We start from the raw sequence: 142,054 nt of genomic DNA on the forward strand, positions 1-142,054 counted from the left end.
TGAATAGATTCGAGTGATTTGCTTGGTTGAATTTTGAAGGTTCAAAGCAAAAAGAGTTTATTTAAATAATCTTGACACTCCTTACTAGTTTTAAATTATTAGTTATTTTCAAAACTTAAAACTTTATGAAATATAAAAAAATATCTAACTATGATGATTCTATGTTTTCTTAAATTAAAGATTAAGTATATGATATTATGCAAATCATATATTTTTATGAAAAGTATGGTTACATAGATATTTTGATATTAATAGCTTGTTTATAAATTATGAACTTTGCATTTTTGTTATGAACAGACTGATTGTATGAGTGTTTTATTGTTAATGATTTATTAAATGACTATGAACTCTATAAAGTTTTTTAATGTCTTTCAACTTATTTATTTGTTTATGATATAAAAACATATATTTTAAGAAAATATGATATAAGATATATGACTACAGACTCTTAAATAGCTATGTACGATCCTTCAGCAGGCATAATAGTTGGCATACGGCCCTCGCCAACAGGTTACAATAGCTTGTAACAAGGCCCTTGCCAGAGGGAATAGTAGCTGGCAGGTTATTGGTTACGACCTTATCATGGATAGAAGGTGACCTTAGCACTTAGTTTGAGAGGATCAATATCAATTATGATGTGACAAAATAACGAAGAATTAATGATTCTATTTATGAAGTTAGCATGATTTATGACTTTGTTGATGCTATACACTTGAACCATATTTATAAAATTTGCATGATTTATGCATATGCAAAAGCATGATTGGTTTATAATTTGTTTTATGATACTATATACTTAAATATTCTATTTTGCAATAGTAGTTATTTTCTTTTAAGGATGTATTAATTTATGTAAAAACTTATGCTTAATCCTGTAAGTTAGTGTATGTTTACTTACTAAGCAGTATAGATCACATCTCTTTGTTCTAATTTTTCAGATGAATAATGTCACGGGGAGTTGGGAATGATCCAGGCCTGGAGTTTGTGTTAGAAGACTTTTGTAGCAGCATTTAGTTTGTTAGTTGATTATGGACTAGTTGATAATTTTACAATTTTTTGAATATTTAAGAATCTTGGGTTCAGAAACTCTGTACCAACAACTTGATTTTTATTTAATTGATGGAAAACTTTGGACCTCTTTTTACTATATCTTGCATGAGTTGAATTTTTATATAGGTCGCTATAGTTGGCTTCATGTTATTGTGGGCGATACCCCATGGTAGCATAATAGTGTTATATCTCCGGGCATGACAAGTTAAAGTGAAGATATATTTTGCTTTCCTTCCTTCTGTTTTATGAATTAATGACTAATATGAAGATGATTGATTTTATTTGTGAAAGTGATGTCGTCATACAAAATTATGAACTATAAGTTGTGAGTTTAATGATGGGTAGATAATAAAGATTGTAGAAGAATATTGACTTTTATTGTATATATTTTAGTCATATCATATTCTACTCTTTCAAAGATTTTGTCGTATAAATGAATATATTTCCATCATTGTCTATGCATATTCCACATCTACGTATGTATTTCATAAAAGTACAGAAAATCTTCTAGAACAGTAGTATAGTCTCAGCTTCCTAGAACAAGGAGAATGGATCATAAAGATACGGTACTTTAAGAAACGAAGTTATTGCTACCAACCAAAAAGGAAATATGGTTATTCATACATTTCAACTGACATTTAAAATCTTACAGAAAGACTCTCAGCATGAGCTTTACTTTCTTTTTTCTTTTTTATTTTTTTTGGTACAATACCTACTCATACCGTTCTATTATGGGTACAACCAACAGAATCAAGAGAGAGAATATGACAAAGCGGTGGAGAAGCAGCCCCCTAACATGACCAGAGGACCTCTCTAGAATGCTGAGCAGCAAAGAAGGCGACCAAGTCAGCGGCCCTATTTGCATCCCGATATACACGTACTGCTTGGAAGGCGATGCAGTCCTCTACCAACCAAAGGATGTCGCAAAATGGAGGGTTCTCATCCCCCCTCCGCCCCCATCCCGTATCCACTCGATCACCATGGTTGAGTCCCCTTCAAGTAAGATACGTTCAGCCCCCAGTACTCGCCTCGCATAGGTGATGCCCTCCCATGCTGCCATGAGTTCCACTCCTATGGCTGTCAATCCAACGGTGCTTCACCCTCCAGCAGCAATCAGTCTAGCATCATGGCTCCTAATTACAAATCCTACACTTGCTCTGTCCCCATCGCCAAAAGCGCTACCATTAAAATTCACCTTGAGATGGCTAAAGAGTGGGGGCTCCCAAGAAATAAGGACAATCCTGGGTGCTGTAATAGCAGAATGGGGGGTCCCAGGACTCCCAGCTGTCCTTAACCATTCTAGATGAAGTCTCCAAGGTAGCCCTAGTGAGCTCGGCGATCTGGATGAAGGCTCTCTCCACTACACTCGTCAAGGAAACCCACTTGTCTTCAAAGAGCCAGGTGTTTCTGTCTAACCATGATATGCCAAGTAGGCACACGTGATGCCCCATTTTGTCATCCTCAAGCTCTGCATAGCAACCCTCATTTGACGTAGCAGGTCATCAACGGAGCCAATGGACTAAGGTAGGGGAAAAGAGGCCCTCCTCCAAAGCTGCCGTGGGCAACCAAGCAAAACATGGCTAACATACTCCTCCATGTCAAAACACCATCCTAAGATCGGGATAATTCTGACACTTCTCTCAGCCAGTACACTCCTGGTCGACAAACAACCTCAAGCCACCTTTCATATGAACATAGCCACTCAGGGGTGAACATGCATCCTCCAGATTCATCCACCGTCCATCTATCGAGCATCTCTCCCTCCCAACACCACTTGCAGGTCCATGGCCCACACCCTAGTCCTGTCGATGGCCACCCATACCAATATGTTCGACAAATCTCCAGTCGGTAGAAGGATAGCCAAAATCCTCTCAACCAGCTGCTCCTCAAAAGACTCCCTGATAAGCACCTCATTCCACCTGCTCTCTTTCGAGATGATCAAGTCACTGACTCTGCAGCCTGCCAGCTTTGCTGCATCAATTAAGGTCGACACCTGGTTGAGCGGCTGCTTGGACACCCAGCTATCTTCCAAAACATCAATGGACCTACCATCAGCAATCACCCATCTAATCGTTGCAAGCACCTTTGGAGCATGGGAGCATATCTTCCTCCAAACGAAAGAGCAGTGATGCCCTGCCTGGAAGTCGTCACCATCATGTGACTACCATAGTTGGCCCTCAGAAGAGCACTCCATAAGCTACCAGATTCCAAGATATACTTGGCCACATACTTCGCCACCAACACCTCCTGCCTCGCCGTGAGTGAATGGATCCCCAAACTCCACTGTCTGATCGACTGGCAGACCACATCCCATGCCATCAAGTGAACGCCCTCTCTGCCCTTCCGTCGACCCTATATGAAGTTCCTAAACATCTGCTCCAGGGACCTCAACAGCATTGTCAGCACAATGGTGCTCGATAGCAAGTAGATCGGTATTGAACTAAGGATTGACTGGACCAAGATCACTCTGCCCATCATCGACAATGCAGCCATCTACCACCCCTCAAGCCTATGTCTAATACTCATCTCAATGTCGGAGCAGTCTCTGTAGCGAAGGCGTCGACCTGTGATGGGGACTTTCAGATACCTCATAATGCTCTCCTACTCTCCCACATCCAATATCCCTTAGATGGAGGCCTTCACCTGCGGCTTGGTCTTCGGGCTGAAGTTGATGGTAGACTTAGCCAGATTTACCCACCGATCAAAGGCTGCACAATAGTCCTTCATAATCCTCTATATCTACCTCGCTGCTCGCCTTATAGCCCTCACCAGGAGATGCAGTCGTTGGTAAATAGAAGTGTGATATCTTAACAGACACCCGCACTGATCTATAGGCCTCCAGCACCTAGGTCTCTACAGTACGTTGAGGGCTCTGCACAGTGCGTCCAAACATAGGATGAAGAGCAGGGGAGATAGTGGGCATCTTTACCGCAACCCCATAGAGAACTCAAAGAAGTGTGTAGGCGAGCCATTCACCAGTATGGCAAAGAAAGAAGACCTGACACATCCCAGCACCCACCCAATCTAATCCTCATGAAAACCAAAACTCACCAACGTGTACTGCAAAAAATCTCAGCGCATCCTATCATATGCCCTCTCCATGTCCAACTTGATCTCCATTAGGCTCCTCCAACTAGGATCTCTCTGGAGGTCATGCATGAACTCTTAGACGACAAGAACATTGTCAGTAATGCTCCACCCTCCCACAAAGGCATCCTACTCCAGGCTAATGATCCTTGGTAAGATGCTCCTCATTCTGGCCACTAATATTTTCATTGTAGCCTTATACAAGGTAGTGCAGAGGCTGATCGGCCGGTAGTGGTTCTGCTTCATGGCATCTTGTCTCTTCAAAATCAGAGTAACAAATATCCTTTTCCAATCTACAGATATTGTCGTTGTGCTGAAGAATTGCTGAATAGTCTCTACCACATTCCGCCTGATCAATGGCTAATATCTACTGAAGAAGACTTAAGAAAAACCATCTAGGCCAGGGCCTTATCCTTAGCTAAGGAACAAAATACCTCCTAGATTTCCTTAGTAGAGACCGACCGGATCAGTACTGCGTTCTCCTCCTCCAAGACTGTGGCCAAGGGGGATGACATAACCTGCGGGCTCTCTCTCCCCCCCCTCATGTTTTGTCCATCTGGATTGAAAGAACTGCTTAAACACCCATTTGATAGTGTCCAGGTCTTCAGTAATCTGCCAATCAGCTCTCTTAATAGCACTGATTCTGTTTCTTTATCTTCGGATAATCATCAATTAGAGAAAAAATTGGGTGTTCCAATCCTCCTCCCTAATTCACTGAATCCTGAATTTCTGCCTCCACAAAGTCTCCTATTGCTGAAGAAGTGAGTTGTGCAAAGATAGCTGACGCCTAAGTTCCCCTAAGTCTACATCTGTCATGCTACCCTCTTTACCTCCTGTGACTGCAACTCAGCGATTGCCACTTCCACCTCTACCCTTCAAATTATTTTCCCCACCTCCTCCCTGTTCCACCTCTGTAGATGCCGCTTGGTTATTTCCAACTTGCGGTACACCCTGTACATAGCCTCCGCCCGCACTGGCATCCTCCATGCCTCCTAAATAATTTTCCAGAAACGGAGGCATGCAAGCCAGAACTTTCAAATCTGAATGGACAATACTGAGGGTGTGGGAAAGAAGTACTCACCAGTAGTGGGCAATGGTTTGAGGCAATTCTGGGGAGATGGTTCACTTGGTAGTCTAGATAGCTCTGAATCTACCTAGCTATTGTGAATACTCTGTCAATCTTCTCCCATACTCTAGCATTTTTCTGCCGATTATTGCATGATGTAAACCTCTGGCCGATGAAGCTAAGATCGATCAAACCATTTGCCATGATGAAGTCTTGAAATTTCCTGACCTTCCTCTTATTAGTGAAAGTCTTCCCTCCTAGTTTCTCTTGCAGGCCATTTATGCAATTAAAATCTCTTGCCACCATCATTAGGTGCCCTTGTTGTGACAACCTAGTTACCTCCTCCTAGAGGATCCTTCTCTTCTTGAACTCCGTGCTGGCATACACAGCTGCTAAGACCCATGGCAGTCCAGCATCTTCTGAAATTACCATAATCACCTATTGTTCACAAACATTGAATACATTCTGGTTGCAGACCCCTTGCCTCCATGTGGCAATAATGCTACCTGACAATCCTCAGGATTCCACTCATAATAACCCCATGATCTTGGCAGGGTCCTCTTAGCACGTTTCAAGCTACTCCCAGAAAGTCGGATTTCAAAAAGCACACATACCTCCGAATTGTGAAGTTGAATCAACCTCCGAAAGGTCAGAGCAAAGGACAGCTTTCTGGCCCCTCGGCAATTCCATAGTAATATCTTCATAGGTCGAACCGAGGGTTGTGGCCCTCCTCCCCAGGCTTTGCCCCACTCCCATCATCTGACACCACCGCACCTTTGGCCTCCACCTGCGAGCCCAGTAGCACCAATTTGAGGCTCTAGATCACGGCATCATGCTTGATCCCCTACCTTTGTCTCTCTTCCCCCCCACCATATCACCTCCCTCAATCTCGATTGTGCCGGTCACCCCGCTCACCTTTTGAGCTAGGCTCTCGGTCGCTGGGTTCTCCCCACCCTCATCCAGCTCCTCCACAATCGCTACACCGGCCAAGGACTCCCCCACCCGTGGTGCCACCTCTGCCCTAGCTGCAGGTTCCCACGTAGTTGCCGCCGTTCGAGAGGCCGATACACCTCTCATTGGCCGTGTTGCATCGCCTGCGTTCCCCTCGGTAGCTCGAGGGGGTCTCGACACCAGCATAGATGCTGGAGAGGAGCTCCTCACCCGCTGGCAGTCACAACCTCTCCGCTATCCCAAGTCCCCAGTAGCTGCCATCGCCACACCTAGATTCCCAAGTTCTCCCAGCCCGGATGGCCCCTGCTCCAGGGAACAGCTTTGGGCCCAATTGAACCACCCAAGCCTAATCTAGCGCCTGCACCCATGGAGAGGGTCCAATCCACCTTCTTCTGGCCCAATCCACGGCCCGGCCTAGTCACCGGCTCGGAGCTTCGCCCGCGATGACCCGCATGGCCCATCTCACCACGGTTCGAAGCAGTCTGACCGAGCCCTAGAGCGCCCGGCCCAGGTGACATACTTGTCTTCACTTGGAACCAAACTCCCAAGTGAAGGCTGGTTGGTTCTCTTCCCCCCTCATCCATCCATCTGCCATGTCTTCATTGAACAAGAAGGGATCGTTTGAAGATGGCATCGATGCACCGCCGCTGCAATTCTGATCTCCTGTTGCATTGTCCTTCGATTGGATCTCTCCATCAACCTTCAGATCAATCAGTATGCTGCTGCTGCACCTTGTTGCCTTGGTTTGAGCCGACTCTAGTTCATGATGCACTGCTTGAGCCAAGCTGCTGCCTCGTTGCACCTTCTTCCTAAGAATTGTATTCCAATAATTCTTAATTTCATTATCGGTACGTCTCAGGAGCTGGCCGGCTATCAAAGACCACCTTAATGAGATCAATGGAGCAAATGAGAACTTCACTCTATATATAGGAGCAGCACAATTGATATAAATAGAGGGAAGGTAATGGAACCTGTTTCCTAGAAGCTTGTGGAGTCTGATGATAAGGTCCTCCTCCTCTTGGGTTATGTTTAGGGCTGGAAGTGGGCCGGGCCGGGTCGGGCCAAACCCCTACCCAAGCCCGGCCCGAATTTTTTTTTCGGGCTTCGGGCCGGGCCGGGGCCCGAAAAATTTTTAAGGAACAAGGCCCGAGCCCGGCCCGAGCCCATTTGGGCCGGCCCAGTTGGGCCCTAACCTGGGCCGGCCCGTTTGGGCCAGCCCGATCCCGAGCCCGGCCCGATCCCCAGTCCGGTGGTCGCCCAAATAAGTAGGCAAAGATCTGCCTTATGAATGGCCATGAGCACAACAAACTTGACGAATAGCTGATGGATCGCAACTGTGATGCAACTTTTGATTGCATAGAAAGCTATTTGCTTTATGATCAAAATGATGATCGGCACCAGGTGGAAACGCCAGGTGAAAATTGAGGGGAGTTGGACCTCCTCCCTCTAGGGAGGATATCTGTGGATGTCCTACAGATCTTAATATCAGCCAAAGATTAGTGCTGATAGGCATATACATGCAATTCATTTCCCATAATTGGCGTGATGTTATAAACATTGCTAGTATTCTGGCTTGTGAGAATAAAAACCTATCTTACTTTCTCAATGTCTCGTGAGAGAAGCGCCAACCCATTGATGAGGACTGCAGATCTTCCTTTATTTGGCCTGAAGATCCTCCAAAGACAATGCACTGATGGATCAGCACTTTCTGCTCGAAACCCGCCCAGCGGACACCTGGAAAAAAATTGGGAAAAAAAAATGACTTTTATGTAGCCCAGGCTGTATCAATGCCCTTTTCAATGACTTCCAGTAGTTGATCAAGAATACAAGAATCTTTGTTATGAAAATTGTATATACAAGAAATCAGAAAGATGTTCTATATATTAATTACTAAAGATTAGACCATGCTCTAACCAGTTTTTACATAAGTAGCCTACCAATTTCTTGGTAATTATACAACCTTACATCTCTATGTCAGACTTAGAGAGCCATCTTCCGAATTGACATTTCCTTCAGTGTGCTCACGAGTCTCTGGAACGACTTCAGACCATGACCAATTTTCTCCTGTTGAAACAAGTACCCATGAACAAAAAACAGCTTGAGTTCACATACATACGAAGAAAAAATAAACAAAGCAACATAATGCACAAAGGAACTATCAGTGAACAGTGATACGGGCTCGGGCTTGGACGGGCCGCGTTCGGGCTGAGTATGGGCGCGGGCTTGGGTCGGGCCCGGGCCGGGCCAATGAGATACCCGAGCCTGGCCCGAAATAGAAATGGGCTTAATTATTCAGCCCGAGCCCGGCCCGAAATGCATTGGCCCTAGCCCATAGCCCGGCCCGCGGGCGGCCCGACCCGATGGGCTTCGGGCCGGCCCGAGCCCACTTCCAGCCCTAGTTATGTTACCTCTCTTGAGGCCAGGTCGGAGATAGTTCAGCCAACGAAGGTGGCAGCTCTTCCCGCTTCGATTGAGGCCTTAAGCTTCAAGGAAAGACATGAAGTTTTATGACTGCTGTTGCCCAGATAGACAACCCAAGAGGGGGGGGGGTGAATTGGGTTTTAAAATAATTTTGCAATTAAAACGTTTGAGGATGACTAATTAATACTTTTGCAAGATGATTAATTAGTTGCTATGTGCTGTGAGTGAAATGAGAGTGAGAGAGAGAGACACAAGCAATCACAAACACAATGTTTATAGTGGTTCGGAGCTAACCCTTGCTCCTACGTCCACTCCCCAAGTCTCACTTGGGAATTCACTATAACCCCTTGGATTACAGCCGGTTGTTTTACAAGCTCACAACCCAACTTGTTGTTTTACGAGCTCACAACGAACTCGGTCGGTTTTCCCAGGCTCACCGACTAGAACCACCCCGATTATTTTTCCGGGATCACAATCGAACCCTTACACGTTGGTTTTACCCTCGGCTCACCAACCAACCTCTACACTCTTGATTCAATCCCCTGATTGAATCAAGCAAAGATAAGATGGAAAGAACAAGGACAAACAGAAAAACAGAGCTTCTAAAAAACAGATATACAGCAATATAAACTAGAGAGAAGTTAAGAGCCCTCAAACACTTTTGAGTTGGAGTAGAGAAGGGCTTCTTGAACTGTGAGTCTCCTCTTGAATGTCTGGTCGACTTGAAGGCAGGAGGAGACTTCTTTTAAATGCTGGGAAGAGGTAGCTGGATGGAGTTAATGGCGCTCTTCCTTCTTTTCTGTTGAAAACCAGTTGGGAGAGATAGGATGCTTGATTTCTTTGAGTGGAATGGTGCTTCTCTGCCTTGCTACAGTCCTCTGTGGCTATTTAAGCCATCCCCCACGGAAACTAGCCGTTAGACACCTTTTTCTACCCGTTCTGCACACTCTGCACATCCTGACAATATGTCCGTTGGGGTCGGAGTCGACTCGCGCGATCTGGAGTCGACTCGGCTGTAGCGGGAGTCGACTCATGCTTTTCTGGAGTCGGCTCGGCAACTGTTCCGGATTTGAATTAAAGTGACCTCCGCGACTGGGAGTCGACTCGACGTAACCCGGAGTCGACTCACCAACTTCTGGAGCTGACTTGCCATTTTCGGAGTCGGCTCATCCCATGAAGTCCATGGAGCTAATTTTTCAACTTGGCCCACTCGAGTCGACTCGACAATCCTGGGAGTCGACTCGGCGCTCAAAGCCCAAACTCCCGATCTTCTGTCTTTTGGCTCGTCCAGTCTTGGAGTCGACTCGAACTGTTCCGGAGTCGACTCGGCTCTCAGTTTCCGAAACACAGCCTTCTGCCTTTTTGATGTAGCGCTGCCTTGGAGTCGACTCGAGCTGTCTGGGAGTCGACTCGGCTCTCAGAGACAATAATTCGGTCTTCTGTCTTTTTGGGGTCGCGCTGTCTCGGAGTCGACTCGCGCATTGCGGGAGTCGACTCGGATCTCAGAGTCCGAAAACTGCTCTCTGACTTTTGCCTTGTGTACCACTGAGAGTCGACTCTCGCTTTCTTTGGAGTCGACCTGCCAACCATCGGAGTCGACTCGCGTTCCACAGGAGTCGACTCGAATCTCAGGGTCGAAAATCTCTCTCTGACTTTTCTGTCTGTAACTCCTTGAAGTCGACTCATACTACTCCGGAGTCGACTCGGTAATCATCGGAGTCGACTCGCGCACTTCAGGAGTCGACTCGCTGACAGGTTTTGAGTTGAGTCTTTCTGTTCGTCTGTCAGTTCTCAGTCGGAGTCGACTCGTAATGATCCGGAGTCGACTCGAGCCCGTGCCAGTGATTCTGATACGCTTGGAGTCGACTCGTAATATCCCGGAGTCGACTCGAGTCTCAGACTTTGGTTCAAACTGACTTCTTAACTTATCCAAAATATCTTGAACCAAGTCTAGAAACACTTAGACAAGATTTTCACTGAAACACTCAATTGAATTCATTAGTAAACAAAAGATATACTCAATTGTTTGAGCTCATCAAAATCAAATAGGGTTTTAATCAATCACTCCACAACTGCACATTTGTTATAGACATGGATATATATATAACTAGCTCTCCTTGGTACTTACCGGCTTCTTTAGGAACGATGTGGATTGAAGTCTAGATTGAAGCCATCAATCCAATGGATGCTACAAATTTCAAAATGGGCGATTGTGGAACAGTAACTGACTGTTGGATTGAGCTGGTTAGCGGGGTTGGTGATCGATGGAAATACTGTGCCTGTTTGACACGTTGTGGCTTGCTTTGGATAACTTTGCATCAGTAGTGGTGATACTCATTTATATGAAGTGTTTGAAACGAGAAAAAAGTTATTTTTGGCGAGTCTTGAGCGCCGCCGACCGACGCAAAACTCCAAAAGATTGGATCCATTGTACCACATTCGAAAATGCGCTGGGATGAACGTCAAATCACGTTGACAATTGTGCACTTTGCCCTGGTCCTTTTGGATGAATCCGTATTAAAACAATATCTACTCAAAAGCCAAAAAAAAAAAAGGAAATACATAAGCTGCATCACCATGCCCTGTTCTTGGCAAAGATAACAGTTAGAGATGGTTGCGAACCAAATTCAAATAACAAATATTGAAAAGCCTCTTGAATGCATGAATAAATTATCATAAAAAATAGTATTCGCCAATAGTCAGTGAAATGATGCAATGAAAAGGACGCTACATTGCCAAACTGTTGAAAAATGGGCATAAAAGTTTCCTACCCAGTGATGGTTCACTGTTGCCATTCGTTTGAATTGTCCAAATCAGCGATATGTTTCAGCCAGAAGACCAAGGTACAAATGAAGAATTCTATTTTGGAGATTCTAGGAGTGGGTGAGCAGGTGGGTGCACTGACATATCTAGGGATTCCGCTCTTGGGTCAGCAGTTACGTCGCAAGGACTGTACTCCTCTGGAGCTCAGCATCAGACATAGACTGGAGGGATGGAAAAGGCACACACTTTCGATGATGGGGAGGATCACCCTAGTTCGGTCGGTACTCTCGTCGATTCCGACTTACCTTCTCTCCAACTCTCTTATTCCAGTGGAGGTTCTGAAGACTATTGAGCAGCTCTTCAGGAACTTCATCTGGGGGGGAGTAGTGGTAGAGGCGGTATCCATCTGGTGGCATGGGAGGTCGTGTGCCAGCCGACCGAAGTTGGTGGATTGGGAGTGTAGTCTTTGGTGGTGAGGCGGGAGGCTCTAGCGGCGCGTCATGTTGCTAGATTTATACTAGAGCCCGATAGTCTGTGGTTCTCATTGATGAGGGCCAAGTATGGGCTTTGGTCCTGGGGGCGAGGGCAGGACGACACCATTCGCCGGTTTGGAGGGAGATGTGCGCCAGAGCCATGCAGGTGCTTCTGGAGATCAGATGGTCTATCGGGGACGGACGATCGATCGATGTCCTGGCAGACCGTTGGGTGACTGAATAGCCGATCAATCGTCTGTCGATCCTGGTGGACTCGGCGAGATTGGATGGATACAGAGTATGTGATCTATTGGACCCTGTTGGGTGTCAGTGGAGGGAGGGGCTGATTCGGGAGGCATTTGGAGAGCAGCTGGCAAATTTGGTTTTGGCACTTCCGGTTCCATCGTGAGGGGAGTCTAACAGGCTAGTGTGGAGGCCATCGGGACGGACGTGGGTACGAGCTAGGGATCTTCTTCCCATGTGTAGTAGGAAGACTGGCCGACAGATTGAGGGAGGATGGATTTGGAGGATGCGGATTCATCCGCGGGTAGCGCTATTCATCTGGAAGGCGGCATGGGGCTGCCTGCCGACCAGGAGTCTGCTATCCCGACGAGGAGTGAGGGTTGCGCAGCACTGTGTGGTGTGCACGGAGGCAGAGGAGACTATTGACCATGTTCTAGTGCAGTGTCCGAGGGCGAGTGAGATTTGGAGCAGTTCACCGGTCCCATTGCCCCAGTCGGTGGAGTCAGCACAGGCTCTGATTTTTTTATTGAGAGCCTCCATTCGGAGCCCCAGGTCTTTGGAGGAGGGTATCCTCAGAGCATACATGGCTTACCACGTTTGGTTGGATAGGAATGCTGGCATTTTTTAGGGTAGGAGGCTTCCACCGAGGATGGTAGTTGATAGAGCTATATCACAGTCCGGGGAGGTTATTGCAGCCTCAGCATTGTTCACTGTTGGGATGGCCAGGGACATATGGGGCACTTCATCTGCTGTCATAGCACCCAGGTTCGCCCTTGTTTCTTGGGTGCCCCTACCCCTTAGTCATCTCAAAGTGAATTTCGACGGGAGTATGTTGGTGGATGGTACTACTGGCGGTGTTGGATTTGTGATCAGAGATTCCTGGGGCAGGCTGGTGGCAGCCGGGGGTCAGCGCACGCTAGGTCTTACGGTTGTAGAGGCAGAGCTTCGGGCAGCATGGGAGGGGTTATCATTTGCGAGGAAAGTCCTCGGTGCCGAGAGGGTGCTTCTTGAGGGGGATTCCTCTGTGGTTATTGACCGGATTCGAGGTGTTAATAAATATGGTGATGGCCATCCTCTCATTAAAGATACTCGGAGACTAGCCCAGGAGTTGGGGGGCTTCCAGGCAGCATACGTATTTCAGGAGGCGAACCAGGCAGCAGACTGGGTCGCCTCCTTCGTCGCCCGGCACTCTGGGGAGTTTCTTTGGACATTTATGGAAGACACTCCTTCCTCTTTGTACTCTTTACTTTTCCGTGATCTGGCAGGATGTACTCACTTTAGAGCTATTTAATATGCCGTTTTGACTAAAAAAAAACCCAAAATTAGTAAAAGCCCGTCCTTTCACCTCTAACTTAGCTCCAATAATTAACCATCAGTAGCCATTATAGAATAAATCCATAAATAATCTATTGAGTCCAATACCAGTTTTGTCCCGGTTCAGAACTGCACTGAACATTATCATCCTAACTCATGGGGTGATTTGGCATCTTAGTATCATATTTAGACACCATTTCTTACTTTTTTTTAATTGTTTATCTTAAATGAAAATATGAGTGAATATTGATATCTTTTAAAGTTGACGAATATATGATAGGAGCCATTGAGATGGTAGCTCAGTGAAACGGGGCCTTACTTTCAACTAAGTGGTTTTGAGTTTGAAATGCACAGACGTCGATTAAATTGTGGAGGCCGGATGCTCCCTACTCGGACATGGAGTTTGGAAGGGCTACTGGTTCGCTGGTAGCCTCAGTGGTGCCAGGTGTGACATACTCACACAGAAGGTTCGTGACGGATTCTTGAGGGGTATTCGAGCCGGGCCCACGAGTGGAGAGGGTATGAGTAAAACCGGCCGGGGTGCCCAACATACGGTCATTTCTGCCCGCATCGAACATTCTCCTAGCGAGATGGAGGCTTAGTGGGGGCTGCTATGCGGGGATGGGCTCGTCCTTTTTCCTTTTTTCTCAGTAATATATATATATATATGTATATGTATATGTATATGTATATATATATGTATATGTATATGTATATGTATATGTATATGTATATGTATATGTATATGTATATGTATATGTATATGTATATATATATATATAACATTGGGCCATGACGGTTTTGGCAAGGTCTTGAATGGATGGTACCTATAACCAGACCCAACTGTTGCAGTACTTTAGAGGAAAGAGAAAATTCTTCTCTTTTGAAAGGCTGCTACTTCAGCTGCCTGAGCTAACCCAACAGCAAGCCGAGCAGCTAGAAATGCCTGAGCTGTTTACAATGTTGTTGCCGAGCGTCAACATGGACAAGAATTTCCTGAGCAAGTGGAGGCTAAAGAAGTCAGTGTTGTTGGCTGAGCCGTATATATATATATATATGATAGCATTGGCACGATTTTCTCCAATTCTTCTTATTTTTCTGTTAAATTTATGACAAAAAAAAAAAGAGGGAGGAAGAAGGATAAAGCCTTATAACAATCCAAAATTTCATCCAAAATATCTAGTGAAAAATACATATACATATACATATACATATACATATACATATACATATATATATATATATATGTATATATATATATATATATATATATATATATATATATATATATGATAGCATTGGCACGATTTTCTCCAATTCTTCTCATTTTTCTGTTAAATTTATGACAAAAAAAAAAAGAGGGAGGAAGAAGGATAAAGCCTTATAACAATCCAAAATTTCATCCAAAATATCTAGTGAAAAAGTATTATTTGGATTTTTTTCTCCTATACGGGTATTCAAGATCAATTCAGCGAAAATCTATGTGAAACTAAACACACGCCCATGTCCTCGTAGTGGAGTTTCCGCTTCAACCCGCTCCGCCGAAACTCTCCTCCCCAAACTCCTCACGATCACCGCTTGTGGAGCTCCATGCCTCCCTCGCCTTCTCCAGCTCCTCCAGCGGCAGTTCCAGCACTCCAGGGAAGTATCTCCGGACAACTTCCAACTCCTCCGCAGAAATTGAGTGGTTGGTCCATATTGTCTGCCGGAGCGAACCTCCTGCCACCTCCACCCACGACGTCGTCGTCCCAACCTTCCCCAAGGCATAATGCTTCTCGCCGCCCCTGGGAAGCTTGGTTGCCTCCTCCTCCTTTCCCGGCCTCCCGTCCCTCATCCCACTGCTCACCAACCGTTTGAGGAAATACCCCACCGGTCGCACGAACTTTGGTGCACCCGCGCCCTCGGGCGCAAACCCCCTCGCCCTCCCGGATATCCCCTTCGTCTGTTTCGACTACCTTGATTTAAGGCTTCTTTTTTCTTTGATCGAAAGTCTTCTGATTTAGAATTGAAAGAATACTATTTTACTTTGAACTTGTTCTTCTACAAGTTTACTTTGGAGCAAAATCTAATTAAGCTTTCAACCCTCAATCAGAAGCTCTTTTCCTTTTCCCAATTAACCAAAAATCTTTTTGGGACTTGTATTGTGAATGAGAAGCAGCAGTTTACTTTGTTTGCGTATCATCATCATGTGTCGTCGCAGAGACTGTAATAAGCTAAAGAAAGCGTGCATATGTGAGACAAGTCATAGAAAACAATGCTAAACCCAGGTTGCTTTGGTAGAGGACTTGAGGAAATTTTATTTTAATGCTGGCGAAAGAGTTGCACTGAGATCACCAACAGCAAATACTAGAGGAAGAGATTGCTTGATAGCTCAAGGTTTCATGATTCGGATTCGAAGAAAGCAGCTAACGATCCAAGATCAAGACTACCATATGGTTGGATGTGGTCGGTCCCAACCCAATTCTCAAACACTCCTCTGCTAGAGAAGACATTCTCGTCAAAAGATGCAGACAGTTTACCATTGTCACAATCTCTCATGTCCTGTTGGATATTTCCACCGAGGAGTTGGAAGAACTGAGAGTCAGGAAGGGAAGGCTGGGAGAGACCCTCGATGTCGAAACCTGTCCGTAAGTTCAATAGATCATAATCTTGAGGAGCTAACAGAAAAGAATCCGGTGCCAAGTCTTCGATCACCAGCGACTTGAGTCCATTTTTATGAGCATTTTGGTTGCCTCTTTGATTCAAACTCACTTCAGCCTCGCTGCTCTGTGTTGGATTCTCAAATGATGGAGCTTGAACTGATGTTTTGTTCTTGGATTTCCTCTCTTCATCTTGGTTCAAACACACTAGGTTTGTTAACGGAACTGATCTAGCTTGAACCTTCTTCTTCAGGACTGTGTTCCAGTAATTCTTGATTTCAGTGTCTGTTCGGCCCGGTAGCCTCCCAGCTATCAGAGACCACCTGCGAAATTGAAGGGAAAAAGAATTACTAAGAGAAGTGTGGAATCTCAAAAGCATACTAATACCTATTGCCTAAGAGCTTGTGGAGTCTGATGATGAGGTCCTCCTCTTCTAGAGAGATGTTCCCCCTCTTGATATCTGGCCGCAGGTAGTTCAGCCATCGAAGCCGGCAGCTCCTTCCGCACCGATTCAGTCCTGAAACATAAAAGAAATGGAAATGAAGATATCGGAACCAAATCATTTCAAGATTCAGATTTGATGAAACAAGTAGTTGAAGTTTTATAAATGGTGGGAATTGTTCCAACTGATGATACAGCGGGCTTCATCACAATAATTAGCCTCTTGAGACATGGAAGTTCAGAAAAGAAGCAACTAGTCCTTTTATTTGCTATAGGGGATGCATGGCAAACTTGATAGCCTTGTAATTAAATACCAAAAGGTAGCCACAGCAAATCCTTGAACTTGCTACTGAAGAGCCTCTAGACCAAGGACTACTATTCCGGGCGTACTCACGGCGTATGTAGTGAGACACCAGCACACAAAAAAAAAAAAAAAAAAGGACTGTGTGTGAGAGAGAAAGAGAGAAGGAGTCCTTTGCTATTAAGGATGGGTGGCAGGCACACGGTCTGCTAATTTGCTTGCACCTGCTCTATTGGGAACCTTCCCCCACCTCCCTTCTCCATGAGCTTTGATGTAGTCAGTGAGGATCTTGTCCTCAGTGGCACTCCAAGGCCCTTTGTTCAATCCCTCCTTGGAGTAGCATGCGCTTCTATCCATGCTGCAATAGAGGAGCTGTGTCTGAGCTCAAGGCATCATACTTTGGCAGGCAGCCTATGTTATATGGCCAACTCCCATGCATGTCCACAATAATTTTAGCAGTAAGGGTCCATCAAACATTGGTTCCGATCGAACGGGGTCCTTGCGTGATGACAGTTTGATGGCTATGACAGCATCAAACAGGCCAAATCGAATCAAACTTCTTCATATCTTTCAACATCATCACGCTGGACTGTGATCTGCATTAGGCTATTAACATGAACCACTGATGGAGATCAATTAAGCTCATGAAGGCCAGTTTCACCTGCTCTTCTTACTGGCCCTTCAAAGCTCATGTCATTACCATCACTCCCTTGACCATGCAATCGCATAAAGGTAAGCATGTTGAAGTTTCCAGTTCATGCACCTTATGATGGGCGATGATGCATGGGGAGCATTAGTTCGTGGCAGAGATGTGTGCACCGATCCAAGCCAAGATATTTCCCAGCTCATTAGATGCTAGCCTTAAGCCCAAGTCTGAAGATTTGAAGATGCTGGATTTAAATGGAAGTTGCTCATGGCATTTAGAAGAACACCCATCTGATCATGATCACAAGGGCCATTAGTCATCAGAACAGTACTTGAGTTCCATACTAGTGTTTCGATTCCGCATCGTGATTACTACTCATGATGATATGGCCCGAATACTCTCGATGGACTTGGTTAGGTAAGCACAAGATTACCAGGAAATTCCTCGCCTATTCAGGATTGCTTGGAATAGTAGGATGATCATTTCTAATTGAGTGGTTTAATACTAAGAAACTTATTCTTTCCTCATGGCCTCCTTTAGTTAGGGCTATGGGAGAAATTTGGTATATATGAGATGTGGTGGCTGTTGTCAATAGAGTATGAAAATAGGTAACATAGATTTAGAACGGCGTGTTATTTTCCTGTTAGCATGCACTGGAATGTAAGTTTTAAGTAAAGGAAAAGTCTAAAAGGTACCTAGTATGAGACAATATAGAGGACTAACTTGGTCTGTGCATGGTAATCCTTGTCCACAGGTCATTACCTTTATATTCTCAAGAGGTAATATCTGTTGTCTCTCTCCGTTGATTGGATCTTCATTTATGTCATTAGAATAAGTGATGCGACTACTCACCTAATGTTTGGAAAAAAGGTGTACTTTCTATTATTGTTCTCAGACCTCAGGGCTCGTTTGGTTCGCGAAAAAAGAAGGGGAGAAAGTGAGGTCAACGGAAAAGTAATGAGATGCCTCTTATTTGATTGAAGTTTTAAAGGAGAGAGACTGGAAAGTTGTATTCCCATGGGAATATAATTCCTACGTTTCATGGAAAAGTCTTTCCCATGAGAAACATGGGAAAGTCTTTCCCATGAGAAACAGGAGGAATGTTACTTTTACATGAGAAACATGGAAAAGTTATTTTCCGTAAGCCGGAAATCACTCTATTTTTATTTTTTCCAAAAAAGCCTTTCAGCATTAAAGAGGCATTAAATACCTAATTTTTATTAGGGGTCTAATAGAAATTACACATAATATTTTCAGAAAAGTAGATAGTCAACCAAACATAAGCACTCTAAAAATCTGTCATTTTTTCGTTGTCAACCAAATAGAAATCTGCTTTTCAGAAATCATATTCCTAGGAGGAAAAATGTTTTGCACGAACCAAACCAGCTCTAAGAGAATTGTTACTCAAATCTTTCTGCAGCCTCGAAAGCCTAACTACTGCAGACTCCCAAATGCAGCCTATCTGCATATAGTCCACCTAGCAGTAACTTGCTTCAACTCTGGGTTTTTACTAGACAATACAAGCTTTCCAAACTTTGTATTCAGCATATCATTTACCAAGATCCCATAAATCTAGGTTACCATTTAACTAGGTTACCACAGGCATATATTATATCAATTTTTAGCTCTATTTCACACTTCTATCTAAACCTTTATTAGATTATATAAAAGCTTTTCCTCAAGAAGGTAATCTAAATTCTAGGACCAACTCCAAGTGCACCTCTACTATCACCTCTGCTTCAAATCAAGAACCAACTAGATAGCCATGCATTCTCCTTCATTTGATCTCCTCACACATATTTCAGGCACTGCAGACGTTCTAATAGTTCCCACCTTTGTTTCACTGCCGTGCGGATTCCATTTAAGGAACTTAATTCGCATTGCTGATGGAGGCTTTGTTCTGCTGTCCACATCCTTATGTACCCGATTTCTTTTTTTGTCAAATCCACTAGAAACGATTGCTATCACTTTAATTGCTTTCTTCTCTAACAATTTACCAGGGTTATGGAGGTGAGGTCAAAATGAGTGACCTAAAAGCTTTGGAAATATCAAAAGCTGTCATGTTCACACCTAAGCCAACGCAACCATTTCTAACCGCTATCTTTGTCAAGAACAGGGCATGGTGACGCAGCTTATGTATCTCCTTTGTTTTTATTTTCTTTTGCTTTTGAGTAGATGTTGTTCTAGTATGGATACATCAAAAAGATCAGAAACCAACAAATTTTAGAATATTTTAGGTAATGTTCCGCCAGCTTCGAACAGCTATAGGCAACTTCCTCTATCAGGATCACTCGTTGTATAATAAGCAGCATGAACAACAAAAGTAAAAATTAAAAAATTAGCCTGCATAGACGAAGAACCACGGCAAAGTGCACAATTGTCAACGTGATTTGACGTTCATCCCGGTGCATTTTCGAATGTGGTACAATAGATCCAATCTTTTGGAGTTTTGCTTCGGTCGGCGGTGCTCAAGACTTGCCAAAAAAAACTTTTTTCTCGTTTCAAACACTGCATATAAATGAGTACCACCACTACTGATGCAAAGTTATCCAAAGCAAGCCACAACGTGCCAAACGGGCACAGTATTTCCATCGATCACCAACCCCACTAACCAGCTCAATCCAGCCGTCAGTTGCTGTTCCATAATCACCCATTTGAAATTTGCAGCATCTATTAGATTGATGGCTTCAATCTAGAGTTCAAACCACAAGGCATGAGCCCTGGATATATATATATAAAACTAACCATGACAAGACTGTAAAAGATGGGAAGAACTCCCGTCTGCTCTCAGGGCTTGAACAGAGGAGCTTGGTCCCTGGAGGAGGATCGAATCCTCGCAAACTATATCGAATCCCATGGTGCCGGAAAATGGTCCAGCGTTCCTAAAGAAGCCGGTAAGTACCAAGGAGAGCTAGTTATATATATCCATGTCTATGACAAATGTGCAGTCATAAAACTTCATGTCTTCCCTTGAAACTTAAGGCCTCAATCGGACTGGGAAGAGCTGCCGCCTTCGTTGGCTGAACTATCTCCGACCTGGCCTCAAGAGAGGTAACATAACCCAAGAAGAGGAGGACCTTATCATCAGACTCCACAAGCTTCTAGGAAACAGGTTCCATCACCTTCCCTCTATTTATATCAATGTGCTACTCCTATATATAGAGTGAAGTTCTCATTTGCTCCATTGATCTCATTAAGGTGGTCTTTGATAGCCGGCCGGCTCCCGGGACGTACCGATAATGAAATTAAGAATTATTGGAATACAATTCTTAGGAAGAAGGTGCAACGAGGCAGCAGCTTGGCTCAAGCGGTGCATCATGAACTAGAGTCGGCTCAAACCAAGGCAACAAGGTGCAGCAGCAGCATACTGATTGATCTGAAGGTTGATGGAGAGATCCAATCGAAGGACAATGCAGCAGGAGATCAGAATTGCAGAGGCGGTGCATCGATGCCACCTTCAGACGATCCCTTCTTGTTCAATGAAGACATGGCGGATGGATGGATGAGGGGGGAAGAGATCCAACCAGCCTTCGCTTGGGAGTTCGGTTCCTTGGCCTGTTTCATGGGCACAGAAGATTTCCTATGGTCCAACGATGTCTTTCACAAATAGATGGTACGTTTGTGTAGCCCCTTGGATTGGTGCTTCTACTCTATATTGGATATCTATTTTAGAAAATATTGGAGGCACCTCCAGACATCAGCTCAGTTAAATATTTGAGAAGTGTCACATTGATAATTTCCTAGGCAGAGATTGCATTAAGCATAATCATGGAAAACTTATGCCGGGCAAATTTGCTTATGCTCGGCATAACCATTCCAAAGGAGGGCTATCATAAGCTGAACCTGGTATAAGGCCTTCTAATTTTCAATCAATGAAAGCACCCTCAAACAAAAATTAGTCAGAAGAAATTGTAGGCCAACTAGAACAAGGAAACATATGGCATAACTATTCCAATTCGAATAACTACTCTAATTTCATTTTTTTTGTTATTAACGAATGAATTGTAGACCCTTTTTTTTTGCACTAAAGCAGGTAAATCATATCTGACGAGTACGGATGCACCTAAGAAAGTCAGAAAACAAAATGCCTCCGAGTACCTAGGGCAACTCTCCGTCTCCAGCTCATAAGATACTACCAGAATGACTGGCCACATAAGCAACCACCAAATCCGCAGCTTCATTGGTTTTTCGAAAAATATGCTTAGCCTGAAAGCCCTTCTGTCCCTCAGCATTGCCCAAATATCTCGGAGCAGTGGCTGGTTGCGACCATTACCCCTTGGGCCCCTCTAGATCCAACTGATGACCGTGGCCAAGTCACCCTCTAGGATAATAGAGCTGGCTCGTAAGTTGCGCCGGGCATGACGAAGGCCCGCCCAAGCAGCCCTCAGCTCCGCATTGGGAACCGAGATATCGAATAGCTAACAGCCACCACCCTGGCGTATGGATCCCGTATAACAAAATCTGCGCCCCCTCCTCGTGCCTCCGTCCAAGACAGACCTATCGAAATTGACCTTAAGGAAGCTCGGGGGTGGGGACTCCCAGGTGAAAAACACCGTGCGGGGTGCTGCCGGAGCAGAATGGAAACTCCAGATGTTCCGAACTGTCAAGGTCCCTCCAATGGGTGTGATATGACTGATTTTCACTGCCTGCGCCTGGGCGCTCTCCACCACGAGCCTCGGCAGCACGCTGTGTTCACCAAAGGTTCGGACATTCTTTGCCAACCAGATCTATTAAGCCATGCAAGTCGCTCTAACCGCCTTCTGGTGAAGCAGTAGAGACTCTAACAATCGATGTATGACCTGTGGAAACTGATCCCTCTGGCCCCAAATCTCACGCTGGATCCCTGCCAACCACCAAGTCAACTCGCCCATTCACACTGAAACATCGCATGGTCCACCATCTCATCCACACCACACTCCCCACACTCCGAAAAAATCCTCAGCCCTCGTCCGTTGAGTACTGCTATCGTCGGAAGACGATCCCAGACCACCTTCCAAAGAAATAGTGCTACCCTTGGATGGAGTCCCATGTGCTAGATCTAAGCACAGTCTGGCCCCGACTTATACTCTCGTCGAAGGATGCAGAAAAGATCTCCCACCCTGACGCCAGTCCTACTCGAGGTACTCTAAACCCAGATATCTGGACCTGCACACCCTGGTACCGAAAGAGATCAAACCCTATCTGCAAGATGCTCTCCAAAAAGCTGAAACAACCTAGCCTTGTCCCATGCAGCCACCCCCCCCCCCCCCCCCCCCCGGGAACAAAGAGATCACATATGCGCATGCCCTCTGCTACCTCAACACTAACCGTAGTCGGCCAATGCCGCAAGAGGAGGGCATCCACCCACGGGTCACTAGCCACATCAATGCTCCGCCCATCACCTATCATCTATTTGGTGTGAGCCAATATAGTAGTCAAGTACATCGCTATCTATCACCACAAGAAGGAGCACTCTGCCCTCCCCGAGCTGGCGCCTCAAGGCCCACCCACCTATAGCAAGCTACCATAGTCCGGCTTCAGAACCCCTACGACTCCAACATGAACTGGACTGCATGTCGGGCGATGAGCGCCTCCCGCCTCTCCAGGAGAGACAGTACCCCAAGGCTATCCTTGCTGGACGAAAGGTAAATGCTCTCCCATGCCACCAGGTGCACTCCATGACCACCTCCATGCAAGCCCCATAAGAAGCCCCGAACTAGCTGCTTAATCTTTAGATCTGATCAGCGTCAATCTAACCATCATAGATAGAGATGCTTCCCGCCAACCCTCCATTTTACTCTGGATCAGTTGCACCAAACTAATGCACTCAGCTACCTGCAACCTCCTCCCAGTGATCAGAATGCCTAGATAACTCAAGGTCCCATCCTGCTCTGGTATCCCCAGAATCCTCCGAATCCTCCGTCTCACCTCCAGCATCATGCTAGGGCTAAAAGAAGTGGCGGACTTTTGGACATTCACTCTCTGCCCAGACACAGCACAATAGTCAATTAGCACCCTTTTGAGGGCCCATGTGTTCGCTACTCGCGCCTTTGTTAAGAGAAGACAGTCATTGGCAAAGAGTAAGTGAGATATCAGCTGGGCTCGTGGAGCTGGGACGTAAGCCTCCAACTCCCGGTCGGCGCATGCAACCCACAGTGCCCGAGACAAGACGTCAGAGCAAATGATGAACAAATACGGAGATAGAGGACATCCCTATCGAAGCCTTATGGTGGACTGGAAAAGGAGGGATAGTGTGTCATTGACCAGAATAGAAAAATTCAGTCTCCGAACATACCCTAGCACCCAATCAATCCAGATCCCATAAAACCAAAACTCTCCAGGGCTCACCCAAGGAAGCTCCACCTGATTCTGTCATAAGCTCGTTCCATGTCCAGCTTGAGAGCCATCAGACTTCGCCACTTCGGGGCCGTTGAAGATCCCACATCATTTCTTGGGCCAACATGACATTGTCGAAGATACTCCTACCTTCCACAAAAGCTCTTTACTCCAGATAGATAATACCGAGAAGCAATGGCTTCATCCGCTCCACCAATATTCTTGCCACAACTTTATATAAGGTTGTGCACAAGCTGATAGGTTTAAAATGGCACTGCTCCACCTCATCTTGATGCTTTGGTATCAGCATGACAAAGGTGGCCTTCCAGTCCTCAAGCATTCCTGCTCGACTGAAGAAACACTAAACCGCTTCCGCCACAGCAATCCAGATGATGCCCCAGTATCTCCGAAAAAAGAAAGGTGGGAACCTATCTGGACCAGGAGCCTTATCCTCTGTCAAGGCCCAGACTACCTCCCGTACCTCCCACTCCATCACTAGTCGAACCAATAGCGCCTTCTTCATAACACTGATTCCCGTGTCGGCCCTCGGGAGCTAGCCGACATTGTCAGCCTCACTGTCCTCCGTCCATCTAGATCAGAAGAAATCAAGCAGGACCTATCTGACCGCCTGTTCCCCCTCCACCTGCTGGCCCATCTTGTCTCGCAGGGACCAGATCATATTCCTCTGCCTTCTGTTGATTGTGGTCCGATGAAAAAACTAGTGTTCCGATCTCCATCTCTGACCCACTGAATTCTAGATTTCTGTCTTCAGAATATATCATGTTGTCGCAAGATCGACGGATGAGTGATAAGAAACTCTCGGAGGCCTACCATGTCAGCCTTAGGGAGTGCACCCTCCTGATCTTCTTTTCTTTGAAGGTTGGCTATCGCAGCCTCCACTTCCTCCAACTTTTTAAAAATATCGCCCACAGCCTCACGGTTCCAGCGGCGCAATTGCCTCTTGGTCAACTTCAAGTTACGTGAAACCCTCTGCATGGCATCGCCGCGCACCGGCAAGACCCTAGCTAGTTTATCAATGATCGGGGCATCCTGCATGTTCCAACCAAAATTGGTCGAGACCAGCCGGTTCGGTCAATACCAAGTGTGACCCAACTAGATTGCTTAATTTTGAAATAAAAAAAATCAATTGCCTCACTTAATTTTGAACTAAAAGAAACAATATAATTATTTGATTTTTGAAAGACCGCCAAAGCTCATCAAGGCAATCCATGTGATGGAAGACCGCCAAAGCTCATCAAGCCATGTTCCATGGCCATACAAGAAACCAGTAACTGAAATATAGCTAAGTATAGGTACAAATAGGAAGATAATTAGGTGGATAACAAAGAATATCTTGTGATTTCTTAGTTTATTTTAATCACTAAGCTAGTAAACTAATAAGATGGCAGAGAATAGCTAACTATACTAATCAATCATAGCAAAAACTTACAAAACATTGTCATCTCACAATAGTATAAATTCACAGGATGGCAACAATGATTGGATGAGATCTTAGAAATACCAAGTTCATCACTAGAAAATGAATATAAAAGAAAATCAAATTGCTCTAAAAAAAGAATGGATGAGGTATTTTTCATGTTCAAATTATATAAGGGGATCACAAATTAGTGAGAGAAACTATCAAATGACAGTAATAACGAGTATATGTAATTTAGCAAGCTATTCGACAACAAGATAGCGAACCAATTTGACTTAACTTAGCAATCTTATATGTATGGCTAAATTAATTAAGCAAGCTATTTCTGTTCATTATTATATATCTTTCTTGCCCACATAGCTTTGTAAAAGTCCCAACTCGTAATGAGTATTGATCCACTATCATTTTCCCCTTCCTTGTCAATAAATTACTGACTCGGTCTCTTTTCTTCCAAGATAATATCACTTACAACAGCAAGAACATATTCTACAAAGAAATTGATAAAGAAATTGATGACTCCTACATGGCAATCAAGCATTTTATTCAGAGGCGAGGAGAGTAGCAGAGCTTACTGGCTAGTAGTGGCTGTGGTAGTTGTTTCAAGATAAATGAAGGCACCTACACATAGGCTTGAGGTATGGTACTGAAATGGCTCTTCTCAAGCCATGTTGCTTTAAAAATGAGAGAGCACGCAACAACTCAGGATTTTATCAAAAAAAAAAAAGTTGGAAGATATTATTTAGATATCTCAATTTTATATAAATGTTCAAAATTTGTTCAACGCACAACTGATGTAGGACTGAAAAGAGAGCCCCAGATTCTTAGAAAGAGATGACAATTGCATTCATGGAAGCTGATTTTGTCCTCTGCTTCCATTGCCTATTTCTTCCCTCCTTTTGAAACTTCTTGGAAGCTTCACTGGGTGAAAGAGATGGTTGCAGTGATGGGATGGAGAGGCTTGACTTGGAGATGATAATGCTGGACTAATTGCACTGTTTTAGCCATTTTATTTATACTGTCCAAGAGACAGATCTGGAGACTTTCCAACCATTATAGCCTTTGAAAAAAGAAACAGAGGGAGCGGGGACCAGGCTTGGGCATGTAGGCCACTTCAGGTCAAAAAAAAGGTTGACCACCAAACAACCAACTGCATTGTTAATGTAAATCAGTTTCAACATAACTGCTGAGAACCAAAGGAAAAAAAAAAAATCCAAGCAAATGATTCGATAAAAATCTCGATGATCCAACCCGCTCAGTCGAGTTTTATGTGGATTGCTGATCCAACTCAATCAAATTTTTAGAATTATCCTTAATAAACTATATCTGTTGTGGTTGAAATTTGGCCTGAGGGTGACCATGCTGGAGGAAGCCGAGAAGACGCCGGCCGGGACAGAGGAAGGGAGTCACTTTCTGTGCTCCGGGATACTTGCACAAAGTTTTGGCCGGAGATTCCGGCAAAGGCCCTTCGATGGCTAAGTTAGAGTTGATCCAGCATTTTTGTAGAGAGGTTTCTGAGTGTTTTTTCTCATTTACGGAGAGCTTTTTTTGGCCTCCTTTTTATAGGATGAGGGTCTCGGCCGTTACGTGAATTCTTGGGCTGATTTGTGATCAACTGGCCATTAGCTAGAGGCGGCGTGAATCACGAAGATCAATCTCGTGGGCGGAGGATGTGGGAGATATCTTTTCAAATTTGTTTTGAGGATCCGTCACATCATTCCAAGCGGAGGTTGATAGGGCCGAGGTCGGCTCGGCCTTTGGCGGGGTCCGAGGTCAACCTGGCTCTTGGCAGCAAGCATGGCTGGGATGTTCGGCCACATGCGCAGGCGTAGGCGCGCACGCGGCTGCGACTGCGGGGGAGGTTAGGCAGGCTTGGAGGCCACGGCATGTGCTTGATGAAGTCGGCTCGGCCTCCCGCGGGGGCTGAGGTCGGCCTGGTCTCTGGTCGAGATCGGCTCGACTTTCAGCGGGGTTCGAGGTCGGCCTGTTTTTTAGCAGGACCGAGGTCTGACCTGCTCGACTCTGAGGTCTGCTCGGCCAGAATTGGGTGGCCCCAAGCTAGAGCAGGACGATCCACTTTGCCTCCCATCAATATCTATACACTTAAATTGATATAATTATTAATTAATGTTTTATATTTATATTTTTAATTACTTTATATTAATTTGATATTATATTTATACTTATGTTTAATAAATGTGTATTTATATATATCAATATATTTACAAAATATATATATCATTTATTTACAAACAATATATTTATCATATATTTATATATGATATTATCATTCAGATTATATTATATTATATATTGTATTAATTATTTTTATACTAACTAGTTAACTTGTCCAAGTCGCCAAATCAGTCTAGATCATTGAAAATCCAAGCGATGTGAGTTTCCGGTGTTCTTAAATATGAGATATGAGAGTCATTTTCTCACACCCATCAAATGGAGGCCAGATAGAGCAGAGGAAATTCTATCATAAATATAATAGATTATTGCCCTACGCACAAACGTGATTCAAGGGCTACTATGATTATTATTTTTTTGGTTGAATGACCTATTATGATTCTAAGGTCATCACCAAATCGATGGCAAATCAAGTAGCTGATATCTAATCCCAACATAGTGATCAAAAGGAGGAGAAGGCAGGTGCTAAGTATAACTGATGAATAGTCGAGTTGTCTATTTATAAAAAAATTTCAAAAGCTCGGAATTGCCTCTATGGCCTTATGTGCTTTGATCCCAAAGCATTGTAAGAATTTATTACATATAATAAATAAGAGTACCACAACGGCCAATGCCAAGCTGTGTTGTTCTATTCAAAGAAAGCATATAGAACAACAGCATGCATCCCTCTTAAAGATTCCTCTCACTATTTTGGAGCTATGGCAAGCAAGACAAACATCTCTCCTTTTCCTTGGTTTTTTGCTTTTGGCTTTCTTCATCTTCCATGAAGGTGCATATCTCAACAGTGCTAAAAAGAGATAGAGAAATCAATCATATAACTTAAAAAATTTGAAAGTGCTACAATTCGACATGCATGTTTATTATAATCACCTTTATTTTTAAAGAGAAGTCAATCATAACACAATAACAAAGTTCAGATGTATGTAAATTAGATCATGGGCAAAATGTCAGTCGAAGCAATTTAGGTTGCAACAAATTGGCACTGCAATATTTTGTACGGATATCGAAAACATGAATATCATGGGGTATAAACCAAGTCAATCCAACAAATGGGCCAAATACAATATCAAAATATCAGCTGATATTTCCTGATAAGTATTTATCATTTTCGATTAATTAGTTAATTATAAACTGTTTAAAACTATAATTGTAAATTTGAAATTTATTTATTTATTAACATTTCGATATATTTCTAGAATACTGTTCAAGACTCTTGAAATAATTAGTCTCCCTTTTTTTGACCAAAGCTTCCAACTTTACCAAAATTTAGCAAGATCCCGGTTGATCTCAACCTTCCAAGATGACAGAGATCTCCTGTCTTGAAAACCTGTTCTAAGATACATCAAGTCTAGGTTGTAAAAGGTCAAACCGGTTAGGTTGGATCAAATTTAAGTTTCTTTCAATTATTTTGTGATCCAACTCTCTAAAAGTCCTTTACCATTGTTTTCAAGTTTAATGAGCTAGACCTTGACAGGTAGTGATTGGGATTTGGTGCCCGCATAAGAATTCTCCAAAGAGACCCATCCAGTGAGAATGAGGACAAATAGAATGATTTTGCACAGCATGGATATTTATGAAATTTCATATATTTAGGAGGGTTTACATGCAAAAAAAAATTAATTTTATTCTTTTCTATGTTAACTTGTTTTAACACTCGAATTTATCTAATGTGTGCTCCTCAATGTTTTACATAAAAATATTATTTAAAAAATTAATTTAATAATTAGATAACAAAAAGAGTTATAGAAGTTTTTTCACTAATCATGGGATTGAAATATTTTTTCTTTTCTTATTTGACGAAGCTTGTGTAAGAATACAATGGTAAAACCATAACTTTTATTATAACTTTTACTAGATCATACAAGGCACAGATAATTTCCATACATGAAACATGAGATTTTACGCAAGATAAATTGAGTTAGTTATGGCTTGTTTTTGAAAAGCATAGTTTATTTGGTAATAAAAAAGCTATTACATTATAGAATGTTGGACGGTTGGACTAGATCTCTCCTATACCTAAAGAGGATGCAAAATCTTTATAACGCTGAAAGCAACAATTTCATAAAACTCCTCTGAATAAGGAAAGATCATGAAAGTAGGCTCACAAACAGAGACTACTATAGGAGAATGCTCACAAGAATCTCCTCTCATTCTCCACTTTACTTTTCCTTCTTTTCAATCATTATTCTTTTGCTCTCTCATTTTTTGCCCAGATAGAGGTATTTATTACCAAAATCTATAGCTTTAATTTCATTATAAAAATGAAATTAAACCAAATGTAAATATAAAAATATAAATATAAAAAATCAAAGATAGAGCAATTTTTTTCTTAACATGGAGAGAGTGAGATAAAATAACTCATTGAGTTGAATCACCAATCTATCAAAATCCAAGCCATGATTTTCTAGATTTCTCGCACATTAAATAAAATTATTGGGTTCAACAATATATATATCCATATATATAGATAGATAGATAGATAGATATAGATATATATATATATATATATAGATATATAGATATATATATATATATATATATATATATATATATATATATATATATATATATATAGATATATATATAGATATAGATATATAGATATATATATATATATATAGATAGATATAGATATATAGATATATATATATATATATATAGATATATATATATATATATATATATAGATATATATATATATATAGATATATATAGATATATATATATATATATATATATATATATATATATATATATATATATATATATATATATATAGAGAGAGAGAGAGAGAGAGAGAGAGAGAGAGAGAGAGAGAGAGAGAGAGAGTCAAATATGATGTTATTGAACTATATGATCAGTTTGCTTATTTAAATCTATGGCCAACAGTCAAATAGTCAAATTCTTGAAAAGAGCTATTAACTTGGGTCCTAATGAAGGAGGAAACTATAAAATACCATCCTCTGAAGATGAGCAAACCCCATAACTCTGGAAAGGACAACTTTCATATGTTTTCTATAGGAAAGGTTGGTGATATATAAATCACCCACCCCCTTGGTACCACTTGTCATTCCAATGGTCCTGGGAAAATAGGTTTTGGCACAGAGAGAGAGAGAGAGAGAAGATAGGATTTTGGCATGAGAACCAGCATGTGATTGTATCCAATAAAATTATTCATTAAGGGTTTTGGATTTGAGTGCAATTGAAAGATCCCCTACGCAAAAAGATAACGAAAGGTACTTCTCACCCAAGGATCCTACCACAGCCAATACATTTTGTCACATGAATTTGCCATGCCAAAAAAAAGGATGGTCCTTCCAACATCAGTTTTTTATATCCATGGAAAGGATTTGTATTTGAAAAACTATTTTGAGTTACTACTAATAAAAATTGGAGTTTTCTCAAAAAGACAAAAGAAAAAGGAGATTTAAAGTATAGTCAAAAACTGGCCACATGTATTTTTTAGTGGATATATATCTTTGTTCCTCTAAACAATTTTATAAGCCGATATTTTGCTCTCTAAGCTCCGTAAGATTTTTTCTTCTTTTTCTTTTCCTTCTGATGTTGCACTAAGATCGTTCACTAAACTGATTTTCGTAACACCCTTGCTTGTCTAGCTAGCTTCTCCTTTGTAATTTCTTTTTCATTACACTTTGATATTAAATAGTCCTTTCTTTAAGCTTTTTTTTTTTTTTTTGCTAAAGACGGGTTTTCATACAGTACGTGTACGAATACACCCAATAAAGTCAAAAAAGACTAACTCACGGAGAGCCAGTGGTAGCTCCCCCTCCCCCACCCAAAAAGTGTACCCTGAATGATGAGCCGCGAAGGCAGCCACCCAGTCGGCTGCCCCATTAGCTTCTCTGAATACATGTTTGGCCTGGATGGCCACCCCAACCCCACACATCGTCCCTATATCCCGAACCAAGGGATGGTCTGAGCCCTCACCCCTCAGCTCCTCCTGGATCCAACTGATAACTGTGGCTGAGTCGCCCTCCAAGATAATCACGCCAGCCTGCAGTACCTGCCTCGCATATCGAAGACCCGCCCAGGCAGCTCGTAGCTCTGCCCCGGGAACCGACGTACCGAACAACTGACAGCCTCCTGCTGCCACCACTCTGGAGTGCGGATCCCGTATGACAAAACCCGCACCTCCTCGCGCGCCTCCATCCAGGACCGATCCGTCGAAGTTGACCTTGAGGAAACTCGGGGGTGGGGGTTCCCAGGTGAAAAACACCTGCTGAGGAGCTGCCGGAGCAGAGAGGGAACCCCAGGTGTCCCGAGCTATCAGAGGTCCATCTGAAGAAAGTCTGATCTCCAATGCCTGGACTCGCGCGAACTCCGCAACGAACCTCGGTGACACCCTGCGCTCACCGAAGGTGTGGGCGTTCCTCGCCAGCCAGATCTGATGTGCTGTGCAGGTCGCTCGAATAGCCTCCTGACATGTTCGAGGCCGGGCCAGCCACTGCTGCATCATCTGTACAAACTGAAGCCTCCCACACCAAACCCCCTGCGGGAACCCTGCCCACAGCCATGCCGACCTCGCCCACGTACACTGAAAGAGCACGTGGTCGATCGACTCCTCAACACTACATGTCCCGCACTCCGCAGGGATCCCCCAACCTCGCCTGCTTAGCACTGCTCTCATCGGAAGGCGGTCCCATGCCACCTTCCATAAGAAGAGTGCCGCCCTCGGGTGAAGCCCAGACCTCTAGATCCAAGTGTAGTCCTGCCCCGGCTCATGCTCCTGCAGGATAACATCGGCGAGGTCTCCCAGACTGACACTGGATCGGCAGGAGGTGCCCCAAACCCTAACATCAGGCCCCCCGCAACCTGGCACCGGAAGGGACCGGATCCTCTCAGCTAGGTATCCTCCGAACAGCTGACATAGCCTAGCGTCATCCCATGCTGACTCTCCTGGGGCAAGAAGATCGAAGACCCGCAACCCCTCCACTGCCTCAGCATCGATCATGGTCGGCCAGCACCTCAGCGGAACAGTATCCACCCATGGGTCCGCAGTCACATCAATACTCCGCCCATCGCCAATCAGCCACCAAGTATTTGCTGACACTGTCGGCAAGTACCTCCCAATCTCACGCCACATGAAGGAGACTCGTCGCGCTCTCCGTGCCGCCTCTGAGCCCCCACGGCCATATCTGGCCGCCATCACCTGACTCCACAGCCCGTGTGGCTCTAACAAGAACCGAGCTGCATGCCGAGCAATAAAAAGCTCGCGCCGCTCCAGTAGGGACTGCACCCCGAGACCGCCCTCACTGGTAGGCCGGCAGACATGCTCCCAGGCCACCAAGTGCACCCCGTGGCCTCCGCCGTATGACCCCCACAGGAAACATCGCAGCAGTCGCTCGACCCTCAGCAAGGTCGTCTTCGGAACCACGGTGTTGGCCATGAGGTATACTGGCATGGACCCCAACACTAATCTGATCAAAGTCAGTCTCCCCATCATAGACAGGGAGGCCGCTCTCCATCCCTCCAACCTGCTCTCCACCCGCTGCACTAGGTAGGAGCACTCTGCCACCCGCAGTCTGCGGCCTGTGATAGGAACTCCCAGGTAGGTCAATGTCTCCTCCTGCTGAGGTATCTGTAGAATCCCTCGGATCTCCTGTCTGACCCTGCTCTCCGTGCTCGGGCTGAAGTGGACTGCTGACTTGTGGAAGTTAACTCTCTGACCTGACGCCGCGCAATAGTCCGCCACTACCCTCCGAAGGACCCGTGCATCAGAAACCCGCGCCCTGGCCAAAAGAAGGCAATCATCAGCGAAAAGTAAGTGGGAAAGAGGACTAGCCCCCGGGGCGGGGACATAGGCCTCGAGCTCTCTGTGGGCACACACCCTCTGCAAATCACGAGACAAAATGTCAGCACAAAGAATAAACAAATAAGGTGATAGAGGGCATCCCTGACGCAGCCCCATGGTGGACTCGAAGAAAGGTGAAGGTGTGCCATTGACCAAGATAGAAAATCTTGGCCCCCTGACACACCCCATGATCCAACCGATCCACTGTCTGTGGATGCCGTACGCCTCGAGTGCCTGCTGAAGAAATCTCCACCTGATCCTGTCGTAAGCTCTCTCCATATCCAGCTTAATAGCCATCAAGCTATGTCGCTTCGATGCTCGCTGCAGATCCCACATCATCTCCTGAGCCAACAGAATATTATGGAAGATGTTTCTGCCAACTATAAAAGCCCCTGCTCCTGACTGATAATGCCAGGCAGTAAGGGCTTCATCCTACGGACCATTATTCTGGCCACAACCTTATACAAGGTTGTGCACAAACTAATGGATCTGAAATGGCCGGGCTCCGCCGCCCCCTGACGCTTCGGAATGAGTGTGATGAAGGTAGCCTTCCAGTCATCCGGCATCCTCTCCTGAGAGAAGAAGCACTGAATAGCCTCTACCACTGCTGTCCGAATGATACCCCAATACTGTCGGAAAAAGAACGGGGGGAACCCGTCCGGACCCGGAGCCTTGTCTGGAGCCAAAGCCCAGACTGCCTCCTGAACCTCCTGTGCGGACACTGGTCGGACCAGGGCTGCGTTCTCAGTATCCTCGATTCTTGCATCCATCCTCATGGGATGGTCTCTGTCGCCGGACTCCTCATCTGCCGTCCATCTGTCACGGAAGAAGTCCAACAAAACTTGGCGAATGGCAGGCTCACCTTCCACCCGATGTCCAGACCCGTCTCGCAGCGAGTGGATAGTGCTCCGCTGCCTCCGGATAATCGTAGTCCGGTGGAAGAAACTAGTATTGCGGTCACCCTCACGTACCCACTGAACTCGAGATTTCTGTCGCCAGAAGATCTCGTGCTGCCGTAGTAGTGAGTGGTGGGTCGCTAGAAGCCCCCGGAGATCACCCATATCATCCACCGAGAGCTCACCTTCTAGATCTTCTTTCCGCTGCAATTCAGAGATCGCAGTCTCTACCCCCTCTACTCTCCGGAAGATATCACCCACAGTCTCACGGTTCCACCACCGAAGACGCCTCTTGGCCAATTCTAGCTTGCGCGACACCCGGTGCATAGCATCTCCACGCACCGGGATGCGCCATGCCTCACGGACAATATCCCAGGACTGGGGGTATGATAGCCAAACCTTCTCAAAGCGGAAGGGGCTATGATGACTAGGTCCCGATGATGTAGAAATCAGCAGGGGGCAATGGTCTGAGGCGATCCGAGGTAGGTGACTAACCCTGCAAGTAGGAAAACGGAGGATCCAGTCCGGGGACGCAAAGGCCCTATCTAGACGCTCCCAAACCCTAGCACTGCCGAGCTGATTATTGCACCAAGTAAACTGAGGTCCAGAGAATCCTAAGTCCACCAGGCCAGTACACGACACAAAATCGCGAAACTCCCTCCTGTCCGCTCTATCCATTAAGGCTGCCCCGCCCCTCTTGTCGCCCGAACTCAATATGCAATTAAAGTCGCCAACTACAACTGTCGGGACACCCTGGGCGGTAAGGCTGGTGATCTCCTGCCAGAGGACTCTCCTGATCCTATAATCCGTGCTCGCGTACACCCCACACAAAACCCATGGGGCAACATCCGGTGCCGAGACAACCATAACTACCTGTTGGGGGCAGTTGTGGAAGACATCAAAGGTCGCCACCCCTCGCCTCCACAGTAGCAGGATACCTCCCGACAGCCCTCGGGAATCGACTGCGTATGACTCCCAGTCCCTCCCCAAGCGCCGTCTCAAACGTACAAGCCCCTCACCAGATAGCCGGGTCTCGCTGATGAAGCAGATCTCCGGATAATGAACTTGCACTAACCGTTTGAAGGATGACATGAAGGACGGCTTGGCCGCCCCCCTACAATTCCAGGCTAGGATCCTCATGGATCACAGTCCACGTAGTCGGCCTCTGACCCATCCTCCCCCTGGGCCGCGGGGCCAGCCTCAAGCGTGCTACCTGGGCCCTCCCGCTGCTCAACAGATACGACCTGCATGACTGCCGCCCTAATACGCTGCACAGCAGTCGTGTGGTCCGTGCCCCCTCCCGTCACCATCGGTTCGGCCTGACACCCCTGTGAAAGCGGCACGATGTGGTCCCTAGCTCTGCTCCCACTGGATGCATCCTCCCGCTGCTCATCTCCAGCCGGAGGCCAAGGGCCAAACCGAAAGACTCCATCATGGTCAGTGCCCACCCGCACGTCCCCTGGCTGAACCCCACTCGTCACACCCAAAGTGAGAAGAGCATGATCGTCGTGTGCGGGGGGACCCAGCCCCAAATCTGCTCCCTGATGAGGAGGCCTAAACCGAAAAGGCCCAGCTAGTTCCTCGCTCTGGCCCTGCAGCGCAAGTCCAGTTCGACCCCCCAGGCCCGTATCTGAGTGGGCCTGTGGGCCTACTATGACGTGGCCCAAAGAGCCAACCGCGGGCTGGGCCTGAGGGCCCAGCGCCCGCGATTCCCCAGCAGACCGCGCGGCCCATCGGCCGCGCGCATCATCGCACGGGCCCAGCATATCCTGGGCCCGCTCAACCCCAGCACCGGGCGCGTTCAGCGCGCCCGGCGCGTCCCCAGAATCCGGCGCGCTAACGGCGCAAAGCGCGCCAACAGCGCGGGTTGCGCCGACTGCGTGGGCCACGCCCGCGTCGCGGATCGCGCCCCGGCCCGCCCCCACCGGCCTGCGACCCCGGCGGCCGGCCTCGTGGGCCCGGTTGCGCTGTGGGGGCCCGATTGGGTTCCCTCGGCCCACAGGTACAAGGGCCAGCTGGGCCCCCCGCCCGGTGCTGCCAAGTGGGCCAAGGCCCGCCTGCGGCCTGGGCCGCTTCTGGGTTTTGGCCCGGGCCGCGGCCGCCCGGCTGGGCTCAGGATCAGCCCGCATCGGGGCCTTGCCGAGTCGTCGACTCAGCCCCGGGTCCCCAGACTCGGCCAGGAGGTCATCGGCCGAGTCCACCAGGAGGGGACTGAAGGAGGTATCCGGGTGGCCGTCCCCCCCACCGGCTAGCGGGGACCGGCGGCGAGCCACCTTCGCCGGCTTCTGCCAGCCGTCGGTGTCCGCCGGGGACACCGGCGTAGTTGGTCGAGCCGCCGGAGACAGCGGCCGAGTCGAGGACAACCCGGGTCCCGAGTGCGCCTCGGTCGTCTTCCCCGGCCACGGCGGCCGATTCTCCCGCGGGATTCGCTTCCGTGTCGCCACCATCTAGGGACCGTAGATCGGTCCCTGTACGTTCTCCCCGACGCCCGGAGCAGGCTGGGCAGGCCCGCCCCCCGGGTCCACCGCCGCCGCAGCAGCCGAAGCCGAACCCGAGCCCCCCTCGGCGCTAGCGGTCGCCGGAAAGCGGCAAGCCGCTACCTGGTGGCCCATACGCCCACACCGGGAGCACACCGGGGCATTTTCGAAGACGAAGGGCTGTCATCTCACCTTCGTCTTCCCCTGGATCAGCACTCCCGGCAACAATGGTTTGGTGGTGTCAACCACCACCCTCACCCGGGCGAATCCCATCGCCTGCCGCTGTTCTGTGAAGCTGTCCACAGCAACCGGCCGGCCCGCCCGAGTGGCTATATAGAAGATGGTCGACATCGACCAATATTCCGGCGGCAGACGAGGCAGGCGGAGCCACACCATTACCGTCTTCACGGCCTCCTCCCCGGGTTCAAAATCCGGAACCCATGGGGTCATGGCGAGGAGTTGCCCGGCCACCACCCACGGGCCCTCGCTCAGCGCCCGGTCCCGGTCCTCCGTCGACCGGAACCTCAGGGCGAGGTAGCCATCCGCAAGCGGGACGGCCATCACCTCTTTCAGCTTAGTCCGGGCGGCGACTTCCTTCGCCACCCATTCGGCTGGGACACGGCGGCCGAAGCTCCGGACCACCGCTGCCCGCCCTTCCAACTCGAGCCGGGCCGCCGCGATCGGCTCCTCCGGAGGATGCAACACCTCCGGAAAGCAGCAGCTCAGCCGCTCGACCTCCGCGGCCGTGGGCCATTGAGTCACCCACGGCCTCGTCCAGGCTCCAGAACCCTTACCATTGCCTCTCGCCGCTCCCTCCGTTGTCGTCCCCGTCGATTGCTTCCCCCTCCGATCCATTGGACGCCCTGCAAGGAAGAAGACGGTAAGTAGGGGGGTCCGTCGAGCTGTTAGCTTAGGTTCCGTCGCAAGTCCCGCCACCCGGATGGACGACCGGCCTCCCGCGACGCCGGAAACCACTTCGCCTAGGCCGGCGTTGACACCGACGGACAGTTCTCCGGCAGGAAACTATCCGTTAGGAGTTTCCCCAGAGCTCTGTTGCCGTTGCCTCTTCTTTAAGCTTTTAGCAGTTGTGTCAGCAAGCTAAAAGTTAGGTGTTGCTCTAAAGAATTCTTTTTCCCTAGAAGGTAGAACTTTTCAAAATATCGAAACCTAAAATTAACAATGGGTCTTTGAGATATTGTGCATCTTAGAGATCTTGAATGTAGTAGTGATAGAGATATGTGGTTCAAATAAATTGGTATGTCCAAAAAAAAAAAAAAAACTTTAGGTGCTATTAGTTAAATGAGCGGGGGATAGAAGATACGCAAAATAAGGATTTATGTTATTTTAGTGCAAACAGATGATTTCTATAGATCTCCTCTCTTTTTTTCTTTTTGTCATTTGCATACCCTTTATTCCACGCCCCCCCCCCCCCCCCCCCCACCCAACACACACACACACACACACACACACACCCCAAAAAAAAAAAAAAAGAGGAATATTATAAGTCAACAGCCATACTTAGACTCGAGAACCTTTCTCTCTTTATTTGGTATCTAAACTCTAGATGCTTCACACTACCAAAAAAGATGAAGGCTAAAAATAAATTAAAAAAAATGGGCACACTATAAAGATGCTTTTCCTATTCAAAAGAAAAGACACCTCACACTCTTTAATTTGGAAAATCATAAGAACCTCATGTTGCTCGTTCCATCCCCACCTAAACTCAAAAATAATAGAAAACCAGCAACCGCCAAAAAGACGAGTTTATATATTGAGCCAACTCAATCTAAGCTAATGTGGACCAACACATAAAATTTAAAAAATAATTAAATAATAGATTTTTTGGACTTCATGATAACTCCAACATTTCTTGTTGCAAACTCTATGTTAAAAATATCGAGCTTGCCACAAAAATCTTTAAACTGCTTGACCATCAATCCTTTGGTGAATATATCTGCCAACTGGTCTTTTATGAAAATTGGAAGCAAATCAACTTGATCATCAACAATTTTCTCTCTAATAAAGTGATGATGAACCTCGTTGTGCTTTGTCCTTATATGAAATATAGGATTCCTTGCCAATTGGATAGCACTCTAATTATCACAATAAAGAAGAACAATATAGTTAGTGTCCCGATCTAAATCAGCAAACAACCTCATAAGCCAAGTCAATTCCTGAACTATCATCGTAGTGGCACATTACTCTACCTTTGTAGAAGACAATGCAATGGTAGGTTGTCTCTTACTACACCAAATACCAAGCTCAAAGAATAGCTAGTAGTAGACCTACATTTATCTACATCACCAGCATAATCTATATCTATAAAACCCATTAACTTGATAGAAGAATTATTAATATATAAAACATCATAATCAACAATCTTAGCAATATATCTTAGGATCTGCAAAGTTGCATCAAGATGTAGCCATTAAGGATGCTACCTATATCAACTAGCAAAGCCAACAGCGTAAGAGATATCTAACCTCGTAATAATCAAATAGATCAAACAATCCACAACCTATCTATACATGGTAGGATCATCAAGACATTTGCCTTGCTCTTTGCTAAATTTTAAATTTGATTCAATTGTTATCCGCACATGCTTGCAATTAGCCAATCCATACTTATTCAATAAATCAAGAGCATATTTTCTCTGACAAATAAAATAGCAATCCTTAAGCTAAGCTACTTCCATGCCAAGAAAATATCACACTTCACCAAGTTCTTTCGTCTCGAATTGTATAGATAACTGTCCACTAATACTATGGACCTTATCAACATCATCACTGGTAACAATTAAATCATCAACATAGAGGCAAACAATCACTATACCTTTACTAATGTGCTTTACAAATAAACCAGAATCTGCAGAAAAAAGAGAATAGTTATAAACTAATAAATATTCTGCAATTTTATCATAGCATGCTCTAGGTGCTTGTTTGAGACCATACGAAGCTTTTCTAAGTTTGCAAACAACCAAATGAGAGGTGTCAACAAAGCCAAAAGGCTACAATATATAAATATCATTGTCAAAACCACCATATAAGAAAGTATTCTTTGTATCCATTTGCCATAAAAACCAACCATTGCTAGCTGTTAAGGAGATAAGCACTTTGAATGTAGTTATTTTTGCAATTAGGCTGTAGGTCTCATCAAAACCAACACTATACTTTCATCCCTTACTACAAGCGTTTCTTGTTTCTCTTGCTTCTCTACAATAATGATGGATCCTCAATATGATTTTCTATAACTGGATCGATTGTAGTGTCTTGTGACTCTTCCTGAACAATTTTAGTATCAAATGGATCACAATCTCTTTTGAACTTGATACAACTTTCATATGATTAGACTCCTCTTGCTCAAAATTTCTTCTAAACTTAGTTGATCCTCAAGCTGATCAACTTTGTCATGCTTTGAGTACTTCAGATTTAATCCAATATCTAACTAATCAAGCTCCCCCTGCTTCAAACTTTCATCTTTAAACAAATTCTACTCTTCTTTTGAATTTTCAAGAATGTCCTATGCTTTCTTTGGCTCCTATTTATTCTGAATATTGGGATAATTCTCTCTATCTATCATAGCTTAGAGAATCTATATCACCTTCTTAGATTTCAAAACCAACTTTCTTCTTGCAATTTCATCATTAAGAGATTCGTTAATATCATCATTCGTTAATACCATCTCTAACTCTTCCAAGATATCCTATAAAATTTATCCCATCCAATAAAATTTGATAATGGACTTCTAAAGTTGATGATATGTGTTGTTCAACTTACAAAAACAAGTAGTAGTAGTAAAAATAGCCATGTTGATATTGGTGAAGTCAGATACATTGATTCTAATGAGCGAGATAGTAGTAGCATCGTCATAATGATTTGTCTCTTGAATCACCAAAATAAGAATCCATAAACTTGCATCATCGCACAGTGAATTACTGAAAGCTTTTCAACCACACCAAGCTATGGGCACACGAATATCATGTAAAACCACAAGTGCACCAACCAGCAATCTTAAAATTTGTAACTCCAATATCATGCAGGATGCTATGCCATCCAGAGTAGATCAGATGCACTAGCTCAAGATTCAAAGCAAGCATTAAAATATAAGAAAAAGATACTGCACGGAAAATTTTAAGGAGGAGCAAAATCAATTTATTTAAGAAAAAATAGTATAAGCCAAAAGAAGAGAAAAAGACATCTCATGCTCCCACAAAAGCTGCCCCCCTGCCAAAGAGTCTCATGTTGATTGTACCGGAACGAAACCAGCATCCACTGGAAAACAAAACTTTATATATCGAGCTTAAGGTTTACTGTAAGTTTATATGGGCCAGCACACAAAAAACAAAAAATAATTAAATAATAAATTTCTTGGAGTTCGTGATTTTTTTAATCCCACTTCCATCTTCCTCGCCATCTAACGTTCAAATAGCCCCTCCCCTCACACCAAAACCAAATAAAAAAAGCAATCAGAAGGCCCTGCACCTATAAATTCCATGAAGGATTCGATGTTCCCTTCACAAGGTATAACGCACATAGATCCACAGAGAGCGAGAGAGAGAAAGAAAGGGGGTGGGGGGAGAATGGGGAGGAAGCCATGCTGTATAAAAGAGGGGCTCAATAGAGGGGCATGGACTGCTTCTGAAGACGAGATCCTTGTGTCATACATCAAGGCTCATGGAGAAGGCAATTGGAGGAACCTCCCCATAAGAGCTGGTGGAATACAAACTAACCCACATTATGAGATACTAATTAAAAGCGTTAATGCCTGAGCTTCTCCAAGGCTTAGCACTCCTCTCTCTTCAATGGCAATCATCTCAATGACATTCGGATACAATGGTTTGCAGGTTTGAAGCGCTGCGGGAAGAGTTGCCGCCTCCGGTGGCTCAACTATCTGAGGCCTAACATTAAGCGGGGGAACATATCGGAGGAGGAGGAAAAGCTCATCATCATACTCCATAAGCTCCTTGGTAACAGGTCATAAGCTCCCACCTCCTAACTCAAAATCTCACTCCATATGGGGCATGGAAACCTCCGAGTTCCTAGTTTGCAGGATAAGAAACAATATGACCATAGTTGAGAGCTCTTAACATTGCTAAGATGGTACCTTTTTTTTCCCTCCCACTGAAGAAATCTTTTTCTTTTGCTTCAATCGCGGCCATATATAGATGGTCTCTAATTGCAGGAAGACTGCCAGGGCGAACTGATAATGAAATCAAGAACTACTGGAACACAACACTACGCAAGAAGGTGCATGGCCAGCCAACTCAAAAATCCGAGCAAACCAATTCCATGCCTGAGGCACCATTAACGAACCCAAATGCCACAACCAGTGAACCTGTGGTGCGAACCAAGGCCAGGAGGTGCACCAAGGCCTTCTTTCTTCATGACCAATGCTTGCCATCTCCTCCCAACAACCAACAACCTCTTGAACTGGCAACCAAGGAGTCTAAAAGTTCCGTTGATACTCCTCAGAGCTATGACTCTCTTAACGATCATTTGAACGATGGTTTCTTCCATGCTATAGGTGAGGGAAATCAGAGTGGTGGAAGCACAATGCAAGAAGGAGATAACATCAGCTGGACCATGTCTTTCGATGATGCACACTTGTTCGATGGATCAACACTAATGGATTGGACAGGGATGGATTGCTTTGAGCCCAACTTCACATCTCACCTCATGTCTTCAGATCCTTTTCTTGATTCAGAAGAGGAATGGTTTCAATGGACCTAGAGAGAGAGAGAGAAGGGGGTGGGAGCTTCTGTGTTAGAAAGGTCAGTGCAAGGGGTCTAATAAGCTATCAAATTTTGTTTCTGACCATACAAATAAAATCTTTTATGGAGAGATGACCTCTTAGTCTGCAGCATAAATGTCGCAAGTTAGCTGAAGTAGTGCGCAAGATCCTTGTTCCATTCTAAACTGCACAAAAGATATGCAATAATGTACATATACTGGAGAAAGGAAGGTGAGGTACAGAAAGTTGCAGTAGAAATGTTTCAATCATTCATTTCTGCTTCTCTTTTGCTCCTCTCTTGCCTCCCTCCTACGTTTAAGAACAAGAATAGGTTTGTGTTTACAGCATGCGCAAAGGGGACTAAGGTGGTGCTAGATTGTTACCCAGGATGTCGATGATTAGAGTTTTAATTCCTTCCTTTTTCTATAGTTATCTCAATGAATTAATGTCAGCTATAGTCTTTCAGTTCTTTTCCCCAGAGAGAGAGAGAATATAGGTGGTATGCTACCAACTATTTCATAGAAAAGATGAAAGAATTATTCTTCTGGCTAAAAGTGACCAAAGAAGTATCCAATTCAGATACTAGGGAAAGCACCTGCCAAGGTTCAGAATCTCTTCATAAGAATTTTAAGAATTTAACCCAAAAAAAATGGTGAGGCACTCGGCTGCAATATTTATAATTAGTAATTTCCAATATTTGTTTTTGCTGCAAGTATAAAGTCACATGTAGCTCTAAAATAGCACAACTTTCAGAACAAAACCTATGGCCAACATAGCCATCAATAAACTCATGGATCATAGTCGAGAAGGGTGATATGTGGCATTTATTAAAGTTCCACTGGATTCTGTCATGTTTTTTTTTTTTTTAGTAATTCCAGATCCATCTGACTTCTTATCAGCAACCAAGCATGCCAATGAGGGCCAATTAGGATTCTTGGATATTCTTCAAGCTTTCTTCCAACAAGAGAATCAATTATTAATTATCCCAAAGGAGGGCGAGGGGAAGAGGGGGGAGAGAATCTATGGGTATCCAAGAGAAGGGGGTTGGGGAGAAGAGAAAGAGAGAGAGAGAGATCCCAAAAATGCTTGATACAAACCACAGTTGCAACTAAACAATGAATGCTTGCATCTAGAAAGGAGAATGACGATGATGACATATATATTAAAGTTAAAAGCTATGAAAAGATTGCATGTAAGAACTATTTTAAAAAGGGGAAAAACTTGCCACCTTGACAGTTTAGTGGCCTCTAAAATATTTTGCATCACATTAGGGTATGGAAGATGAGATTGCTTCATAAATTAATATCCGATCTTACAAAATATGAGTTACCATACCTTATTTGATCGGAGATATATTATTTTTATAGTTGTGATCCCTATTTTTATTAATTTATTAATTTTTTGATATCATTGTTTATGGGCCATCTTTGGATTCTGTATTCAATATTTTAAAATATTAGACACAATGTGTTCCTAAAAATATTTTAACATATGTATGCATGTATGTATGTAACAGAGACAATCCAACTAGAATTATTGCATTCTCCTTCAATGTCATTGTACATTTAAAAGTGAAGGAAAGCTGTTCGTATTATAAGATTTAGGAGATCCTGTTATCAGAGAAGCTAAACTTAATAAAACTAGTACTTGGCACATGCATCATGCATTTCAAGAGAAGGGATGGGAGAGAAACGTGAAAAGAAGAAGAGCCAAGATATATATGCGAGTTGATGGGAGGCCGCCTTTGTTTGTATCCATAAGATGGAGACAACGAAGGGGCTGCGGTGGGCCACATTCATCCAACTTTGGCTCCTTATGAGAAGTAGCAGCTGAGAAATAAGTACAAAATTAGAGTTGAACCTACGATGGAGCCCAAACCCCCGAGTCTTCCTTACTGTAATAGATACAAATCAACATTTCAGTCATCAGTCATAAAAGAGTTTTCTAACGGACAACTCAACCAATGGTAATTATCAAAACAGCTTATTGATCTAATTATGATCTTAGCAAGATTTGTTACGATCTGATTTTGTCACACTCTCTAGCTTTCTCAATATCAACTTCGACAGTAATGTATAGAATGGAGAACATTGCGGTAGAGTAGGATTAATCATTCAGGTCGAATTAAGAGCTACATAGGAAAGATGGGTATATATTATTGCCGTCCTACAGGCCAACAATCTAATCCTTGAAGAGGACTCTAAAATAGTTATATCATGGATCGGCAATAGGGCAAACCGTCAGGATGTTAGTCACCTCTTGTTGACGTATGTCTGGATTTGTAGCCAGGCGTATCTATTAAGGGGCAAATAGTGTCGCCGACCATATGGTTGGCGACTTAAACAAGAATAGGCTTAACTGCTACCAGAACACCTAAAGGAAATTGGAAGGAATGATAAGAGGATATGTGTATACACTAGAGCTTTGTAGAAGTAACCGATTCAACAAAAAAAAAATTGAGGGATGTAATGAATCCCAAATAACTTATATTATATAATATTTCTTTCTAGCAAGAAAATACCAGTAGGTAACGAGGACATGATAGAGGTTAACTCTATCTCAATTACTGTGAGCCTTCCAAATATGGCAAAAGCAAGATTTTGACTCAAGTTTTTGGTACAAATAGTAAGGGATTTTACCAACTTGGAATGCTAAAATCTATCTGCAAATCTTTTTGGTCGTGCAACTCTAAATTAATTTCATATTATAAAAAAAAATCATGCCGATTTTCAGTCATTGCATCAAAAGCTCTCACAAACTCAAATTGTAACAACTTGCTACAATTTCGCACCATCGGTTGAACTCGAAGAGGCTTGCACGCTACCACAAGATCAAGGACTGCCCAAGAAAACTTTTCATCTATTAACTTCGCTGGCCACATTTGTTCAAGGATAGTTTAATTTAGCCGCCCAAGAAAAAAAAAAACAACTTGATACCAGTTTGGATAGAAGTTAATGAACTTGTGAGGTTGGAATCCAAAATCTTTTTTGTTACAGTACATTCATCCAAGTTAAAAAAAATCGATGGCACATGGATTTCCCATCAGTCCATCAATAATTGCTATCAATGGCCACGTTTTAGTGACCCAAATGGAGATCCCAAGTTTACCGCTTCAAGGTTACAGATATTATTATTAGATCCTCTTATTGTACTCGAGTGACCCAATTCTCCCTCTCTCTCTCTCTCTCTCTCTTTTATCTTCTCGAATTTTCTTCCGACTTCAACCCAAACAGATGAAATAACGTGACGGAGGATTCCAAGTCTTGGCCTCTCGTACCAGCATTAGGTATATGCACGTGAGAAGCAGCAACAAAAACTGATGTGATTTTAAAATCTTTCAAAGTAGATACTAGGTGATACGTAGCCTTATTTATTTTCTTTTAAAAAAGTGGTGTTGGGCATTAGAATAATAATAAGGTTGCTTCATTGTGTCATAATGATTGTATTTTTAATGTATACAGAAGTAGAATGCAAACATCTTACCCTTTCTTTTTTCTTTCCTGATCCCATAATGATGAAAGTCTTGTGCACTTATTCAAAAAAAATAATACTATATTTTGGTTATTAATTTTTTTTCTTCTTCCAAATGAGAAGAATGGCAAGAATATGAAAATATTTTCTTTTTTTTTGGTGTTGAGAGGAGTACGCAATGCATTCACTTAAATTCATATTTGGATTTTTTTTTTTAGGAGATTGTATATGGATATTCCACATAAACTATCAAATGAATAATCATTTACACACTAATCATAGTTCTCATATAAATAAATAAAAAAAAATCAATCTATAAACCTCATCAGCATGTTCTAGTATCTTTTTGGTTCAACAACCCTCCACTTAAATTATAGGAGATAAAATTTAACGATTGCCCATTTACTCAATAACCACAAATCATCACGAGGACTGGTTGTTGGCATCCAAGTATCCCTGTGTGAAATATAAAGAATTTAATTAGATGGACACGTTCCTAGCTTGACCACTATTGTTTGAAAGAGACCTCCTGAAATGAAGACGACAGAGCAGTCATTATTTTGCCAAGGCCAGCACCGATTATTTTGACAAGTAGGTGACAACGTGCATGTGCATTCAGACTTAAGGTGCTTCAGGATCCTATGTGGCTAAACAAAAATGGAGTGGCTTTCGCCACCTTTCTAGGAAAGAAATTATTATTTATACTGCATGGACCCATAGTCGTACATGTAACCAACCATGACCACTAATAACCGTGACTTGACTTGGCGCATGCGCAGCCACGTATGCACATAGTGTAGGCAATAATTTCTCCTCCATGCTTCCAAATTCAAATAACGTTCAGCTAAATAGTGCCTTGTGATCCAGATTGATGCACAAAACATTCCTCACTAATTTCCTTTTCCTAATTCTAAAAATAGATAATATCTTTCCATTTTTGATGCAAATATATTTAGTATTATCGATTGTTTTAGAAAATTAGGGTTACAGTCTGATGATGATAGAGATGGTGATTGCAATATTTGGCAGCTGCGGTGGTGGTGGTGTGTATTAACAGCAAATTTTTCTGCTTTTTTTTTTTTTGAATAGTGAAAGCAAGAAAATCTAGGTCTCAATCTTTCAAACTGAATTTAAAATTAGAAAACTGGCAGTAAAATTTTAAAAAAAATGGTGATGCCAACAATGGCCTAAGCTTATTTATTGGAATTTTCAAATCTGAACTCCATGAGACAAATGCATGGCTCTGAGTTCCAAGTTTGATTGGATTCCCCTACTCAAGTTGAGGAATCTATTGCATGGATCACTAGCATGATCCCAGGAGGGCCCCGTGCTCAAACATCAAAAGGTTTTGTGGTGTTCTTTTTGCAGCATTATACCAGGCCGTGCGGAAATTTGGCTCAAAATATCCTAGAATTCACACGATAAGCCCACGCCGAGCAGCAAAAAGGCCACCAGCCAATCTTAGTAAAAATAATTCAAGAAAAATCATGTCTCAATTCTCAAACTTATAAGCATTATCAGATATTTTTAAAAAACAAGAAAGAAAAAAAGATAGCAGATAAGTAATATATAATTTATATTTAACAATATTTATCTCGCAATTATAACAATGCTTACCTCTACGATACACTATAGGTCTATAGAGGATGGTCCGAGTTGGTACAACAAATCCATTATAACTATTAGTGTTCTAATCAATTGCCAATTATAAAGAAGAGCGACAAGTGTTATGACCAAACTTGGCCAATGTACGGACACAATGCGATTGAAGACTTAGGCCCTGTTTGGGGGAGCTTTTGGAGGGCCAAAAAGCACTTTCTGGCCCTCCAAAAGTACTTTTAGGGAAAAAAGTATGTTTGGTAAAATTTCCAAGAAGCTGTTTCAGCTTTTGCGGGAAGCTGAAAACAGCTTTTTGGCAGAAGCTCAATTTTGGAGCTTTCCGAAAACGCTGTTTTCAGCTTTGTCGGGAAGCTGTATTTTTGACCAAAATACCCCCATTTAAAAGTTTCTTTTTCCTCCTCAATCCCACCGCCTCTTTCTCTCTCACCATCCCCCCCTCTCTCTCTCTCTCTCCCTCTCTATCTCCTTCTCCTCAATGCCGTCGGCCCTCCTCTTTTTTTTTTTTTTTTGGGAGGCAGCCACCACGCCGGCCACCCGTGGCCGCGCCCCCCAGCCCCCACCCGAGCCCCCCGCCGCTGCGACCCACCACACAGCCGAAAAAAAAAAAGGAAGGGGAGGAAGGGGCCGCCATGGCCGCTGCCTCCCCGGCCGGCCCGCCGTCTCAGCCCCCTCCCGAGGCCCTCCCTCCCCCGCGGTCGCCGCGGCACGCCGTCCCGGCCCCCTCCGAGCCCCTCCTCCCCCGCGGTCGCCGCGGCACGCCGTCCCGGCCCTCTCCCGAGCCCCCCTCCCCCCGCGGTCGTCGGGGCCCGCCGTCCCGGCCCCCTCCCGAGCCCCCCCTCCCCCGCGGTCGCCGCGGCACGCCGTCTAGGCCCCGTCCCGAGCCCCCCTCCCCCCGCGGTCGTCGGGGCCCGCCGTCCCGGCCCCCTCCCGAGCCCCCCCTCCCCCCGCGGCCGTCGGGGCCCGCTGTCCCGGCCCCGTCCCGAGCCCCCCTCCTCCCGCGGCTGCCGCGGCCCGCCATCCCGGCCCCCCTCCCGCGGCCCGGTCCCCCTTCCGGCGCCTCCGGCTTCGCGGGAGAAGAAGGAAAGAGAGGAAGGAAGGAGAAGAAGAGAAGAAAAAAGAAAAGAAAAGAAAAGAAGAAAAGGAAAGAAAAAAAGAGAAGAAAAAAAAGAAAAGGAAAAAAAAGAAAAATAAAGAAAAATAAATAAATAAATAAATATGTATATAAATGAACGAATAAATAAATAAATAAAATAATAAATAAATATATTTCAATGAAATAAAATAATAAATAAATAAATAAATAAAAATATTAGTAATTATTTAACCAATTTTTTCACCTAGTTAGAAAATTTGTTAGAGAAATAAATGGTCATCAAAAGAGTAAAAAATTAATTTATACTAATAATTATAATATTTTATATATTTATTATTGTATTATACTATAAATATAATATAATATAATATTATGTTATGTTAAATAATTTAATATTATTTTAAATTATTATCCTATAGTATACAATGTTATAGTACTATATTATAATAATATTATGTTACATTACATTAATATTATACTATATCATATATTTATGTATTAATATATATTATATTTTATTATGCACTATTGTATAATACTAATAATGTCCTTTATGGTCATTTTGTCATACAAAAGTACTTTCTCAGTTTGTTTACCAAACAAATGTTAAAGTGCCACAGCACTTTAGAAATGTAGTTACCAAACAGCAAACAGCTTTTTATAAAAGCTCTACTTCCAACAGCTCTACTTCCAACAGCTCTACTGCCAACAGCTCCCCCAAACAGCCTTAGGCCCTATTTGGGGGAGCTTTTGGAGGGCCAAGAAGTACTTTCTGGCCCTCCAAAAGTACTTTTACCTAAAAAAGTAAATTTTCCGAAAAACTGTTTCAGCTTTTGCAGGAAGCTGAAAACAGCTCTTGGGGGAAAGCTCCAATTTAGAGCTTTTCGAAAATGTTATTTTCAGCTTTTTCGGAAAGCTGTATTTTTGACCAAAATACCCCCATTTAAAAAAAAAATCCTCCCAAAATCCTCTCTCTCACCGTCTCTTCCTCTCCCACCCAACCCCACTCCCTCTCCCCCGCCGTCGCACCCTCTCCCTCTGCCCCGCCGTCGCACCCCCTCCCTCTCCCCCACCCCCATGGTAGGGAGGTGCCGAAGAAGAGGAAGACGGGTGGTCTTCCCCTTCCCGCAGCCGCCGCCGGCCATGATGTCCTCGTCACGGAAAGGGGCGATGCCGAAGAAGAAAGAGGTCCCACGGTGGGGAGGGGCCGAAGAACAGGAAGAAGAAGGGGGCGCCCTCCCCCTTCCTGCGGCCGCCAGTGGTCACGACCCGCCCCCCTCCCGCGTCCGCCACGGCCCGGCCCCTTTCCGGCGTTGTCGGCCTCGCGGGAGGAAAGCACTTTCCAGGGGGCCAGCCGCGACCGCCAAGACTGCCGCGGGCGCCGCCGGCCACGGCCCCCTCCCGCGGCAGCCTGGCCCCCTCCTGCGGCGGCCTGGCCCCCTTCCGGTGCCGCCGGCCGCGCGAGAGGAGAAGAAAGGAGAACGGGGGAGAGGAAGGAAGGAGAAGAAGAGAAGAAAAAAAGAAAAGGAAAAAAAAAGAAGAAAAGAAAAGAAAATTTAAAAAATAATAAATAAATAAATAAATAAATAAATATTTATATAAATGAATGAATGAATGAATAAGATAATAATTAAATATATTTCAGCATTATTAATTATTTACACTAATAATTATAATATTTTATACCTTTATTATTGTATTATACTATAAATATAATATTATAATATATTATATCATAATACATTAATATGTTATGTTAAATAATTTAATATTATGTTATATTATGAGAAATTAATTTATACTAATAATTATATTATTTTATACCTTTATTATTGTATAATATTATAAATATTATATTATATTACATATATCATAATACATTAATATGTTATTTTAAATAATTTAATATTATGTTATATTAAGAAAAATTGATTTATGCTAATAATTATAATATTTTTTATCTTTATTATTGTATTATACTATAAATATAATATATATTAATTATATCATAATACATTAATATGTTATATTAAATAATTTAATATAATGTTATATTATGGAAATTTAATTTACTCTAATAATTATATTACTATTATGCTCTTTTCAAGCAGTGACAGAGAAGTGGGAGACAGAGCTTGAGGAAGAGGTAGGCGGCAATAAAAAAGGTAGTCTATCCATTCTGGCGTTCTCTATGCTATGCAATGTCATATTACTATATTATAATAATATTATTTTACATTACAGTAATATTATACTATATCGTATATTATGTATTAATATATGTTATGTTTTATTATGCTCTGTTGGATAATACTATGCAATGTCCTTTATGGTAATTTTGTCATACAAAAGTACTTTCTCAGTTTATTTATCAAACACATGTTAAAGTGCCCCAGCACTTTAGAAATGTAGTTACCAAACAGCAAACAGCTTTTTATAAAAGCTCTACTTCAAACAGCTCTACTTTCAACAGCTCTACTTCCAACAGCTCTACTGCCAACAGCTCCTCCAAACAGGGTCTTAGACTACAACCACCTTCTCTAACACATAAAATAAATGAATACAAAGTTAATATTGCTCAAACCAACATCATCAAAAATGGTAGAGGAGGTTGGAATGGACCAAACTGCAGATCGCAGCAATATTCTCTCCACTTTCTTCCAAAATTTTTAAAAATATAACAAATAATAGTAAAAGGAAAAAGCAATTTTGCATGCATACCCCACAACAAGAGCTTTCTTGCTTATTTAACCCTTGTAAAATGAGGGTATGCATACAATCGACTCCAAAAAGTCTAATATTAATTTGTATAATAACCCTTCAAAAATATCCAAAATTTGCACATGCCTACAAAATTGGAGGGCTACATATACACCCCTTGACTAGATGAAATCTCCAAGTAAAATTAATTTTTCCATATTATTTTACTTACCCTTCCAGGGACTTTTCATGCATAATCTCCAAAGAATGATATTTTTAAAAAGAAATAAAATTATGCATACTCCTTTGGCCTATGCATAATCTCCAAAGAATGATATTTTTAAAAAGAAATAAAATTATGCATACTCCTTTGGCCTAAGATTTCAAATATTCACCCTTAAAATTACAGATACTTATTACTCATATAAAGACGTGAGAAATCTACTTTCCACCATCATATGCCTATTTATAGATTATCGAATAAAACAAATACTAGTTGTCCAGCATATTTATACAGCACGCTTATACATATAAACTCAATATGCTTTGAGGTAGATATTTTAGGAGGGAAAGATAGATAATTGCAACAATATCAAGAATAGTTTCTTTCTTTCAATGTCAGGAACTCAAAGACTAATTTGCTAATTTTATGTGCTCAAAACTTAACAGTAGCAAGAAAAAATTCTGAAAGTCAAAAGGTCAAATAGATCATGTGAAAGGGGCATTCAACTTGTTCTAATATGCAATAGTATGATCAAATTGGCTCTCATAACTTCAAAAGAGATCCTATAATTCATAATGCAGAAATAGATCTTATGATCATTTATATTTCAGATGCAATAATGAAATCCAAATCATTTTGGACTATTTTGGATTGGATCTTAAGATTTGGAAACAACATGCTAAGAACAATGAGCAACTAGTAAGGTCTACTTGGTCTGGTAATGTAACATCCAAAGGCATTAAATACTGCAAAAAAAGTCATTCTTGATCAGAATACAATGGGAAAACAAGGGCTGTTTCGAATTCCCCGTGGTGAAAACGTTTGTTGTAAACTATTAAACAGGCAGTATGGAAGCTGATGCCACCAGCAAAACTCAATCTAACCTCACATAGGTGTATGCAGAAGTTGCATGAAAACTAGTAGCTTATGTGCCGAAGAAAGCCCACAATCAACAAGAAGCAATGTCATACACCTGCTACTAGCCATGGTACATATGTAAGCTGCTTGCAGGTTCAGAGTTTAGGACAAAGAAATGACATGCATTTTGTGATTGGTCTACACCAGACCTAGCTTCCACCAATCTTGATCCAGCCATCCATATGTATCAACCCAAACAAGGACGGTGTTGGGATTGGATGGCTTATCCGATCCTTTACAATTACGGTATCAAGGTCAGGTTCATGTCAAGTGTGTAGTTAGATCCACGCCCAAACCAAAAGGACATACTAGTTTTGAATTCAAACCTAGACCTAATTTACGAACCTATGTTCATACTTGTTGCCGATGGAAACCGGCATCACCTAGGTGCCAAGCAAGTGATGCGACGGTGCTAGAGGACTCAACAATCGGCTGCTCGGGTCATGCTTGGCTGAGACTCGTAGAGGACGGCTACTATCGGGGATCTGGTTCGGTGGCCACGTTCCGACCTACAAGAGCAAAAACGAAGAAGTCTTTTTGTTGAAATGTGTCCGGCGGAGGATCCTCTGGTGCTTAAGTCAGAACGATGCTCAAGAACTAGAAGGAGATTTTTAACAATCTGTCAGGGCATCCAAGCACTTACCTAAAAAGTTCCTCAAAAAGTTGGTTGTATAGGCGAAAAAGAGTACCTGCCGCCGTGGAATTTGGGCACGTGGGTCAGCCAGGATTGGCTGGCCTCCGCACATACCAAATATCAGGCATGGATGCTTCACACGCAGATCATACCCTGCCTGTTAAGTCGTCGAAATTTCAGAGATCGCCCTGCCTTTCGAAATTCGAACATAGCCGTTGGCTTTTGGGAGCGCCAAGTCGCTGCTCCTAACCAGTAGTATGTTGGCTTTATGGCGTATTCTAGTTGGACGGCCCTTCTGATGAGCTGTGGTCAGTCCCGATGCACATTGCTTACCCCCCACTTCCGTAACCGAGCCGAGCTTGCCGGGTCGGGTTATAGAAGTAGCTTTTCCGGTAGGGTCGCCTTGACAGAGATTGTCGAGGAGGATACACAGCATCTTTTCAGAGATTTTTCGGATCTCGTATTTATAAGGAATGTGGCCACATTATCATGTGAGACGTTCGCAGGCTAAATGGCTGCTTGGAGACTAGCAGCAATTCAAAGAGTCATTCTAGGATGAACATTTGAGGGACACATGGCTGAGGCAAAAGGTCACATCGGAATGGGCTGCTCAAATCCTCCATAAATAGGGAAGGCAACAGCCTTAGCCCTTTTCACCTCGTTCCCTCATTGTCTACTGACTAGTGCCTCCCAATCCAACATTCTCAGTCCATGCATCCTCAGAGATCAGGACGTTACTTTAGGAGATTGGGACGTGCGATAGCCAACCAAAGCCACGTCGAGATCCTGAGCCAAGCTCCTAGTGTGCGCTCCCAGTCTGCGCATCCTTGGAGACTAGAATGCTAGCTAGTGCCTCCCAGTCTGTGCTCCATGTTTGCGCATCCTTGAAGATCAAGATGCGAGTCCTTGAGACCGAAACGTGCGACCTCCAACTAAAGCCATGCCGAGCTCCCGAGACGAGCTCCCAGCCTGTGCTCCCAATCCGCCCATCCCCAAAGATCAAAACATGAGTCCTTGGAGACCGAGATGCACAACCTCCAACTAGAGCCACGCCAAGCTCCCAAGCTGAGCTTCCAATCTGCGCTCTCAGTCCGCGCATCCTTGGAGATCCGGATACGAGTCTCTGGAGATCAGGATATATAACCGCTAACTGAAGCCATGTCGAGCCTCCAGGCCGAGCTCCTATGCCAAGCACTCCAGGCTAGACACTCAAGGCCTAATAATTCAGAAAGATCACTCTACTATGATGCTTTTTATTTCTCTTATTATTTTATACTGTTGTTCCAAAGCACTGTCTGACTTAAGCATCGAAGAAGACCTAACCGAAGCCACCCTGGCTAGCCTTTCTCTTTTCTGTGTGTAGATCCGTCTTCTACCACCATGGACCGAGCGAGTTGATTTGCACCATCCACGTCTCTAGATCATCAGAACATGGTTAGGCAGGGTTTTGGGCATCAACAATACCCAACAATGGACCCAAAATTAATTAACACCCAGATCATAATCAGGTGTTCATTACACTGTTTTGACATGTTGGGATTTTTTTTTCAAATAATTAGACATCTCCAAGATATTATTCCATAATGACCTAATTGTGAAAACCACCTGCACAATTTTAAAATATATTACCTTAATAAATTGGATAGGGGAAGAAAACCCTTGCATGTATAGATACAGTCAACAACTTATCCAACCAAATAGCCGCTTGAATACCCTGGTAAAATTTCGATTCTAATGCATCATCGAGTTTTACACAAGATATCTCACAACCCTGAGCATCAAAACTAGCCTTCCTGTCTGCCAAGCAACCAACCAGTAACTTTTCTTGGAAAAATATGGCTATCTTTACAATAGATCGGTTACTCTTAAGCACGATACTTGTTACTCTACCAAGCTCCATTTTTACAAGAAGATTTCCAGTTATGACTTTTAAGAAATGGAAATTGATTGTTTCAAAATGTTTCCATTCGCATGTCCTTGAAACTGCCTATGAATTTTAAAAGCTTTACAAAAATGATTATGTGACAATATGTTAACAATGTTTACAAGTAAGATGGTTGACTAGATTATTTAAGTAGAAATATTGAGTTAGTCAACTGATTTCACAAGATTAACCAAATCATTTGAACTGGTTTGATATATTTATTGGAAGTAAACCCATCCTGGTCGGCTGTGTCCAGTATTCAGAAAACTACCCCCAGGTAGGCTGCAAGCAGGTAGATTCTATCAGAGATTGGCAACCCCAAAATCCAGTCCATATTTGAATCGAATCAAGAATTTAAATGCAAGCCTAATCTATTTCCATTCAGGTCCAGTTGGGTTATCTTTAATATTTCTTTATTGATTCATTGGGATTTTCAAGCCAAATCAGATCAAAAGATAATCCAAGCATAAACCATAAAAACATGCATAAATTGGTTGCTCGTATCAGGTCAACAAATAGAGAATTGGTCCTGGGTCAGTTTGGATTAGTTCAAATATGGACCGGGCTACTTGGTATTCTCTATAGTATCCACATGACAGGTCTTTTGATCCAAGCTTGATTTAAATACATTTGATTTGGACTAGATTGCGTTATTTTTTGCCCAGTTTTGAATCAGAAGCAGATCAATGCGATCTGCTTGCAGTAACCTGTTCTTAAAACTTGTTTCATTGGTCATGCCAAACAAGAAACAAGTGCCCAATTTTTCCCACATATAACTTTCTGAATCTTTGCTCTTTTTTTCATAATATTCAGATGCCATGGAAACAGCTTTCACAAAACTGCCAATCAGAACAGCCCCCTACGCCCACCCTGTTTTAACTACCAAGGGATGCATCAAATAGATTGACTAAATCTCATAAGGAGCACAAGAACCAAAGATCGCCCTGTTTACTTTGCACAATCACATCATAAGAAGTTGACGTAGAGTAGTTCGACCAGCAAACATGTCAAAACGGACCAGGACATGCTTGACCCCAAACCGACACAATTTAATATTCTGTCTGGATTTGAACCTGGACCCAACACAATAGCCAATGTGGTTGGGCCATCAAAAATATATTAGACCCAGCGGGTTGTTCGGGTCAAGGTCAAATATGACCTGGACCCAACCTGAAATATTCAGGTCTTGACCGAGACCTGACAAGATCGGGCCAGCAGTTCGGATCTACCGCTAGCAGCTTAGTAAGGCTCATCTCTGGTCATAATCATAAATATACAAATAACATAATCCTAACTTGTATTCCAAAAACATATCCAGTTATAAATAAGGAGAAACAACTTATAGGGAGCATGACACATTATTATAGTTCCTTGATAGCATCAAAATATATGAAAAGGTAAAATAGATCAGCAAGAAGCATGAATCCAATATCTGAATTCACAAAAGCAAATTGTGTTCCATTAAAAGATACTGTTAGACATATAAACTTGGAATTGACAGAAAGGGGAAACTGAGCTTCAAAAGCACATGTTATCAAAAGTCTATGAAGTATGCATGCTCTTAGCGTGCCAAAAATAAATTTACATAAAACAGAACTAAAATTCACATATTCTCTATAAGGGCCTATCAAATAGATATGGCACAAAAATTCTATCAGCATAGTCCAATAGCTAAGCTCTAGAAATATCATAACCAATAAAAATCAAAATTAGATGAAGTGTTCAAAATTCTGAGAACAACAGTTTAACAACTTCTTGTTCAGCCTTCTCAAACAGGGATGCTGCTCCAACACTAATATAGTGACAGAAGGTGCCAGTGAAATTTGTCATGACCAGTTATAGACAAAGTAAAACTAAAATTAGAATCTAATAACCAAATGATGTATTGTTTTAACCAAAACCTGGTATAAGTATGTACAGGACAGATATAAGCGTATGCAAAAGCAATTGTGCGTGCACATGCAGCACCGACTTAAGCGTGTGCAGAATACTGGTGTAAGTGTGTATAGGACTAAATATTAAATGGTAAGTGTATAAGGACCGGATATAAAACGGCAGTCAACTGAAAGAGCATTTGTTAAACTTCCATTTATTTTATTAATCCATTGGGTTTGTGGTTCAAATCAGGCATAAAAAAAGAATCCAAACAGACCATAATAAACATGTATATGTCGATTACTTATATCATTAACATGTTATGCAATAAAAACCATAATAATAATATGCAATATATAGACATTATCAACAATATATATTGCATGAGATTTTAACGATACCAGAAATAAATTATAATCAACGGCACAAATTGATCACCAAATATGGTAATTTTATAAAAAGAAAATTAATCTGTTATACTCATGGAAATTTCTAAATTATATAATATGTTAGTTTTGATCTGCTTTCAGTTTATTGGAGTTCAGATTAAGAATTTAGTGATCCAAATCCAACCCATAGTCAAAATTGGGTCATATTTTTCAATCCAAACCTAATCTAAATAACTTTGGTTTAGATTGAACCAGATTCATTTTAAATCAATTCCAGATTGAAAGTGAGTCAATCCAATCCACTTATAGTCCTAGAGAAGGTGGTGAGGTGAAGCCGGCTTGCTGACAGTTTGCTTGGACCAAGTTGCCCCAATTCCAGCAAGTCCGTTTATTCTGCGCAACATTTTAACCACAAAATTTTGATCTCCACGGTCCTGAAGCAGATCAAAGAAAAAGAAAAAATAACGGATAACAAATTCTTTAAGAATAGTCTTGTAGAATTCTGAAACTAATGATATCTAAAGGTTTTTCACTCAGGAACACCTGAAAGGGTCATATACAGGTATCAATACCAAGGTGCTGATAAATGTGCACAACTAAAACATTAGCTACTTGCAATTATTAGATAGAATTGGTCATTTTCAAGTTTCTCCATCTACTACCATTAATAACCCATTGAAATATCACCTAAACAGCACAATTTTCATATATCCTTGTTACCTTGTATACAGGTTGTGAATTGATCAAAATTACTCATCTTGAAGTGTGAGATTATACAGCTGTAGGCGATAAGCATTATCTCAGTAACAGCACGAATCCTAAAGAAACCATCTGAAGTACAAAAAGTTAACTCGTATTAGCAAGAAGGATTAGTGTGCCAATGGGACATATGATTTCAATTATTTACAATGTGCTCTTAGACTTCAAAGAAGTAGACCCAAGTGAATCAAATCAAAATTGTCCAATACTTGATTCCATGATTAAATAGCAATTTCATAAGCAAATCGAACCCTTCTGAGAGAAGAGAAAGGAGAAAATAATTTAAACATTGATCCATTAAAGGAAAGCTAAAAAAGGACAGTTCTAGGTGTCATGAAGTCCAGGGAACATTAAACAACCATTTTCTTACATGAATTTTACATAGTATAATAACTGTTTTCAGCTATGGCATTCTAGGAAATCAATAAACATATCTTACAAAGTAAAGCAGAAAGATAACACCATGCAGATACCAGCTCACGAAAGCTTTTCTTGCGGTTCTGAAGCCATCCAAATCAGGTCCCTTTCAGGAAGCGCACACAGTTTTCCCCAGCTAACAAGGATCGCAAAGTCCTTTTTAGCAGATTGGTTGGTTTTCAGTGGTCATTCTTGAAATCTGGTGGACATACCATGCACCAGAGAGAATCAAATACCAGACTGGTAATAAAAATAATCACCACCAGAAAAAGTTTTCCATCTGACAGACTTCTCAAGCAACCTATTTTATTTCTTCCAAAAACACTTCACTCCATCCAATCCAAAGCAGAAAGGAATTGTAAAATATGGATCACGGCAAGGGACTCTAGATTTACCTGTGGCTACTAGTTAGCAAACTGAAGCTTCCTCTCCTACCAAGGCCTTGAGCAAGAAGGTGCCTCTAGTATCTGAGTCTCCTGCAGGTTGAAGTATATCAACCAAATCACTACAGAAGATATTTCAACCATCAGTTTAAGATTTGATATAAAAATGAGAAAAACAGAAATTGAAGATAAGGTAATTAATAGCTTATTTACATGAAAATATTGCTGGAAGCTCCACTCTGCTCCCGACCTATAGCCGGTTGACTGCTGACCAGCCTGAACCTGTGACACGTAATTTGCTCCATATGGGATGACGGGATGAAATGGACTAATACGCTCAAGAAAAAATGAATGTATAGATTAGAAATTCCTACCCTATCTTGAAAAAATTGAAAATGTGGGTGACTTCCAATCTGCCTGCTTACTTGCAAAGGATCATGAATTCCATGATTTTCATTTCCCACATCCCTATTGTCATTGGCACTAAAACTAACCATGTCGCAATTTGTCGTAGCTTCAAGAGAAAGAGTCTCAGGTTGTGTATCTTCACATGTGCTATCATCTGAAAGAAGTTTCTGTATTGCCTCGTTGACTACCTTCGCTGCAAATTCATGTTTTTCATCTAACATCATTCCTATTTCAGCCAGTTTAAGGCAACGATTGCGAAATATTTCATGACATTCCATTGTCCCATCAACGACAACCTGATTAGGAAAGCAATTCAAAGAATGCATCTGCTTAAAGTCTTTTCTCCAGCGCTGAAGAATATAGTTAGAAGAAAGTTCAGCCACACCTCGAAAGTGAAGCACAGACAATGCATGCCTACAAAGTATACCTCTGAACTGGAAAGAGCAGCAAATACATGCAATCTCCAACTCATTTTCATCATAACGAACTTCATATCTCTTCTGCTCCATGGTTTTACCATCTTTTGCTCTTACATGTTCTTGTACTTCAAAGATAGATATCCGACCATCAACCTTTATCAGTGAAGAAACACAATATACTAAAGCCTTGATCTCCTCCTGGAATTTTTTAAACATGTCTATTGTGTAGACTTTACATAGCTGTTGTTCCATGTAAATCTGCGTTATCAATTGAGTGTTTTGATGTTGTGATTCAAGATCTGCCTGAACTTCTTTTTCATGTTTACTTTGCATGATTACCTCATACTCACTAAGAAATTGTTGCAGGGAAGTCTTGCAATCAATATACTCTTGAAAGAAGGAGTTCATGCTCTCACCACGTAAGGTGACAGACATTCCTGCCCAAAATGTGTCTTTCACAAAAACTGGAGCCCAGCAATGTCGATCTTCATACAGCAACTTGATCCACTCATTATCACCAAGTCCATACTTCTCAACCATTTTTCTCCAGTCTTCTTCAAACTCATTAGCTGTCAAAGAATTATATACTACTTTCTTAAAAGTCTTCTTAATTTCTTTGTATTGCACACATCCTTGCAAGTTTTCTGGATGCCTTTTCAGTATATGCCACATGCATTGCCGGTGACGAGCTCTTGGAAATACTTTGGCAACTGCTTGCTGTATGGCTCTATTTCTGTCAGTGATTATGGCAGTTGGAGTTTGTCCGAGCATGCAAGATAGCCAAGTCTTAAATAGCCAAGTATATGTCTCACTGGTTTCATCGGAAAGCAAAGCACAACCAAGCAACACCAACTGGCCATGATGATTTACACCAACAATTGAAACAAGAGGCAAATCAAATTTACTTATCAGAAAGGTAGAATCAAATAAAACAACATCACCAAAATACCGATACGCTATTCTTGACCTGCCATCGGCCCAAAACACATTCTTTAAACAACCTTCCTCATCCAGATAGATCGAGTGGAAGAAGCAAGAATTCTTGGTTTGCATAACAACAAAGAACTGACGGAGAGCTTCACCATCTCCTTCCACAAGTCTCAACTTGCATTTGTTATCTCCAGCTCCTTGCTTCCGTGATTTTGTAGATCCATGTTCTTGGCACAACTTGTCTGAAAGCATCCTGTCTCCATCAATATCTCCAAGATATTGTTTCCTCTTCTTGGATGGATGGGAGTGAGCTGTTCCTGGAGTAAGGGGATGGTTGTGATCATTAATAGCTTTCTTAACATGAAGCAATCCATCTTTATGGCATACCAGTCCAAACCTCGCGTTGCAGTTTGTTTTAGGTGCCACTTTCTCAGATTTATAGTTCACTTTACCATCTCTGTTGCACGAGAGCATGAGATACCTACATCGTCCATCTTTGTAGTACATTGAGTGTAGTATTTTAATGCCAAATCCAGTACGACAAGCATATTGGTCATAAAATCTGAAGGCTTCTTCGGGAGATTTGAAAGTCATCCCCACACGTGGAGTGCTGTCATCACCTAAAATTGTTTCTTGAGCAATCTCCTGCTCTTTTTCAGCAACAGACTCGGGCTGATTTCCAGCTGCAAACTCGTGCTCATTCTCTGTTATAGGCTCCTGCTCTTCTTCAGCGGCAGGCTCCAGCACATTTTTATCGAGGGGCTCCTGCCCTCTTTTCGCAACAGGCTCTGGCCCTTCTCCGACAATGCAATCCTTCCCTTTTTCATTAATGAAGTTTTGTCCGCCTCTAACAATGGGCTCTTGCACTTTCTCAGCATTAGGCTTCCACCCTTCTCTGGCAATGGATGATCCACTTACACAAACCGGCACATTTTCAGCATGAGGCTGCTGCCCTCTTTTGGCAACAGGCCCCGGCCCTTCTCCGACAATGGATTCCTGAATTTTTTCATTAATGAAGTTTTGTCCTCCTCTAACAATGGGCTCGTGCACTTTTTCAGCATGAGGCTCCCACTCTTCTCCAGCAATGGATGATCCACTTACAGGAACTAAATCCAAATTATGATCCAATGGCTCTCCCATGGAAGAACCATCCAGAGTCTCCTGCAAACTGAAATAAAGCAGCACTTGGTTCTGCTCCAATAACACACCGACAAAATCAAAATGAAGTTTACACCTCACGTATATAATTTAACGGCATGCACCAGTGACCACGACAACGTTAGCAGAACTAGAAGGGAATTTAGAAGAAGAAATTTTAATCAAAAAGTCGAAACAGCAGACAGTCAAGCCCATTAATTTTCTGTTCCCCAAATTCTGCAAATCAGTTGCCCGCGAACCTAAACTTAATCTAAAATAACTATTAGAAACGTTTTACACAAAATCATTAGGAAATAGAGTAAAATTAAGAGAATTTTAAAAGGGAAAAAACGAGATAATTAAAAAAAAATGTAATTTTGACAGAAAAAAAAAAAACTCGAGCTTTTTCTTCACTTCTTAACTTGCAATGATTAGATGAAACAACCGCTGACAAACTCTATCCAATATAGTCATCGAACATCCCAACATAATACGGTGAGCAAATGAGGAAAATAAACAGATTAAAAGAGAAAAAGGGAAGAGTAAAAAAAAGAAGAAACTTTTAGCAAAAATTCAACTTTTTGATGCTACAGCTCGAGAACCGTAAAAAGAAATAGAAAATCGATAAATTCTTACTAATTGAGAAAAATAACCACTTCAGATCAGATATCAAAGAAATGGGATATTATCATCTCCATTCGATGCCGAATCCAGATCGCAAGCGCATGGACTGTCTAGGCAGGATGAGCCGAAACCCTAAAACCCTATATAACGCGAAAAAATCACGAAAAATAACAAAAAAAAAACAAGAAAAAAAAGAAGAAAAAAAGCGCAGGGTATCGAGAGCGAAAGAGAGAGAGAACCTGATGGTCGGATCGTAACGGTTGGCGATTCGGGCGTTGACGGCGGGAGACGGCACTGAGCGGAAGGAGAAAAGGGGGTTTTGGGGTAAAAAAGAGAGAGGACTGACTTCCAGAGTACGGTCGGATTTCGGACCGCTTTGCTTTCAATGGTCTGCTACGCCGCCTGACATCGGGCAAGGTAGTCTGCTATGGTGCTCCCCCTCCATTCCGTACGCCAAAATCCTAATCATCCATTACAAAATGGATGGCCACGATGGTATCAATTACAATTTTGGATGGAGATATATGCACGGCGAGCACCCCGCCGGCGGCCATATCCATCCCCTGCCGGATTTCGACGAAGTTGGACGACATGGTCATGGGTGGACCTCCTCCGACCAAGCCGGTATAACATTATAACGGCACCATCCTCGCTCGCGCCCCTCGAATTCCCCCATACTGCGATCGTTCTAAAGTTAAAGTAGCAGCATAGCAAGCCCCTAGAAATAAACATCTCTATCTATACCATCTCAATTATATCTGGTATATACTTCTACATGCCATTGATATATATCATACTTTCTACTCCTATGCGACTAGGATTAAGTCGACTAGGATATAGATATATCTTTATGTATCATTTAGGGCTCACACTCAGGTTTGCATACAAGGGTGGCTCCTTGTTTCTCTTCTCTTTCCCCTTATAAAAAGACAAATGCATAGCACATGCTAGGTATTGGTATATATCTTGAAGATTGTAGTGATAGGAGCTACCTGCGTTGACTTCTTAGATTATAGCTCGGTGCTTATATATAGCTGGTACAATTTTTGTATTACAGGGTTTTGTAGGTAGCTGTCATATTATCCATCTCAAAGATGAACGACTCTCTTTCATCACTGCAATATGCATATATCATACAAATAGTACCTCATCATATTTCAGAAATGAATGAGAACCAGCTACCTGTAAGATGGATAACGTGGTGACTATCCAATATCCATAATGGTACAGGACTCTACGATACAAAAGTCACACCACTAAATATTCGAACATATATTTTTCCCATAATTTTTGCCTTCCATGTTTGTTGCCTCCCGATTTTCCAAAGCCTGGTATTTCTAACTCCTCTGCATCTTGCTCTTTTTTCACTCCAAGTGGTTTCCACCTCCCATGCATGAATTTTAAAAAATTCTTCTTCCCCGTCCCATCTCTCTCTTCATTTCACTCTCTCCTTTTTTTTTGGATAAGTATATTTTTCTTCCAATAATTTTCTTCTAATAGAGCAGTTTAATAGAAATAGCAAAGAATAAGTATATTGCTCCCTCTAATAATTTCGTTTGAATAGAGTAGTTTAATAAAAATAACAAAGAAAACAACAAGTAACATGGATGTTTTTTCCAGCAAAGTTTTAATTTAAATAAGAAAGATGATTATTTATTAACAATTGATGTGGAGTATGGAATCCATATAGTTTGATTAAATAATTTCTTTTATCAAATAAAAAAAACTCAACTACTCATTTCCCTTGAAAAGGATCTTACACTTATGCTAAGAGAGATCAACTCCCCTTTTCTTTTCTCTCTTTCTATGGAAGGTACATTCATAGCACATACTCATTTCTAATATATATCTTATAATTATAATAGCAAAAACTTTCTATATATAGATTTTTATGATTTTAGTTGAGTTCTCTTATATAGCTAACCTCTTATCATACAGTTTTCCCTAATCTTTCAATTCCCATGCATTTACCTATTCTTTTTTCTTTCCTATCATCTCTCTCTCTCCCCCCTGTTCATCTCTTTTTATGAAATATCATATTTCTCTCTCCAATAGTTCTCTTCTAGTAGGGTTATAATTACAAGAGAAAAGGAAAAAACAATTCCTATGTTCCTTCTCATCAAAATTTTAATTTAAATAGAAAAAACAATAACAATTAACAATATATGTGGAGCATAGACTCCATATAATTTGATCAAATAAATTTTTCTTATCAAATTAAAAAAAAAAAAAAATCTCAGCCTAGAAGGGCTTGCACTTGTAGTGAGAGGAGAGAGAAGATTGGCACGCTAAGAGAGAGCAACTCCCCATATCTCTTCTCTCTCCCTTACTAAGAAAAATATATGGGCTCGTTTGGTTCGCGGGAAAAGAAGGGGGGAAAGTGTGGTCAACGGGAAAGTAATGAGATGCCTCTTGTTTGGTTGGAGTTTTCAAAGGAGAGAGAAGGGAAAGTTATATTCCCATGGGAATGTGATTCCCATATTTCATGGGAAAGTCTTTCCCATGAGAAACATGGGAAAGTTACTTTCCCATGAGGCGGGAATCACTCCATTTTTACTTTTTCCCAAAAAGTCCTTTCAGCATTAAAGAAGCATTAAAGAGGCATTAAAAACTTAATTTTTATTAAGGGCATAATAGGAATTATATATAACTTTCCTAGGAAAGTGGATGGCCAACCAAACATAAGCACCTTCGAAATTTGTCACTTTCCCATGGTCAACCAAACATGCCAAAAGTACTTTCCTAGGCATCCTCTTCCTAGGAATTTGTTTCCCAGGAATCATATTCCTAGAAAGGAAAATGCTTCCCGCGAACCAAACGAGCCCTATATGTGCTAAGTACTAGTATATTTATGCATGTATATATATGAGCCTTTAAGGCCAACTTTAAATATGAGAGCTTTTGAGGCCAACTTCAAAACCTGAAGCCGACTCCATTTTAAAATAACACCAAAAAATTTTCTGCTCCTATGCATTCCCAACATGCCAATTTCTTTGGACCCCATGATAGCATGGGAGATTTATAATCATGAAACTTCGACTCCTCTTCTTGCCCATGCTTCACTAATAAAAAAACAGACATGCATCACACATGCTAGTTTATATAATAAAAAATGATTTTATGACTAGCTACATAAGATAGTTTGCTCTAACAATCTTGAGCCTCTATGAACCGTAGAAGCAGGAAAGAAATATATTTAACCTTAATGTTTTTCATCTTTTACATGGTGTATTCAAGACCTTGAAAATAAACAATATTGTATAAAATCCAATAGGAAAAAATATGCAGGTCTTAACTCTCTCTCTCTAAAGTCTAGAAACTTCCAGTTTCTATTTTTCTTTAATATTGAACTTATAAAATAGAAAATTATATGATATATCTTGATAAAACTAAATATATATTTATCATCTTATACATGATCAAACTCTCTTCCTAGAGGGGGGTCTCTTGTATGTGGATCGCACGTGTTGAACTCTCTTTTTTACTATTATTTTAGAAAAACTATTCATATCTAAACCTTTTAAATTCTATTTGAGTATCCTTATGTAACTTGATTTATTTTATCTTATTCTTAATCATCATTTTTCAAACAATTTCCTCTAATTTTCAATTTTCGAACCAAAGATCAACCTTTCACGAATTCCCATGTATCTTACTTTTTATTTGCTCCATATAGTCCTCGCTTCCTATACCAAACTCTTCAACTTTATTCTTCCCCTCCCCTCTCTCTCTCTCTCTCCCTCTATTTTCTTCTCTCTTTCTCTCTTTTTTTTTAGAAAAAAATTTTGATGGATGTATCCCTTTATTGGGGACAAAGACATATTAGTCCCTTTTATTATAAAAAGTGCAGGTAAGTTAGTTATTTGTAATATTTGATAGTTATAAGCCCTTGAAACCTTTTTTGTTTCTTTGGAACTCTTGTCTATTAACTCTAAGCTTCTCTTGGTTTCAATCATGATTTTCTTTTTCCCCTTTTCCTACCTTGACCAACAAAGCACAAGCATTGTTTTTGAGACCTTGATCTCTTTAATATCAGTAATGATTATGACAATTACCGAGCATCAAATAGAAATAGAATATGTTATACTATTGATTCTATGCCAATAACTTAATCAATTTTAGAAAGCTAAGGGGTAGAAAATGCTACTAGTGGACAAAGAGGCTTTGTTCTATTCTAACTCTTCTTCTATCATAATCTAAACAATTGAAAATCTAGATATTGTCCTTTATCATTTTCTTTATTCAAGCATGCATGATAGAAAAGTAGAGGGAAGGAGCATATTTTAAATTGATTTGATAGCGAGTGGTGAATTTATGAGGGAGGATTAAATCTTTTTGACGATCGTGCAAAGGCATTGTTAAAGAGAACTAAGAAAAAAATTATAATCTTTTCACTCCTCTCCTTACCTAGGATTTGCCATAAAAAAATAAAATTTACATGCATTATAAGTGTTACTATAGATAATTAAAATGGTTTTAAAACTAGTTATATAAGACAATTTGATTTAAGAGCCTCAAGCCTCAATATGGATCCCACAAATATGAAAAAAGAAACTCAACCTCAATGTCCCCTTATCTTTTACATGGCATATTATCATTTTGAAAAAAATATTATGTGTATGTGATCGAATAAGAGAAAAGTTTGAGGATATAAACTCCCTCTGAAGTTTAGAAATTTCCATCTTTCATTTTTCTTAAACATCAACACTATTAAACAAAAATATATTTTATCGAGAAACATAAAAGATATACTTATCATCTTATACATCGGAAGATCATTTTATTATAGGCGGAAGGTCTTTAACATAGATGTACATTGGATATGCTGGACTCCTATTTTAATATAATGAAAAAAGTTTTGAAACCAATTTTACATATCCAACCGTCAAAACATGTAAGCATATTTTCAATATAAAAAGAATAAGTAATTTCTATTTTTTAGATTTATTTTTTTAAAGAATTTCAATCTGCTTACCTTTCTCACTATTTCTTCTCTAAGGCAATTTTTTATATAAAATCAATTTGATAATGATAAGACATATCTTAAATTTATTTATATGATAATACAAATATAGATAGTGTGATTTGAGAAATTAACAAGCTTATGATTGTCGATGTCCACTTTTGTTGATATTTATCCTTTTTTCCTTATAGAAGAGGTGGGAGGATTTTATATCTATTAAAATTGTTCAAGTACTCAATTAAAACATATCATTTATATTCAATTTTATTTATTGTATAAAATCACTAAGGCTATGTTGATGTTGCAAATAGGAATCAATAATGGTTCTCACATGTCAAGGATATCTATTCCTACAAATCCAAAAAATAACTAATTCTTAATCATGCATGATAGAAGTCCATGAAATCTCAAAAGACCGAAGTAAATCTTGTAGTATACAATATAATGATTAACATTCATATATTAATATTTTATGATATTAATGTTAATAACTACTAATCTACTGATATATCTATTAGTGTATGATGGGCATTGCTTCGAGAATGATTCCATGCAAGCAACCTCAAAGCTTGAAACTAGGTCTCCCAAAAAACATCAAAACTTATGCACCTCCCAACTTAAGAAAAGGAAAAAATATATATGATACTCTCTATTCTCTCTTACGCAAGCACAAATGCAAGCACATGGCATTTTTTAGCACCATTATGTCTAGAAAATACTTCTTTAATATTTTGATTTCTTTCCATACATGATCTTTTCTTCAAGCACTAGACATTAGAGAAATTAAAATTTTAAACTTTCCTTCTACAATTAGAATAGTATATATCAAAAACACTTTCTAACTAAAATTAATTCTTTACAATTAGAGAGACAATGGAATATGTTTGCATATGTCGATGAGGAAAAAGGATTCTTACTTATTCTTCCCAATCCTATAGAATCATTGATATCCACTATTTGCATGTACATCGTATATTTTGAACTCTAGCATATATATAGTAAAAAAGTTTCGAGGATGGCTACATTTGGATAGTCTTCAGCTCTAAAGCCTTATCATGGGCCTCCTATATACACACAATATATATACACAATTATATACACACACTTGATTTTTTCGGTATATATATTTATTTGATTTCAAAGTCTTCATATATTTTTCCATGTCTGCACTTTATAGAGAAAGTAACATGCATGCAATCAAGTGAGGAAGAATACGGAGGTCTAGACTTTCTCTAGATTTTATAAAATTTTATCTTTTATTTTTTAAATTCTACATCTAAAAAATTAAAAACTAACATATTGCATCCGAAAAGAAAAGGAATATATATATATTTATCATTTTATACATGGCCAAACTTTCTTCTTGGAGGTGGGGGTTCCTTACATATATATGTACGTGTTGGACTAACTCTACATAAAATGGGAAAGCATTAGAGGCTCGCTTAACATGACCAAATTCAAAATTTGAAGCCATGGTTTCAACATTTTTTTCTAAAAATTCATGCACACCTCTTGCTCCGAGAAGTCATATCTTAATACTCCATATTTTTCCCTACTCTGCTAGTCACTAGTCTCAATATGATCTTCATCTTTTCATTTTCTCGACTCTATTACTATCATACATGTCAAGAATCTATATATTTATAATTGGATTATAAAAATTCAAAGGTTTGCTATAGCAAGACTTCTGCAATCGAATCATACTTATTTGATTTCTTTTAGCAATTTAGTCTGATGCAAAACCTCTCGGAGTATTGATGAAGGTCCAATTTCATCAATGTCCATACAATCCTCGAGAGCTAATGTTCAAAATATATTTCTATGGATATTTATCTTTTTTCAGTTAAGGTGGGGATTGCTATATCTAAAAGAACTATTCTATTTTTTTCCTCCTCAAGTTTGGCTATCAAAATACAAATCATGAATCCGTTTCCTATTCCTAGGGGATATTCATTCTTGAAAACCATCAGGAATGACTAATTGCTGTATTTGGATAAGTCCAAGTAATATCAAGGAAATTAAGCAAACCTTCCAGAACATACTATAATACATTAGTATTAACAACTACTAATATATAATGTGAACCGTTTTGAGGCTAACCGAGGATGGTCTTAAGCCTAAAGCCTCATCTTGGCCCTCCAAAATCAGAAATATAATACATTCAATTTTAATATATTTCTTCGTATCACAAATAAATATTTTTTCAGATGGTATTAACCCTTACCACTTGGCCAAAGGATAGGGTTTCTAGTTAGATTTAGCCCTCGAGGATGGGATGGTTATAGGCTACAAAAAAGAGTAGGGACTAGCCTCTTATAATCTCTCTCTATATATACTTATGTATTTTTTGTGCATCTTGTGCCTTAAAAAATCTATGCATGATCAAGTGGAAAAGAATACACTGGTCTAATCTCTCTAGGTTCTAATTTTTTTTTCCTCTCACATCATATTTAAACAAATAAAAAATAATATATCTTTAAAATAGAAAAAATACTTACTATTTTGTACTATATCCGACTCTCTTCTTACATGCTGCACTCTTGATTTACTCATATATAATGAGAAAAGATGGACGTTGGCTTCACATCCCCATCTTCCAAAATCTAATGAGATTGTTTAGCATTTTCCATTATATTTTCCTTTTCTATGTGCGCCCCGTTTCTAGAAACCACCTTTGCAGTACCTTATTTATGTATATTTTTTTCAGCTGGCTAGTTTTTAGTATTGTCACATGTTCAAACCAGTCTACAACCTCAGGTTGGTTACACCCTAATAGTTATCGATCCCTCACATACGTCAAACATATTCAAGTTTATTGGATGTATTCGTACTCATCAGATATCAGCTACCGTTCTAGCAAAAAAAAAAATATATGATCGAGTCTGCTGTTAAGAACCAAAGGTGATGTTCGAGTGAATCCAGAGCCAGCACATATGTGAGGCTTGTCTCGAGAATGGATTATATTCATTTTGAAAGAGATTTGGCTATAATAATTGAGTGAATCAGAGCCAACATAGGGCTAGCAATAGATATTCACTACTGCGAGACATCCATAGGTTGATGATAGATTGTAATTCCTTTCCAACTACTCATGTATATCGAGACTACTGAGTGAGTCATCCCATTTGTTGCCCAATACTTTGGTGGTATCCTCCGAAAGAGCTACAAGACTATCACATCCCCTCTACGTTTTTTTTTTCTAATATTTTTGAATGGCTATGGAGAGAGAGAGAGAGAAAGAGGAGAGAGAGAGAGAGGAGACCTCTGAAACATACTTTCTGTATCCAAACCCGCATATGCACTTGTACTAGCTACACTAAAGCGCTACGTATGTATGTCTAGTGGTAGAGATCACGATCACATTCATTCGACGTTCTAGTACAGTAGAAAGACTTTTTTTAGGCGAATTAGCTTCCGAGGTCGAGCAGTCTCAATTTCACTACTGGATTTGCGAATGAATGCTGGGCTGGGCCACCTCGAATGGCGTGAGCCGCATTTTAGCGGGCCGAGTTGCAGGGTACCAAGAGTCCGTTAATTCTAGGGTTACCCACTTACCACCTGAAAGCCTCCTAAAACCTGGAAAAATTAATCTCAACCCTCCAAGCTACCTCTAAGCTCTTCCAACCGTCCGATCCTCCCAAACACCGCCATCTTTTAAGAACCGTTATGCCGCTTGTCAAGGGAAAAAACCCTCAGCTTTCCCCATCGTCTCTTCCCCTTTTCCTTCTAGGGGTTTTGCCTCGCACCGGAGAAGAACGGCGGTCGATTTCGTCCCCTACATTCCCCAAAAATGGCGACCCAGATGAGCAAAAAGCGAAAGGTTTTCCTTCTCCCATCCAATCCCCCTCTTTCTTCCAATTTTTTTCCTCTACTTTTTTGGTCCCAAGTCACCGGTTTCCGTCGATCTTTCCCTTCCTTTTAGTTCGTCGCGGATGGTGTCTTCTTTGCGGAGTTGAACGAGGTCTTGACGAGGGAGCTTGCCGAGGATGGGTACTCCGGCGTTGAGGTTAGGGTTACGCCGATGCGGACCGAGATCATCATCCGGGCGACGCGGACCCAGAACGTTCTCGGTGATTCTCTCGAGATTTGGGGCTTTTTGATCGGACATTAGGGTTTTCTGGTGTGTTGATTGGTTTTTGTTGGTTGGTTCAGGTGAGAAGGGGAGGAGGATTAGGGAGCTGACGTCGGTGGTGCAGAAAAGATTCAACTTTCCGGAGAACAGCGTCGAGCTGTACGCCGAGAAGGTGAACAACAGGGGGCTCTGTGCCATCGCTCAGGCCGAGTCGCTCCGCTACAAGCTTCTTGGAGGCCTTGCAGTTCGGAGGTTTGGATTATCTATCCAGTGTGCAAATAAAAATCGGTTCTTTTTATACCCGTGCAATAAAATGTCTAGTACTTGGTTTTCTTTTTCTCGGATTTATTTTTGAAGTATTGCTGGGATGGGTCATCTTTACAGCAAATTGGTTCTTCGTACCATTTGTGGTGCTCTTCCGTGCATTCTATCTTTTGGGCAGTCATTAAACACGTATTGTTCTCTTGATTTATGTATTGAATGGAGATTTTATTGAAGCCACTGTTAGATTCTATACTGTTGAATTGGAAGAAGATTACTTTCATCTTCATTTTTCATTTCTTTTTTTTTTTGGCTTGACTTGCAGTTCTTGTCATCCGTGTTTTCATGTATTTCTTTTCGGTCGTGCAATGTAATCTTGTGTCTTGATATTATTCTGGTACCAAATACGTTTTGTTTGCTTGTGAAAAATAATGCATACAAGTCTTTTTGATATGTATGTGAGTCGATCTCTATCATGTGGCTTTTGCTAAGTGCGATACTGTAAACTCGTCTTAGATAAGTGCTTGTGGGTTAAAAGCTAATTTCAGCCGCATAATTTCGATTTTGAAATCAACCATGTTCCTTTAAGTTCTGTCCCTATTTTTTTACTTGGCATGCGATCCAAAGATTTGTAAAAGTTTGCAAGTTTGATTTCTTTTTTATTTTTGAAAATATACTGATTGTGCGAAAGTTTTGAGTCGTTTTGGGCTTGGAGACCCAGCAGTTGATTCAGATTTGTACAAGGTGCTTTCTCTTGTGAATCTGCTCTACACTATTTATGAGAAACTAGACTTGCAAAGCTGACCTCCGAGGTTATGTCTGGGATCATAATTGGTATCACATTTTGTTTCGTATTTGGCAAGTTCATGGTAGTCAATCTATAACCTTTTTTTAATTTTACAATGAAAAATCTGATTTCTTTTCTTTATTTTTGTAATTTCGAGATGGCTACTGATTTGTTTGTCAGTAACGGTTGGTTGCTCCATGTCAGGTCTGGTTAGTCATCATATAAACTGACCTTTCCTTGTATTGTGTGTGTCATTATTTATATTTTGCATGGCCATTACTTTCGCTTACTGGACCATTGTTAATTTTCTTTATTTCGTATTTACTTGTAAAGTACTATTTTTGGTGTAGTATTACACTTTGGGTTGTTGTCGGAGACCTTTGTCATCTATAAAGCAATTAGGTTACTCAATACCAACTTTGTGTCGGAAGATGACAATATTAACACCGCCATGTATGCAAATAGAGTTTTGAAAGCTTTCATGACATTAGTCTTTTCTGGCAACATGTTTATCCATCTTCCTCAAGGTTATTTCTTAAACATTTCACTGAGTTTCTTTTTTCATTCTGTACTTTTTTTTTGTATTTTTATTTTTTATGCCATTGCCGATTCTTATGGGTTGCATTATAGATTTTAGCCACTCAGCTTAGTGGTGATGTTCTTGAATTGTTACTCGTTTTTGTGGTATATTGTTGTTTCTCAAGTATTATATTCCTCTATGAAAACTTACATATGATTTTCTTTTAAATTTTTTTTGTAGATAGCTTTGCTTACTTGGATTTGTGATGTCCTTTTTGTTAAACTTATATTACAGCTTAATTAGTAAATTAGTCCCTAAGGTTTGGCCTCAAACTTATTTGAGTCCCTAACTTTTTAAAAGTTGCAATGTTACCTCTGACGTTATAAAAATGTTTCAGTTGAGCCATTACTATTATTTCGACATTGCTAACTCAAAGGACCTACACAGGTGGCATATATTTTATGACGTGGCAAGAAGACACCAATTACAAGGCCAAGATGTGGAGAAATTATTGGGTAGATTAGTTCTACCAACTTGGACTGTAGACCATCCAATCACAGTTTACCACATCACCAATTTGGAATAAAAAATTTCCTTCCACTCTTAGCCTATCCAGAGTTAACTCTAGTTTACTTTTACTTGGCAGCTGGAAAAAAAGAAATGAGAACCCTAAACCTAAATGTCCCCTCTCCTCGCCATCCTCTCCCATATCTTCGTCTCGTCGGCCTCCTCCTTCCTTGGAGCCAACCCCATCACCTGTCGTTGGCCTCTGGTTCCCCCCCCTCTGCGCCCTCTTCCACACCTCAGTCCTGTTGGCCTCCTCCAAGCCAACCCCACCACCAGCCGTCAAGAGAATTTTTAGGGTTTTGGGAGTGGCGCAAAGGGACTCCAATGCACAGGAGAGGATCCTGGTGCATCTTTTCTCTCTTCTTGATTTTGCTTTGAATTGATGCTTTTTTCATGTCTTCAATCCGTTGTTGGTAGCATCTTCTCATATTGATGGTTTCTGTGAGGTTTTAGGGATTCATAAAGATGGAGATTTCTTTTTCTTTTGCTGGCTATGATGACTAAAAGGCCGGGCTTACGTTTGCCCTAAAATATTCTTTATTTTAGTTGGTAGTAGAATGATGCGGCTTGTCATAAGGTACTTAGCTGAGCCAGCTTGTGGTATTTTCAAAACTGCCAAATTTCTGAACTTGAAGATGTTTTCTGGTTTTGAATTTAAAAGCAAATGGCAATGTGATTTCAAGAACTGATTTTGATTTTAATCATCAACGAGGGAGGCGGTAGCTAGTGGAATGATCTTCTAATGAATTTTAGCATTTAGCTTATAAGTTGATAAGGCTTTATGAGAGTTTAACATATCATGTACATTAATCCTATGTATGTGCATTATTGGTTGTAGGTGGTGGAGAGTGGATACTAAAATGGGATACCTGGACACTTGACTAAGCCAATATATAATTTGGCTGAAGTAGGAGCTGATATATGGATGGCATGAGGCTAAAGTTGAAATATTGTCATCAAGATGAAGGTTGGATTGTCATAGAGATGAGGAACCTTGACGAGGAGCCTAACCATGGTCACTAGTTATATATAAAAATAATATATATATATATATATATATATATATATATATATATATATAAACAAAAGTTATTTTTTCCCAGGGTGTGGGCCACAGAGGGGTGGTTGGTTGGTTTAGACTCCCAAGCTTAAACTCCTACAAGCCAAATGCAGCAGTAGAAGTTGATACAGATTCTTTTCCCTCGTACCATTTTTGCTATATTCGTTCAGCAGCATCTAGACTTTGTTTAAGATGTTTCATGTTTGACTGCGAAGACTTGAAGATTGTTGATTTAATAAAAGGCATATTAATTTTTTGAGTTCATGTCTTGTGATTCTTGCTTTGTTAAACTTCAAGACGAAGATGCTGTTGCTGGTAGAGAAAACATTAATATATACTATAATCTTGGATACGATATCGGATTTTGCTATGTATGGGGTGTTTGATATAATTATGTTGCATCCTTTCATAATACAACTTTTCTACCTTCTCTAGGACGAGCCAAAGGTTGATGGTGGGTGGTAAGGTTGGCTTCGAGGATGGAGGAGGCTGGCGAGATGGAGTTGGGGAGAGAGGACTATGGCGGGGCTTAGCCAAAGGTCGATGGCAGGTGGTGGGGTTGGCTCCGAGGAGGGAGGATGCTGATGAGATGAAGTTGTGGGAGAGGACGACGGCGAGGGCCGAGCCAGAGGTTGACAGCAGTCAGTGGGGTTGGCTCCAAGGAGGGAGGAGGCCAGTGAGACGGAGTTGTGGAGATGGAGGGGAGAGGGGACGATTAGGTTTAGGGTTCTTTTTTTTCTTCCTTTTTTTGGTCCTTCTTTCCATCCAGTTAACTCTGGATGGGCTGAGAGTGGAAGAAAATTTTTTTATTCCGAATTGATGATGTGGCAAGCTTTGATTGGATGGTCTATAGTCCAGGTTGGCAGAACTGTTCCACCCCATAATTTCTCCAAGATGTGACATAGAGAGAGAGAATTGGGAGGGAAAAATTGCCACATCAGCGGCTTGCTGGGACCTTAAAAACCCCAAATTCCCTAGGCTTCCGCCCAACAAGCTGTTAATAAGGCAATTTTTCTTTCCCCATTGTCTCTCTTTACCACATCTTGGCCATGTAATTGACATCTTCTTGCCACATCATAAAATACATGCCACCTGTGTAGTTCCATTTGAGTTAGCAACGTCGAAGTGACGGTAATGGCTCAATTAAAATGTTTTTATAACGTCAGGGATGACATTGCAACTTTTGAAAAGTTGGGGACTCAGATAAGTTTGAGGCCAAACATCAGGGACTAATTTAGTAATTAAGCCCTTATATTATTGTCATATAACATCTCTACCTCTGTTTTTGATGCTACATTCACCCTGCAGTCTTGTATGATTGGCTTAGTTTGGAGACAGGCAATGTAGATAATTTAGATGTTTCTGATGCAATTATTGTGTCTATTTTTTGTATTAGCTCCAATAACAGAAATTCCTAGATGGCTAATTATCATGGCTACTATTCTATCTTTTGATCTTACTAAATGAGCTAATTATTATTCTTCATATAGATGTCCTTAAGGCCTTGAACTTCTTTATCTGACTTAATTTTTTTTATTTTGTTTTGGCAAGTGAGTAGGCTGAGATCTTTAAGAATCTTAGTGCTATCCATTTGAGCACTTCTATTCTCCTTGTCCTCCTGAACAAAATGCTTTGGAGGCTTTGCTGAAGTGCATATTAGAGAACTATGGAGTTTGTCAGGCTTCTTGTATTTTCCTTGTGTGCTTGAAGTTTGGAATAAGCTCCAACATTTTTGACCTCCTTTTAATTCATTGTTCTGCTGATTGATAAGTTCTGATTTTTTTTTTTTGAATTTGGTATTTCTGATCATCTCTAAACATAGTTCATCTTCTCTATGTGAATTCTTTGTTCAGATACCATATTTTGTTTCTATAATCTGCCTTAACCTTTTATCCCCCAATGCTCATTTAAAATTTCTGTCATATAATATCTGAGAAGTGGAGCTTCCTTTTATCCAACTTAAAATTTAAGAGTTGGAGAGAATCTCCATGAGCTTGATTTTAGCATCGATTGCAGGGTTTATTACCTTTTTCCCTCATTTTTGATTGCATATGACTTCTAGTTGTAAAATTTGCATGTGAAATAATCTAGTAGTGAGTGTTTCGTAACGGGTTTAAGTGCCAATTAATTGTTTTTCCTCTCCAACGTTATTGGGCATCATCTTCTCTTATAACTTTTCCACAGCATATAATGTTCCTTAATGTTCCAGAGGTAGGTTAGATCTATGGTTTTATGCTGTCTCAATTTCCTTGGTCATATTTTCATCAAAATGTTGGATGACTAGTCTATTTGTCGTCTTCTTCTGTGATGGTTATTTCTTGTCACCATCTATGATATAAGAGAAATCAAATAAGCCTTTGACATTTTCTAAAAAAAAGTGAACTCTTTAATTCATTATAATAGATGCATGACCCACCTCAATTCTAAGTAGTAATGTTTATCCTTGCTTGTGGAGCTGCTTTGCTGGTCCAGTCATCCTTTTCTTGGATTTTCTTGTGATTTGAAATTCACTACTAGTCTGACTTGCCTATGATCTCTCTTTCAGGGCCTGTTATGGTGTCTTGAGGTTTGTCATGGAGAGTGGTGCCAAAGGTTGTGAGGTATTTTGTATCCCTTGCAAATGCTTCACTTTTATATGAAAATTTGTAGATTTGAATTCCATGCTTTTTGCAGGTAATTGTTAGCGGGAAGCTAAGGGCACAACGTGCTAAATCCATGAAGTTTAAGGATGGTTACATGATTTCTTCTGGTCAGCCGGTCAATGAGTATATCGACTCAGCAGTGAGGCATGTTCTTCTTAGACAGGTTAGCTTCTCACTTGCTGCCTTGCATTGATCATTTTATCCTCCAGATTTGCATCTGCTCATTATTCAGTAATATGTGTGGGGTCATTACCAAATTACCATTGGTACATACTGACATAGCTTCAAACCAATGAGGGTGACACCCAATATCTGTATCTTGGTGTTGGACTTTAAGATGGTTGTTTTGCCCATGTACTTCCATGTTGGATGCTAGACCTTAATGTCACTTATAATATCTTACATCTATTTGGGCTGTTAAAAAATACCGGATTTCTGTTATACGCATGTTATCCTTTTTGTATTGTATTTGGTTTTTACGTAATGAACTAAGAATTCCTTTCTCTCTTTCCTTTTCTTTCAAGACTACCTTATGGAGTTCAAAATTTGAGTACAGGTATTCATTCTGATCCAACATATTGCTTGCGGTCCACTGCATGTGTTGCCTGTCTGCGCTGTTGTGGCTCATAATAATGCCACTTCGGATGATCCTGTAGATTGTCTTTTGTTTCTTGCATAGCTCTGTCATTTGTCTGCTTCAGAATCCCAGTATGCTCATCAAGATAGACACTAACTGTTCTTGCTTTCCTTGTCAGGGTGTTCTCGGGATCAAGGTCAAGATCATGCTGGATTGGGATCCAAAGGGGAAGCAGGGACCTGCAACACCTCTGCCAGATTTGGTTACCATTCACACGCCAAAGGATGAGGAGGAGTACATCAGGCCACCACTAATGGTGGCCCCGGAGTTGGAGGTTCCAGTTGCAGTCTGATCCTTGCTTGGCCCCTTTTGTTCATTTGGCTGGGGGGTTGTTCTTGTCCACTTGTTGAGTTGATGCTCTTGAGAAGAGTTTTCAGAATCTTTTTTGGGTAGTTTTTCTAGTTTCCTTTGAAAGTATCATAGAGCATGTTATTAACTAAGAGCTTGTTTTGGGACAACAATTTTTCAATCTACTCTATGCTAGTTGTCACCGATGAATCTCATTGTGTTGTCATTTTTTGAAGTTCAACTCTATTCATGGTCGATTCTATTTGGTTTTAAACCATCAGAAAATAGTTTCAGGGCTAGTTTGGCATTGATGTTACTTTCATGTTTTTGTTTCTCCACAGATTAGTTAAATATGACATGGAGATTTATCAGCATTTGTTTAGACTTCTGTTCTTTTTGTTTATTATCATTCTTTCTGGAAAACAGAAAGTTCTATAGGTTTTGAAGAATTTCAAAAGAACATAGCGTTCTGTAGAGTTTGTCCATGTAACCGAGAGTATCCCATCACCTTTGAGATGGAGAGTGGTGAGCTTATCCCCTTAACGTGTTCATAACAATGCATCATGTAAGGGAAAAAAAGGAAAAATCGTGGACCTAAAACTTTGTATAGCTTATTCAAACCAATTTGCATCCAAAAAATAGTTTGCATTTCAGGCCACATTGATACGTATTTACAATCATAATGAAACCTATTTACAACCATAATGATGCATGCTTTTTTTTTTTGGTTGAAAACGGCAATTCATATAGCTCTAGCTTGAGTATATCCAGCCAAATCCAAAGAAAGTAAAAAGTACAAAAAGGTGGAAATGTCGGCAACAGATATCCAAAGGAACCTTCTGGAGTGCCGGACAACATAGGAGGTGAGTCAGTTAGCTGCTCTGTTCGCTTCTTGGTACGCATGTGCTGTCTGAAAATAAACTATCTTTTGAACAAAACTCCGGATCTCCAGGATGAGCGGGTGACTGTCATCGTACTTATCCGCACTCCGGATCCAATCGATCACCGTAGAAAAGTCCCCCTCGAGATACACCCGCTCGACGTCGAGGACCTTCCTCGCAAAGGATAAGCCCTCCCAAGCAGCCTGCAGCTTTGCTCCGACAATGGTGAGCCCTGGCATGTGTCGGGCCCAGCAGCTATAAAAAAAACTTGCAGTACATATATTCAAGAAAATTGTGCGATCAAATGGTGAATTCGTACGAAGAAAGATGAATTCTGCAAGCCCTATCAAGTGTGGCATTGCATTGATAATATAATTAGTTAGGGTGACTTGGCAGGCGTGGGAGAGGAACCAACTCAAGTTTCTTTTTAAACCTTTGAATAAGAAAATCATTGGCAGGCGTGGAGAGCCTCTTACCAGCAACAGTTATGGCCAAGATCTCCAACCACAATGTGGAAAAAAAAAAAAAGAAGCAAGCCATGTACAAAGAACTCCACAGATGAATGTATGAAATTAATTGAAGCAACTCAATACAAAGACCGAGAACAATCAACTTGTAGTTATGTTGCCAAATACAACAGTAGAAAAGTATTTTATAGGCTTTATGGAGACTTCTAGTATATATATTCATATTAATTGCATCTAATTAAGACTGCATAGGAAAATGAGCATACATTATAGGAAGATGTAAAGATAGATAAGTACATGGATATATTAATGATCCTTGTATGAATTTAAATTAATATGTATCTAGACCAAGGTTTGCCGGTGCCACGCTAGTACAATGTCGGTACATACGAAATTTTTTTGGCATGCCGAGTATCGGTATACTACCCATATTAGGTACCAGTATCGAACCGGTCTGGTATGCTCCGTACCATCTAGTTTAGGCCAGTACGACATACCATAATCCAGCCTATTCCAAAACATCAACTTTACTAATTTCAACAAATAATTAGAAGACCAAGTATCCCACTGCAATCCTAATGATGAGCCTTTTCCATCTGGAGTCCATCCAAGAAGGGGAGTACATGCAAGATTTGTCATTGTTAATCCTCTGATTAGTAGCTATGGAACATTTCTATTTCGAAAATATTAACAAGTGTGATCTTGGTAAACAGAAGAAGGTCTTCTACATGAAGCAAATGAAACTGCTGATCTTGGCCATGTTGAAAAAGATTATCATGGATAAGCCATTGCTGACCTTGTAATTTAGCTTAGCCAATGGACTTTGAGAGCACAATATGAAAATGGAAGGGGAAAGTGAAAGCCTCTATCTAATCCCCTAATACTATTGAACTACGCCGGAGGGCTCCAACACTAAGTGAGGGACAAAAAGGAAGCTGAGGAAAATAAGATTTTATATGCCTTTTCCATGTCAAATTTAATCATAATGATGATTTGGTAAGATTTCTATCAGTAACAAAGGCAGCTTGATCAGGTCCAATAAGAAATGCAGCACCAGCTTTTAAAGGAGGGATAAGGAGCTTGGCTAGGAGCTTATAACGAAGTCTCTGACCTTAGGGATTAGAGCCATAGTTTTAAATAACGACATTATAACTATTATAATGGCCATTGTAATGGTTTCGGCCAATCCAATTATTTTATGGAGATTAATAACATAGGAAAATATAACAACCGTTACTTTACACTGATTCTATTATTTCTTATTGCAATGGGTTGTTATAACGCTAATAATGCCCCCTTTTCTCCTCATACTCTCTTTTCAATAAAATAATATTTATTTCAAATTTCAAAATTTTTCTTCAAAAATTCATCCAAAAGTGATTGTACAGTCTAAAAATTTATTTTATCTAATAAAAAAAAAGAAGGAAAAGAGAACACTCTTACTACTAGTTATTTTTTATTATGAGGCTATTAAAACAACCATTATTTCATCAATTATTTTAATATTAAGAATCTTGAAATTGTCCTTCAGGATAAATAAGTTAAAACTATAACAATGTCTGCGGGGGCTATTATAAGCTAATAACGCTTTATTTCAGCCTATGATAACAGACACATAAGGAACCCCAAAACTTTGAATAATCAGAGAAAAAGAAGATTTCTTCAACCCGCTCAACTTAAAACTCTCAGTAGATAATTAGAAGAAGATAGAAGAATTTTAAAAATAGAGCTTTTAAGTTCTTTTTTCTTTCATTAATCCTTCACACCTCTTAAACTGTGGTACATAGCCCCTATTTATAATACTAGTGAAATCCTCCTTTCACAATTTGGATTAATTTTCTCTCCTAGTTTGAATAGAATTAGGTATCCTAAAATAAATATGATTAATAAAAATATTTTAAAAAAACTAAAATTTAAAAATATTATAAAAAAATAAAATTCTTGAGGAGGTAAATTTCGACTTTTACATCTACTATGCCTTCTATCATCCCTCCCGATCTTCTCGGATAGATACCTACATCAGGTCAATGTTTTACCCGAAAGAAAAACATTCGGTATGATCAGCCTATTTTGGGGCTTAAATGATTTCAGTCCAATTCAACAAGGTTGGCCCAAAGTTGTAAATCTTAAAAATATATACAATTTTTTAAAAAAAAGATCATCTCAATCGGGCATTGTATGATCAAATTATTATCTCCTAAAGTTTGACCTACGACTTGGCTTTCTGATGCGGCGGATTTTGCTTCTGAACCTTGTCTAACTCCACTCGTAGTGATTAAAGTAGTCTACATCGAGTTCGAGGATCCTTCTGAATAATTGAAGCAAAAACCCAATGTTATAAGATTGAAAATTTGTCTTAAAATTTGGTAATATTATAGGTCTTATATATATATATATATATATATATATATATATATATATATATATATATATATATATATATATATATATATATGATATAAACCGATGCTTATATGCATATTATTTTTGATTAGTAACTATATAATAAATTAATAATTTTTTAATAATATATTTTTTTTGAATATCTGAATACATATTTGATATAGATATTTTTGTTGCATGTGTCCCTCAACTCATCCTACTTTTGTAACAATGCGCGCCTGTTATACTTTTTGATTGACATGCTAAAATTATTCTAAGTGCAAAATGATACTATTATCTTTTTTATTAATATTTTGTTTAAAAAATTTATTTAACTTATATTATAAAGAATTATATTTTTGTATAATTTTTAAGTCAATATAAAAGACAGTAAACTAACTATTCTGCGTTTAAAATGATTGTTTGTTAATGTCATCAATCAGAGAAAGAAAAAAAAAATTCTAATCGGAGAGGTTTTGCTGCCAAAATATAATGAACAGAGAGATATTTACAAAAAATAGTAATTTTCGGAGCTAAGCAATAAGAGAATATATATATATATATATATATATATATATATATATATATATATATATATATATATATATATATATATATATATTCTTTTTGAAAGAAACTAGTCCCTTTAAAGTGACCACCCCCCGCCGCTCCACTTCCCACTCCGCCGCTAGGGTTTTAGGCCGCCAGCCTCGTCCCCGGCCTGATACGTAGGGTTTTGAATCCCTCCTTCTCATATCGGCTCCATTACCCGCAGTCGCCTCCAATCTCGATCGCCTCCTGCCATGGCCTTCTGGGGTGAGAAATCCTCTAAATTTCATCCTCAATTCTAAGTTCCCTCCTCGAATTCCATGGTTTCTGACTCGATTCTTTCATCTCTTTTACAGGGATCGAGGTGAGGCCCGGGAAACCCTACTCCCATCTCTACGACAGCGCCCGCGGAAGGCTTCGCGTCTCTCAGGTCCGTTTTCTCCCAGCAAATCCCTCATAAATCCCATCATTCGGTTTAGAATTTTGGTCGTTGTTCTTTTCGATTTAGGGTACCTGTTTTCTGTCAAAAAAATCCATGAAATGTTTTTGGATTCCTTAACGCTTTATATTGAAGTTTTAATGGCGGATCATCCAGGCGACGTTGGGAAACGGCAAGGGGGAGAAAAAGAGTGTTCTGCAATGCAATGTTGGCAATAAAAGTCCCATTCTTCTCTGTAATTTGATTCCTAATGCCAGCGAGACGTGCCATCTGGAGCTCGAGTTTGAGGAGGATGAGGAAGTCGTCTTCTCGGTCCTCGGACAGAGAAGCGTGCACCTTTCCGGTTACTATCTTGGCTCGAATACTTGCGCCGGTGGAGATGAGACGTATCCTTTGATGATTTGAGCTTTATGGATGATTGAAATTTTGTGGGCATTATTTTTGCTTGAATATCTCCTTGATTCTACTCTAGTGATTCATATGGTGAAGATATTGGGGAAGAGGATTCGGACAACTACGACAGCTATGACAGCCAAGAAGATGAGTATGAGTCTGACTTTATTGACGATGGTGATTTTGAAATGTTTTCTCCTTCTTCTTCTCCTCGGCGGAAAAGTAGTGGTAATTTGAGTTCGGCCCTGTCTTTTATATTGAAGCATTAATTAGGTTGTGTTAGAGTTTTGAATGCTGAAATCCCAATAGTCATTTTTGATCCTTAGTGGTAGGACTCAATTGTCAGTACTGCAGGATTGCGCATATTAGCATTCTTCTATTAATTATGCTTTTCTTGCTGAAAATGTTTCCTGCTATATTAGTAATTTTGGGAAGATTGGCAGTTGGATTCTGCTAAAGGCTTTCATTGAGACTATGAACAATCATTTTTTCTGTATTTGTTTTTAATAATAGAATTCAAATAACATTTGTTTCCTTCTTATCTGTGTGTTGCTTCTTGGTCTTGTCATTATCCATTTATATTCTTCTAGAGAAAACACAGATGATGTTTTAGAATTTGTTCTTATTAGAAGTTTCAAGGATTAGATATCTTGAGCTATTTTGATAATGCCACTGGGTATGAGAGCTGCCATTTTATTTGATTTATTATGGTGAAATTAGTTTTTAAGAATAATTGGTTATGACTATCCTGTCATAGAAAGATTTGTTTAGAGTATGTCATTAAATTTTGTAGCAGAGAGATGATTTAAGTGTTTGTTTGATTCAATAAATTCAACTTTTATTTGTAAGAAATTGTTTTATTAAATCATTAGCGATCAATCCAATTTTTGTCGCTCTAGCTGGTGGATGTCCATTGCCACAAGTTAGTGCTGCGAACATGCAATGCCCATTTTCTTAGTGTTGTTCCATTATTTCTGAGAGAGATTTTTCCCCCCAAGAGGAGTTGTTTTTTATAAGCTTATTATTTTCAAGTAATCACAGAATAACTGTTCAATTATTAAAAAAAAATTGAGTTTTCAAAAATTTAAAATTCACATACATTGACCTATTGAATATGATATTTAATTTTTCCAACAAATAGAATATAAATATCAGGTAAAAGACAATTTATATCATCAAATTCAAAATTTGTCATCTCATGCAATTCATTGCAACTGAAGAAAGATGGTGCATTTTGAAAGGAATGAGTAAATGGAGCGTGAGTGTTTTTATGCGGTACATGTGCACTATGCATCACTTATAGGTAAGTGGCTATTATTCTAACAACTATGAACTCTTGGCTCGTAACTTTGTCTCTTCTTAGTGCTTTCGATACATGTTAAAACTGTCTCTCATGAGACACATCAAAACTGATGTATTTGTAAAGGTGAAAAAATTGTCGATCTTCTGGTAAGTAAGGGAGGCAATTTATAATCTGACCCATCAAACCGACACGTGAACGATCTGTTTTAAGCATGTTTTTGTTGGACACATAAATGGATCAACTCGTCGTTACATGTTTATTAAATAGGTTGGGTTCAAGTTTAGATCTTTGACCTATTTAACCCATTTTGATTCATTTAATTATTGGGTCGGGTTAAACAAGTCAAAAATAGGTTAAGTGGGTTTTAAATAGGTTAACCAGATTTTAAACAAGCTAAATGAAATAAGTTAAACAGATTTTAAACAAGTTAAATGGGTTTCAACAGGTCAAGTCAGGTTAAACGGTTTTTTAATGGGTTAAACAGGTTTCAACAGGTTAAACGGGTTTCAATATGTTATATATGGGTCGGTCAGGTCACATGTTTGTTAAATAGGTCGGGTTTGGGTTGACGAACTTTTGACCTAACCTGCTTCTGACCCGACCCGATTGCCACCTCTACTGGTAAATATTTAAATTTATGACTAAATTAGATCTTAAAAGTAGAAAACTTTCCAAAATTTAAATTTTGAACTATTGCAATTAGCTAAAACTAATTGCGTCAAATGATAAGTCAATTTATTGATCAAGAGTATTTAGTTTTCCATGAAAATAATGATTATTGAAATTGAAAGTTCATCCCTGTCTTTATGGCATGGACAAATGGGAAGTAGCGATCACAGATTATTACCTAGTGGTTATGGATGATAGGGATAGGATAAGAAGTATCTTATGAATGTAATATTTCGTGAATGATCGGAAGATTCTAGCTTGGGGTCAGCTTAAGTTAACTATTTGAGGATACCTTAGTTTTTATATCTTGAACATCACTAGAGTTTACAAAAATTATGATTTAAATTAATGAGATTGGATGTCAATCTAGGATATGTTTAATTAAGCTGTTATACATGTTCACCTAGTTTGTATAGGAGAGTTTGCTGCTTGGACCTTTTGATTGAACTCGATTACCTGTACCCAGTACTCGGACATGAATATGAATATGATTCGTTGCCTTGCCTTTATGTTTGGAACTTATCAAAAATTAGAAGAAACAAACATTAAGCACATAGTAGGACTTCACATTCATAATGCACATATAGGCCAAGATAGAGTAGATGAGTCTTAGGAAAGGTTGGGACATGGTTAACATAATGCCTCATGATACAAAAGGTGGCAGGATTCTATATGTAAATAAGTGAATAATTTATTAAGGAAAACTTTCTTATCAATTGATAATATCCATTCTTGAGAGCGCGGAATACTCCTAGCCGCATATTGCTTTAACACATGTTTATGGATTTATTATTTATTGTCTTGCTTATAATGGGCATAGGTCTGCACTAATGGTATTGGCATGTCGATGCAATATATCAACCACTAATGTGCATGAACAATTCATGTGAAGGAAATGGATGGTAATTGTTGTTAAGGTTGAGATGAAGTTGTAAGTCTTAAAAGGGGCTAGTTTGGATCTTGTTGCGAATTTGATCTTAGATCATAATTTTTTTCTAATTTTTCAGAAATTCCTAAATATAAAAGAAATATGAATATTGAAGTGTGAGTCAACTATAAAGTAGATGAATAGAATATATAAGGCATGCATACAACAAGTATAGTTTTCACCAATTTGGGCTTGTATATAGTATTTTTAATGAAGCAAACATTCTATTTGGTTATTCAAGATGTTTATATACTATCTGTCATTTTAATCTTTATTCTAGGTAAAATGCTTTATTGACAAACGAGGATAATAATTTAATATATAGTTGTAAAAATACAAAAGCTTACATCTTCTTTTTAACTTTATGAATTTCAATAATAGGCTTACAAATTTTACTATTTGAGACTTATTAGTGACAAGCCATTTAAGGACCACATAGTCAAAGAAATTATAGCAAAGCGGGCCTACACATGATTTCATTTGTAAGCAACATAAGCAATTTGTATGTGATCTGAAGGAATGTATAGTTTACCATATGGATCCGAATCTTGTGATCCTAGATTGATTCTGATATTGATGGGATCCAGATCATTTAGGTCCATTTTGAATCAGATCATGAGTCATAAGATTTCAACAACCGTGCGGGTAGAAAGTTGATGTCAAATTGTGTGAGGTTAACCGTCCCCATCTCATGTTCTACAAAAGATAATATTGCATCAATGGCTATGATGAGGTCAAACAATACTTTTTAGTCATATAACAAAACAAGAGATAGTGGCTAAGATGGTACGGACAATGTAAACAGAAAAGTTCTAAGAGCAGCAATAATTTCATGCACACTAGATGCATGGAAGTTAAATGCAATAGCATATTCTCTGTTGGAGTGTTAGGCCTGTCATGAGCAACATATTTCTCAAGAAATATTTGATGCTTGACAGTGAAGTTATCAATATTCTTTTTCACATAAAGATGGATCAAGATTGGGGCTTAAATTAGCCTTTAGATTGGTGCCAATTATTTAATTACCCATACCACATCCCTTTGTAAGAATTTAATCTTGTAAGTACCAATCTTGTTGCACCATTATGATTATAAAAGTTGTTAACTTAATTACAAAGGTTTAACGATATTACTACATGCTTGCTCGCACCATGGATGCACTTAAACCCACATGCATGCATGTGCACATAGCGTTGCAGCTAGGTCTGAAGGGCTTATACAATCAAATCATGGAAATGAGTGGTCATTAGAAGGCACTTTGATTTGGCACTAAAAACTTAAGTATATGTTATTTTGGATGGATATCTAGGTTCCCTAGAAAAGGAGAAAATGTAAAGAAAGAGAGAGAATCCTTTACTTATCAGGGAACAAGTTGGTATTCGTGTATAGATGCATGTGCAGGTGTGCATGCACTCATGCTTGTGTGTGCACGTTGTAGTAGATTACCTAGGTCAATTCTTGCTGCTAGGGTTAGAGGAATTAAACATTCAAATATTGGAACTGAGTGCTGATGAGTAAGAACTGTTCTTTCATACTAAAAACGAATTATATGGGTATTGGATGGTTATCTAGTATCCTTAGAAAAGGGGAAAAAGGAAAGAGAGAAACCTTCATGAAGGTTCCACTAGTCTCCTATTATTGCCAAAGCTTAATCTTAATTGACTTGTGGACTTCCCCTACCGGTGTTGTAGCTAAAATAAGATGAAAAATATGACTATTTGACATCTAATCCACTGGGCTCAGTTTCAATCTTAAAATAGCCTGAAATTTATCCAAAATTGCAAGGAAATTGAAATAAAAAAGTACATGATCCTACTTCAGTTCATCTGCATTTACTTTTTTCTCTTATGACATTTCAGAAAATGCAATAACTGCTTCGTGATTGCCTTCTGCTGTTCTGATATTTGATGCCGCATCATTCTCTGTCGAAATGTTTGTCCTTAAAGATGTTTTATTTCTTTCAAATTGATAGTTGTAATTGAGGAGATTGAAGAGGATGACAAGTTAAATAATGAAAACGGCAATCGTCGTCGCTTAAAGAAAAAGCATCAGGTAAGTGATACTGATGATGGTGATGATAGTGCTCAGTGTCAACTTGTTGTCAAGTCTAATAGCTCCACGGTACTGGAAAGTGAGGATGAAGATGGCTTTGCAATCTCTTTTTCCTTGAAAAAGAAAAATTCTGCTAAGAATGTGGAAGAGAATGTAAAAACAGATGACAAGATAATTGATGACAGAAAAAGGAAGCTTGGTGCCATCAATGTCCCTGAATCTGCAAGGTTTGTGTTGGTCTATAGTAATGGTGTTGCCAATATTTCTTTTTGATATTTACATCTTTCATATAGCATGATGTGTTAATTTTTATTAACAGGGAAATTCACCAGCCATTTGAGATTGATGCTGAAAACAAGAATATCTCAAAGAAGAAAAAGAAGGTTAAGGATAAAAAACCTCATGAAAATGGATCAAAGTCATCTGATGGGGAAATGTTGAGTATTGAGCAAAAGAAAGATGAGGACGGTACAGTATTTGGTGAATCAAAAGTTGAGACTGAAGAAAAAGATCTTGCAACAGAAGGTCATATTGATGTGCCAGAAAATGATGGGAAGCTGAAGAAGGAAAAAAAAGACAGGGCTGAGAAGGGAAAGACATCTGAAGCAAGCCCTTCTGGTTTTTCAACAGAGAGAACAGAGGGTACTAATGGAGGGCCAAATCAAGCTCCCAATACTGATGGCATGGACCAAAGTCATCCTGTTGGGCCAAATGATGAGCCTTCTAATGATAAGTGAGAACCGTGGTCTTTCAGTTTAATAGACATTTGAAGTTCTGTATAGGGCAAATTGATGGTTTCCTGAATTTTGTTCATACAGTTTTTAATTGGTGTATAGTGATCCATCGTGCAGGGTCAGCAGCAGCAAGAAACAAAAGAAGAAAAATAAGAAGAAAAAAGGCAAAGATGATGTAGCTCAAGAAGAGGATGATGTACTGGTGGAGAACGAGAACACCATGCAAATATCTTCACAGGGTGTTGGCAAGATCAATGAGAATCTTGTTGAATCACAAAACAAGTAAGAACTTGAAGTAACATGATGTTATTGAATTGAACTACTGGCTCTGTTGCCTTACATTGGTATATATGTGAACTTGTATGGTTTTATCTTGTGTATAGGACCTCCGAAAATAATGCTGAGACTCCTGCCAATGCTACTCAGCAAGAGGCCAAAAAAAAGAAGAAAAAAAAGAGCAAGAACCAAGCTAAGGATTTAAATGCAAACCAGGAGTTATCAAATCTTGTAGAGGAAGAAAAGAAAGTAGAGTCATCCAAAATGAGGACATTTGCCAATGGTTTGACTATTGAGGATCTAGCAATGGGCAAACCTGATGGCAAAAGAGCTTCTCCAGGTTGTAAGGTAATCTCTCGCTGTGTGTGTGTGTGTTTGTGTGTGTGAATAAATTTGACTCCCGTGTCTTGGTTATTTGTATTTCTTTGCTGCTATGGCTTCCACTAATAAATCCATTTTCTCCTCCACATCTTGTGGAAGGGGTTCAGCTGATTAAATGGGCTTCCTGAATTTTTTTTCCCTTGCTTTCCAGGTCTCTGTTAACTATATTGGCAAGTTAAAGAATGGAAAGATATTTGACTCTAATGTTGGCCAAAGGCCGTTTAAATTCCGTCTTGGTAATATTATAATTAACTAATTATCACTTGGGAAACCTTCATTTCTTTTACAGCTTTTATAGGTCTAACATAAATGTTTTTATTGTTTGTTAAAGGTATTGGGCAAGTTATCAAGGGATGGGATGTTGGTGTTAATGGTACACACTGAAAATTAAAACTTTATGCGATTCTATTGTTTTGAAAATACGTATCAAAATGAATGTGTGTAGTATGTAAATGTATTTATTTACATATGTAATGTCGAATCTAGTCTGATGCTTGATTTATTTGATATTTAGGTATGCGTGTCGGGGACAAAAGAAGACTCACCATCCCACCATCTATGGGGTCCGTGTTTATATATTTATTTATATATATATATTCTCATTTTCCTGCTTTTATTAACTTCTTCCTTCGCAATGTGATATCTAATCTTGCCTGTTGGATTCTATTTGGTTATGCAGTTATGGGGAGAAAGGTGTAGGGAAAATACCAGGGAACTCATGGCTTGTGTTTGACGTTGAGCTAGCTGGCGTGCAATGAACTCCCAGTACAAGACGTTAATGAAGGAAAGTTTTGCAGGTTAAATGCGTGCTTTCAAATTTTGCCGAGTATATGTGGTGCTCTTTTCGGGAGCTCGGTATGCTATGAGAGGGTTTACTTGTTTATCAGAATTTTGAAATTTTTCTGCAGTCTGCATTCTCTCTTTTCATCTCTTTCGATTGATAAATTTCTAATGCACTCCTCAGAGTTCTAAGGCCATACTTTGTGATTTTTTTTTTCTATTTGTTTGGATGGAAAGAATTTTTGCCGAATTGAAGTTCCTCTCAGAATTTTGTCATATTAATACTTATCCCCACAACACCCCCCCCCCCCCCCCCCCCTCCTCTCCTTTTCCCTTTTTCCTCGGTTGGTTAAACTTAAAAGGGAAAAAAAATACACACACCATGAGTTAGGTGACACTTAAATGAAGAAGGCACCATTGTTTTCCTTAAGTCCATTTTAGGTGATAAAAATATGTATGTGTACAACCCACCCAAATTGTAGAGCGTGTGACTTGGGATATAGGCATCGTTTGGCAGAATTTTTTTTAAGCAGAAAGTACTTTCTGAATTCAAAGGGATCGAATAGAAAATGATACTTTGAATCATATAACTATAATGAAATTTACGATCAACTAACATTTATTGAATTTGAAAAAGAGTCAGAAGAAATGATTTGATCCTCTTATTTCTTGAACCGAGAGATTCATAAATCGGGATCCTGATGCATATAGATACAAATGTTCCAATGGGAGAAAGAATTTTAAGGAGCATTTGGAGCGTTTCGTTTTAGCTGAACAAGGGTGTTTGATAAAAAAAATCAGAAAACTGTTTTAACTGTTTGGCAGAATAACTTTTTAGAAGTAGTTCCAAAATGGAAGTTCTTTGAAAAAACGCTTTTACCATGCATTGGAAAGTTGTTTGGATTTCTAAATATTTTTTATTCAATATATTTATAATAAATAATATAATTATAGAAAATGTCATTTTATATTATAAAAATTTGTAGGAGCCCCAACAAAAGAAACAAGAAACTCAAAAATTAGTTCTTAAAAATATTATATTAATAAAATATAAATATATAATGATAATAATTACAATATTTTATATTTTTTATTATTGTATTATACTATAAATATAATATTATATTACATTATTTATGTTATATTATATAATACCAAATTATGTTATATTATTATGCTATAGTATACAATATTATGTTACTATATTATAACAATATTATATTGCATTACAACAATATTATACTATATCATATATGTTATATTATTATGCTATAGTATAGAATATTATGTTACTATATTATAACAATATTATATTGCATTACAACAATATTATACTATATCATATATGTTATATTATTATGTTGTAGTATGCAATATTATGTTACTATATTATAACAATATTATATTGCATTATAATAATATTATATATATATTTATGTATTAATACATATTATATTTTATTATGCTCTGTTGTATAATACCATGTAATATCCTTTATGGTCATTTTGTCATACCTAAAGTACTTTTTTTGTTTGTTTACCAAACACATTAAAATTTTACAACACTTTAGAAATGTATTTACCAAACATCAAATAGCTTTATAAAAGCTTTACTTCAAAAAGCTATATTTCTGAAAGTTTTATTGCCAACAGTCCTGACAAACGTGATTGTCATGTCTATTTTTTGATGGTTAAGATGTTTTCTCTGACAAATGGATGAGCTAATCTTGGTTACTTTTGTACACCTAGATAGGAGGCTGAGCTTGGAATCATGGTTTACACCATTTAATTGATTCATGGAACCTCGTAACTTATTGTTCTTTTGGTTTAGGTCTTGTAAAGGGAAGATGGCTTGAAGCCGTCATTGAACCAATCTGACTGCTCTTGACTTCCGTCAGTGAGAAAACCTAAAATGCCTGCTTACGTACCCTTGCAGATTATTTGAAAACATTTGGGGGAACACTAGAAAATGAAACATATGATCTAATTAGGATTGGGCAGGTAAATCTCATACCATTTCTATATATGCTTTTTTATATTCATTCTACTAAGATTATGCTTTGGAAAATCCAACGGGATAGAGCAGAGAAAAAGCTGGAACCCTGCAGGATGTACAAAAAAATCTCTAGAGATTTTTTTTTTTTATAAAAAAAATTCAATCCCATCCCTGCAACTCCTATCTTCACCCTTTCCTGCTCTCCACTCCATCTCTTCCTTTTCTGACAAGAAGTTCCCAAACGTGCCAATATCAATCACCACTTTGCCTAATTCTGCTGTCTAATCTTTGTACAATTAAAAGGTGGCTCGTATTTTTGCAGGCACCTATATGCCTTAATAGGTGGGAAGTGACTCGAGCACATAAAAAAAGAGGGAGAAATATGTTAACATAGTGCAAATTCTTTGTGTTATGTTGTTGGAAGGTGCATTCTATTCTCAGATATTCTTTTCTCCATTCAACTACTTATGACAAGATCGGGTTATCGAATCTTAGTTTAACCTAATTGCTTGAATTCTTTCAATTTTGCCGGCGAGTCAGTTGCAGCAATGATTAATCCTTTACAACTTATAGGCACACTGCCTGTGAACATAATCTGACCTTGCATTGATCACAATCTTCATCAGCCATTCACAGGCCATGTAACCAGATATCAGGCGATAACACGGGTCGATGATGCATTTGGCATGGCCGTGCCGGTAGGAAGCCGACACGTTTCGACACAATGGGGGTTGAGATCATTAGAGATCTTTAAGCACCAGTGCGCATAATTAAATTCGCATGATCACAAACACTCAATTGCCCACTTATAATGCAGTTGCCTCCCAAAGTTTGAAGCACTTCTCCAAATTCAACCCTTTTTTGAGGTCGTTGTTGTGTTGGAGTGACTCACCATCCCGTCCATAACCTTCTTTGCCTCTTGACTTGAGAGAGAGAACGAAGAGAAGCTTGGAAAAAGCTTTGACCTGATTAGGGGGTTCATCCCCCTTATTATTAAATGCTTAGACTAATGTCAAATAGCTAAAGTGGTGGTGTATTTTTTTTTTTCGTTCTTGGTTCAAGTAGAGCTCTGCGGAATGTTGCGGAAGCCGCACGCGTGATGGCCTGCGTAGTGACCACAATGCCCTCCTACTCCTAGACTTTCATCTTGGAGACGCAAACTGAAATAGTATTTTGGCTTTTAAATCGAGCTTGCGTCTTATATCGGACTACTGGACTCAAGATTTGTTATTCACGACAAAAGATAGTTAATATTAATAGAAAATGATGAAGCATCTAGACCTTATCTACTTAATCCTTTTCTACGACTTGTGCAAGCGTGCACCATAATGATTTGGAGTTTTTTGAGTATTTTAGTCCAAAGACTAATTATAAAAAATCATGCACTATGTTGTGGTTCAAATTTGGCTCGAGGGTGACCACGCCGGGAGAGTCGAGGGAGCTATCGGATGGGGCGGAGAAAGGGGAGTCACCTCCTGCACGATGGTGTACCTGCATAAAGCCTCCCCGGTCGTTTCGATGAGAGCCCTTCGACGCTCAAGTTAGGGTTGATCTCAGTTGGTCCCCTCCCAAAAGTTCTTGTAGTGTTACCTGATGGGGCTATATGTAGTCCTCAGAGAGGTGTCCAGGTGGCGGAGGTATGGCCCATCCTCATCATGGGAGGAGATAGGTTTTATACAGATAGCGCAGCTGGAGCTTGCTTGAGGCGCACGACGTAAGCTGTTCCTGTGAACGGTAAGGCATCGATGAGTATGACAGGATATGGCTGGAGCAGCATGGCATTGTCTTTTCCTGTCGTTGGCCAGCAAGCAAAGCATGGCGCGGTGGCGTTGCAATGTATGGCTATATAGGTGGGCATGGACTTGCACGTGGATGCGGCCGTAGGTGAGGTCAAGCTCGATGAGAGGTCGCATCATATATTTGACGAAGTCGGCTTGGCGGGTGCCGAGGTTGGCCTAGCATCCCTGACTCCGAGGTTTCTCGGTAGGGTATCCCGAGCTCGAAGGTCGGGGTGCGTTGTTAGATGGGGTGCTCCGAACTTGGCCGGAGTGTATTGCTGAATATAAGGGCACCCTGGGCTCGGCCAGGGCACGTTGGCAAATATAAGGGGCGCCCCGAGCTCGGCGGGGGCGCGTCGGCGAATATAAGGAGCGCCCTGAGCTCGGACGGGGCGCATCGGCGAATATAAATAGCGCTCTAAGCTCGGCCAGGGTGCATCGGCGAGTAGGCCTGTGGCCGAAGAACCTCTTGGGCTTGAAGTTGACACAACAGGGTGTTCCGAGCTCGGGCCCAGGACGTCATTATAAGCGTCAAAAGAGATTGCCGCATGTTGTAGCAGCGGAGAGGTTCGACCGAAGTCAACTGAACCTTCGGCGGAGTCCGAGATCGGGCTAATTCCGAATGCAATCGAGGTCCTGCCTAGTTGGTGTTGTGGCCTGCCCAGCTGGGATGGGACAATTCCTTATCATATGCAGGACGATCCATTTTCCCTCCCATCACACTACCATGTATGTCTCTGAAAACATCCTTGTTTCATGTCTCTGTGAACCAAGCTTCCAAGGACCATAATTTACAAGCAAACAAGCAGCTGTTTAGAAGAGAAGTTTAAGGGTTTTCTTTTCTTTTTAATCTTCTATTCTTTTCAATTTCGAGGGTTTCCTTGGCTATTTTAGGGAATATATGATAGAAATATAAAGATGATCAACAAGTTTTCACATAAATAAACTTTGCATAAGTTTTCTGCCTCAAGATGGATAAGATGCGTGAAAGGAAAACGTATTTCCTCCGGAAATAAGTCAAAGAAGTTAACAAAAAAATGTAGACTTCTATGAAGCTTACCAATTTCACTTGTATACTTCAACATATTGGTATAGATATTACCTAACTGTACTTCAACATGCCATACATATTAGATCCACAAAAATGAAGACACAATAAAAGTGTTGACTTAAATTGTGATCTCTTATAAACCGAGACATGCATTGCCTATTTATCACATGCTCTTGTTCATTCAATCTTTCCCAACCTTTTCCATTTCTATAGAGTTGATTTTAATTGTTGGTTTAATGGATGACAATTAGGTAGAGATACACCTTCTAAAAAAGACAAATTCTAAAAGCTTGTAGATGAGATTTTTTGGTATGTTTATTTATTTGTTGATAAACTTCATGATGTTCCTACAATAAATCTCGAGCATAAATTGTTATTTCCTTCAGAACAATTTCCTTGTCCTTACAATATACAAACACAAAGATCTAGCATGGTAATTTACTTCTTAGTGGTACTAAGATTGTCTGTCCACTTTGTTTCTTCATAAAATCAGAGTATATTTATGAGTTCCTAACACCTTTCTCAAAAGGTTAGTGCGATCATTTTTTTGAGAAACAGTTGCTGCCATCAATTGGTTAGACTCTACAGTTTGTATCAAATACACATCTTAATCAAATATAGTCATGACAGGCATTGTGCCACACTTTGCCAATAACAATAATTACTGCATGGTGGTTGTACTGCATATGCTGCTCCTGTTGGAAGGCTAGGTAGGCGATTCTTTTTTCTTTTCTTTATTCTTTTTTTTTTCTGCTTAAGAAAAGGGGAAGAAGGGAGAAAGGTACAAATCCACTCCCGTATAGCAGCCCTCATTGGGCCTCCACCCCATCAGGATAATATTCGATGCGGGCAGAAATGACCGTGTGTTGGGCACCCCAGCCGGTTTTACTCATATTCTTTCTACTTATGGGCCTGGCTCGGCTACCTCTCTGAGCTCCGGCACGAACCCTCCGTACGAGTACGTCACACCTAGTACCACCGAGGCTACCAGCGGACCAGTAAGCTCTTTCAGACCTCATGTTCGAGCAGGAAGCATCCGATTTTCATAATTTAATCAACGCCCACGCACTTCGAACTTGGATTCACTTGATTGGAAATAAAGCCATGTTCTACTGGGCTATCACCTTAGTGGCTAGACTGGATTCTTTTAGATAGACAACTTTTATCTCATCGGCCAACCCTAATTGGTATGGTATTTCGATATTGATACAAGTGAGTTATCGAGGAGGACAAGGCGTAGTGGAGGTATGGGAGAATTTTGGTGATTTTAACCATGTGGGACATGTGCACCACAATACATGCAGGTGTCAATTTCAAGTAGTAGCATGGCCAATTTGGTAAACTGCGGGAGCCATTTTTGCGCGCGTGGTGGGGGAGAGGTCGGTAGGTGGACTCTCCACAAACTTAATCTCTCTCTCTCTCTCTCTCTCTCTCTCTCTCTCTCTTCATAGTGGACTCCTCCCACGCTCGACAGCTCCCAGTCACGTGCGGGCCCCACCGGCCAAGTTCGGCCGAGAGATCTCGCCACCTTTTTATCTACTCATCTATTGCTCCCCCTCTATTTCCCTATTAAATATTAAATTAAAAAAATTTCCACTTCCATATCAGGCCAGTTCCATCTGGGCGAGGGCCCCACCGTCACCACCTTTGTTGGGCTGGCGGTGTGCGCAAAAACGGGTCCGGTTAAGTGAAGTATTTAATTCATGACCCGGATCCAGTATCAGCTGCATCCACCTAAATACACCCCAACCCTAATTTTTATCCTAAGCTTTGATATTGCTAGTTTCAATATGACATAGTTCATGCTCGAAAACACAGGGGGTAAATAATAGTTGTTGCAACAATTTGATAAACTATCAAATATCGTAATAATGGTCATATAATGTAACTCTTATAATAATACTGCAATATGACTATATTATAGATATTTTTCATCTTTATAATTAAATATTATTTATTGTAATACTTTATGGCTGATTTGATGAAATTATTATATTTTTAATAAAGTTTAAAATATAAAATCTCCACTATTTAGTAATGCAACAATAGAGTTTCACCATCAGATGGTTTTCGAATTTATTTATTATAACAACTACTTAATGACTATACCAGAGATATAATATTTTTATTTATTCTCGAGAAGATAAATTTTTTTTTTATTTTATTTTCATCATTTTCAAATTGAAACTTCAATATCGTTGTAATTGAATTGTAGATTTATTTAAAACTTATTTAAAAATTAATGCTAAATTGACTTCTTTACGACAATAAGTAAATCTTGTATTAAATAATATCAGTTAATGCCATTATGATAAAAGATGCACATACTACTGTTTGAAGCTAAGTATTTTTTTTTTTTTTTGATAGAGCATATGGCTCATACAATACTGGTATGAATATATCCAATAAGATCAAAAAATAAAACATTCTAAAGTTCAATCAGAATAGCTGATCCAGTAGTTCACAAAAAATCTCTAGAGTGCTCCGCTATATAGAAGACGACCTAATCTAGAGAGCCAAACTAAATGTTCAAATGCCTATCTGGCAATGGGCGAATTGAGCCCTAGAAAGGATGTGAGAAATAGAACGAAACGGGTCGGGTGTAAGCTGACAAGCTTAACAACCCATTAGGCTCTGTCCCCATGGCCCCTTCCCGTTCCGGATGCCACGTGGACGTTGCAAACGCGTCAGTTGGGAACACGTGGCAATGGTGGTCCCACAAGTCTTCACGCCTTCGAACCTTCCCTCTTCTTCACTCCACTAAATATTTTTAGTCTCCATATGTACAGATATCACTATATCACTCGCGTGCGCTCTCTCCCTCTCTCTTATTTGCAGCGGTTTCCATCCCCTTGGCCTTTTCCTCCACCTTAAACGTTATCCCCTCTCACTATATAAATACCACCCTACCTCTCTCTCCAGCACCCACACTTCCTTCCTTCGCCTTGTGTTTCTCTCTGCAGGAGCCATGGGAGAAGCCGCGGAGGATGTCTATGTTGCCAATGGCTACCACAGCCATCAAGCCAAGGAGGGTGTAGATGAATGCAAATGGTATGAGGAGGAGATCGACGATGATCTCAAGTTATCTTATGCTTTGAATAGGTAACAAAGATCTTACAAGTTTATTTAAGGAGAAAAAAACTATCATATTTTTGATCCTTTGTTAGGTTTATAATCCTATTAACTTAATTTTGATACTTGCATGTTAGTATGATCTTATCTCAAGTAAGTTCTAATCAAATCTGATGTTGTTTCATCGAAAAGATTGGTTAAAAATACTTGAAACTCCTGCTTTCTTTTTTCTTTTTTTTTAAAAAATCTATGTTTGTAATGCTAGCGTGCTGCATAGAGGGACCAGCAAGTTCCAAGACATAGCTCTTCTTGACACCAAGCATTTTGGAAAGGTTGGTAAGCTTTCTCTAAGAATAAGGAAAAATGTTACTTTAATTTGATTGATTTAATCGTTTTCATTATCATTGTATATATCTAGGCGTTGGTGATCGATGGGAAGATGCAGAGCACCGAGATGGATGAGTTCATCTACCATGAATGCTTGATACATGCAGCCCTTCTCTGCCACCCCAAGTAGTCCCCTTTTTTTTAGCCCTTATCACAGTTCCATTAATCTGCAGTATTTCAAAGGATTCTATAATCTTGAAGTTGGATACATGTACCTCCTTGTAAAATATTTTAAACCATATATGGTTAAAACATCATTAACAACAATAGGCAATTAATATTCTCAGTCTTCTGCTTCTTTTAAGTGGAAAAAAATTGTATAATAACATTTTTTTTTCTCTTTATGCAATAATTGCAGTCCTAAGACAGTATTTATAATGGGAGGTGGAGAGGGGTCCGCTGCAAGAGAAGTGCTCAAGCACAGCACCATCCATAGGGTGGTTATGTGTGACATCGACCAGGTGCCATCATGTCCTCCTTTTATTGTTAAAATGAAAAGTTTAACGTAATAATTGTAGTTATATATCTTATATTTAACTATAATTAATAATAAATGCTTCATATTTAACTGAAAAAATAAATCTGGTGTCGCATGTGTGGGCATGGATGCTGGCAGGAGGTTGTAGACTTCTGCCGGAAGTATTTGACTGCCAATCAGGAAGCCTTTGCTAGCGACAAGCTCTGCCTCGTCATCAATGATGCGAAGTAAGTACAATTTATACTCCAAAAAAGTAAAAAAAAAATCTGATTTTTGCCTTTGGACAATAGAAGCTAATTATCGGAGTAATTATTGGTCGGATCAAATCCACGAACTCAACAAGGAGCCAGTTCATCCATGAACTAACACATACAAAAATGGATTTCAAAAAAAAAGGGAAAAAGGAAGCAATACATGTATTTATGCGTGTTAGTTCATGGTTGGACTGGTCCACCAGCTCAACGGCAAATCTGCTTAAACTAAAAATTTCATTAATCCTTGTGTGAGAGAGAGGGGGGAGGGAGGGAAGATAAACATTATTTTCAGGTTAGGTTGAGGTCGAGCAAGAATGACCTAAGAGATGTTTGGACTTTGTTGTTAAACAATGCTAGCTTGCTCTTAGCTAATGAGCTAAGAGGTGAGACATGATCTAGGGTGGTTGTATTGTGGAAAACTAAGTCTCCCTTGCAAGCTTGCTTGCAATATATGATGTTTTTTGAGATTTTTGTTCATCATTATGTGCTCTACGGTGCAATGAGTCTTATCACCAAGCACAACAAAATTTGCAAAAATCTAACTTGTATTACAAGTGAGCTTAAACCATAACTCAGTTCTTTACTTCATTGCAAAACCGAGCTGCCCTCTTAAAGAGCAAACATCAAATGATCCTATTTAAAGAGATACTTGACGTTTATAATACCTAAGGTTTTAGATATATTATCACATATGGAGAGGTCTGATTATTAAGGATCCTAGTTCATGGATTTGACTCTACTCATATTTGATCATATTATTTATAAAAACAATTCATGCCTTGATGTTTGTGGGCTGACTTCTGTAATATTCGGGCCAGATCCGGGCCCATTTACAGCCTTAGTGCCTTTATAGCATCGAGACCTTGCAAATTGGTTTATTTAAGTTATTCTTGGATATCCCTCAGTATCCATTACATGTTTATCATCAGGTCATACATTATAATTTATTACAAGTCTCCTAAATTTGTATTTATTGTAGTTATGCTTCCGTTTTGCTTCCTGGCTAAACCAGACTTTTGAACCTTTCTTTCTTTTTCTAATTTATTAGAACAGCAACCATCAGATTTAATAATAACCTCTTTCTTCTGTCAGACTAGTTCTATAATGTGGGTTGCCTAGATTGGATTGGTTGTTTGTTCATGGAGGCTAAAATGATTAATTTGTTCTTCAAGAACAGAACAAAACAAAAGGCTAAAGATCGATCACTAATAAATCAAATGGTGAACATTACTTGGAATTTCCTCTTTTTTACAATTTCATGTAGAATTTTTTTTTTTCTGTTTTTCTGGTCTAAATATTACTAGAGGAAGTTTAAGAAAATCAAATGCGGGGATGAACGATAAATGCAGCGACATTTCATTATAATGATTTTTTATTTGGTTTGTTAAAATTGGCTGTAATAGGGTGGAGCTGGACAAGAGAGAGGAGAAATATGATGTAATAGTGGGAGATTTGGCTGACCCTGTTGAAGGAGGACCATGCTATCAGCTCTACACTAAATCATTCTATGAACAAGTGCTCAAGCCCAAGCTGCATCATGATGGCATCTTTGTCACCCAAGTGGGGATCTTAACTATCATCTACCTATTATTAAGTTCCAAGTTTAATTCTCTTTCTCCCAATTCAGTGACCAAATTTTCACTTGTTCTAATTCGATCTGCGAAGGCTGGACCAGCCGGTGTTCTTACACATAAGGAGGTCTTTTCATCTATATACAACACCCTTAAGCATGTTTTTAGATGTGAGTAGAATTCTGCTCCTTTTCTTTTTATTATTTTTTGTTGAGATAGAAGAGTTTTTGCTCTCTTTTGAACCAAAATATCTTTTCTTATGTCTAGCTTAACATAATTTCCTGAAGCATCATCTGAAGTCCTACCCACAAAGTCCATACCAATTTCAAGTTCCGCCTAAGATAACTTTGGCTCCTAGTCTGAGCTGTTTTTGTATCTAAACACAATCCAAGACAGCTTCAGATTTTGTTGTGCTACTTTCACCGAGGACTACCACAAGCTTAGATTATCATATAATTGATGCTAGTATGTTACTACTTAGGTTGTAAATATTAACTAGTTTCTGCTATCACTTTTTGTATCTCTTTTAGGTTACTCATAGCCTCTCTTTCATTATATGATACAGATGTGCTTGCGTACACAGCTCATGTGCCTTCCTTTGTGGATACATGGGGATGGGTTATGGTAAGTTGCATCTGTCTAGTTATTTATACTAAATTCCATGAGATTTTACACTTTCTGATAAGATTAAAACTGATGTGATCCAAATAGCTAATCTGGTCTTGTGCATATGCTTTTAAGGCATCTGATCAACCATTCACTCTTAATGCTCAACAAATTGATGAGAGGATCAACGAGAGAATTACTGGAGAGCTACTGTACTTAAATGGCAAGTTCCTCATATCTGCAACCACAATGAACAAGAGTGTTTACCAATCGTAAGTATCATTATTCTGTGGTCATATCATTAGTCACAGGGATGGTAATTGTGAGAATTACATACCTCATATATGCACATACTAATGGTGCCATTATACTCGTACTTCAGGAAGGCTCATCAGCTGGTGCTAGAAAAATATCACCACATTCCTAATAAGGACATATAGTTTTGGATGCTGAAGAGGTTAAGATATATGAACTTTTAACTGTGGCACTTTGTTGTAAGAATTAGTAGGTCAATGTTCGTGAGGTGAGGTTCGAGCTTCAATAGGTAAACCAAGTCTAATTTCGATGCCTTCCTAAAGCACAGAACATAAGTAACATCTGCTTGCTTGTCACTTGTGCCTCGAAGGCTAATTTAAGCAACTCATGCTCAATGTAGTTCTTAGAGGTAATTTACTCTTCCATCACAAGTTTTGCAAGATGCATGCAAGATTAAGCTGTATAAACGACATCAATAGGATTTCATATAAACCCTTACTGAGTTTCTCTAAATCGTGTTTATGCTATGTATTTCAGCTTTAATTAGAACCTAAGATATTCTCAATAAATTGCTCTAAAGAAACCTAGATTACATATGACGACCAAAAACAACCGAACTTGCAAACATATTGGGGGTTGTCTATCTTTAACACAGCATATTCTCTAGTTATTTAAACATAGGTGTAACACTAGATTTGTTTTGGTTGTTTAAACATTGCAGACTGTTGAATGAAACGCATGTGTACACGGAGGAAAATGCAAGATTTATCCATGGACATGGAAGGGCATGTTGTGCTTAAGGCTCCTCATTCAAGGGACAAATATATATGGTCATATGGAGCTCTAAATCAACAATACTTTGGGCAAAGAGGGCAAGAATCTTATGAAGAAGTGTGGGTGTTAGCATTCTTTGCATCTTTTATATCCAAAACAAATAATTGTGTTGACCATGACTCATCTGATGAAATAAAATGTAAATTCTAATAAATTGTATGACAATTAGTTATCTAGCATTTCATATTCTTTCTTTCCCTCTTTTCGGTATGAAAATGGATTTGAATATGATTGGTGGTCTCTGATAGAAAAAGAAGGAACTAAAAACTTATGCAATTCAGATAGATATGCGAGGCATCTGTAATTTCATGTTTTGGGAAATCGTTTCTACTTCTAGAAATTAAACATTTTAGTTATGAATAATTTTTTAAATCTGCTTAAAAAAGGTTAAATCTAATTTATCCATGTAGCCAACAATTTCAATTTATTTCCTTAAAATATATGTAAAGCTCTTTTATAATGAGCCACAGTAAACAATATAAACTCGTCATGACATCTCCTTTAGGAGTAGTTGTTGTTTTATTTTGGTTTTTCTTTGAAAACTGACCTTGAGCAATTCAATTCATGTTTCAAACATGGGCAACATCTTTCCTCAGCAACTCAGCTAATGCAAGTGCTAATGTGCTATTGTAGACCAACTCTTAAATATAAGCCTTTCTGGTACTTGGGAGGGACATATTCCCCAAACTCTTAAATAATTCTTCTGTATGCTCATCTCTGTTCCATTTATTATTGCCATCCATGAGTGTACTCACTGGGCAAACTCTCCAGCTCAATGGAGGTCCTGGGCAAACTCCATATAACCCTAGTTTTGACCCTATACCCTATTAGTAACACTTCAAGAAAAGGGCATTTGGAACCGACAATTTTTTTTACGACAAATCATCATTTTGTGCAATATTTGAAAACATGAGTCATTAAAAAAAAGGTTGCTGACGAAACAAAAGCTCGATGGAAGAAAAGGGTTTTGGAAGGTAATGCATAACTCTAGGATGTTCCTTAATAAAAGTTTGACGGAACAAAAGGTGTTTTGGAGTTGGTATGCTCTTCAAAAGATGACACAATCCTTTTTTTTTGTTTCTGTTATGGTTTATACACAGCTCACAGATTGCCATCTTCTTTGCTTTCTCATGGATTTGTTTGGTTACAACTGACACGTGCAGTTCTGATTTGACAGACTCTCTACTTTCCGTAACTCATCCTCTCTATAATTACCAATTCTTTTAATAAAGTTTTTGGGTGGCTTTTGCCTCCCTTAGTATCAAAAAAAAAGGTTGCTGGTTGATATTCAGAACCTGAAGTGTAAACCACCCTTGCGATCTACTTAAAGATTATATTCCTACCAACCAGCGCAATTCCATCTTCCCTCCCTCTAATTCCAAAGTTAAATTCTTACCCTCCTGGTAATGCTGCTCTTAACTGAATTAAGCGCAAAGTCCAAATATCATGAGATGATAGCTGGCCGGCTCAAATCTAGCAGACATGGACTGGATATTGAAAACCCAAGCTTATACCATGCTTTCTGGAGCATGGGAACTCCATCAAGAATTCAATCATGTCCTCCTACGTAATGAACTCTCATGGAGCATTTCTCATGATGGCATATCCTTCCATGGATCCTTCTTCTACTATGACTTTACTCTGAATAAAGCAAGATAATGCTTTCTTAGGCTTTACAGCAAATTTTTGAAGACCTAATTGCTCATCAGGAGATCAATTTTCCAGCATATTCATGGTAACAATCTCTGTTCATCCTTGCACAGGGGCAAAGCTAATATTTTCTATGCCTTTCCTATTTTATCGAACTTCTCCTAATTTTATGCTCAACAATCTCTCATAGTATTGTTTTTGTGTCATCACCAGTCAGTGTCTTTTTCTCCTTAAATAAAAAGGACCATTACCAACTAAAATACTACGTTCCATACTTTCCAGTGTAGTTGATCATGTCTATGTTTATATTTTTCATCAATATGCTCATAAGCAAACTTCTTCCATAGTCAATGTTAATCTACTTTTCATCTGATCTTCAACAAGCATAAATCTCATAAACTGTGAACTCCCATTCACTCTTTTTGAGAGCTATATGAATTGGCCTTTGAAGTAGTGTATCCATATTTTTCAGTTTACAAGATTGAGAGAGAACCACTTTGTGAAGTAGATTATTCAGGGTACATCAATAATAGGTTTCAGACCAATTCAATATATGGTCTGCATTTTTCAATGATCTAACATGTTTCGGACTTAGAAAATATCTAGAGTTCAAACCATAGTAAGCTGTATCAGCATGAACTGGATGGTATGGGGCATACCCGACCATACCAGTTCGGTATCGGTACTTGATACAGGCGGCATACCGACACTCAGTACGCAGAAAAAACTCTGTATCGTACTGTACCGACACTATGCTAGTGTGACACTGGTACGGAGTCCAATATCAAGATGACAAATCTTAGCTCAAACCTCTAGTGGTGGCATCACCATCATGTTTGAAACACATGACACACAAATACAAAAAGCCCTTCCTAGTGAACACAATGGAGAGAGATTCTACTTCGAGGCTAAATAAGTTAGTTAATTATTAAATAGATAAATAACTTGTTTTGTAGAAAATCGTAATTAGCAGCCATAGCACCTTTGGATCTCCATGTTTTTGTCTGTCAAGGATTTTGGACTATTAAGGCAGTCCATACTCTATAGGCAGCCCTAGAGTCATGGAGTATATATAGTCCCTTAAAATCAATATTTTTTCGCCCACTTGCAGCTTATGCAGTAGTATAAGAAAAGAAATTTCTTTGCCCACCGACTCAAGAGATCATGCTAATCCATTTTTTTTGGAAAAAATTCTTTCAATGTTACATTTGTTGAGAATATGCCTCACATTTCTCTATTAGAATGTAAATATTTCTAGCATAGTTATTTAAATTACCTAAAGCACCTTGGTTTTCCCTCTTAACCAATAAGACATCTTACTTTGTCATAAGACTATTGTAAGGAAAACTATTTATTCTAAAGATAGGTATAACTATGTTATCGGATTCCTATTTGATAAGCCTAAAATTCAAATCAATAGTGACTTCGCATATCCTTTACACTCTTAGATAGCAAAGATATTTGTAGAAACACATAAATAAGTACGAATCATCCTTATTTTAGCTTCTTTTTTTAATTGTTAATAGAATAATAGTTAAATTTTCTTTTGGCTTACTTTAATAGAACATTAATTTGGAGCTTGAGTCCAATATGCTAGAGAGTTTTATCTAAGGTTCTTATTTTATTGGAAAATAACAAAAGCAAATGGTTGAGGAGAACAAAATCGACTTCATATTATATCTATTTATGATATTTTAAATTTTAATATAAATCTGGTACAAGACAATCAAGATATAAGAAATTATATTTTATACTAAGCGCACCATATCAGCGATGCACTATAGAAATAAATCGAGACGAGTTACAAAAACAGTAATCCAACACGAGCACCTAATGAGTGGTGCCCAAAAAAATTAAGATGCTTGATTAGCATCGCTAATATGGTGCGAGTGATGCAGGATATATGTGATCAGCCAGCCAACTTAGTTGGCCGGGTTGGTCTCCAATGTGGTTTTAATAACTATGCTTTCAAATGTAATTAGACAACGGCCTCCTTTATGGGATCTATGGATGAGGAAAAGTATGAGCCAAGTATAGAAAGAAAATAACTATGTATCGGACACGCACGGTTCTTCGCCGTTTCTCCCAATAAATAGAAGCGTATATAAATCCCTCGAGTCTTGCGTTCGAAGCGAACCCAATCCGCTCCCGATTTCCCCTCTTTCTCTCGGCTCCAACCCCACGCCTTCCCCCCGTGAAACCCTAATTGTTGATATCTAGCATCTAGGGTTTCCGAACCCCCAAATCCCCATCTTTTGCTTATTTCCAGGGTTCCTCGATCTTTTGAGAACTCCAATCTTCTCAATTTTTTCCTTCCATTCCCAAATTCTAGGGTTTTCCGATCATTTTCAGCCCTGGAATTCGGTTTATCTCCAAAATCTCGGCAAATTCCTGAGGAATGGCGGCGAGCCTGACGGCGAATGCGATCGCGGCGGTGAACGGCGGCGATCTGGACCTGAAGCCGGTGGTGCAGGTGCTGGACGTGAAGTTGATATCGGCTGCCCAGGGGCGGTACCGGATGCTGGTGTCGGACGGGGTGGCGACGCAGCAGGCGCTGCTGGGGACGCAGCTCAGTGGGCACGTGAAGGCGGGGAAGGTGAAGAAGAGCTCGGTCGTTCAGTTGCTCGAGTACATCTCTAGCACCGTCCAGGGCCGAAGGTTCATTCCTTGATCTCTCTCTGAAACTTTTTTCTATTTTTCTTTCTGTTTTTTTTTTTTTACTTTTGGGAAGTGGTGGAAGGGAACGACGCGAGAAAAAGATGTGATTTTTATGAATCTGAGACGGGGAATGGAGTTAATATGCCGACAATTTTGTCACCGACGCTGAGGAAGTGGTTAAACTAGTGGATGTTTTAAATTACTAAGAAAATTATTGATCAGGGCCTTGGAAGTATGTTTTATAGCTCTGGAAGGGGGTTATTTAAATATTTCATTCCTGCTATGAATCATAGAAATATTTTCGAAAAACATAAAAACTGGAAAAAGTTTTTTCTCTGCAAATTTTATTTCAAATATTTTGTTTAATTATGGAGAATGGTAATATGTGGTTAACAAAGTTTAATTGATGTTGTTTCATAGGTGTTTGATGAATGATGACAACCCTCCAAATTGTCATCTTCTTGTTCCTTTCTTTTTCTTTTGAATTTCTGGTTTCTTATTTTAATGCTGGAGGTTGTAATGATGCAGGGTTATTATTGTTCTGAACATGCAAACGTTAGTCATAGAGTGTGAGATAATTGGGAATCCTAATCTGCCGCCAGAAGCTGCTCCAATCACTCTGCAGGCATCATCTAATAACAATTCAGGTAACTCAGGAGGACCTTCACTTGATGGGGCAAGAATTATATCCAGTTCAGCAACAAACTCCAGCAACAACGTTCAGAGTTTCCACCCAACAGTCCAACCATCTTACAGGCCTCCACCAAATTACAAGAATCGTGGGGCAATCATGAAAAATGAGGCTCCTGCACGGATAATACCAATAGCTTCTTTGAATCCTTATCAGGGGCGATGGGCCATCAAAGCAAGAGTGACTGCAAAGGGAGAGCTTCGGAGGTATAACAATGCCAGGGGAGATGGGAAAGTGTTCTCCTTTGACCTCCTTGATTCTGATGGAGGAGAGATACGTGCAACCTGTTTTAATGCTGTAGTTGACCGTTTCTATGAGATTGTGGATGTTGGGAAGGTTTATATGATATCAAAAGGAACTCTGAAGCCTGCTCGGAAGAGCTTCAACCATCTTAACAATGAATGGGAAATATTTTTGGAGGCAACATCAACCGTAGAGCTCTGTCCTGATGAAGACAACTCCATACCAACACAACAGTTTAATTTCAGACCAATCAGTGAAATTGAGAATGCAGAGAATAACTCAATTGTGGATATTATTGGCATAGTCACATCAATTAATCCTTTGGTCACCATATTGAGGAAGAATGGTATGGAAACTCAGAGAAGGATACTAAATATGAAAGATGTGTCTGGTCGAAGTGTTGAGTTAACTCTATGGGGAGATTTTTGCAACAGAGAAGGAAGGCAACTGCAAGAAATGCTTGACTCTCGGGTTTTTCCAATATTGGCTGTTAAGGCAGGAAAAGTAAATGACTTCAGTGGAAAGTCTGTCGGAACAATTTCAGCTACACAACTCTATATAAATCCTAATTCCTCTGAAGCTCATAGCTTGAGAGAGTGGTTTGATGGAGGGGGAAAGAATGCAGCCTCTCAGTCCATCTCCAGGGATGCCATGCCAGAGCTTTCTCGGAATGATAACCGGAAGAGAGTGTCCCAGATCAAATATGAGGGTCTTGGAAGGGGTGATAAGCCTGACTGGGTGACAGTGAAAGCTACCATTTCATTCATCAAGACTGATACTTTCTGTTACACAGCTTGTCCTCTAATGATTGGTGATAGACAATGTAGCAAGAAGGTGACGAGGCTGGCTAGTGGAAACTGGTGTTGTGATAGGTGTGATAAAGAATTTGAAGAGTGTGACTATAGGTATCTTCTTCAGGCCCAGGTGCAAGACCATACAGGACTAACTTGGGTAACGGCCTTTCAAGAGTCAGGGGAGGAGATTTTAGGTTGCTCAGCAAAGGAGCTATACATGCTAAAATATGAAGAGCATGATGATACTAGGTTTGGGGAGATCATACGTGGTAGTCTCTTTCAGCAGTACCTATTTAAGCTCAAAATAAAAGAAGAACTCTTTGGAGATGAGCAGCGAGTGAAAATCACAGTCATTAAGGCAGAGAAAGTGAATCCATCCACCGAGAGCAGATACCTACTAGATTTGATCTTAAAGCTTTCTGCATAAATGCAAAATTTTCATGAAATGACCTGTCCTTCATTCATCATTGTGGGACATTCGCTTTTTTGATGCTGATTTCTTTTAAGGTTCTAGAGTTGACTCTAGAAGAATTTGAATTCATACCCATATATTGGCTTGATTCAACAGCTTCGAAATTAAAGATTCTTTTAATAAATGACATGTTGACAATTTACCACTGCACCTTTCAGGATATCAGGTGTATCCACGTGTAAATTTTCACATACAACAAATACTTAGTGCGGTGGATGGTTCATTTGTAAAATCCACTTAGTGTACTTACAAGTTGTTCAATCCCTTGGTCCTGTAAGGGAATTAGTTTTCTCACAACCTAATGTTGATGTTAGATTTTTTTTCTTTCTTTTGTCATGTACTATTTTACCTATGAAGAATTCTGCATTGGAAGTTCTACTGTAATAGATGTGCTCCAATAAGAACTAACAACATCTTGGTATTTCTTGTTTCTTCTAGTTGAAGGATTTTCTTTGGAGGGAATGGCAAGGCTTATTGCTTATGGTCATTGTCATAATATAATACTAATCTTAAGGACATTTGGCTTGATTTCTCCGTGCAATTACCTTTTTTCTGTAATCTATACTTAATCTGATAGATCTTTGCATCTTATTTGATAATTGTTTTTAGGCTGTTTTGTCAGACCTGTCTGCATGCTGAAAGAGATTATATTTTACAAGATTGGAATGCTGAGACTTGACATATCATCTAAAACTTTCTTAAGCCATCTAAAAATTTCTTAATTAATAAATGCTGAAGGTGACAATTTCCTGTTATTTAACCTTCTTAATCGCTGACAAAATGCTTCTTGTAAAAAGGTGCAATAAGAAGGATCATGTGCGCATAATATGAAGGATCTATGGTATGGTTTTTTTCTTGGTACCGTGTTTGCTATTAAGGTCGTGCCAGTGTATCAAGTTGCATGATGTGATGTCAGTTAAATGGTTGCTGTGTGTCAAAAAAATCACATATGCTTGTTTTCACCACTTCTAGCCTATGACAAGACTAAGGACAGTTTTATTTCCCCACATTTGATATGCTCTGTTAACCAAAAGCCCACCATTTTTAAGCCTTCCATCAGACCAATTGTTGAAGTCGTACCTCTGCAGGTTTATTTTGTACATAGAAATTGATGCTCCAGATGTCTAAACCACTTGATTTGTAGGTATGAACTGGTTTCTAATGAAGCTACATCCACCAGTCTTCTGACTCTAAGCCTGCACTTCTGCCTTTCCTAGCACCTGGTTTTATGCTTCTTGACCCAGATTTCATAGTTAGCTATGTTCGCGATTTCACTAGTACTCTTTGATACCATCCTCCTTCATCTGGAGAGAGATCTGTGTGCTCATGCCTCAGAGTAGGGGTGCTACCGGCGATCAAGTAGGAGATCGGGTGCTACCGGCGATCAAGTAGGAGATCGGGGATAGTCGGATAATCAATATCCTAGAGGACAGGCGACTACCTGAGGTTACATTGCAGGGTTGGCCCACCCTGATCAACCACGATTGACTAAAGGGCTCCAGAGTTTGTGATTTGTTTGCTCTGAGGGAGCGAAGGTGGGACGAGGACCTCGTCAGGCGGATGTTCGGTGAGCAACTTGTTGAGCAGGTACTATCTTTGTCGATCTCTAATGGAGAGAACGGACAGGAGGGTATGGAGCATGACCGGAAGGACAATGGTGAGTGCCCGAGACCTCTCGAGGACAGTCGGGGGTCTGTGGCTCGGCAGATTGATGGCGGATAGATTTGGAGGATGCGCATCCACCGCCGTGTTGTTCTATTCCTATGAAAGGTAGCATGGGGATGCTTACCTATTAAAGATGTGTTGGTGCGGCAGGGAGTGAGGAATCCTGCATTATAAATATAAAATTATGTTTTCAGTAATCAAGGATTTAGTCCCATGCATTAGTGTAAAATGAATCATTTTTTCATGAGAATAATATAAATGAACATATTCTCCATTCAGAGAAAGGATGATTTTTTTCTCTCCCTTACTGAGAAAGGATGAAAAAAATGAAGGGGAGACGGTTAAATTACAAAAGGTATTTCAAAAGAAAACATGAAAACAATGGATTTTTTTTTAAAAAAGGAAGGCCATCTTCGTATATCGTCATGTCCACAGAGAGCAGAAAGCATTCCCAGAGGTCTGCTAAGGCCAGAAAGCCTGACTCTAATAACGGGTTCTGGCTGGGTTGGGGACAGCTTGTGGATAACAAATAGATAATAAGACGGTCTCTCTGTATGTTAGTGATGCCATAGATGAAGGTTTTGAGAAAATAAGATCGAAGGAACTCCGCCAATCCGGCATTACTTTTTAACGCAAGGATACAAAGATTGGATGTGCTTCAATCATCTTCATGTTGCTTAACAGATTAATCAAATAGGTCCTAAATTTTTGTGTGCCAGAGAAAAGATGTTATTAATGCCAATTACATGTAGCTGTGCCCCACTTATGTCCGTGTTTTAAGAGTTAGCAGCTCCTGAGATGAGGAAAGTCAAGTATCATTTTGGTTAACCAATTCTGGGAACTGCAATGACTCAAATTATAGTTTTGCATCGCAACAGCACGCTGTAGTATAAGTATCAGGACTCACAATTTGAGCACACGGGCAAAAAGAAGACATGCTATGACAGTGTATGAGATCGAGAGAATTTTTAGTAGAATTGAAAAGATTGAACCAAATGGTTAGCATGAATATTTTGAGCAATTAAAGCCTACTTGGTTTTACAAAGTTGCAAATTAAAAAGAAACAGGAGAAGGAAATCATGATGTCATGGCATTACAACAAGTTGTCATGTTCTGAATTACAGTGGCATCAATTACGAGAATTTTAACTCAATTCACCAGCAAGAAGCACCCTGACAACCAAATGCTAATATTGAACCACAACAAGATACCTTAATTGCAGACACTTCCGATACATGATACATCTGTTTATGAGAGGTTATTTTACAGCCTACTACACGTGTACAAGATAACCAAAGATAGAACAAAAATTCTATCACATGCGGAGTATGCAGGATCATGTCAAAAGAAGTTCTAGTTTGGTGCCCACTAATTTGGAAAGCATGAAGTCATACAGTGCTTGGGGCAAACCATCTTAAATGCTTTAGCCAATATTTATAGGTACCGCAGTTGAGCCAGTGTGGCTAAGATGAATTTCTTGAGGCAGTAAGTGATATTGAATTGAGAGTTCCTCAAATATTTTCTTCATCTCAAGAACAAGATCAGTCATCCTGCTATTCTTCTCCCCCATGTTCTGATGGTTCATAGTGTGCGTAAGATACAGGGCCATGTTCATCTTATTTACATTCACAATGTCCTTCACTACTATGCTGTGATCAGGATGCCAGTGATTGGGTTTGCTTTCAATGTACCTGAGAGCACAAAAAGGCCAAAACAACAGGATTTTTTTTCTAACATCAGAGGAAGCATTATAACAGATCTATTTATAATATTAATAAAGCGATATATATATATATATGTACAATATAAAAAAAATTCAAGGAAACTGCAGGTGCAATAGTATGACAGATAAAACTCTGTTAGAACTCATTAATTCCCATATATTATCAAACAACAATTAATTAGCAGTAAATCGGTGTATTACACTTTCCACTAATTTAGATTTCCAAGCAATCATTTGTGGTACCAGGGAAAAATAGAAGGTTGGTTGCAATAGCCATGTCAAGGGATTCTTTTTTTTACTAAGGAAACATGTCAAGGGATTCTCATCCTCTAGGATTAGCACCATATCTATAATAAATATAAAAATTGAAAAAGTTATAGCAAATAGCACTCTGCCAATCAAGAAGCAAAATACATTGTGACAAATGAGCAAAATGAAAAGCTTACGCTTTTATTCTAGATTTGACAGCTCCAATCTTCTCCACTGAAGTGGAAACATCGACAGAGAAATCAACGGCATCGCCCATGTCCGGACTTCGGTAGAAGTTGCTGATTGGTTTCGTTGCCAAGACGGCATTTGGGTAATAAATCTTCTCATTGTTAAATTTCAAGAACACAGTAGTCAATATATTCATTTCTTCTACAATCATCTGCATAGGCGGCAACCATAGATTATATTTCATTGTCTGTAAGAGACCAATTACCAAATACCTGAGATGGAGATTGTAATGCTTGAAAGTTACCTGAACTTCATCCACAACACAACGATCACCAACATCAAAAGGGTGCATAACAAATACAAATATGATTGCTTCAAATGCTGTCTTGCAGGTATTTCCAAACATAAAGAACACCACTACGAGCTGTGATGAGATAAAGACAAGTACTTTTGTTGTTGCAACACCCATCAAAAGCAGCGTGATGATTACGATTACAACAATAACAAGGGCTGTTGCGAGTTTGTGGAGTTGGTTGACTGCCGTTTTGGTGTCTTTTAAGGAATGTGCCAGCGATTTACGATCAAGGTAGATCTTCACCTGAAAACAAGATAACAAAGATGTGGTTAGATATGGTGCAAACTGCAAATAAATTTCATACTAAGGGTCTGTTTGGATATTTCTGCAGGATTGGGCTTAAAATCCTGTAGGAATCAGGCCTAGCCTATCCAGCACATATCTTTTGAACTATATGTATAGATTATCTCTAGTATTATAGCATATGAGGCTTGGCCCAGCCCATGTAAACTGGACCTCTTCCAGTCCGTTCCTGTAGGATGGAAAAAAATAAAAAATCCGTTGAGGTCCTTTTTTTTTTTGTCCCCATGAGATTTGAGCTGGCCCACCCTGAAAAAATTTGAATACTGTGACTATGGGCCTAGCCTGGCTTGTATTCTTGTGAATCTCAGTTGGATTGCATCGATTATCCAAATAGGCCCTAAATGTGAAGATATTGCATCTTATATAATGATTTTTTCCCCTTTTACCAGCTTGCTATTAATTGTAACCTGGCTAGATACTACAATTCATGCGCTGAAACGTTGAAGAATATCTATAGACTAACATGAAAATTAAACAAAAAAAATGATATTTGAATACGCTATGGCATCAATTAAAACATTCTAAACGTAGATATGAAAAATTTGTAATTACCACCCAGTTCCTCAACGCAGATTTTTTTATCCTTCCAGTCTCTGCAGCTCCCTCAAACAACGGAAGAACGATTTCGACTTCCTCCTTGCTCAAAAATCTCAAAAGATCCTCTGCATCAATATATCTGTGCCCCAACAGAAAGCCAACACCTCAGTTAATATTAAAGAGGTAAACAAAGAGAAATTTAGTACTTAGAAATCTCCTCACTTGCAACCAGGCTTCGCAACATTCTTAAAAATTCGGTAAGCTGCAGCTTTTGCTTCCCATTCACTAGTTATTTCCCCAGCCTTATCCTCAGGCCCCTCCTCATCAAAACTCTCGATTGTATTTGAAATTGTCGTAAGCCCTGATGTCCTAATCACATTGATCAGGCCCTTCATCATCAAAGCCGAGACCTTCTCCTGCTTCATCTTATGAAGCTTTTTAACATCAATCACCTCCTGCTTCTTCCCCTTTTTCCCTGTCCCCTTCCCCATGCTCCTAAAGATCAATTTCCCGGTACTCTTTGGAGTCCCCACCTTCTCAGCCAACTCCCTCACCGGCGGCCCCGATAGTGTCTGCAGTACATATTGATGAAAGATGGACTCTTGGATTCGATCGAAGAACCTGTTCGTATGGAAAGCAGAAGCTAAAATCTTTATCAAAAGCGTCTTCACCAACCATACAACCGATCCAATCAGAAGCGAAGCCAGGGCCCGGGAGACGTAATTGAGAACTCTTTGTGTCTTGGGCGACCGCGAAACTCCTTGATTGAACAAAAGTAACCAAGAGAGCAGAACCATACCCAACCAAATGCAAACTTGAACACTATTCTTCAGCCCATACACAAAGTACAACACTTTCGTCCTCAGAAGGAAGTTCATTTCTATCACGAAAATGAGGCCAGTGATGAACCATTGAGTTACCAATCGGCCACAGCAAACTACCGTCACCATGAGGCACCATTTCCAAATCTTCAGCCCCCAGATCACAAAGCCCTGCAGCCGGATAACCGTCAAGCTCGCAGCGAGGCACCCCATGGTAAGGATTAGTATCATCCACTCGATCAAGGTCCTAACTTTCCAGCTCCTTCTCCGCTTTCCGCTCTCGGGGAACTGGTCCTTCTTATAAACCTCTTCATCCTCCTCCTCTTCATCGGCGGCAGCCAACGGGGTCTTGGGCGTGCCGGAGGCCCTAGAATTCGGCGAGCTATGGCATGGGGAGCTCGAGGACCGATCATGGGCTGGCGGGCGGCCGTCTTCAACCGATTTGGAAGCACCGGGGGGTAGAGGCTGCTCGACGAATCTGGATTTAGGCTTGGATATGGAGCGGCAACGTAGGAGGGCCTCGGACTGGGGAGGCCGGGGGGCCTTCTTGAGGCTGGAGCTCGATTTGATGATCTCAAGGGAAGGGTGTCCAATGGGAGAGGGGGGCTTGGGCTCAGGGTTGGGATCTTTTGGGAGATCATCCAAAGACTCCACCTTCGGGACACTGGTGTGGTTCCTAGAGGAATCTGGTGCTGCCCCTTCCTCTGGGATCACTAAGACCACCTCTACTTGCTTCTTCTCGAAGGTTGCCTTCAGGGGATCCATGGAAGCCCCACAAAACTTTCTGTAAAATCCTAGCTTGTGAATGCCGGTGGAGAGAAAACTTAGAATGGCGCTGGGGTGTGTTCGGGGATCGAGGTTTTCTAGCTAACGGCACACCATCCCCCTTCTTTAAATCCACCATGGGGCTTCGGTAGGGATGTCCTCTATCCTCATACTTGTTCATCATTTGCTCTGATGTCTTGTCTCGGGCACTACGGGCTGCATGCGCCACCTAGGAGCTAGAGGCTTGCATCCCAGCTCCAGAGGCCTAGCCGATATCTCACATACCCTTTTTTTTGCTAAACATCTCACCTACTCTTTGCCGATAATTGTCTCCTCTTGACGAGGGCGCGGGTAGCGGACGCACGGTCCCTCAGGAGGGTGTTGGCCGACTACTGCGTTGCATCGGGGCAGAGAGTGAATGCCCAGAAGTCCATCATCTCCTTTAGCCCTAGCACAACGCTTGGGTTTCGACGATCGGGGGATCCAGAGGATTCTGGGGATGCGAGAGCAGAACGGGACCTGGAGCTACCTAGGTGTACCGATCACAGGTAGGGGACTGAGGGTATCTGAGTGCACCAGGCTGCTGCAACAGATTCAGAGTAGGTTGGAGGGATGGCGGGCAACGTCTCTATCTTTGATGGGTAGATTGACACTGATCAGATATGCACTTGGTTCCATGCCTATCTATCTCATGGCAAATACGGTGATGCCGAGGATAGTGCTACTGAAGATTGAGCGGCTACTTCGGGGCTTCTTATGGGACTCGCATGGAGGTGGTCAGGGAGTGCATTTGGTAGCATGGGAGAGCATCTGCCTCCCATTCAGTGAGGGTGATCTTGTGATTCTGTCTCTCTTGGAGAGACAGGAGGTGCTCATTGCCCGGCATGCAGTCCGATTCCTTTTGGAGCCGCAGGGATCTGGAGCCGAACCATGTAGCCTGCTATGGGAGGGTTGGCCCTGAGGCACTGGCCCGAAGAGGGTGGAGATGTTCCTTCCTTTGGCGAGAGATTGCGAGGTATTTGCCTACTGCATTGGTACACACCAGATGACTGATAGACGATGGGTGCAGTATTGACGTGGCTAGGGATCCGTGGCCTTGGGTGGATGCTCTCCCCTTGCGGCATTGGCCGACTATGGTTAGCATCGAGGCTGCAGAGGGCTTGCACGTCTGTGATCTCCTTGTCCCCGGGGGGGTTGCATGGGACGAGACTAGGCTGGTTCAGCTTTTCGGGGGGCATCTGGCAAAGAGGGTCCAATCTCTCCTGTTACCATGGTGTGCAGGTCCAGACATCCAAGTTTGGAGCACCTCTACTAAGATCAGTGTCAGTGTGGGCGACCTTTCCCGCATTCTTCGGCGACAGTACGAGCCTGGGCCAGACTGCGCCTGGATCTGGCGCTTGGGACTCCACCCGAGAGTAGCACTGTTTTTTTGGAAGGTGGTCTGAGACCATCTTCCGACGAGAGCGGTACTTAGTGGACGAGGATTGAGTATTCCCTTAGTTTGTGGGGATTGTGGTGTGGATGAGACGTGGACCATGCCTTGTTTCAATGCACATGGGCTAGGGCAACTTGGCGACTAGCAAAGATCCCGTGGAAGGTTCGGGGCTGGAGGGACCTGTCTTACAGGCCATGCGCCGATGCTCGAAGTCCCCACTGCTTCACCAGGAGGCGGCTCGAGCGATTTCCACGTCCTACCAGATTTGGCTAGCTAGAAATGCTCGAACCTTTGGCGAACGCAGTATGTTGCCGAGACTTGTGGTGGAGAGTGTGATGGGGGCTCACGGTCCGAAGCCCCTCACCAAGCCCCTTTGCCATGCGCTCCTTGCATGCGCCTTTGAAAATCGCTGACGGTGGACTGATTGTAGGTAACGTCGGTGGAATAAAGCAATACAAAGATCAACAATGTGGCTAAACTGAATTTATTCCACTCAAATTGAAGAACAAACAATAACAAGAACAATCAAAACAATCTAGCAGAGCAATCAAGGATCTCTACTAGCCCAAATCTAGCAAAGGATCGAAAGGATCCCTTCCTAGCCCAATCTAGTGGAGATTGATGTATCAACCACTAGCCTAAATCCTAGAATATAATATCTAAGGACCGAATCTATTGAAGGCCTAACCTCTCAATAGCCCAAGTCTAAGGCTTAACCCCTAGACCGAAATCGGCACAATGCCGCCCAAGCCTTTCGACCGACTCTCTCACAAGAGAATAAGACTAAACTCAACTCTGGGATAACTTTGGATGCCTGACAATGACTCTTTACAACTCCTTTTATAGACCCAAGATCCTAGACAATTTTAAGTAACTCTCCCTAAGATAAACATGGAAAACCATCTTTCCACGGATTCTTGCTGATGTGGCAACGTGCAATGCTTTTCCACCCTTGATTTGCATGTGATCAAGGGCTTGGAGGAGTCCTAGAAGATCTCCAAATTGATCTCCCGGATTTGCATGGGATCCGCATCCTGGATGCACGGGATGCACGTCCCGGATGGCCGGAATTCGTGATTCTGAGAATCTACGGGATCTTCGATTGACAGGGCCGAGGTCGGCTCGGCCTCAAGCTGAGGTCGACTCAGCCTGAGGTCGGCTCGGCCTTATGAAGTCAACTCAGCCTTCTGAGATCGGCTCGGCCTTCTGGCCGAGGTTTGAACGCCCGTTGGGTTAACAGGGCGAGGTCTGGCGCGCAGGCGGATCCCACGCAATGCCTAAGTTGTGGATGAACCCTATGGTCAACCAAGGGTCGTCCGGCCCCAAAACACATCTTTTGGCCACTTTGGCCTTCGGTTGGCACATGATTCTCTCTCGGTTTGGCACTATGGCGGCTTTGCTTGCGTAGGTCCTCAGCAAACCCCCTACCTTGAAAAATATCCTTACCCCCAAGGATATGCTCTAAGTGTCGTCGAACTCCTCAATTGGCCTCTTGTGTAACTTCTTCTTTACGCCTTTGGCCGTATAGTGTCTCCAACATATTGGCCTCACAATGCCTCATATCATTGCTGCCCCAAGCGGTCCACTTCCTCATCCGTCCACCAAGTCTGAACTTCATAATCATCGACTCATAGTTTGTCTCTATCTTGCCCAACCCCCGAAGCCATGAAATCCTAAGTACCACATATAGTCCGACCAACTGTAGTACATGCAAATCAACACTAATTTGAACTCCTTGGACCTTCATTTTTACATCTCTGACAATCTCCTCACACTTCATCCTCTCTCCACTTGCAATTTTTACCTCAAAGTGCTCCACTGATAGACCTTTCAAGCCCACCTTTTGAAGTGTCTTTGCGTTAATAAAATTATGTGAAGAGCCCGAATCAATCAATAAAGAAACTTCGTGCGTACCGATCCATGCCATAAGCCGCATAGTGGAAGGTTTTTGAACTCCCGAGATTGCATGCAATGAAAGTTCAGCTTCTTTGGTCACTTCATAATGCTCGACCTTTTTTTTATCAGATTTTTCACCATCTTCATCAGAAAATTCAGACACCTCGTCCTCTTCCTCACTGCTTGCATCAAGGATATAGACCTGGCCGGTCTTGCAACGATGCTCCCGGCTCCACCTTTTACCGCACTTGAAATATAGTCCTTTTTTAATGTAATCCTTTAACTCATCATGAGTCAATTTTGTTATCTCCTTCGGCCGGTGTTTGTTTCTAGTTCCGGCCTCTTCTTTGCCTTCATTCATCGCCTTAGATGGTGGGGATTCGGTGTGCTTGCTGCCCGTACCATCGTTGGACATCCGCCGCTCCGAGTTGTAGCTTTGGTCTAGGATTTCTGCCATGCGCATCGCCTCTTGTAGCCGCGTTGGTTGTTTAAGCTTGATCTCCTTGGCAAGCCACGGTTTGAGGCCGTCAATGAAGGTACCAAGTAAGGCTTCGTTGGACCATCCGCTGACCATTGTTTGTAATTGCCGGAACTCATCGATGTACGTCTGGACTTTGCCCTCTTGCTTGAGTTTTGCAAGTTGGCCATTGTGATTGATAACAGGGGAAGGTCCCCATTGCTTCATGAATTCATCAACAAAGGCAGTCCAACCCAATCTTCTCCCCTCTTTTTCATACAAGGCCCGGATCCACCTCCACCATCGGCTAGCCCTACCTTCTAAGTGGAAACTTGCTAGGGTAACCCGATCAGCCCGTGGAATATCATAAACATCAAAGTATTGATCCGCCTTGTCAAGCCACTCATACGGGTCTCCTCTTTCAAACTTTGGAAAATCAATTTTGGGTTTCCTAAGCCCTTCTTTTCTAGGACGTGGACTCTTATAGTCTCATCTCCAAAGTTATCACCTTGCATGTGTCTTCCTCTCCTTGCCATGGGTTCTCTCCGGCCGTGAGGCCTTTGAGCATGAAAGGGACGTTCTTCGGGTTCACTATCGGCCTCATCATGACTTTTATGGCCATTACTAACCTGCTCTTCATCAAGCCATCTTTCAAACACTAAACCCTTGGCTTCGATTCTTTCTCCTATTCGGGCATGGTGCCAACACCATGATCTACATGATGTGTACCCTGAATACTAATGGCACCACTCTCATACCTTGCCCGGCCCTGCCGTGCGGCATGCGACCTAGGCACTTCTTCTTACACCCTCTTATTTTTCCTCTCTAGTATCCTCCTTTCCAACCTCTCAATGGTAACATTATTCTCTCTCCTTATTTCAGCCATATTCGCAACCAAAGTATTGGACAAAGTTTCCAATGCCCGGTTTAGGTTGGCCGAACTAATTTCAAGGGCCTCTAACCTCCTATCCTGGTTGTTGTTTTGGGGAGACTCCATCTCCTTTTAACCCTCTGTTATAGGACTCCAAAATCCTGAGACAATAGCTCCTCAAACCTCCTGCGGTTGTCACCCAAAGGATGAACCAATCCACCTGATTTGTACACCACTCAATCAACCTCCCACAGGGGTTTTACGATTATAAAAATAGAAAATTATAAATACCCAATCGAATACAAATTCTAGCCCAATACAAGATGCAGAATTTTTATAAACCTCTCCAAAAGACAAAAGACAACCTGTAAGGCTCTTTCTCACCCAAAATCCACACCTTAATCACTAAAGAAATTCCCTCAGATTTCAGATCAATGAAGACAGCAACTAAACTCAGATCTGAATATTAAAACTCAAACGTTACCTCCTTGAGTTCGACTCTCAATGAAAGCACCAATTGATGGGGGCTCACGGTCCCAAGCCCCTCACCAAGCCCCTTTGCCTCGCTCTTTGGCGAAATCACTGATAATGGACCGATTGTAGGTAACGCTGGTTGAATAACTCAGTGCGAAGATTAACAATGAAAGTAAACTAAATTTTATTCCACTCAAATTGAAGAATAAACAATAACAAGAACAATCAAAACAATCTAGTAGAGAAATCAATAATCTCTACTAGCCCAAATCTTGCAAAGGATCGAAAGAATCCCTTCCTAGCCCAATCTAGTGGAGATTGATGTATCAACCACTAGCCCAAGTCCTAGAACTTAAGATCTAAGGACTGAATCTATTGAAGGCCTAACCCCTCAATAGCCCAAGTCTAAGGCTTAACCCTAGGCCGAAATTGGCACAATGCCGTTCAAGCCTTTCGGCCGACTCTCTCACAAGAGAACAAGACTAAACTCAACTCTGGGATAACTCTAGGATGCCTGACAATAGCTCCTTACAACTCCTTTTACAGACCCAAGACCCTAGACAATTTTAAGTAACTCTCCCTAAGATAAACATGGAAAACCGTCTTCCCACGTATTCTTGCTGATGTGGCAACGTGCAATGCTTTTCCACTCTTGATTTGCATGTGATCAAGGGCTTGGAGGAGTCCTAAAAGATCTCTAACTTGATCTCCCGGATTTGCATGGGATCTGCGTCTTGGATGCACGAGATGCGAGTCCCGGATGGCCGGGACTTGTGATTCTGAGGATCTGCGGGATCTTCGATTAACAAGGCCGAGGTCGGCTCGGCCTTGAGCTAAGGTCAGCCTGGCCTCTGGCTGAGGTAGGCTTGGCCTGAGGTCGTCTCGACCTTCTGAAGTCGACTCGGCCTTCTGACGTCGGCTCAGCTTTTTAAGGTCGGCCTTCTGAGATCGTCTCGGCCTCTTAAGATTGGCCTTCTGAGGTCGTCTCGACCTCCTGAGCTTGGCCTTCTGAGGTCGGCCATCTGAGCTCGGCTCAGCCTTCTGAGGTCAGCTCGGCTTTCTGAGATCGGCTCGACCTTCTGAGGTCGGTCTTCTGGCCGAGGTCCGAACGCCCGTTGAGTTGACAGGGCGAGGTCTGGCGCGCGGGCGGATCCCATGCAATGCCTAAGTCGTGGATGAACCCTATGGTCGGCCAAGGGTCGTCCGACCACAAAATATATCTTTTGGCCACTTTGGTCTTTGGTTGGCACATGGTTCTCTCTCGGCTTGGCACTATGGTGGTTTTGCTTGCGTGGGTCCTCAACAGAGTGCCCATGTGCAGGCGGTGGAGCTCAGTCTCATCATACTTGTTGAAGGAACCTTGACAGCTCGGGACATCTGGAGTTTCCATTCTGCTTCGACAGCATCCCATATGGTGTTTTCCACCTGGGAGCCCCCACCCCCGAGTTTCCTCAAGGTCAATTTCGATGGGTCTGTCTTGGACAGAGGTACGAGGAGTGATGCGGGTTTTGTTATTCGAGACTCGTCTGCCAGGGTTGTGGCTGCAAGGGGCGGTCAACTCTTCGACATATTAGTTTCGAATGCGGAACTGTGGGCCGCTTGGGCAGGCCTTTGTGACACCCGGTGTGTTTTACAGGTCAGTTCCATCGTCCTGGAGGGGGACTCGGCTACTATCATCAATTGGATCTGGGGGGCCCAAGGGGTAATGGTTGCGTCCACCCTTTGCTCCGAGATATCTGGGCAATAGTGAGGGATGGAGGGGCCTTTCAGGCCAAACATGTTTTCCGTAAAGCCAATGGGGTTGTGGATTGAGTGGCTGCTTATGTAGCCAGTCACTCTAGTAGTACCTTGTGGGCTGGAGATGGAGAGTTGCCCCTGACACTTCGAGGTATTATGTTTCTTGATTTTATTGGGTGCATCCGTACTTGTCAGGTATGATCCACCTGCCTTAGCAAAAAAAAAAAGAAAAAAAAGAGAGAACTTAAAAACCCTAACCCTAGCCGTTTCCAAAAGCCTCGATAATCCTTGCGTGTCTGTGATCTCCTTGTCCCTGGGGAGGCTGCATGGGACGAGACTAGGCTGGTTCAGCTTTTCGGGGGGGCATCTAGTGGAGAGGATATTTTTCACATGGAAGTCTCCACCTCCAGATTTTCTCAAGGTCAACTTCGATGGGTCTATCTTGGACGGAGGTACGAGGGGCGGTGCGGGTTTTATTATTCGGGACCTGTATGCGAGTGTCGGTAGGTGATTTTATCTAATCGACCAATCCTAATTGGTATGGTATTTTGATATCGATACAAGTGAGTTATCGGGGACAAGTAATAGTGGAGGTACGAAAGAATTTTGGTGATTTTCACCGTGTGGGGCATATGCACCACAATAGATGCATGTGTCAATTTCAAGTACTAGCATGGCCAATTTGGTAAACTGCAGGAGCCATTTTGCGACGCGTGGTGCGGGAGAGGTCGTAGGTGGACTCTCCACGGAGAGGTCGGTAGGTGGACTCTCCACAAACTTTAAATCCTTCCTTCCTTCCTCTCTCTCTCTCTCTCTCTCTCTCTCTCTCTTCATAGTGGACTCCTCCCACGCTCGACAGCTCCCATCGCGTGCGGGCCCCACCGGCCAAGTTCGGCCGAGAGGTCTCGCCACCTTTTTTTCCACTCATCTATTGCTCCCCCTCTATTTCCCTATTAAATGTTAAATTAAAAAAAAAAATCCACTTCCATATCAGGCCAGTTCCATCTCGGCGAGGGCCCCACCGTCACCACGTTTGTTGGGCTGGCGGTGTGCACAAAAACGGGGCCGGTTAAGTGAAGTATTTAATTCATGACCCGGATCCAGTATCAGCTTGCATCCACCTAAATCCACCCCAACCCTAAATTTTCATCCCAATGTTTAGCTAAGCTTTAATATTGCTAGTTTCAATATGACATAGTTCATGCTCAAAAACATGGGCCTAAATAATAATTGTTGCAACAATTTGATAAACTATCAAATGTTGCAATAATGGTCGTATAATGTAACTCTTATAATAATACTGCACCCCGTCTATATTATAGATATTTTTCATCTTCATAATTAAATATTATTTATTGTAATACTTTCTGGCCGATTTGATGAAATTACTATATTTTTAATAAAGTTTAAAATATAAAATCTCCACTATTTGGCAATGCAACTATATGGTTCCACCATCAGATGGTTTTCAAATTTATTTATTATAACAGCTACTTAATGACTATACCAAAAATCTAATATTTTTATTTATTCTCGAGAAGATAATATTTTTTTATTTTATTTTCATCATTTTCAATTGTAACTTCAATATCATTGTAATTGAATTGTAGATTAAAACTTATTTAAAAATTAATGCTAAATTGACTTCTTTACAACAATAAGTTCTATGATACATTGGATGTGCTGCAAATCTTATATTAAATAGTATCTGTTAATGCCATTATGATAAAAGATGCATGTACTACTGTTCGAAACTTTTTTTTTGATAGAGCGGATGACTCATACAATATTGATATGAATACATCCAATAAAATCAGAAAATAAAATATTTCAAAGTTCAGTCAAAATAGCTATCCAGTAGTTCACAAAAAATCTCTAGAGTGTTCCGTTATATAGGAGACGACCTAATCTACCGCTTCATTCGTCTCCCAGTAGATAGACCTCGCTACGGAGAATGCGCACTCTCTCGAGCTGCTCCAGATGTCATGCAGGAGGTGGTGAGAGCCAAACTAAATGTTAAAATGCCTATCTTCTGGCAACGGGTGTATTGAGCCTTAGGAAGGATGTGAGAAATAGATCGAAACGGGTCGGGTGTAAGCGGACAAGCTTGTCAACCCATCAGGCTCTTTCCCCTCCCAGGGTTTCCCAGAGAACCCAAACCTCTCAAACGTTACCCTTGGCCCCTTCCCGTTCCAGATGCCACGTGGACGTTGCAAACGCGTCAGTTGGGCAACACGTGGCAGTCGTGGTCCCACAAGTCTTGACGACTTCCATTCTCCCCTCTTCTTCACTCCACCAAATATTTAGTTTCCATATGCAGAGATATCACTATATCACTCGCGTGCTTCTCTCTCTCTCTCTCTCTCTCTCTCTCTCTCTCTCTCTTATTTGCAGCGGTTTCCATCCCCTTGGCCTTTTCCTCCACCTTAAACGTTATCCCCTCTCACTATATACATACCACCCTACCTCTCTTTCCAGCACCCACACTTCCTTCCCTCGTCTTGTGTTTCTCTCTGCAGGAGTCATGGGAGAAGCCGCGGAGGATGTCTATGTTGCCAATGGCTACCACAGCCATCAAGCCAAGGAGGGTGTAGATGAATGCAAATGGTATGAGGAGGAGATTGTTGATCTTGTAAAATACTTAATAAATTATTTAAATTGCATAAAAGGAAATTTAACTTGTAATAAAATAATAGTAAGAAAATATCTGGCCTGTGAGGCATGAGAGGCATGCCAAGAGACGCACTATCCTAAAGCCGTTGTTGCCTCCCCATGTGCAGGTATTGACGGTCAGCAATGGCTCCAAGATACAACCCGAACAGCTCACAGCGACCCTAATCTACAATGCACGTCTATAGTAGGCAAGTTACCTAGTCTATATCGATTGCCCAAAATATAAAATAATATATGAAATTGTATCAGAGGGAATGGTGGTAGGGAGAGATTATGAGAGAAAGAAGAAGACTTAGTATGTTATTTTTAGGTGCAAAGAATGGCTCCTATATGTAGGCCTTTTGTAACCCAACCATAACATTTGAATACTTATGGTCTCATTAAGGCCATAATAAGACATAATGGAGAGTTTTGAAACACCTAGAGGTTACAACAATTCTTTTAAAACTTTGTGAGTTACAAATCTTTTTATTAACACCTCTTTACAACTTTTAAAACTCATTCAAATTCCAACAACCCTCCACAAGTTTCAAAACTTTATAAAATCACATACAGATATATATTTACATAGAAATTCGGGCAACTATATACTATGCAATGAGTGCAGGTGTCTTTCGAACTTGAACCTGCACTTAGTTTTGACAGTTTTAACCTAAAGGATCATAGTAAACTAATTCTTGAAATAGGCCCTTTGGACCAGATTTTAACCTGCCACACACATAGTATTGATATAGACCTGGTGTGGGTTAGCGCTATTTATGGCTATGCACTGAATCTTGAATCTCATGAGAGTTATTAGAAAACAGCCCAATTTTCATAATCGCGGCCTCACGACAACTCTCATTTAGGTGAGTCCTTCAAGAATACATCTGACTTGTATCCCACAGGAGTATGCCTGCCTCGAGCTCATTCAGGGTAACACCCTTCCTTAATGTCACATATCAAAGCACTATTGCCATAGGGATGTGATGAGCGCACAAAAGTACGACCTACATATCAACTAAATTAGTATTATTGCTGACTGATAATGATAAATTCACTAATTTAATATTATATTGTTGTTTGGCACAGGTTATTATAAATTAAAATTTAAATGCGCATTTGGTATAGACTGGATTTAGAGAGATGCATCATGGCCCCAAACCGCGCGGGCCCAATCCTGCCATGATCTGATTGAGCACATTTGCACCCAAACATCCGAGCCCGCGTGCGATCTCCCAATGATCCTCGCGTTCCCTCCTTTCCGGATTAGCACACGCACTCTTCCGGAATAGAGATTCCCACTCTCACTTCTTCACAAAGAAAAAGACTTTTTAATCCCCAATCCCATGAAGAATAGCTGAAAATACTATTCATTCCAGAAGTTACTATTCATTGCTAAAATCACTGTTCATATGAATAGTATTCCACGATGATACTGTTCATATGAACAGTGTTCCGCGATGACACTGTTCATATAAAACTTTTTTTCACTGTTTTTCTTCTTCCTCCCGCGCTCCAAGGTTCTCCAACTTCAGCAGCGCTTCCACGAGCGATCCTCCATATCCAAGGCACCGCATTCCCAGCCTCCCAGCACGTTCACAGCAACGTCCCAGTCTTCTATCCTCTTTTCCCTTTCTCATCCCGTGCGAAAACAGGGGAGGAACAACGCGTCTGCAATCAGCCGCATCCAGCCGTTCCGTGCATTCATTCCTCCCAAAAATCACGCATCCATCCGCCTCTTTCGTGAAGCTTGCAGTCAGCAACGTCTCGCCTCCCATATTCACCGTTCAAGCTTCCTTCCATTGCCCCACGTGCGTCTGCAGCTCCTCCCTCTTCCGCGTGCGACCCGGACGACCGCCTCCTCCCAGCAAAGATCCTGCGGCAGCTTCCATCTTCATCCTTCCGTCCGCATTCACAAGTTGCATCCAGCCTTCCGATTCTCGCCATCAAGGAGAATCCCAGCCTCCCGCGCCCCATTGATCGAGATCTCCCTACATCACGTCCTCTTCCCAGCTTATTCCTCCCATCCCACGAAGTTCTCCCGGCATCCCATGCTGCAATCAAGCATCCGTTTCAGCCCGTGAGCCGTGCGAAAACAAGGGAGGAGCAACGCACACAGCCATCCGCGTGCAACCTCCCGGCATTCCTAGATCAACGTCCGCATTCTTCCAAATCAGCATCCTCCCCGCATCCGTGATTCACCTCCCAGCCTCACGCCTAGGATCACGCGTCCGATCCAGCCGTTTGCATTCCACCCCAGCAATCACGCATCCTCCCCCTCTCCACGCTTCAAGGGTAGGGTTGATTTATAAAAGGAGGTTCTCGGTTGGACAAAGGGGGGAGGAGGGTGTGCTCGGTTGGGCCAAAGAACAGGGGAGGAGAGGTGTGCTCGGCTGGTTCAAAAGAAAAGGAGGAAGAACAGAGGATGCACTGTTCTTGAGAAAAGAAAAAAAATAAAAAAAGAAGAGGGAGTTCCACCGTGGGAGAGAAAGGGAGAGAAAATGCAATTTTTTTTATTTTTATTTTATTTTTATTTGCAGAAGAGAAGAAGCATTAGGCTTCCAATCTTCATTTTTATTTTTGTAATCAGTTTTCTTTTTATGAAATCCATCAATGCTCTTTCATGCAATCCTTGTTCTAGGTTCAGTTTAATTTCTATTTTTTTATGCAATCTTTTAATTTTTCTTTCATGCAATATATGAAATTTTCTCTCATGCAATCTATGTTTCAGGCTTCAATCTTCTTAGCTTCCATCCATTTTCTATGCCAAAGCTCTTCTTTGATTAGTCAAATATATAAATGCTTTTCGAATCTAAGTACCTATCTTTTCATTAATTTCAAGTAGAAAATATTCTCTGGTAGACCAAAGAATCATTCAACATCTCCGAAGTAATATTTTTCTTATTATTCAAAAATCGACTTTGAATTCGAGTGAACGTTTTGATTTTTATGCAACTCAAATCGCCTCCCTGTGGATCGACCTCTTACGACCACTATTCTTCGAGTAGAAAAGGTAAGAGTATAATTAATTTAAACTTTGTTTGTCGGTTCTAACAATGATCTGTTTAGCGTATTTTTAGGTAAACAGAAATCGGACAACAGGATGAGTAGGAGACTATCTCCTTAAAAGTAGTGCTGAAATAAGTCACGCAATATGGATTGTTTCTACCCATTGAACCTTCTTTATGGGATCTCCAATTACAAAGGTTGGGTTACCTCCCTAGGTGACTCCTTTGTGGGCTTAAGCCCATCCCCCTCGACAAGTCTTTGATAGCTCTCTTAGAAAGAGCTTTGGTCAACTGATCAGATATATTTTTCTCAAACTTTACGAATTCCAAAGACACAATATTCGTATTCAATAGGCTTTTAACTGATTTATACCTCACTTGTAAATGCCTATTTACTAGCCCGAGCGGCCGGCAAGCAAGTGGTTACTGGCAAATAGTGCCCTAGTTGATGGCATTCCTCTCTGCGGCTGGCACTTGAGGAACCACGGGACACTCCATACAGAGCAAGCAAGTTTTTTTATTGGTATGTGCCTGCCTTACTAACTCTATTACTGCCTTACTATCACAATATATAGAAATGGCAGGTATGGGTTTATTAACTAAAGGCATGTCAAGCATAAGGTTCTTAATCCACTCAGCCTCAGAGCAAGTTGTATCTAAAGCTAATACTCATAGAGATGATAGTTTATTTCTTAGATCTCCAAGATATTACTGATGCACCCAAAAGAAATATATACCCTGAAGTGGACTTCATATCCATATTGTCTGTTATCCAATTCGCGTCACTAAACCCTTCAACTACATTTGGAAATCCCTTATAACACAATGAGCATTCCATGGTTCCTCTAAGATATTTAAAGACTCTCTCCAAAGTAATCCAATGACCTTTGCTAGGATTATGAGTATATCTACTAAGTCTCCCAATAGTGTATGCTATATCAGGCCTAATTTTATTTGCTATGTATAATAATGATCCAATCATTTGTGAATACTTCAATTGAGATACTGGTTCACCATTATGTTTCTTCAAATGCACATTTAGATCATATGGTATTGATATAGGTTTACAATCAAAATAATTAAACTTTTTTAACATCCTTTCTATTGTACTAGTTTGATTAAGTGTAATTCCTTTAGGTATTATTTCCAACTTCATTCCTAAAGTTACATAGGCTTCTCCTAAATCCTTCATGTCAAACTTTCTAGAAAGATAAGACTTAACATCATTTACTATCTCTAAATTTGTCCCAAATATTGATATATCATCAACATAAAGACATAAGATCACATGTTCTCCAGTACTCTCTTTGCAGTACACACACTACTTATCTTATTCATTAATCTTAAAGTCATATTCTAAAATCACCTTATCAAACTTCTCATGTCATTACTTAGGAGTTTGTTTTAAACCATACAAGAATTTAACCAACCTACAGACCTTATGTTCTTGACCTTTAACTACAATACCTTCAGGTTGCTCCATATATATCTCTTCATCTACGTCTCCATTTAGAAAGACAGTCATAACATCCATTTGATGAATCACTAGGTTATGCACCGATGCTAAGGCAACTAAAATTCTAATCCTAGTTATCCTATATACATGTGAATATGTATCAAAGTAATCTATTCCTTTCTTTTGTGTAAAATCTTTAGCTACTAGTCTGACTTTGTATTTGTCTATGCTTCCATCAGATTTTAACTTCTTCTTGAACACCCATTTACACCCAATAGCTTTATTTTCAGGAGGTAAATCAGTTAACTCCCAAATATTATTTTGAATAATAGACTCTATCTCACTTTTTATAGCTTCCTTCCAAAATGGAGCATCTAAAGAAGACATAGCTTAGGTAGTAGGATCTTCTTCTGTTAAAAATGTATAAAATCCTTCTCCCAAATTTTTTATGTTCAGCTATAACCTCGAGACAAGATTCCTGCTTTTATGGACTTAAATTTTGAGTTTTCTTCCTTTTCCTGCACTGCTCTGTACGGAGGGTTCCATCTCTTCCTAATATCTCATTTCGAAGCCTTGAACTTTTCCAATTTGGAAATTCCAAATCCCAAACAATTATTTGCTGATGACTTCTTAAAGTGTAATTGGAGTTCTAATTGAAGCTCCTTTCCACCAATGATAACTCATTTCACCAAGTCACCAGATTCAGTAAGTTTCAGATTACCCGTCGGTAGATTAAACCTGCTTCCGATGAAGCTTTGGGTATTAAGATTACATCTTTTTGCACGAAACAGATTCAAAACAAAAAAAAGAACAAAAAGCAGATAAAAGGAGAGGCAGTTAACTCACAGCAAAGAAATCTTTCCCACAAGGTTCAAGTAATATAGCTTGGAAGTACCACTTACAAATAACGCCGGCGATGCAAAGTTACAATGATTTATAGAAAAATCGAACAACATCAGAGAACATATATTCAAATTAATTATAATTTGCTGGTTTTCAGCTCCGCTTGACAGGATCAAAGTTGGCGACTCCAACAACCGCCCCAACAATGACGCCGAGCACGACGCCACCAGAAACGATGCTGAGCAGGAAGTTTTTCAGTGATGGTGAGATCCCTGGCTGTGCTGCCTCTGCCATGTCTGGGATCACCAGGGCAGCAGCCAAAGCTGCAGCTGTTAGCCCGGCTACTGCCTTCTCCTTTGTCGATGATGATGATGATGATGATGATGCCCGGACCACAAGGTGGCAGTGGGATCTGCTGATAGAAATGGTGGCCCTTGGTAAGGGTCTCATTGGATGGAACAAGGCACTGGACCCTAATAAGGTTCTCCTCTGGGTAATGAAGGAAGGCGAGGACGTCGCCATAGTCACTGCAGCTGCAGTAGCGGCCATTGAGAAGTGGTGGCTACTGTAAGGCAGGGTGGTGGACAGAGTGATGTGGGTGGTGGCTTTAGTGTGGATGAAGAGAAGGGAGTGGAAGTAAAGGTGGGAGATGGATGGGAAGATGAGGGGTTAGGAGGTGGCTATGAGATATCAGGTCAGCATCTGAATCCTATGTGGATACTTCTGGTTCTGGGATGATAGGATAAGGTTATCTCTGGGATTCTCTCTTCAGATGGAAGCAGTGGTCAGACATCTCCCGATGGAAAAATTAGCTACAGGACCAAAGACGTATATATGTTTTAAATAAATAAATAAAAAAAAGGGGGAGGGGAGTGGATAATAGTATTCTTACATAGTAAGAAAAAATTAAGATTAGCTAAAAGATTACTGCTATTAGTTTATCAACACATTAAAACATGGTGAAAAACTTTAAGAATTTAAGAAGCTAGAATCCTGCAAACAGAGGCATTGTGTATTGATAGGATTCAGCTAAAAGCAGTGCTATGCATGGCATGCATTGTGAAGGATAATACTACATCGTTTTAAAAGTGTACAGGGAGAAGATGTTGGATCCTGTTTAATTAAACCCTGATTCCATTTAATTAGAACCCACATCTTGACAAGTGTCACTTATAAATCCTGATAATCACAAGAACATTGAGGTAATTGCACGGCAGTGAAAGATTGCCTTGATGGGGGGTGACTCTTCATGGGTGTAACTAACCACGGCGTTTGGTCCCTGGAGAGGGCTATAAATAGCCTGTTAGACCCCTTCTCTAATACACGCATTAGGAGCTATCTCTCCAGAAGATCTCTTGCTAATCTCTATCCAGATCAGAGCAAATCTCGTTTGATCGCAGCTGCAGATCAGATTGCACGCATCTCAAAGTTCAATTCAAGATGGATTTAGCGAGTTAATCATTCCATCAATGGTATCGGGTGGATTCCAAAATAAACTATACCTATTTGATTTGCTGGACAGAGAAAAAGAAGAATCCGATGTTATTTAAACATCAAAAAAAAATTTTATCTGGCCGATGTGGGACTAAACTCCTATCATGGGATGAAAGTTTTGCCCATATTAAGCAATGAATAACTTTCATTTGGGCGATGTAGGACTAAAACCTTCATCTCTTTTTCCCTCCTTTCACCTCTGCTTGAGAAAATGAGGAAGGGAGAGCCGCTGCCATGGCCGCCGCTGCGGCAGGTCTTGGTCGCGGCCCTCCCCGTCCTAACCGGTGGCCAACAGGGCCACCGTCCAGCCATCGTGTCCCCGGCCGCTGCTACGGCCCACCCCCCCGGCGAGCCGGCAGCGGCTGCAACCCGCCGTGGCCGCCATGGCCACCACGGGCAAAGGAAAAAAAAAACGGAAGAGAGAAGGGAGGAAGGACAGCGGCGCTCCGGCTTCTGCCGTCGTACCCTCCTCCCATGAGGTGGCTGGGGAAGCCACCGGTGGCTGCATGGGCCGGCTAGCGGCCGCGCCACCGTGTAAAGGGGACGGGTCTTCACGCCGTCGTTTCCCCTCCTCCTCCCATATGGCCGGAGAGGCCAATGGCAAGGGGCGCCGGCGTCGTTTGGGCGGTCAGAGGCATGAGCCACCGGCGTCGTTTGGGAGAGGATGGCTCACCGGATTTGACCCTTCCCTCTTTTCCCATCACGATTTGGGGAAGAACATGAAGAGATGGGTTTCGAATTTCGGGCATGGAATCCAACTCGAAATCCGAATCCATTTAAATAAAAAAAGGGGTGAAAGATTAACAAGTTCCGGGTTATTGGGTTTCGACCCGCAACCCGAAATCCGAATCCTTTTGACTAAACTGTGCGTTTTGCAGAGAAACCCCTGACAATATGTTATTCTAAAAAAGGGGCTTCCGAAATTCATCTATGGTCCCCAGCCGGAAGTTAAATTACAGAAAGGTCCTAAAGTATATTTATTTGATCCTGTACTTAGGATCCATTACAAAACGGTACAATAATTATTACATATTGGTCCCTATAATGAATTTATTACATAAATGATCAATTTAGATGCTTTCTTATGATGATACATGATTGTTTATATTATTCATTTTTTCATGATAAAAGGGTAATATATGCATGAGACGAGCCAAAGCATCTTATGTAGGAAAAGACATAAAAAATGATTAAATTTTTGCATATTTATGGTGACGAGCCAAAGCATCCCATAAATTTTAGAATGTTTTATTTTAATTTAATCAAAAAGAGTCTTTTATCACCATCTCATGAAATTGAATAGTTGCATCATATATAATGAACCGGCCCCAAAGGGAAGTCATTATACAAAGTTAATGATGGGATAAAATAATGTTATTAGTATAATATTTATGATGAAATCTTGTTGCCCAAAGGTCTTGAATTCTTTATTAATATTGAACAATATCTAGTAAAATTTATCCATTGAATAACGGTGTCTAAGAAAAGCTTGTCAAAAAGGCATACGTGCCTAAGAAAGGCTGGTACTTAAGTGAGCCTAGTGCTTCACCACCAATCTGGAGCTGATCTGGCCATTATTCTTTGGATTTTTCCCACTAGATATATAAAGTTCATTAAATATCATACTTAATGCATTAGTTTTATCGTAAAGGGGTAAATCATGTAAAGTTAATTTTGATTTACTCACTAAATTGCTAATATAGGTTAGTGATTTAGATAAGGTTTTAGCATAATTATAGCATGCATATTGATAGTAAGCATATGTTTTGCAGCTTTATTTCCGATAGTTTTTTCACAATCTACATCATGCATCCCAATACTTAATGATTCAAATTTCTCAGAATGAAAAGAAAGACTGACATTTACTTTAGGGTGCATGGATATTGATCTGGCACTTCGTGAAGACATGCCATCTGTCCCCACGGAGGAAACTATGCCAGAAGAGAAAAAGTTGTATGAGAGGTGGGAGCGGTCAAACCGCTTAAGTCTTTTACTCATACAAAATCATATCTCCAGAAAGATAAGGGGCTCAATTCCTGATTGCAAAACTGCAAAAGAATTCTTAACAGCAGTAGAAGAGCAATTTGTGAGTTCAAAGAAAGCCCTAGCCAGCACCTTAATATCAAGGTTTGCTTCCTTAAAGTATAATGATAATGGTGGCATACGCGAGCACATTATGGAATTGCATGACATCGCTGCCCAATTAAAATCATTAGAAGTAGACATGTCAGAGACTTTTCTTGTACACTTTGTTCTTAATTCTCTGCCTATGGAGTATGCACCATTTAAGATCTCATACAACACACATACAGAAAAATGGATTATGAATCAACTTCTAGCCATGTGTGTTGGTGAGGAGCGGAGAATAAAACAAGAGAGGCAAGAGAGTGTTTATCTCACCTCTCATAAAGGAAAAGGACATAAAGAGGTCAGCGGTACCCATCATCATATTCCTGTCAAGAAGAAGAAAATGAAAGTGTCAGCTAAAATGACTGACAAAAAGCAAAGAAAGTGCTTCTTCTGTAGAAAACAGGGATATTTGAAAAAGGACTGCACCAAGTACAAGAATGGCTCGAAAAGAAAGGTACTTTTCTTTCCTTAGTGTGTTATGAATCAAATTTTATTGATGTACCTCATAATACATAGTGGATTGACTCTATTGCTACTATCCATATATGTAAAACTTTGCAGGGATTGTTGAACAAAAGAATTCCAACGAAAAGTGAACGAAGCATCATAATGGGAAATAAGATGCGTTCACTTGTGGAAGCTGTTAGAACGTTCAAATTGACCTTAAAGACTGGCCATATTTTGTATCTAGAAAATACCTTCTATGTACCTGGATTTTCAAGAAACTTGATATCTGTTTCTAAACTTACTTTCTTTGGATATACCGTTTCATTTGGATGGTCATTTGTAAACCTTTCCTTGAATAATATTATTGTTGATAATTGCTTGTTAGAGGATGGTTTATTCATATTAGACCTTGATACATCCTTTGAGCTATCCCTTTTATCCCTGCAAAATAAAGAACATTATGGATTAAAACGTAGCATGATAAACGAAAATTCCTCTATGTTATGGCACCGAAGATTAGGTCATATCTCCGTAAAAAGAATCAAGAGATTAGTAAATGATGAAATTTTACCAACTCTTGACTATGGTAATTTTGAAACTTGTTTAGACTGCATCAAGGGAAAGCAGACTAACAAGTTTAAGAAAGGTGCCATAAGAAGCACAAATTTATTGGATCTCATTCATACAGATATATATGGGCCCTTTTCGACCCCATGTTTTACTAGTCATAAATATTTTATCACCTTTACTGATGATTACTCACGCTATGGGTATCTCTACTTGTTGTATGACAAGGCTGAGGCATTAAATGCCTTTAAGCTTTTCAAAATAGAGGTAGAGTTACAACTTGATAAAAAGATTAAAGTTGTGAGATAAGATAGAGGTAGTGAATACTACGGTAGGTATACTGAAACTGGACAACATTTAGGTCCATTTGCTTGATTTCTTCAAAAGCAAGGTATAGTTGCACAATACACTATGCCTGGTACTCCTGATCAAAATGGAGTTGCGGAAAGAAGAAACCGAACATTAATAGAGATGGTAAGAAGTATGATTAAAGGGAAAAAACGAGAGAGGTATTTCACTAGCATAATTAAATTCTGCAAATATATAATCAAGTCAAAAGGCAAATATTGTCGTACCCAGAGCACAAGGCTATTCTAGATCTATAAATATAAAATTATTTTAGCAATAATCAAGGATTTAGTCCCATGCATTAGTGTACAATGAATCATTTTTTCATGAGAATAATATAAATGAACATATTCTCCATTCAGAGAAAGGATGATTTTTTTTCTCTTTCTTACTGAGAAGGATGAAAAAATGAAGGGGAGACAGTGAAATTACAAAAGGTATTTCATAAGAAAACATGAAAACAATGGATTTTTTTTAAAAAAAGGCAAGGCCAGAAAGCCTGACTCTAATAATGGGGAGAGCTTGCGGATAACAAATAGGTAATAAGACAGTCTTTTTGTATGTTAGTGATGCCATAGATGAAGGTTTTGAGAAAATAAGATCAAATGAACTCCGCCAATCCTGCATTACCTTTTAACGCAAGGATACAAAGATTGGATGTGCTTCCATCATCTTCATGTTGCTTAACAGATTAATCAAATAGGTCCTAAATTTTTGTGTGCCAGAGAAAAGATGTTATTAATGCCAATTACATGTAGCTGTGCCCCACTTATGACCGTGTTTTAAGAGTTAGCAGCTCCTGAGATGAGGAAAGACAAGTATCATTTTGGTTAACCAATTCTGGGAACTGCAATGACTCAAATTATAGTTTTGCATCACAACAGCACGCTGTAGTATAAGTATCAGGACTCACAATTTGAGCACACGGGCAAAAAGAAGACATGCTATGACGGTGTATGAGATTGACAGAATTTCCAGTAGAATTGAAAGGATTGAACCAAATGGTTAGCATGAATATTTTGAGCAATTAAAGCCTACTTGGTTTTACAAAGTTGAAAATTAAAAAGAAACAGGAGAAGGAAATCATGATGTCATGGCATTACAACAAGTTGTCATGTTCTGAATTACAGTGGCATCAATTACGAGAATTTCAACTCAACTCTCCAGCAACAGGCACCCTGACAACCAAATGCTAATATTGAACCAGAACAAGATACCTTAATTGCAGACACTTCCGATACATAATACATCTGTTTATGAGAGGTTAATTTACAGCCTACTACACGAGTACAAGATTACCAGAGACAGAACAAATGAAAAGATGACCAAAAATTCTATCACATGCGGAGTATGCAGGATCATGTCAAAAGAAGTTTTAGTCTGGTGCCCACTAATTTGGAAAGAATGAAGTCATACAGTGCTTGGGGCAAACCATCTTAAATGCTTTAGCCAATATTTATAGGTAACGCGGTTGAGCCAGTGTAGCTAAGATGAATTTCTTGAGGCAGTAAGTGATATTGAATTGAGAGTTCCTCAAATATTTTCTTCATCTCAAGAACAAGATCAGTCCTCCTGCTGTTCTTCTCCACTATGTTCTGATGGTTCATAGTGTGCGTAACATACAGGGCCATGTTCATCTTATTTACATTCACAATGTCCTTCACTACTATGCTGTGATCAGGATGCCAGTGGTTGGGTTTGCTTTCCATGTACCTGAGAGCACAAAAAGGCCAAAACAACAGGATTTTTTTTCTACAATCAGAGGAAGCATTATAACAGATCTATTTATAATATCAATAAAGCGATGTATATATGTACAATATAAAAAAAAATCAAGGAAACTGCAGGTGTAATAGTATGACAGATAAAACTCTGTTACGAGGAACTCACTAATCCCCATATATTATCAAACAACAATTAATTAGCAGTAAATCGGTGTATTACACTTTCCACTAATTTAAATTTCCAAGCAATCATTTGTGGTACCAGGGAAAAATAGAAGGGTGGTTGCAATAGCCATGTCAAGGGATTCTTTTTTTACTAAGGAAACATGTCAAGGGATTCTCATCCTCTAGGATTAGCACCATATCTATGATAAATATAAAAATTGAAAAAGTTATAGCTAATAGCACTCTGCCAATCAAGAAGCAAAATACATTGTGACAAATGAGCAAAATCAATAGCTTACGCTTTTATTCTAGATTTGACAGCTCCAATCTTCTCCACTGAAGTGGAAACATCAACAGAGAAATCAATGGTATCGCCCATGTCTGGACTTCGGTAGAAGTTGCTGATTGGTTTAGTTGCCAAGACGGCATTTGGGTAATAAATCTTCTCATTGTTAAATTTCAAGAAAACAGTAGTCAATATATTCATTTCTTCTACAATCATCTGCATAGGCAGCAACCATAGAGTATATTTCATTGTCTGTAAAAGACCAATTACCAAATACCTGAGATGGAGATTGTAATGCTTGAAAGTTACCTGAACTCCATCCACAACACAACGATCACCAACATCAAAAGGGTGCATAACAAATACAAATATGATTGCTTCAAATGCCGTCTTGCAGGTATTTCCAAACATAAAGGCCGCCACTACGAGCTGTGATGACAGAAAGACAAGTACTTTTGTTGTTGCAACACCCATCAAAAGCAGCGTGATGATTATGATTACAACAATAACAATGGCTGTTGCGAGTTTGTGGAGTTGGTTGACTGCCGTTTTGGTGTCATTTAAGGAATGTGCCAGCGATTTACGATCAAGGTAGACCTTCACCTGAAAACAAGATAACAAAGATGTGGTTAGATATGGCGCAAACTGCAAATAAATTTCATACTAAGGGTCTGTTTGAATATTTCTGCAAGATTAGGCTTAAAATCCTGTAGGAATCGAGCATGGCCTATCCAGCACATATCTTTTAAACTATATGTACAGATTATCTCTAGTATTATAGAATATAAGGCTTGGCCCAGCCCATGTAAACTGGACCTCTTCCAGTCCATTCCTGTAGGATGGAAAGAAAAAAAAGATCCGTTGAGGTCATTTTTTTCTCCCCATGGGATTTGAGCTGGCCCACCTGAAAAAAATTCATTGAATACTGTGAATATGGGCCTAGCCTGGCTTGTATTTTTGTGAATCTCGTTGGATTGCATAGATTATCCAAATAGGCCGATATTGCATCTTATATAATGATTTTTTTCCCCCTTTTACCAGCTTGCTATTAATTGTAACCTGGCTAGATACTACAATTCATGCGCTGAAATGTTGAAGAATATCTATAGACTAACATGAAAATTAAACAAAATAAAATGATATTTGAATACGCTATGGCATCAATTAAAACATTCTAAACGTAGATATGAAAAATTTGTAATTACCACCCAGTTCCTCAATGCAGATTTTTTTATCCTTCCAGTCTCTGCAGCTCCTTCAAACAATGGAAGAACGATATCGACTTCCTCCTTGCTAAAAAATCTCAAAAGATCCTCTGCATCAATATATCTGTGGTCCAACAGAAAGCCAACACATCAGTTAATATTAAAGAGGAAAACAAAGAGAAATTTAATACTTCAGAAATCCCCCACTTGCAACCAGGCTTCGCAACATTCTTAAGAATTCGGTAAGCTGCAGCTTTTGCTTCCCATTCACTAGTTATTTCCCCATCCTTATGCTCAGCCCCCTCCTCATCAAAACTCTCAATTGTATTTGAAATTGTCGTAAGCCCTGATGTCCTAATCACATTGATCAGGCCCTTCATCGTCCAAGCCGAGACCTTCTCCTGCTTCAACCTATGAAGCTTGCTAACATCAATCACCTCCTGCTCCTCCCCCTTTTTCCCTGTCCCCTTCCCCATGCTCCTAAAGCTCAATTTCCCGGTACTCTTTGCAGTCCCCACCTTCTCAGCCAACTCCATCACCGGCGGCCCCGAGAGTGTCTGCAGCACATATTGATGAAAGATGGACTCTTGGATTCGATCAAAGAACCTGTTCATATGGAAAGCAGAAGCTAAAATCTTCATCAAAAGCGTCTTCACCAACCATATAACCGATCCAATCAGAAGCGAAGCCAGCGCCCGGGAGACGTAATTGAGAACTTTTTCTGTCTTGGGCGATCGCCGAACTCCTTGATTGAACAAAAGTGACCAAGAAAGCAGAACCAGACCCAACCAAGTGCAAACTTGAACGCTATTCTTCAGCCCATACACAAAGTACAGCACTTTCTTCCTCAGAAGGAAGTTCATTTCTATCAGGAAAACAAGGACAGTGATGAACCATTGAGTTACCAATCGGCCACAGCAAATTACCGTCACCATGAGGCACCATTTCCAAATCTCCAGCCCCCAGATCACAAAGCCCTGCAGCCGGCGAACCGTCAAGCTCGCAACGAGGCACCCCATGGCAAGGATTAGTATCATCCATTCGATCAAGGTCCTAACTTTCCACTTCCTTGCCCGCTTTCCGCTCTCGGGGAACTGGTCCTTCTTATAAATCTCTTCATCCTCCTCCTCCTCTTCGTCGGCGGCAGCCAATGGGGTCTTGGGCGTGCCGGAGGCCCTAGGATTCGGAGAGCTATGGCATGGGGCGCTCGAGGACCGATCATGGGCTGGCGGGCGGCCGTCTTCAACCGATCTGGAAGCACTGGGGGGTAGAGGCTGCTCGACGAATCTGGATTTAGGCTTGGATATGGAGCGGCGACGTAGGAGGGCCTCGGACTGGGGAGGCCGGGGGGGCTTCTTGAGGCTGGAGCTGGATTTAATGATCTCAGGGGAAGGGTGTCCAATGGGAGAGGGGGGCTTGGGCTTAGGGTTAGGATCTTTTTGGAGATCATCCAAAGACTCCACCTTCGGGACACTGGTGTGGTTCCCAGAGGGATCTGGTGCTGCCCCTTCCTCTGGGATCACTAACACCACCTCCACTTGCTTCTTCTCGAAGGTTTCCTTCAGGGGATCCATGGAAACCCTAGAAAACTTTCCGTAAAATCCTAGCTTGTGAATGCTGGTGGAGAGAGAACTTAGAAACCCTAACCCTAGCTCTTTCCAGAAGCCTCGCTAACGCTTTTTTTTGTTAAAACCCTCGATAACCCTATTAAGCTCTCTTCTCAAAGCTTTGTTTCCATTTTTTTTTTGGGGGAAGCGACTAGGTTTAGGGTGGGAGTACATATTGAAAATAGCCGTTAAGCATTTAAAAATTCAAAAGCAAATCCTCGCCTTGCAAAGAAGACGGTCTGCTGCAATGTTCTCAACAGCGAACGGTGCTCTTACCATATCAGAGCCTGCCAAGTGATGCTTTAAAAGTGCGGCCACAACAAGGGAGTTGGTGAAGCAGTACGTGTTCAGCTACTTCGGAGAGGAAATTGGTGTTGGCTATGAGGGTAATGCAAGGGTTCGGGTATTATCTTTTGACCTATGTAGATGGATTAAAAAAAAATCAACATGCTTTGAGATCTATACGCGATCCAATTGTTGCCGTGATGAATCCGGAATGCAAAGATGGCGAGAATCGTCTGTTGAAAAACTGGGTTGAAAGCCGCGAGGTCACTCCGGAGATACCCTCTGACTCTGACTCAAAGAGAGTGGGTTGGCTAATGCACTTTAAAATTTATTATTTTTTAATTTTTTTAGCTGTATTTGTACCCATAATGTATAATATATTTGTTTTAAAAGAATAAAAAAAACAAACCATAAGAAAACAGATTGAGGAATATAGACATGGATTTCTAATACATGCATTTGTGCCACCCAACATGCTTTGGGATCTATAAGAGATCCAATTATTGACGTGATGAATCGGAAATGCAAAAACGACGATAATCGACTGTTAGAGATCTGAAAAACTAGGTTGAAAGCCGCAAGGTCGCTCCGAAGATACTTTCGGGATGAAGAAGAGTAGGTTATCTGATACGCTTTGGAATCTATTAGTTTTTTAGCTGTATTTATATTCATAATATATAATATATCTGTTTGGAAGGGAAAAAAAACAGAAGGAAAACAGATTGAGGAATATAGGCATGGAATTCTAATACGTATATTTGTCCCAACCAGGAATATAATGTCAAATATCATTTGATTACTTTTTGAAATTTATATATTGGTAAGATTACTGTTGCACCATGCAAGTTGATCGAGATATTTGGATCTTAAGAAAGGGATGCAAATGTTTGTACGAGCAGTACTATTCACGTACGGACCTGTACACTTGTCTGCTTTTTTTTTTTTTGGGGGGGGGGGGGGGGGGGGGAGAGGGGGGGTTTGCGTTTTATTTCTTTAAGATTTGTCACGTGAACTTGTACCGCAAAAGGTCTGACAACATGTGTGGGATCATGGTGATGGCTGGCCTTTTCTCGACATCATCGGACGAAGTAACGATTCTGGCTAGAGACCGGGATCATTATGGTTGCTGGGCGGGCGGCCACTTTATTTGATTAGTAAGTGATGCGAGAGAGGTTTTTTTTTTTTTTTTAGCAAAAGGGAGAGGATAACCTATACAAATTCTAGTAAGATAATGAACAAGGATTACGCAGGAAGTATCAGAAGATGGGATAGAGAGGAATAGGTCGAGATGCCAAGTTTTTTTTTTTTTTTTTGAGATAAATGAGGTGCTGGAATCATTAATTAGAGCATTGGCAGCAAT

The 142,054-nt window shown here is 40.7% G+C and overlaps 10 protein-coding genes, 1 long non-coding RNA gene and 2 other non-coding genes across 26 annotated transcripts; 8 read left to right on the plus strand and 5 right to left on the minus strand.

The window, feature by feature from the left end:
* Nucleotides 1-15,640: 15,640 nt before the first annotated feature.
* Nucleotides 15,641-17,793, minus strand: LOC103704898 (transcription factor MYB123-like). 2 transcript variants are annotated; one of them, XM_008788390.6, is made up of 3 exons: nucleotides 16,974-17,793; nucleotides 16,395-16,524; nucleotides 15,641-16,330 (listed from the first exon to the last, which is right to left on the minus strand). In XM_008788390.6, exons 1-3 carry the CDS (start codon nucleotides 17,104-17,106, stop codon nucleotides 15,748-15,750), a joined length of 846 nt encoding a protein of 281 aa, XP_008786612.3. In that variant the 5' UTR covers nucleotides 17,107-17,793; the 3' UTR covers nucleotides 15,641-15,747. The 2 variants fall into 2 exon arrangements, with proteins under 2 accessions (XP_008786612.3, XP_088577519.1); XM_088721393.2 differs by lacking the exon at nucleotides 16,974-17,793 and adding an exon at nucleotides 16,635-16,741.
* A 23,158-nt stretch (nucleotides 17,794-40,951) lies between these two features.
* On the plus strand, nucleotides 40,952-42,448 carry LOC103704897 (transcription factor MYB1-like). The gene is made up of 3 exons (XM_008788388.6): nucleotides 40,952-41,235; nucleotides 41,367-41,496; nucleotides 41,688-42,448. The coding sequence occupies exons 1-3, from the start codon at nucleotides 41,016-41,018 to the stop codon at nucleotides 42,250-42,252; spliced, it is 915 nt and encodes a 304-aa protein (XP_008786610.3). The 5' UTR covers nucleotides 40,952-41,015; the 3' UTR covers nucleotides 42,253-42,448.
* A 15,689-nt stretch (nucleotides 42,449-58,137) lies between these two features.
* On the minus strand, nucleotides 58,138-63,108 carry LOC103704895 (protein FAR1-RELATED SEQUENCE 6-like). 9 transcript variants are annotated; one of them, XR_015986877.1, is made up of 6 exons: nucleotides 62,417-63,075; nucleotides 62,190-62,317; nucleotides 59,034-61,584; nucleotides 58,873-58,941; nucleotides 58,672-58,781; nucleotides 58,138-58,475 (listed from the first exon to the last, which is right to left on the minus strand). XR_015986877.1 is itself a non-coding variant. In XM_008788385.5 (6 exons), exons 3-5 carry the CDS (start codon nucleotides 61,554-61,556, stop codon nucleotides 58,708-58,710), a joined length of 2,637 nt encoding a protein of 878 aa, XP_008786607.3. In that variant the 5' UTR covers nucleotides 61,557-61,584; nucleotides 62,190-62,317; nucleotides 62,417-62,940; the 3' UTR covers nucleotides 58,138-58,475; nucleotides 58,672-58,707. The 9 variants fall into 9 exon arrangements, 5 of the variants coding, with proteins under 5 accessions (XP_008786607.3, XP_038985431.2, XP_008786608.3 ...); XR_015986876.1 differs by having other exon boundaries at nucleotides 59,034-61,607; nucleotides 62,417-62,937; XM_008788385.5 differs by having other exon boundaries at nucleotides 58,672-58,752; nucleotides 62,417-62,940.
* A 7,696-nt stretch (nucleotides 63,109-70,804) lies between these two features.
* On the plus strand, nucleotides 70,805-78,184 carry LOC120111690 (small ribosomal subunit protein uS3x-like). The gene is made up of 6 exons (XM_039129504.2): nucleotides 70,805-70,960; nucleotides 71,063-71,210; nucleotides 71,293-71,464; nucleotides 76,953-77,007; nucleotides 77,081-77,212; nucleotides 77,805-78,184. The coding sequence occupies exons 1-6, from the start codon at nucleotides 70,931-70,933 to the stop codon at nucleotides 77,976-77,978; spliced, it is 711 nt and encodes a 236-aa protein (XP_038985432.1). The 5' UTR covers nucleotides 70,805-70,930; the 3' UTR covers nucleotides 77,979-78,184.
* On the plus strand, nucleotides 73,577-74,420 carry LOC148703317 (uncharacterized). Its single transcript, XR_015986879.1, has 2 exons — nucleotides 73,577-73,691; nucleotides 74,186-74,420. It is a non-coding gene; the product is annotated as an uncharacterized LOC148703317 (long non-coding RNA).
* On the plus strand, nucleotides 73,836-73,941 carry LOC120108336 (small nucleolar RNA snoR113). Its single transcript, XR_005509725.1, has one exon. It is a non-coding gene; the product is annotated as a small nucleolar RNA snoR113 (small nucleolar RNA).
* Nucleotides 78,185-82,322: 4,138 nt separating the features above from the next.
* FKBP53 (FK506 BINDING PROTEIN 53) lies at nucleotides 82,323-90,422 on the plus strand. Of its 4 annotated transcripts, none has more exons than XM_008788380.5 (12): nucleotides 82,323-82,520; nucleotides 82,610-82,683; nucleotides 82,849-83,078; nucleotides 83,165-83,313; nucleotides 87,958-88,264; nucleotides 88,357-88,770; nucleotides 88,874-89,053; nucleotides 89,155-89,395; nucleotides 89,580-89,664; nucleotides 89,760-89,801; nucleotides 89,943-89,991; nucleotides 90,108-90,422. In XM_008788380.5, the coding sequence occupies exons 1-12, from the start codon at nucleotides 82,508-82,510 to the stop codon at nucleotides 90,184-90,186; spliced, it is 1,863 nt and encodes a 620-aa protein (XP_008786602.3). In that variant the 5' UTR covers nucleotides 82,323-82,507; the 3' UTR covers nucleotides 90,187-90,422. The 4 variants fall into 4 exon arrangements, with proteins under 4 accessions (XP_008786602.3, XP_008786604.3, XP_008786603.3 ...); XM_008788381.5 differs by having other exon boundaries at nucleotides 82,344-82,520; nucleotides 88,889-89,053; XM_008788382.5 differs by lacking the exons at nucleotides 89,580-89,664; nucleotides 89,760-89,801 and having other exon boundaries at nucleotides 90,108-90,359.
* On the plus strand, nucleotides 83,433-83,584 carry LOC113462585 (small nucleolar RNA snoR135). The gene has a single exon (XR_003385250.1). It is a non-coding gene; the product is annotated as a small nucleolar RNA snoR135 (small nucleolar RNA).
* A 7,461-nt stretch (nucleotides 90,423-97,883) lies between the features above and the next one.
* Nucleotides 97,884-102,643, plus strand: ACL5 (S-adenosyl-L-methionine-dependent methyltransferases superfamily protein). Of its 2 annotated transcripts, XR_005513149.3 has the most exons (11): nucleotides 97,884-98,134; nucleotides 98,370-98,436; nucleotides 98,523-98,617; nucleotides 98,850-98,952; nucleotides 99,108-99,196; nucleotides 100,627-100,783; nucleotides 100,889-100,964; nucleotides 101,360-101,418; nucleotides 101,536-101,672; nucleotides 101,783-101,923; nucleotides 102,377-102,508. XR_005513149.3 is itself a non-coding variant. In XM_008788379.6 (10 exons), exons 1-10 carry the CDS (start codon nucleotides 98,001-98,003, stop codon nucleotides 102,453-102,455), a joined length of 996 nt encoding a protein of 331 aa, XP_008786601.1. In that variant the 5' UTR covers nucleotides 97,894-98,000; the 3' UTR covers nucleotides 102,456-102,643. The 2 variants fall into 2 exon arrangements, 1 of the variants encoding a protein (XP_008786601.1); XM_008788379.6 differs by lacking the exon at nucleotides 101,783-101,923 and having other exon boundaries at nucleotides 97,894-98,134; nucleotides 102,377-102,643.
* A 3,483-nt stretch (nucleotides 102,644-106,126) lies between these two features.
* RPA1A (replication protein A 1A) lies at nucleotides 106,127-109,416 on the plus strand. Its single transcript, XM_008788378.5, has 2 exons — nucleotides 106,127-106,797; nucleotides 107,326-109,416. Exons 1-2 carry the CDS (start codon nucleotides 106,538-106,540, stop codon nucleotides 108,950-108,952), a joined length of 1,887 nt encoding a protein of 628 aa, XP_008786600.1. The 5' UTR covers nucleotides 106,127-106,537; the 3' UTR covers nucleotides 108,953-109,416.
* A 2,435-nt stretch (nucleotides 109,417-111,851) lies between these two features.
* On the minus strand, nucleotides 111,852-115,803 carry LOC120111692 (mechanosensitive ion channel protein 10-like). Its single transcript, XM_039129509.2, has 5 exons — nucleotides 114,241-115,803; nucleotides 114,034-114,157; nucleotides 113,128-113,421; nucleotides 112,832-113,034; nucleotides 111,852-112,353 (listed from the first exon to the last, which is right to left on the minus strand). The coding sequence occupies exons 1-5, from the start codon at nucleotides 115,602-115,604 to the stop codon at nucleotides 112,086-112,088; spliced, it is 2,253 nt and encodes a 750-aa protein (XP_038985437.2). The 5' UTR covers nucleotides 115,605-115,803; the 3' UTR covers nucleotides 111,852-112,085.
* A 14,627-nt stretch (nucleotides 115,804-130,430) lies between these two features.
* LOC103704889 (uncharacterized) lies at nucleotides 130,431-131,144 on the minus strand. Its single transcript, XM_008788375.5, has one exon. The coding sequence runs from the start codon at nucleotides 130,983-130,985 to the stop codon at nucleotides 130,590-130,592; it is 396 nt and encodes a 131-aa protein (XP_008786597.2). The 5' UTR covers nucleotides 130,986-131,144; the 3' UTR covers nucleotides 130,431-130,589.
* Nucleotides 131,145-136,620: 5,476 nt separating this feature from the next.
* On the minus strand, nucleotides 136,621-140,561 carry LOC120111694 (mechanosensitive ion channel protein 10-like). Its single transcript, XM_039129511.2, has 5 exons — nucleotides 139,010-140,561; nucleotides 138,803-138,926; nucleotides 137,907-138,200; nucleotides 137,611-137,813; nucleotides 136,621-137,135 (listed from the first exon to the last, which is right to left on the minus strand). Exons 1-5 carry the CDS (start codon nucleotides 140,374-140,376, stop codon nucleotides 136,868-136,870), a joined length of 2,256 nt encoding a protein of 751 aa, XP_038985439.1. The 5' UTR covers nucleotides 140,377-140,561; the 3' UTR covers nucleotides 136,621-136,867.
* Nucleotides 140,562-142,054: the final 1,493 nt, after the last annotated feature.

This window comes from Phoenix dactylifera, chromosome 5 (assembly GCF_051530095.1).
Source record: "Phoenix dactylifera cultivar Ajwa chromosome 5, Ajwa_hap1_PhDact_Kaust_v1.1, whole genome shotgun sequence".
In the NCBI taxonomy this organism is placed as follows: Eukaryota; Viridiplantae; Streptophyta; class Magnoliopsida; order Arecales; family Arecaceae; genus Phoenix; species Phoenix dactylifera.

Excerpts from the sequence above, each read along its gene's own strand:
- LOC103704898 (XM_008788390.6), bottom strand. The coding sequence starts at position 17,106 with ATGGATAGAAGCGCATGCTACTCCAAGGAGGGATTGAACAAAGGGCCT. Across the intron at positions 16,525-16,973 it reads GAAGGTTCCCAATAGAGCAG|GACTGAATCGGTGCGGAAGG; the intron begins GTGCAAGCAAAT and ends TTTATGTTTCAG. Across the intron at positions 16,331-16,394 it reads CACAAGCTCTTAGGCAATAG|GTGGTCTCTGATAGCTGGGA; the intron begins GTATTAGTATGC and ends TCAATTTCGCAG.
- LOC103704897 (XM_008788388.6), top strand. The coding sequence starts at position 41,016 with ATGAAGGATTCGATGTTCCCTTCACAAGGTATAACGCACATAGATCCA. Across the intron at positions 41,236-41,366 it reads GAACCTCCCCATAAGAGCTG|GTTTGAAGCGCTGCGGGAAG; the intron begins GTGGAATACAAA and ends AATGGTTTGCAG. Across the intron at positions 41,497-41,687 it reads CATAAGCTCCTTGGTAACAG|ATGGTCTCTAATTGCAGGAA; the intron begins GTCATAAGCTCC and ends GGCCATATATAG.
- LOC103704895 (XM_008788385.5), bottom strand. The coding sequence starts at position 61,556 with ATGGGAGAGCCATTGGATCATAATTTGGATTTAGTTCCTGTAAGTGGA. Across the intron at positions 58,942-59,033 it reads TTCAATTTTTTCAAGATAGG|GTTCAGGCTGGTCAGCAGTC; the intron begins GTAGGAATTTCT and ends TACGTGTCACAG. Across the intron at positions 58,753-58,872 it reads GCTTCCAGCAATATTTTCAT|GAGACTCAGATACTAGAGGC; the intron begins GTAAATAAGCTA and ends TTCAACCTGCAG.
- LOC120111690 (XM_039129504.2), top strand. The coding sequence starts at position 70,931 with ATGGCGACCCAGATGAGCAAAAAGCGAAAG. Across the intron at positions 71,211-71,292 it reads GCGGACCCAGAACGTTCTCG|GTGAGAAGGGGAGGAGGATT; the intron begins GTGATTCTCTCG and ends TGGTTGGTTCAG. Across the intron at positions 77,213-77,804 it reads GGCATGTTCTTCTTAGACAG|GGTGTTCTCGGGATCAAGGT; the intron begins GTTAGCTTCTCA and ends TTTCCTTGTCAG.
- FKBP53 (XM_008788380.5), top strand. Across the intron at positions 83,314-87,957 it reads TCCTCGGCGGAAAAGTAGTG|TTGTAATTGAGGAGATTGAA; the intron begins GTAATTTGAGTT and ends TCAAATTGATAG. Across the intron at positions 89,802-89,942 it reads ATGGGATGTTGGTGTTAATG|GTATGCGTGTCGGGGACAAA; the intron begins GTACACACTGAA and ends TTTGATATTTAG.
- ACL5 (XM_008788379.6), top strand. The coding sequence starts at position 98,001 with ATGGGAGAAGCCGCGGAGGATGTCTATGTTGCCAATGGCTACCACAGC. Across the intron at positions 98,953-99,107 it reads TTATGTGTGACATCGACCAG|GAGGTTGTAGACTTCTGCCG; the intron begins GTGCCATCATGT and ends GGATGCTGGCAG. Across the intron at positions 101,673-102,376 it reads AACAAGAGTGTTTACCAATC|ACTGTTGAATGAAACGCATG; the intron begins GTAAGTATCATT and ends TAAACATTGCAG.
- RPA1A (XM_008788378.5), top strand. The coding sequence starts at position 106,538 with ATGGCGGCGAGCCTGACGGCGAATGCGATCGCGGCGGTGAACGGCGGC. Across the intron at positions 106,798-107,325 it reads AGCACCGTCCAGGGCCGAAG|GGTTATTATTGTTCTGAACA; the intron begins GTTCATTCCTTG and ends GTAATGATGCAG.
- LOC120111692 (XM_039129509.2), bottom strand. The coding sequence starts at position 115,604 with ATGGATCCCCTGAAGGCAACCTTCGAGAAGAAGCAAGTAGAGGTGGTC. Across the intron at positions 113,035-113,127 it reads GTGTTGTGGATGAAGTTCAG|ATGATTGTAGAAGAAATGAA; the intron begins GTAACTTTCAAG and ends CCGCCTATGCAG. Across the intron at positions 112,354-112,831 it reads GTCAAATCTAGAATAAAAGC|GTACATTGAAAGCAAACCCA; the intron begins GTAAGCTTTTCA and ends TTGTGCTCTCAG.
- LOC103704889 (XM_008788375.5), bottom strand. The coding sequence starts at position 130,985 with ATGGCCGCTACTGCAGCTGCAGTGACTATGGCGACGTCCTCGCCTTCC.
- LOC120111694 (XM_039129511.2), bottom strand. The coding sequence starts at position 140,376 with ATGGATCCCCTGAAGGAAACCTTCGAGAAGAAGCAAGTGGAGGTGGTG. Across the intron at positions 138,927-139,009 it reads GTTGCGAAGCCTGGTTGCAA|ATATATTGATGCAGAGGATC; the intron begins GTGGGGGATTTC and ends GTTGGACCACAG. Across the intron at positions 138,201-138,802 it reads CTGCATTGAGGAACTGGGTG|GTGAAGGTCTACCTTGATCG; the intron begins GTAATTACAAAT and ends TCTTGTTTTCAG.